The sequence below is a fragment of the Anser brachyrhynchus genome (genome assembly GCF_964034855.1).
Source record: "Anser brachyrhynchus genome assembly, chromosome: 3".
Lineage (NCBI taxonomy): Eukaryota > Metazoa > Chordata > Aves > Anseriformes > Anatidae > Anser > Anser brachyrhynchus.
In genome coordinates this window covers 34,850,269-34,994,447 of record NC_137696.1, presented here as the reverse complement: position 1 = coordinate 34,994,447, position 144,179 = coordinate 34,850,269, and the positions used below count along the sequence as shown (strand labels likewise).

General features: G+C 43.6%; 3 long non-coding RNA genes across 4 annotated transcripts; 1 reads left to right on the top strand and 2 right to left on the bottom strand.

Annotated features, from left to right (window-relative positions):
- Positions 1-31,745: 31,745 nt before the first annotated feature.
- Positions 31,746-39,300, bottom strand: LOC308192032. The gene is made up of 2 exons (XR_013948503.1): positions 38,026-39,300; positions 31,746-32,661 (listed from the first exon to the last, which is right to left on the bottom strand). It is a non-coding gene; the product is annotated as an uncharacterized lncRNA (long non-coding RNA).
- An 8,498-nt stretch (positions 39,301-47,798) lies between these two features.
- Positions 47,799-141,400, bottom strand: LOC308192031. 2 transcript variants are annotated; one of them, XR_013948501.1, is made up of 10 exons: positions 141,265-141,400; positions 140,876-141,174; positions 117,613-117,682; positions 60,114-60,254; positions 55,733-55,839; positions 54,752-54,881; positions 54,101-54,213; positions 52,132-52,353; positions 50,063-50,374; positions 47,799-49,498 (listed from the first exon to the last, which is right to left on the bottom strand). It is a non-coding gene; the product is annotated as an uncharacterized lncRNA (long non-coding RNA). The 2 variants fall into 2 exon arrangements; XR_013948502.1 differs by having other exon boundaries at positions 140,876-141,354.
- Positions 104,087-105,500, top strand: LOC308191655. Its single transcript, XR_013948186.1, has 3 exons — positions 104,087-104,404; positions 104,700-104,716; positions 104,821-105,500. It is a non-coding gene; the product is annotated as an uncharacterized lncRNA (long non-coding RNA).
- Positions 141,401-144,179: the final 2,779 nt, after the last annotated feature.

Sequence of the window (144,179 nt, the reverse complement as noted above, 5' to 3'; positions counted from 1 at the left end):
GCTTCCTCCTTCTCCTCCCAACAGTGAAGGGCTTGTCTCCACTCCTACCATCCCAACCTCTTTTCTTTCAATACCCCATGTGCCAGCACACCTGGAGACCCAACCTCCCACCTCCTAAAGCTGTCTTTTTCCTGCCCCTACCCCCATTGGTTCCCTGACCCACAGCACCCCAGAACCTGCCCCTCTTATGGAGGAACAGAAGGAGCAGCTGATGCCAGCATTAACCCAGAGCATATTACAGTCCAGTCCAGCAGATCTGACCTGATCATTGCATGATACAAAGAAATTGAAATCTCCAACAGTGGCTACAGAACTCAGTGCCCACAATGAGGTTATTGGCACAGCAAGTAACCAGACTGATGCCATCTGTACCAGACTCTGCAGTACTTGGAGCAGCATGTTAAAGGAACCATTTTAGTCTGCCTGGCTTCACTGTCTATATTAGCATCCAAGGGAGATCTTGGAATAAAGCCAGCACAAGAGCAAGCCTGGGGAAGAAAATCTTTGGGGAAAATGGCTTTCTCAGCCTCTTATATCTGGTTCTGGACTAACCTGCTCTCTGTCTTGATGTTTCATTTTCATTTGGCTGCTCAGAATTGGCAGGCCATTTCAGTGAGAGATGTCATGTTGTTCCCTCACTTTCCTGGAAGTTTTAGTGCAGAAGCTTTGATTCAGCAGATAACTTTGGCTGTCGGCAAGGAGTTAGAGACCATCGTGGAATTTATGGAGCAAGAACGGCAGAGTCTTTAACACACAGACATGGAATGAATGGGAATGAAGCTCAGCACTGTTGCCTCACCCCTTCCTGAATAAAAGAATGATACAATCAAAAAAAGCAAGGTTTTCTTACCCAGACTAGGATCAGCCCTCACTCCCCTAGCAGGATCATATCCAGCCCTCAGACACGTCTCACATCATACCATAAGAACCATAAGGTCATCAAGTCCAACCATCAGCATCTCTGCCACAAGCAAGGCCTCAGGACCACAATTCCCCTCCCATGATTATTACCCCATATCACCTGCCCAACAAAACCTCTATTTCAGCCTCTCTTTTCTGCCAGAGCCTGAGCTGGTGCCCTGTGACCATGGCATATATGACCTGCCTCAGTTGCTGCTTGTGGACCTCAGGGGCTGCCCTCCAGACACCACAAGCACACCCCCATCCCCCAGAAACTGCCCCAGGATCTCTATCCCACACACTCCAGGTTAATGTTCCAGAAAACCCACTGCTTTTGCCCTGGTTTCCCCAAGACCATCCCAAACAGTTGTCCAGGTCATACTTCTACACACCAAAGTCCTCACCTGCATAACCCCAGACTCCTGTGCCAGGATCTCCATCCTCACCTCCTCAGCAGCACCACTGCCACCCCCCGTGCTGCTCTGGAATGACTTCTCACCTGGTTGTGTGCCTTCCACATATCTGCTCTGGCAAACACCCTCCACTTCTCTAAAGAGCCTATTTTCCCACCACCAGGGCTGTCACATCACTCACCCATGCTATAAACTCTACTTCACCTGAGATCACCATGCCCATAACATCTCTCGTCATTGCTTCCTGAGAGCATCCAGGTACCTCAGATCCCTCACATACACACACACACTCACACACACACACAAACTCACACTTGGGACCTTGCTATGCTTGCTCCTAGCATTATTTCAGAGCCTGCTGAGCCATGGGGTTCTGCTGTTCACCTTCCTCCTCTCCACAGAAGCTGCACATTTAAGTAAGAAGGACATGCTATTCCTGATATCACAGCCACAAATCTCCAAGTGCTGACACTCGAAACAGTTTCCATCTGCTTCATTAAAGAACAGAGCTGTGGGTCAGGCTGTTTATTAGGTACTAAAATTTAAATTGAAGCAGTTTTCGAAAAGCAAACTTTCCCAACGTGGCATAAAAGTGCTTAGATACCAAAAAAACGCTGCATGGACAGATTTAGAACCCATCTCAGGTTTTGTTTGATTATTTATTTATGGTACTGTTCTTTTTAAGACAAGAGCAGCTTAACATCTGTATTAGCTTCTGTTGACTGGGAGGATAGAGACCTACCTAAAAGCACATTTGCCAGCCTCTGCAACACCAAAGCTTCTTCTGCTTCTCCAAAAGGACACTGCAAAGGGACCTACAAACAAAAGTCCCCAAAGCACCAGCATTTAAGATTGCCTAACATTTCTCATTGTACAGCAGCTTCTCCTCCATGTATGTAACTGACCTAAACTGTAACTACCTTGACAAAAAAATTTTCCTCAGAGATCTCAGCATCAGGCTGACAACGGCCAAAAGATGACTTCGCACAGTTCACTGCCATTGATAAAGGCACAGAATGACTGAACCAAAAGCAGGATGGAAGGGAGCAGTGGGCTTGGCAGGGCCACTTTTATTTCTATTTATCTTGACTTTTGCACTTTTTTAAGATTACAAAGCAACAGATTGAAGTCTTTTTTGTTTGTTTGTTTCCTTTTTGCTTGTTTGTTTTACTTTACAGTTTTTTTGTCTGCTTTGCTACACTTGTAAAACAAACCTCTGCTTACCTCCATCCCAAAAGCTCTGAGCCGGGGTAATAGGAAATTCTGATTACACTATCACCACTTTCTAAAAAGCTGCACCCATTTAATGTTCTGGAGCATAGATCTGAAACTTAGTACAGGGTTTCTTCAGGGGCACAGAATGCCATTAGAGGGGTAAATGATTGAAAGTTACATACACATTTTTTCAGGTAGCATTTAAGTTCTCAACTGAAGGTTTCTGCTAGTACCACTCCTTGCAACATCTGTCTTCATATTGACAGAATTAAGTTCTCAGCCATGACCCAGAATCTTATGATAAAATCAATTCCTAGATTTTTAAATTTCTTTCCAAAAATTTTCAGAGATTTTTGAAGTCACAATGTTTGCCACAGACATGAAAGCTAGCAACAGATCTTCTTTTATTTCAAATAAACAGGAGATCATTCAGAATCATGAGTGCAAGCAGCAAAAAGCAGTAAAGCTCTATAATACATCATTACAATACAGCAAGTACCACAGGAATAGACTATATACAACACCTAAAATGCTAAAAACCATATCCTTTAGGAGACAATTTCTTCTCAGTGGTTTTGAGGTCAGTTTTCCACAGATATACTAGCATTTTCCATTTTCAGAGAACAGCTCAGGCCTAAGATTCCTATGAGGAAAGTGTCTGTTTCCTATGTATTTATTTATTTATTTTCCATATCATGTTCTTAATCTATCTGGGTCTTGCAGGCTGGGAGCTGTTGTACATATCCTCTGCCTTGTTCCATTTTTGCTTTTCATTCTAACCTATACTACGGCACAGTTTCTCTGTTTTCTGTCAGCCTTTATATTCTTGTGTTTAAGTTTTTTTCCTAGTTGACTGAAAGTAGGAATTCTGCTCTCAGGCTCCAGCCTTAGGTGTCCACGTGAGCATTATTCCCACTTTAAAGCTTTCCTGCTCTCCAAAGACACCCTTTCAGCTCCATGAGAAAAGTTAAACACAGAGTGGCAGAAGGCAAGGTCTTAAGATTAGGACTCCTTCAAGAGCTCTGTTGGTCAAATTCACTCCTTTCCTGAGATCCATCCTTCTCCTACTTTAGTCAGCGAAATAAGCAGTTATCTTCATGGAGGTTCACCCTGGCTGGAGACAGGACTCCGTGCCATAGAGTTGCACTGACGTGTGTCCAGTAACCCAATGCTCCTGCCTCCTGCTCTCACCCAAGGAAAGCAACCTCAGCCCAATAGGGCTTCCCTGGGCTTGCTCCAAGTAACAACCAACAGACATGAACACCAGTTCAAGCCTGACCATTTTGGCAGCCAACATTAACTTGCAAAGACACCTGCAGAGACGAGGGAATTCAAGGTCGGATATTAAGACCTTTTCAAAGACATTTAATTATTCTGACAATGGCTCAGTTTCGCAAAGTGTTTATTTTTACCTAGTGGCCATTAGAAACCCTCATTCATTCACAGCATTATAATTTACGGTTATGGTTCTGTGTCCTGGTGAATAATTTAAGCTGCATGGGCTATGAAACTTTTATTACTAGGTTAACTCTTCATGTTTTCTTTCTATGGCAGTGCTTTGAAATGTAAGCCACTGATGCTGTTACTGGTGACTCATCGTCTTAGCTAGTATTTTTGATGTTAAAAAATCAATTATTAAATGGAACATTTTTCTCTTCAGAAACCAGTCCTTTTAACTGTTTCCTATGCAAGGCAGGCACCAAGCTATTTATGGACAGGAATAACATTCCCTGAATCTGCTGATATTGCTAAGCACCTAGATTTATTGGATTTGAGCACAGGAAAATCCAGACTGAGCCTCAGTTAAAAAACCCTGGTAGGGTGCTCCTTCAGCCAGTGAAATGTTTTCTCCAAGCAGGTGAAGTCAGCTGAAGTGTTTGACCTTTCTGTGACTGGACCAAACAAAGCCTTAGATCTGGTGCTTGATAATTTTCATAGTCATTATAGCAACATCACTTTCTTCAGTGTTGGCAGCAGCAGAAACAGGATTTGCGTACTGAAGCATGAGAAAGCATTTATCATTCCTGCACTTCTGTGCCACTATTTGGCACAGATTTTCCATAACATGCCACTTCTATTGTGTGTTAAATACCTGGTATAGCATCACATGTGAGCCAGTAGTGAGACACCTCCCATGGAGAAGAATTCACTGACAGTAGATAACTTAAAATAATTCTCAGTGTGCTAAATGGCAAAAGCTACAAGTTCTACCAGAAGCTTGCTTTCCTCCATCACTCTTCAATCTAGTGTATTTGCCATTAAAGCTTTAATTACATCCTTTAAGTGTGCAATCCTCTTCTCTCCCCCTGCCTTAGGGCCTTTTATTGGATTAAATGGAATTTCTGGTGCACAATTGCTGCAAGATACCTATAGGGCTGAATTGCTTTCTCCAAGGAACAGCTGAAATCCATAACCAAAGACTGGATTGCTGTACGGACTGGAAAACGATAATTTCTTCTCTGGAGCAGTGATTTGAGTCAAATTCAGGGAAAGCTGAGAGGAGAAAAATTATGGGTTGTTACCAGCATACCTGGTGGCTCCAGTTGTTTCAGTGGATCTGTGCCAGCTCTCCCAGAGCCTGGCTCCCTTGCCTTCAGTGGTGTTACACTGGCTGGGATGTCAGCACAAGGCAGGCAACAAAACTTAACGCCCCTCTTCCTGGGGGTGAGCAGGAACAAATTAATGTGCCACCCAACTTGTAATGACAGGACTGAGCCTTCTATATGGGATCTGACCAGTCAGAGGCTCCTAATGCTCAAAACCTCTGTCTCAAGAATCCAGCCCCATAATGCTTCTAAAATGTAAGAGATACCTTGTCTTGATGATGACAAGGTATGGCTAGGGCAGTGCTGAGTGTTCAGGACTGTGACCCACTGGCTCCCATAGGAAGACACGACGGCAGACCCTGCTGGGGCTTTATTGCTAAGGCAAGCAAGCAGCCAAGCATGCAAACCAGTGATGAGCTTTATTTAGAGTACAACAGATAGAAACATTTTTTTTTTCTTTTTAATCATGCTAATCCTTATCCATTTTATATCTTTCTTCAAGGACTGCTTTTAGGATATTAGAAATTAATCATTCTCTGGGGAAGGGCTGATGAGAGCCCACCCCGCACACACAAAGCACATAAGCTCCTCAAGTGCTCAGACCTGTAGAAGGAAAACAAATAGGGCCACGACAGCTGAGGAGCCTGTGTGTATTTTTGGATTTCACTCTTTTTTAGTGAAGCAGATGCTCTCTGGGATATAGATTAAGTTCTGCTGCTCATTTTTCCAGCTGCCTCAAAAGCAGAGATGACAAAGTCTCTCATAAACAGATTGAAAGATCATTTGGTTTCACTGTTGCTTTGAGTACCTCTGTGTCCTCCACTGAAATGTCACTGTGTGCCTTCTTCAGAGCCACTCCTTGGTGATTACCAATTAAGACACATTAGGTGCATATGGAGCATTACAGATCACAGGCCAACATCTTGTCTTAATTATAATTTAATAACCCCACCGACTTCAGCAGAGAAATTAACAGTCACAGAAATATAAATGAAAACAGGACATGGCCTTTACAGTCTAGACCTTAAATATAAGCTCTATCTCTATTTTCTACTGAAAAATAAGAGTATTGGGAGCAATGGAAATATTGGTAACTCAGTAAGAAGTAGTACTATTTCTAAGTCACTAGCATGTTATTCTTTTCCTTACAGTATACTTAGTGCTGGTGGGTGATAAAGGTTAAGTGATCAATTTTCAGTCCAATGTTTCCCTCACCACTGCCCCCCTCAAAAAAAAAATCCTTTTCAAATGGAATTCAAATTTTTGATAAGGATAGAGTGATTATGATGTCATTCTAACTGTTTTACATTTCAAAATTGTTTCTTATTTATCACACTATAATACAAGAGTAAAAAAAAAAAATCAAATTTAGAAGACATTTTGAATTTCTTGAGTGTAAGGTATTAATTTGTCTAGAATTCATTTCAACATTTTGGTTTGTTTCTCATTAAGTTCTAACACTAATAGAAATGTTAAGACTTCTTATGAAAAAAAAAGGAAAAAAATATTTTTTTATTTTATAGGGAATGTCTAGCTAAATATTGTTACTCTAAGGGTTTTGCATAGAAATCAGTTCTATTTCTATTACATGCTTGAGGGAGAGAGAGAAAATATTATAGACTGATATTTTCACAAATTGTCATTTTTACCAGAATTTTTTCCTCTTGTATTCTTAGGTATTAAAAAAGTAGGGTGGGGAGAGATAGGAAGACAGGTGAAGAAAAAAGAAAAGATGCATAATCAACAGGAGATAATATGTTTGTCCAAATGAGAGGAACAGGAGAAACATGGGATCTCTAATATCACTCTCAAGCTAACAGAATAATATAACCTGCCAGCAAAAGGAAGAACAGAAAAAAGAAGAACACAGTGCTCAAGATTCAAGATTTGCCTCCACAAAAGCCCTGTCCTCACTCATGCAAGAAACCAGCTTAGAAATACATCTTCTAAATTTAAGCACTGGAAATGCTGCATAGCAGCAGGTGTTAGGAACTCCTGAGCAGCTCATTGGGTGAGCCACCAACATTAAGTTTTCCACATCTGAGCTCCCAACAGGGCAAGAATATTCACACTATGAGGTTCAAGGATAAGATAGAAACAAGTCAACACTGGCATTTACCTTGTTGGCTGATGTACAGCAGCATCCCTCAAAAAGCTACAGACCACACATTTCTCCTATGCTAGCAAAAGAGGGCAGATGTTAGCAAGAGGGTTTCAATTCTGCAACCACCCAAGAACATTTTTGAGGAATATCTTTGGAGGGCTCAAATATGTTGGGTTAAACAAGTGAGAAGCTGCTCAGTCAGTCTTTAAAGAGCCTTGTTCTGGCTCTCTAAAGAGCCTGAGGAACAGGCACTCCAAGCTGAGGCTCAAGCATGAGATCAATTTGGAAAGAAAATTAGAGGCGATGTGCAATCTGTGGGAATGGTAAGTGATCAAAGGTACACATCATGTTGACACCTTTCATTTGAGTATAAATAATATCAAGAATGGGAGGAAGTCATGCCAGCAGAGTTACAACTTTATATTGTTTGGTTAGAAGTCACTGTAGTGTTCTAAGTGCTTTTCACTGTGTTTTATTTGAGGAGTAAATTTTAGGTATTTTATGATTCTTCCTCCTCTAAACTTGACTGGGAGATATTATTGTCTTGGGTTTTAGTTACAATAACAACTTTCATAAGTCCTGAAATAAAAACAGAACTTTATTCTTTGCTTACAAAGAGTTAAAATTAAATACAGAGAAAACAAAAGTGTAAAAAAAAAAATGACTGATACTGCTTAACATCTCCTTCCTTTTTGTTCAGAGAATAAGGAAAATATGATGACAAATATTAGGTATACCTTTTTCAAGCCAACAAAAATTTTGTTTGGTGCAACCTAGGAAAGACATATTAGCTTACTATTTTTGTGACTTATTCTGTCTATTTATCTGTTTATCTGAATGCTCCTCGTCTCCTCAGCACTTAATATTTGATGACCTATTATGAGTCCTTGCTCCAGATAAGCAATAACAGAGTTCATCTCTGTTTCAGGTTTGTTTACAGGTGATTACTTTATTACCACTGCTGCCTGATATCTTGTAATGCCCAGAACTGAGCATGATCTGTTATGATCATTCTAAAATGTAAAAAATAAAAGTATATGTAGGGGCTGCAGAGTCAGATAATTATAGAAAGAGCACCATCTATTGTCAGGTAAAAAAATTATTAATGTTGTTTATGGGCTTAGAGCCTCAATGGTGTGGTGACAGCTGTGGGATTTGGACCTATGCCAGCAGCTAAGCAAAAACTACTCTGAATGCCTTTGGCCCCAAGATGAAATGGCCTAGGCTATATGAATGTCTTGTATTGTGTCTCATAAAATATGAGACGCTGAAATTCACATGGGGCCGGGAGTTTTTATGCAGCTTTCTTTATAGGGGCCTGTTAGAAGAAGTGGGCCGTGAACGAAAATCGAGTGTAGCGCAGTGAATGGGGAAGGCCATGGCATTTATCGGGATGTTTGGATGGCATGAGGCAGATAACCAAGGCGTGTGAAGCCTCGGCTGGCTGCAGGAAGCACTGGGGCGTGGTGCAGCATGCAGCGTAGGTGATGCCCGAGGCAGCAGCAGCAGCATAGCACATCAGCTGAGGCCACGGGCCTTGTCTCACAGCTGGACCCAGGGGACAGGGGAGCAGCACTGCTCCTACAGGGCCAGGATACTGGTTCTCTGTGCCATCTTCCATCACCTGGTACAGACAAGCTTAGACCTCCTGCTTTTGCTCTGACTTGCAGAAGATGATGACAAAGACCCTGGGCTGGGCTGGGGTTTTGCCAGGGGAGGGGCAGAAGGGAAGGAGAAGATTCCTCGATGGTTATTTGGAAAGACTGACTCATCTCAGGCAGTGCAAGTTGTTATGCCAAGCACTTCATAAATCATTTATTCAGCTCTCTGCGTTTTCACTAGACAACTTCATTATTGTTTTAATATCTTAGTAAAAGTGAAGGACAATGACTCTCCATAACAGCTTGTGTGGCCTTTGCTGGTGGAAACAGAGAGGGGAGGTAACGGAGGAACTGAACAGGAATGAATAATATCCATAGAATACAAGAAGTAACTTCCTCCTCCTTCCCTTCTCAAGCTTTCCCATGTAACTTATCCTGCCTTGGGACTTTCCACGCAAGGCAGCAGAGAACAAAATAGAATATAAGGTTACAGTCAGCAGAGCATCTCATCAGCTGCATGAAAGCTAATGATTCAGCTGCTGACAGTGGTGTCCCTTGGAAGAGCATTTACCAATAAGCAGGATATTCAGTTGTACAGAGGCTGAAGGAAACGAAATAGGCATATTCATAAAAAACATTACTCTACCTGGCCACTCACACATGAGAGTTCAAGTGTGGAGTAAAGCAAAATGCAAACACTGTCGCAAACCCCCGGCCAGAAACTAGCTGTTTATAGGGTTAGTGGACAGCAGGAGGGCAACAGCAGGAATCAGGGAAAGCGAGTCTTTTATGGTAAAGGAAACCAAGGGGCTACTAACGCCTACCGACTACTCCGCAGATAGACAAGCACTGTATAGTGTGAGCAGGGAACAGACAAGGGGTATGGAGATGAGAGAAAGATTTATTCTTCTTCAGTATTTGCACCGATGGACTCTTTTTTCCCCCCAGTGGTACTGTTTTTGAAGGAAGTAATATATGAGCACAAATCAAGGCAAGGCAAGCAAAGAGTGAAATAATTATGCTCTGGCTTCAGCATCCAAACCAGGCCGAATACAAGAACCAAGCAAATTCCCACTGTGAGCACTGAAAAGTGAATTCTTAACCACTATATCAGTGTACTAAATCCAAAGAAGGATTATTGCAGCAGAAAGAATTTTTTAATTTTTATGTATTCAGGCTGCACAAAGTCAGATCTTATCTTTCCCTTGAAACATACTGCATCCAAGGTAGAGTGGGATTAATCTGCTTCATCTCTTCTGTAATCTAGTGCAGCTTCTTTCTCTTTCACTCTCTCTTTCTTTCTTTCCTCTTGATTATATGATAGTCTTACACAGCCTTTTTCATCAGTAGACAGTAAAGTTCTTGACAGTGATGAGGAGTGTTACAGTCTGTATTTATCGATGAGTGAACTAAGAAAGAGGAAATTGCTGAAACCACCCAGCAGCAGAGCTGGCAGTAATATCTAGCCTTCCAGTCCCTTATTGGAGCCACTCATCTACATCAGCTAATATAATAGGCTGTGAAACAATACAATGGAAATATTCAGACTCTCATTTCCTATCTATTGTATGTTTCATTTGCAATTGGATTATATAAACCTGGTAAAAGGAGCAGCAAAACCATAATAATAATAACAATAATAATAATAAAGCCCAAATGCTGCAGCTGGAATAAAAGGGAAAAAGTAAGAGCAAGGTTCAATGCAACCAGAAATATTCTGATAATTCATAAATACCAGAAGTAATGCACAGGAAAAAAATAAAATAAAATTCTTCCCTATCTAGTGGAGCAAGCTCCAGCCACACCACGTTAATTTGAGGTCTATAAGGGAACTTTTTTTCACATGTGATAAAGGGTGAAATTTCAGAGTTGACTATTTGTTTATTTGCTTTTACATTATTTTTTCTAGATAACATTAAATTAAGCTTTCTGTCCAATGAAACTGTAGGATGGAGTGCCTGGGATTCAGAGGAAATTATGGAGAAAGGGAGAAATGACAGGCGAAAGCTCAGACTTGCACAGTGCCAAATGCAGCAGCTCTAGATGTGTGATTGGCTTAACTGTTTTGGAAGGAAATGCTAGTGAGGTAGGTGATCTCACTTTTTAAACAAGAACTGAGGAAGCCATAGCTGAAAAGGGTAAAGCAAGTCTCAGCTTTGATAATTGCATTTATCTCAGCTGCAACATGTTTCATAAATGCCTATTTTAATAAGCTCTAAAAGTAGTACACTGAGATGAAAAACAGAAATCTTTTTACTCCTACATCACTTTTTTTTCCCCATTTTAAAAACACATTAAAATGATTTGTTTCCTAAAAGGACAAATAGTACTACATGGAAATTAACTTCTGATAAATAAATCGGTATTCTGATAAATCATCAGAGTTAGAGCCAACACCCCAAAGACTCCAATCAGTATGGTTGTGAGGCTCTTCACAATGACAACAAGAAATCTGGGGATCTGGGCTGCTCCCTGTCTTAAGACAGCGAAAGATAAAGCTGTCATGGAGCAATACAGATGGCAAGTGGTATACTAACACTCAGAAGACCTGTATTCACTTTCTGATGCTCCCACAACTTTTTCTGAGAGTCTGGGGAAACAATTAAACATTTTCAGCTCTTTTTCTGTAAAATGGTATTCAAAGACTTCTATATCTGCCTGTATTCACATTGAGGAGTATAATCTCACCAGGACTGTCTCTCACTAGCTATTGCTACAGAGAGCTAACAGCCAGCGGATGGAAGCCCCGGCCTTGCCAGCTTATTACTGCAGTGTAACTGATCAAGACCTGGAACACATTGCCAAAAGGGCTTCGTTTTCCAGGGCTGCCAATTCAGAACCCTTTGCCAATGTTGACTTTGTCTAAAAGGATGGATACCAAGGGAATGGCGTGAGCCATCAGACCCCCTAGAAGCACAGGTGAGCACGGACTAGACCCCAGCTGGGAAGGCAGCTAGCTCTTCCAGGAAACTGTAACCAGCAGTAGGCTTGGCTGGTGTGAGATCCAAGAGGTGCATGGTACCCCAGCAGACCTTTTCAGCTCTTTCTTCCAGTGTCTTAGCAACTTTGCTAGTCATGGGCATAAAAAAATCACTCCCCTCCATGGCAGGGAGAGGTGGGATCCTTGGAATGCCCAGCTTGGAGGGAAAACAAACAGAAGGGATGTTTCACTGAATGCCAACTCTTCTGTGCTTCCTGTGGTTATCCAGTACCCAGCACACATGATAGGCACTGGTGGGAGAAAAGTATCACATCTGCAGTCTTATGGTCTCTCTTAATGCAGGGCATTAAGCAGCATGGCAGTCAACAGGCCTGAACCATCTCTGGGGGAGGAAGGTGGCAGCCATTTCAGTAGCAGCAGCAATAAAGGTAAAGGTTTTAAGAGAAGAGAAATAACTCTCACACCCTTGGTTCTGCTTGCTTTTCTAAGCTATCCCATTAGCCCTCTGCAGGATATCTTCAACAAAAATGTGCTTTCACAGTGGAGCCAGCTATTCAGGATGAACTACACCAAGCTTGCAGAAAGGAAGCTTTTAGAAATAAAATCAAGTCACGCTGATCCATGTGATCAGCCCAGAGGCATTTTCCTGTGCTGGTAGCTGGTGACCTGCGGGGTAAGGAAGTCAAGGACACTGTCTGTAAAGAAAAGATGCAATTCCCAAGATGACGGTACCACATAAACGCAGCCAATGCTTTTTGAGAGCACAGCATCAGCAGAGCATCAATGAGACCCACTTGCCATAACCTCCTTGAATTCCTGCCTTATCTCTTGGGAAAATAAATAAATAAATAACACCAGCTTCCCAATTTTTCTGGACTTCACCCAGAGTTAAGTTAGTGACAAAATCTTAGTGATCACGGCATGACCTCTGGACTAGTGCCCCAACCCCATTAGGCGGAGTCCAGCTGGGAATTAGAAGGAAAATTTTGGAACAGGAAAGGTATTTCCCCCCACTTCTTCTTTTTTTTTTCCTCTTTAAATATATGTGTCTCAGTTTGAAGCCTGACAGAAGGAGAGAAGATGGGAGGGGAAAAGAAAGAGAGGGAGCTGAAAGTGAGCTGAAAATGAAGGGAAGGTTATGGACAAGGTGATGAGAATAAATTGTATGTCCAGGACTGGAGGAATTATGGCATCTCTGCACGTCTTTAGGCCTTGAGGGACTGCATCTTTTCTGAAGGAATTCTAAAGAGATCGGAGGCTTAAATGGGAGGGGAATGAGAGCTTTGCAGTGTGAGGGCTTGAGCATGCATGACCGTGCGCATCTGGCATGAAAATAATTGAGTCTGTCTCCCTCCAAAAGAGGCGAAGGGAAGAGCGGCCCAGGCCGTGCCTTTGGGGAAATCAGCATATGCACAGAGCAGCAACGGTAGTATCTTGGGCATCTGCTGTTTCCAGCAGGGAACCAACTTACTCCTTTGGAGCTGCCTGGTAATTTTCTTTTTCAGAACAAAACCTTTTCAGGGGAGGGAGATTTGACATGGCAAAAGAGCACTCTACTAAGATTTGTTTCCTCAAAACTTGGATCTGACGTTCACCAACCACCTGATGTGTTCAAACAGTTCTCTCACCTCCAATAATTAATGCACACACATATAATGGTTTCACTGCTTTGCTCTTCAGTAATAGTATTTATATGAGGATTTCAAGGCTCTTTATGAAGAAATGCTGGTATCACCGTGGGGAAAGACTAAAATCCTGGAGAAAAGCCATATCTTCAAGGACATACAATTTTAGTGCAGCAAGCTCAAAACTTGATACCAAATGTCCAGATCCTCTAAGCCTGCTCCAGCACATCCTTCTGTGTTCAGTCTGCAGCTGCAGCCTACTTTGAATTACAACGAAGCCAACACCAAATCCCCTTTGGCAAACATTTTGAAAACATCCCTTAGCAAACATTTTCGAAATTCTATTCACACTGAACTGGTTTGAACTGACCCATTTTTAATATTCTCTTCAGCATTTCCACAGGTTTTAATCTTATTTTCCAAGATTATTGTGACACAAAAAAAAATAAATAAATAAAAAATAATTATTTCTTTTTTTAAGGGAGAACCAAGTTTTTCTTATGCACTTAAAAATGACAGACTGAGAGGGCCCAAACCTGCAGAAACAAAGGCCCCAAAACCACATGCTTGAAACTTGTAACAAATAACTGTGCAAGCAACCCAGAGCTCTTCGTTACACATGCATACTTTCAAGACCTGCAAAAATATTCAACAGCCCAAAGGAATGAGCTAAGCCCACTGCTAATTTCAAGACAACTTCCCAGAGTGCAAATGTTGACAGCAAGGCAAGAAGTCTAAAAAAATCACTTTTTTTCCAATAGACATTTTTCTAGTCAGAGGCAAGCACTAATCATTCTTCACCTGCCACTTGTTGGCTATGTAACTCCTCTGAATTTCACTTCATATGTCTCTGAAAGCCCATTGAGGGTAGTCCTCTGCCCACACCATGCTCTGCTTCATGCTTTGACTTTGAGGGAGAAGGAAAGAGACCCCATGGCCACAGCTGAAGGGGAGCAGCCTAGGATGTCACTTCAGGTGGATGACTGCCACCTGTGTCTGAAAATGTACACCAGGTGCTTAGGACAGAAGCTCTGCTCTCTTCTCTGGGGTTTCCTGAACCTCACTGAGTCTCAGCATGTGCAGTAAATTGCCATTTGCTAATGGGATGGACCCTTTAGTGGGAGCTGGAAAGACTCGTCCAGGCATGTAGGTTTATGCCCATCAGCTGCTAGTCATCCCTTCAAGCACAACCAGCACAGGGATGTGATACAAACCTGTGCAGAAGCATTTGTAGCAGAGCAAGGGGCGAGTTGTCACACAGTTGTGATGCAAATATGGTTCAAAGCGCGGTGGGAAAAGGCTCACCATACAGCCATGGGGTGTGGTAGCTGCAGAGAAGCTGTCTCAACTCAGAACAGTCTCAAAGCTGTGAGAACACTGAAAAGAGGGAAAAAATCCATATTGCTACTCATGGTGCAGCTACTCATGGTGCATCATGAGCATAAATCTTGTCTTTTGGATTCAGGAATAATTTGAGCTTGAGAACAGAGAAAACCCTTGCACAGGCCAGAAGCAAAGCACAGACACTCCATATCTTTGCACAGCACAACGTGGAACAGCACAGGGACCGGTACCCAGGTGTGACGATGAGCACACCCTGGCCATCCTGTACATCACGTCAGTAAGCCAGTGCAATGCAGTGTCCCCTAGCCCCAGGGAAAAGCAGAGCAGCTGTCCTCTGGCTTTCCTCCCAGCCTGTGCTGCTGCCAGGATGGCACGTGTCCAGTTTGTCCACTGCTGCACAGAGGCTTGGGCAGCCCAGCCCCAGCTTCTGCCAAAGCCAAGGCACACCCTGAGCACCACCGTCATGCTGGTACCACATCATCTCTGATGGGGCTTCAACAAAGGGCAGGCATTTGTAAGCCTGAATCCTACAGGACCGGTTTCCTCTGTCGCACACAGTGTTTATTTAACTAGACCCCAACAGCAAGAACCCTGCTGGAGCACGATGCTGAATCTCAGCTGGACACGAGTACCTCCGACAGAAAAGTGGTCAGAAATACTCACGTAGTGCCCCAAGCAATTGCTCATAACCCCTTGCAGTTGCTGCTCCTTATGCATCTGTGTCTGTTCCTAACCTAGGATTTTTTTATGGTAAAGGTTTTTCTCTCAGCCCAGAAGTCTTGGAAAGTGCTGCTTCTTCAGAACAGTCAGAAATTTATGGACTGGAGCAAGGTTTGGGGGAAAAAGTTCTTCACCCCAAATGTCAAAGTATGGAGAAGAAATGCCATTGGTAAAGCAATGGATAGAAAAACAGGAAAGCTGGATTCTTTGGAGAAGCAGTGGCAAAGCTGGAACATTGCTCAAACTGAGGAAGGAGCCCTCACAGTGGGGTCCTGCTCCCTCCTGCTGGACGGAGTCCAGAGCTCGGACTGAATGCCCGATAGCCTACAGGGTGTGACAACAAAGCTGGGCTGCCTAGCATGGCATCACCAGAGCAGCCAGCTGAAAGCTCCAAGGCCTCTTTCCCACTCTCAAAGAGCCCACAACTCTTGCTTTCAGCCTGCACTGAGGCACACCTCTGTTTTTGCAAATCACCAGCCTGAATTGCCCTGAATTCCCTTACAGCCATAGCTTTATTTCATAAGGCCCGTTCTGAGCAGCTACTGGAAACTGCCTTTCTTCCTCTACATGCAATGCCCTCTACTTTGGGACAGGGAATATTTAAATCAGTCATGCAGAAGCAGAACATATTGCACCGGAGGGGCAGAGAGCTCTCTCCCGGAATACCCTGGCACCTGATGGCTCAAGCAGCAATATTTTTGCTGTCTTGGGGAGAGGGATTCAATTCCCTCCTCTGCCCAGAGAGGTCTGTGTTCCCTGCCTCCAGCATGACTGCTGTGATGATCAGCCTATAGCAAGCTTCGGGGAGCAAAGGATTCCCAGATCCCAGCTGAGCAGTGGCTCCTGTCGCATCCTCTGATGAACCCAGCTGGCATCAGCTCGCAGGAAGAACCCCTGTTCCTTGCAGAAGCAATTTCTGAGAAATTATCTCACCTCCTCTTTAGTGTACACAGTGAATTTCAAGTACCGGTATTAAAAGATGTTTCACTATCAATCTGTACCTGGAAATCACGGCCCTCGCTGCTAATCTATGCCTCTACTGTTATTGCAGTGAAGTAGGTATAATTCTCTGACGGTGCAAAATTGCGACTGCAGCGCCAGGGGGGCCCAAATTGAATCAACTGGCTATACTTTGTCTTCCTTTTTTACTTTATGGAAAAACAGGATTTAACGCTCTACTGCACAAATAAGGCTCCTCAGGTTTACAGAGCTCTCCAAAACAGAAATTAATGATAACACTCCTCATCCTTAGGTACCAAAGCGCTCTGTGCAGGTGGGTGATTACACTGTTTCCTCCATTTTAGCAATGGAGCAGCTCTTAAATAGACACCTGTGTGATCCGTCAAAGATCAGACATCATGTAAATGGCAGATGAGCTAAATCTCCTAATTCCTAGTCTGTGCTCTGTTGACCGACATTGCAGAAGCGGGGGTGGGAGGCTGGGGCAGGGAGGGAGAGGTGAAGAGAGCTGAGGCTATGTCTCATGCATTTCAATCAGAGTCTCCAAACACTCAGGAAAATATGCTCTTCCAGTGTGCCCACAAGTGCTAAACGGCAGCTGAGAGCTTTCAGGGAGCCTGAAAAACATGGGCACAGCCATCATTTACTGGCAATTAAAAACAGAAATGTGGTGTGCAAGTGAACTGCCTGCCTCTTCGTGATAGAAGAGCACTTTGGAGTATTTATCAGTTCTATGGCCAAGAACATATGAATTTTTTAATAATTGCTCCGTTCATGTCCTCACCACTGCATAATGAACTCAGCCTATTTAAAAGCCATTAATTAATCATTTATTACTGATTACACTTCACAATGGCATCCCAGATTGCTCCTCTGGTAGTGGTAGTAAACATGTCATGTCAGTCCCTTCACATTCAAGAGGCCAGCACACCAGCCATCCCTAACAGCTCACTGCTCACCCAGAAGTGCTCCTGTGACTCTTTATTATGGCAGCAACTCTGGAGTTCAGGGTAGCGTAACCTCACCCATGGTGTAACCCTGATCCTGAGGATGCATAATGTGGCAGTAAAACTCTCAGCCAAGGCTGGGGGCGGCTATTGGGCAGGCTGCTGGGAACCTGCTCCAGGACCAGGTAAAAAAATGATGACTTCTGGGACTGGAGAAGAATTGTGATCCCTTCCTGTCTAGCCTTTCCTGGAGACATTGAGAAATGAATCCCCTACTCATGCCAACTGTTTGTTCCAGGTAGCCATTTATGGCTGTAAAATTTCCTGGACTGTTCCTGAGCCATTCATTAGACCATTTCCACCCCAGTCACAAATTGTTCATTCCACCAGTGTGGATGTCCTTCTGCTCTAGAAATTTCTTTCAAAGTCATCCGAAACAGCTTCCCAAGTCTAAGACCTTCTCCCCCCCACCACCCCTTTTTTTTTTTTTCCTTCAGCACTGGTCCACTCTTGCTCTGTTCTAGTCTTTGTAAATTATTCACCATGCAATATCCTTCACACGACCATTTCCTGTAATTTATAGTGTCTGCTATATTGTATTATTTAACACTGAAAAACATTTCAGGATCCAGCTTGAGATGTAGCAGGGAAGATGTAATGAATTGTGCTGTGTTGTATTAAAGCGTAGCCAATAAAATAGAAAACTATTAATAGCTTAACTTTTGTTGTCTTGCTAATGTCTCCGTCTTTTGTGTTCATCGCAAGCTTGTCACATTTATTCTACTGCAAAGGGGGCAGGAGCTTTTAAACTTGTTTGCCTTCTCTCAGGAAAATTGCTTTGTTCTTTTCAACTAACACCACATGCTCGTTAATGGAGCATTAATAATATCCATGTGATAAGCTTCTTCCATCAGACAGTGACGTCCACCAAATAATCTCCAGCGAAGTCTTAATTCTAGATCATAAGTGCAGAAGGCAAGGCCACAGCTGCTGGTACTTCAGCAGCTTTCACAATGTCATATCAGGCTAAAATATTGATGATGACTAGCAATTTACATATCTTCTCTCAAACTCAGACAAGCTAGAGTTCCCATCACTACATTACACCTCACTGCTTTTATAGAACTAGACTAGTAATCCAACGTGTTTGCTTATTATGTGGTGAGATGAATGCAAGATCAAATTTTATTTGGCAGGTGTGGAAGAAGGAATGCTAGTTCCAGACAGAAAGCATAAAGTTTGGGTCAGCACCTCATCCCTGATGAAGAATGTGTTATGTAAAGCCTCTTAACCCTTGTGATTTCAATGGCCATATCATTGACACCATGGTAATTTGCTTAACATTGTGGGATTCATTTTGCTGGGTTTCTCTGTCTTTACACCAGAGTAAGAAAGAGGAGATCTATGTTCATTGCAAGAGGAGCAAACAAGTTATGAATCCAGGCTAGATTCAATCCTGAGTAACAACCAATCTATGAATTGTGCTGTGAAATTTACACTGGATATGTTATAAACGCACAAAGTTCAAATGCCTTCTGGAGCTAGATCAGGTATCCCCTGTACTGTGGCTATGAAAGCAGGGTGTCACCGGCTTCTGTTTCACACCCATGTTCCGAAAGGATTTGTTTAAAGACTGGGATAAAAACAAATGTATTATTCAGAACTGAGTAATAGCTTTCACCAGTCACAGTGACAGACAGATAGGATACATGTGTTTTCTATGTGGAATGTAAATGTTTGGTACAAATCTAGGTCTTCAGTAAAAATCTTTACTGAGAGGGGGATGACAGAATTTCAAACCCAACTCCTTAATGAAGATATCTAAATGCAGAACCTACATCCCTACTTAGGCATCCCCATTACATGGTTTCATTTTCAGAAAAGCAGGTCACACTGGATCTGATTTTGTCTCATAGATCCTGAAAATCAGATTGCTTCTGACATGCCTTGTAAAGATGTTTTATGGTTTTATTCAGCTATTCATTGCTTTCATTGGGAGCAATTCACATCAATATTTTTAAATAACTTAAAATGCAAATGTAACCAACCTCATCTGAAAACATCACCTTTTTATGTGACTGTTTATCAGCAACATGATCTCAGTTTTCAGTCTCTCTGCAACAGGAATACTCATTCCACAGGGAAGTTATGCTCTTTAATTCCTTGAAAATAGCATGCATCAGTTTTGCATGTTTTGAACCACAGTGAATACTTTTTTATTCCTATCTATTATCCTTGATAATTAGTCAGCTTTGTGTTTACTATGCCAGTTGTGTGTTGGTTTGGTTAACTACATTTGGTTAACATGGGAACAACTGCTCATCATATAAGCACACTACCTGATATTTCATTTACTTTGATGTTGCTGTTATTTCCCTTTCTAAAGCTAGAAGGCATAAAGTTTAATTAACTGACCGGTATCTTATCCAGGAAGAATCTTGAAAAAAATATTACAAATGTATTAAAATGTCTTAAATATATTAAAGCAGGGCTATGTATGGAGAAAGTAATGACATGAAAGCAAAATATAAATTACTATTTTCCAGAGGGATTTCAAAACTCACCATCATGTAGAATATCCCACCTGAGCCCTATCTTCAAATAGTCGAGATAAATGGACAAAAGAATAAAGTGCATAAGGAAAATAAATAAATAAAATAAAATATAGCACATGATTTCACCAGCAACATGCATTAGAAAAGTGATAATTTCTTACTGTTAAAGCTTTCCTTAGCAAATTATAAGAACTGGGGACAGATTAATCCAGCGTTATCCCCAGTAGAGCAGTAAGTAAGGAAATTACAAGATAATGAAATCTACAGTTAAAAGTAAACAACACAAGGCCAGATAGGTACATTGTCTGTGCTTTTTGTCTGTGAGACTGCAGGATATTATCGATTACATAGTACTAGGCTAGGGAAATGAAATGAGGCAGCAAATTGCAGAATCGGATGGTAGCTACCCTAAGCAGTCCAAGCCCTCTTACTGAAAGGCATCCCAGGAGGAGATTTTCCCTAGGTAGTTTCTCCTTCCAGCTTTCTATAGCAAAATTCTCAGAAGAAAGCTGGATGGATACGTGCCAGGACACAGTGGTTTATACAGACGTTTGTTCAGGCAGTGAGTCTGTGGTTGATGAAAACCTGTCAGTTTAGCCATTTTTCTCACTAAATAGGCCATCCTAATGAAAGCTATTACCTGTCCTACCGGCCTGACCTCTCTTGTCCCTGCACGTCCTCCCTCCCTGTCCCTCTGGTGTGAGTTGCTGTCCCTTTTGCTCTGATGCATGTGCTGGATGGAAAGGGGCACAGCTCTGCTGCTGGTAATGATTTTGCAGCAGCAGGCTGAACCACCGGAAGGCAGGAGCTTTTGTGTTTTTCTCAGTCTCTAATTACCTCCTTTCCTTCCTGATGTTTTCCAAAGAACATGGACACAGAGAAACATCACTGCACATTTGGTGTGGAAGAGAGGGATCAGGGAATTTCTCCCTCAACAGGGCATAAGCCCTCTTTGCCTCTCTGTCTCCTTCATCCTGAGCCACCACATACCCCATGTCCAGAAAACAAAAATCCTGGAGTTTTCTGGAGAAGCCATGGCTTGGATAAACCGTTGTGTTTTTTCAGATAAAATTATCCAACTCCTCCAGAAGTCACACGCAAAAAGAATTTATCAGCCCAATTTTAATAAAGTCAGATTTCTTTCAAATGGGTTATGAAGCAAAATCATAAACACTGAAGAGTGTCACAGTACTGGGGGTTAAATCTTTTTGACTTTGCTTATGCCATGTCAGTGAAGTCAGGAAATAAACAATATTTTTACCAGAATTGGTGTGTCTGTCAAGCTGTTCAGTATAAGGTTAGGGAGATGCTCAGTTTTTGGTAGATGCAGTCTGTAGACTCCTCTTCTGAAAGGCAATAAAAGAGGGGGAAGAAGAAGGCTTCCAAAATTTAGCTGTCAGTCTTCTAAGTGGCTCCACATAAGAATCACCATGAAGAGAAACCAGAGACAGTGAATGCATCTCAACCATTATACATACAAAGAAATGCTGGGAAGCAGCTATTCAATCTACTTCAAATTGTTATACAAAGTCATTCAGAAAGTGAAGTGATACTTTAGTCCACAGAGAATCACCTTTTTGTGATATTGTACAAAAAATATTGGCACAAATATGTGCCATTTTATGATGATGATGACCCTCAGTGCAAAAGCGGCTTTTACCAACAATTTTCTTATATATGTGCATCTATCATTCTACATTGTCTTCAGTTATATCACAGAACTGAACCTAGAAATCACTACATATGAGAAGGAACATTTTACTGCATGAGATTCAAGGAACCCAAATTGCAAAAGATTTCACAGAGTTATCTTAGGTTCTCCAATCCAGCTGCAGAATGATAAAAATTAGGCAAATGCCTTCACATCAGCACCTGGGATGCTTCCTGGCTGAAAAGGAAAGAGCACTGATATAGTTAAAAAGGGATTTTATTGCAGGTGGTAAAAAGACAAAATTATCATGACAAGAAGTACTGGTATTTCTACTGGGAGCTGGCTGGTGGCTGGAAGTTTTTCAAGGAGGAATCTAGTTCAAGGCCATATGTTGCAAGCCATGCTGGGAAAAAAAAAAAAAAAAAGAAGAAGAAAAAAAAAAAAAGAAAAGATTATAGGTGGAGGAGATTTCAAGAAAACTGAAGGACTTGGCAGCCTATATTCAGGGGATATCTGAAGTACTGTGCAGACAACACTGATGTGGTCTGATATAATACATGCTTGCTCAGCTGCTGTCAGTGCATCAGCAGATTTCAGCCCATGTATCCAAACAAATGATCACTGCACCAACATAGCCAGAGCAGGCAGACAAATTCAGCTGCACCTTGTCTGCATCAAGTCTTCAGTGACATACAGCAAAGCAGACTTTGCAAAGGACGAATTGCTCCTTCACAGCTGAAATATCAAACGCACTTTATGGCAGCTATGCCAAAGATTTCCCAAGTCATGCTGGTTCTTGACTTCTAGGCTGCTTTCTACAGAATATAAAAAGTCAAAAATCTGTATAGGAGGGAGTTAAGCAAACAGAGTTTAACCACCAGCAGCAAGCTTTTAAGTTTATTTTTATGAAAACACACCCTTATGTGCTATTTCTAGGTAATGTGAAAAGTCCTTGACAAGCTACATGAAGTAGAAAAGAGCACAGCAACATACTAATTTTAAAAATGTTAATGGAAAGCAAGTTGCTAGAAGCTGGTGATGCCGTCTGCTTTTCCTTTCAGTGAGACACTTGAAGATGTACCTATTCTTCTGCCTGCGCCGAGCAGGCAGCCAGCAGAAGCAGAATGGTCATCGTCCCCAACCAGCATCCCCAGTGCTACTCCTTCCTGGAATCAAAAAGCCTCTTGTCTTCTTGAAAAGAGAAGTAGACTTGGACTGAACATGGTGGGAAGCAGCACTTTTACACCTTACTGGATTTCTGTAATTCAGTTCCTTCTCTCCTTCATGAAGAGAGAGGGAAAGAAAAAGAAAAACAAAACAAAATCGGAGAATGTAAGAGGTGCCACTACAGGTCAATTCTGGGTGATTTTTTTAGGATTTTGGGATTGGTAGCATTGCCAAAACCACATGTAACTATATCAGTAATGCCTAGTTATGTATTTATTTAGTTGCCTGGAAGAATGGACCTGTACCTTGGACATGAGCTCAAGACACTCAGATTCAGTTCCCTCTTTTTCTACAGCTGTCTTTCTGTGTCCATGATCCAGTCACCAGAGATTTCTTTTTAGAATAATTTCAGCCGGGACCTTTATTATTATTATTGTTGTTGTTGTTATTATTATTATTGATATTATTGTTATTATTATTTCAAAAAAAAATATTCTGTGGAAGACAACATGTCTGTCTTGGGTAGAAAAGGCTTAAAAACCTGACTACCAGATGAAAAGCATGCATTTTAATAGTATCATCCTCACCAGTTGGTTTCTTTTAGGATCTTCCTAATTTTCCATCCCCTTCTCATTTTATGTCGGAGTTTTTATACTATCTGTGTTGTTTCTTTAGCCAGTGATTTTGCAGCTGAATAAATGTGTTGGTTCCTTGTACACTGGGGAAGATCAAGCACCACTCTGCTGAAGTCAGTGAGGTGCCTCTGCTGGCACAAAGATTTTCCTCTGGCACCTGCATTTTTATCACCTTCTTTCAGAGCTGGCCCTCTGTATGGTAGATGGACTGATAGATAGACTGATAGCTAAATAAAGATTTTGGGCATAGTCATCAGTCTCCAACTCAGCCTGAACACACTGTGACTCTGTAATAACCCGGGGGGGGGGAAAAAAAAAGCCGCAACTTCTAGATCCCACTTCTGGTTTGCTGAAATCCATGACAGACAGCAGCAGGTTTCTCTTCCCTGAGCATATGTACTGAACACACGCTAACCCAGAGGTTCAGAAATGAGGGGGTGAGAAGGACAATCCAGGACCTAATGAGGATGGCAGTCGCATAACTGCATACATTAACATCTGCAGGCCTTAAAAATAAATAAATAAATAAATAAATAATAGGAAGCATTTGATTCTTTTTCCTGGAGAGAGAGTTTAGTTGCTAATGGCATTAGTACTGCTTTATACAAGTACTAGAGCTAGATCACCTATAGCATTTGTGTTTGAATTAGAAATAGACAGTGAAACAATTCCTTTTGTCTTTGCTTTTTTTGTTGTTTTTTTTTTCTCCCCTGCATAACACATCAAGTGCTATTAAGTGCTGCACTAGATATTCCCATGTGTTTTAGTTAAGCAATATAGCTGATACGATCAGTAACAGCTCCCTCCTTCTGAACAAAATTAATACTTACCTCTGGTCAGGAAGGAGAGGGAAATCAGTGTTACACTTGTAGCATCTTTCTGTTAAAGACATACATGTGAGGAAAAAAAAAAAAAAGAAAAAGAAGGAGAAAAAGAAAAAAAAGAAACTGTTAAGGAAGAAGAAATGAAGTAAAGCAGAATATTTTGTATGTGAACAACAGCTGATTGATTTCTCAGTACATGCCATACTTTCAGGCTGCCAAAACATTAAAGGTTTTATCCTTATTGCACAGAGTGCCTTAGAGAGTTACCTATCTCTTTGCATGAGCACATGGAGACCTTTTTCTGGAGCAGGGGCTAAATACAGCTACCATTCCCCTCTATGAAGCACAGATTCATCTTTATGTGCAATGCTTTCATCCTTTTATTTCATTGCAACTCATTAGATGAAACCATACACCATGCCTCTCTTAGAGACCCACTGTAAGTTTAAACTTCTTCATGATTTTTGAGGTTCATCCTTTCTTTTTTCTGCTAAGACAATACTGTGGCTATGGATACAGTCTGTCCTAAAGGGCAGACTTTCACCCGGTCTAAGCCCAAGGTCTCTCTGATCTCATATCTTTTCTTGAGCGTTCTTCTCTGTTTCACACGTGCTTTGTCTGATGTTTACCCTGCAGAGCATTATGAGCCTCAGAGATGCTGAGGAAAACAGATCCTCTTAAAAGAGGTCGGACATCACGTCAGGGAAACTGTTATCCTCCTATGAGCTCTGCATTTGCTTTCTTCCTTTAGCTTTGTGCTCACAACAGCCCATCACTGGGGAAGCTGTCGCCATTTCATAACAAGTACCTCAGCTGTCAGACTGTTACTGTATGTTTCAGGACTTTGGGGATTCTTAAACCCTGTAGGCTGGAGTTTTTATATAATCAACCAAATGCTGATCCACTAATGCATTTACGCCCCAAACTTACCACTTTCCATCTCAAGGTGAAGAATGAGAGTCAGAGACAGACAGTCTTGATGTTCACATTCCTTTGGAGGGTCCATCCACACCTCCAGCAGAAAGTCCCACTTGTTAAGGGTGAGAATCATCTCTCCTAACCACAATCACTTCAGAGTTAGACAAATCCCTAAATGATTTGACTGAGACAGAAAAGAAGCACTTCAGGAAGTAAATTCATCACTCCTGTACTAGGCTGTTGCCTCTCTTCACTGTCTAAACAAGCCTGAATGATGACCTCAGACTAACTTTAAAATGGCTGACATTGAGGAAGATGAATCCTACACCTTAATGGGAAAAAAAAAAAAGGTTTGACTTCCAAGGTCCTACAAATCTTTCCCATCTGGGCCTGTCCATATATCCCTCTCGGGATGTCTTCCTGCTAGATACTTACCAAAGGCAAAAGCTGCAGCCTCAAAGCAGCCATTTTGTGATGACTCTTGCTGGGATCACTGTCCCCTCTCTGGGTCCTGCAGTCACTCGTACCCATTTCTCCTGCTTTTGTAATAACTTTGACTGCTTTTGTAATAAGTTTGACTTCAAGGGACAGACTTGCTTTTTCTTTAGAAAATAAATGCTGGTTAAAGGTTAATAAATGATAGAAAGAGGCAACTCTTAGTAGCCACATTCTGTCTCTGGGATGGTATTACTACTCTGTATCACAATTCTACTTAAGCATTAGCAAACATAGAAAGGCTTTTCTTCAGTAAATATCTAATGTCCTAAGACTAATTCTCCACTCCACTGTGCTGCAATAGCTATGCAGAGTAAATATAGCATACCTACTATAAAAGAATAGGAAAAAAGGCTCACTGATCTGGATTCTGGTCCTATAGCTCCCTGTGTGCACTGAATCAGCTTTGTTTTGACATAGTTGTGATCGAGTCTGTTCTGGTTCATGGTGTGACTGTTTCAGGAAACCATTGAATAAATATTAAATATATTTTTCTGATTATTTATTTTCTTCCCTTCACACAAATTCTTATAACTATTCATACGCCTGCTAGCTCACATCTCAGGTTATTCACTTGTTTGCTTGTTAATGACTAAACATAGCTGAATGAGTTACATACGGGGGCCCTGTGGGACAGGCTAGTGCATTCTCCTCCCTTTCCTATTTCTGTTTGTCTCTTGTGCTTAGAAACTTTCAGTACTAAAGCTTTCCACCGTCTGCCTTAGCAACCCACAGGTTGCTTTGAAAGCTTCTGACAATTCTACCATCATCTTTCAGCTCTTCCTTTTTGCGTCCCTCAGCAGTGATGATCTGTAACAGTGACTGTAATTAGAAACCACTCTTGGGTAGTGTGAGGTTGCATGGTTTTGTTCTTTTGGTTTTCTGCTCTGAAAAAATCACGTGTTCTGGTGTTCAAAAAAAAAAAAAAAAAAGAAGAAGCTGATCTACTTCGCTACAGTATAACAGAATGATATAAAAATACAATTCATAAATGTACATGTGTTCAAAGGCATGTATATATGCATTGCATACGTTTGAAATCACACATTCAGATAATTATATTGATGTGTCTATATGCATGCACATAAATATAATTATTTGAATGTGTGTGTGTCACTCTATCTTCTGCCACTTATATATACAGTTCTCTTTGTTAGTGCTTAAGACAGCAGCAGGCAGCCAATTCCTGTGATTTTGGGCCAGCCTCAATACCATGAACTTCTTCTGAAACCAAAAGTAATTTCGTTCTGCATTTAGTCTCTTTTTTTTCAACTCAGGCTGGTCTTTAGCCAGATTGCTCTCACCTGGCATGAATTATTTAGCGAAATTTGGGGTGGAATACAACAGCAGGTTTCCCCAGGCACAGGGACTGGCGAAGGTGTGGGACTCCAGCACTAACCTGCAGGTCCCCAGATGACACAGTTGAGAACAAGGTGACCCAGGAGCAGGGTATCATGCTGCCTGATCCCATCACTGAGGAGGGACATGGCCAATAGACCAAGTGACTATGCCATTCCTAAGAGCACACTTTGCTCTTTGCAGGATAGGTCTAATGGGGAGCATCACAAGGGCTGTAACCCTTGAGGCTGTGATTTGGCTCTGCAGTCTCAGGTGGATATCTCAGTTTAAAGATGTGACCTAACAGTGCTGGCCTGTTTCTGGTGCCAGGGCCCATAGGTTTTGTGGTTCAAGGTGTTCAGCTCTACCTGGTGGCTCTGAACTAGCACCACACAGCCAATCTTTTTTTGACTTCAGTCCTTCTTGGTTGGTCTCAGATCATCTGCTCCCTGTGTTCGCATCTGTAATGTTGCCTGAAACAATACCTTTTGGGATTTGTGTGCTGTCATTTGTAGTTGGTTTCTTGCAAAAATTCTGCTAGGGTTCTTTTGGTGTTTTTGGTGCCTTTTGTTTGCTATTTTCCACTGGGCAGTGATGAAGACACAGAAGATGCTCTGGGGCTGTGAATAAATCCTTGTTGTGATGCACAGACTGTGTTTGGATCCAGGTTTTTGGCTCAGCTATCTACATCAAATCCATACCGGGTTTCTCAAATGCAGGGTGATGTTCTGCCTTAACCATGCTACAGAGACAGGGGACAGCACAAAACACGACTACAGTTCCTTCACCTGACTACAAATCTCAGGAATGCTCGAACCAGAGCTTTCTCTGTAGCTTTTTCCCTAGACACCAGGCTTGGATACAGGCTGAGCCCTGAAGCACTGCGTGGTGAGGAGCAGTGAAAAGCACTATGGAAAGACCTGTCACCTGGAGCATCCCAAAATATTGATCTCAAGTGCTCGGATTGGCCCCTGCTTCCCAGTCACTGCCAGGAGCTACAATTTTCCTGATGTCTCTCAGAGAATTCGGGTCCTCTTCTGTGTCAGGAGGCAGCAAGACTGAGTCTGCCCATTTTGCTCACTGTCTGAGGTGTGCCCTGAGTATGTCACAGCACAAGCACCTCCACATTTACCACCTCTTTGAGCCAGGCCCCAACTCCCAGGAGGATCTGAGGCAATACCTCTTCATATCGGGTTAGACTGCAGAGCAAGTGGCCTGGAGTAGTCAAGCAGCAATCAAGTGATCTCTCCCCACATGGCACCTACCTTCCCAGTGTCAAATTTATTTCAGCTGTTACTAAGGGTGTGTATAAGTCAGGGACCATCATGCTATCCATAACACCACAGATGAAATCTGCCTTCAAAGAGAGGCTATTTTGTAACTAATAGGAAATGGTTTGAGCATTGTCCAAATGACAGGTAACTCTTGATGTAATGCTTGCTGTACACAAAGCAGACGAAGAAAGGGTTGGAAGCTCTGTGGAAATAGGTTTTTATCTTGAATCATAGGTGATTACTTTTACTTTATCTTGTGCAGCTCAAGCAGTCACAGAGTATCTGTTCTTTATCAAAGTCTGAGCTTGCCTGAGTTGCTTTCTGTAACAGAGTCCCCCTGGACAGCGATATGCTGCCGAGACAAATAGTTGTGTCAGGGTTTTTGTCTGCCTTTAATTTCATTGAGCAACTTCTTGTGCTCATGCTACTGACTAGCGTTGAATGGGCCAGTGATCTGAAACTGCAGAATGCTCTCTATTATGTATAAAATAGAATATGTAATAGGAGACTACTGTTACTAGCATTTGTGCTACTAGTAATGGGTGTCTGAATCAATGGACTTGTGCACATGAATGAAAGGAGGTGTCACATCTTTTGCTCATCCCAAAGACTATTCATCTTCCACAAAAGCTGCAGCCATCACCTTCCGAAACATGCAGTGATTTGGGGCAGCAAGACTTTGGGTACTTTCCTTTAAAAAGAGCCTAATTTTCAGAGAAGGCTCAACATCTGGCAGCTAGAAATTCATTCATTTTTATGAGATTGTCTATTTTAGACCCCAAAATGCAGATCTTTAAGGATCTCTAAGTACTGAAAATGTTTGTTAGAGGATTCAATGAACTAAGGCTGCCAATGTTTGATCATATGCTCATCACAGTATGAAACATCAGGAAGTAGCTTCCCTCCCTCCAGGAAAATGTTTGTGGGCACTGTTTTCTTCCTTGCCTCTTAAGCAAGCACCATTAATATTTTTGGTAGTAGTACAATAACAGACTAGATGGATCATTAGATAAGGCAATTGTTTGGTCAGTAGGTAAACAGACAAATGTTTGCAGAGAGTCTGTGAAATGTAACTCTGTAATGGTTTCTCATAATATCTATACAGCCCATTCACTTTCAGTCTCCTTTTTAGTTTTGCAAATACACGATCATGTTGCAAATGATTTTTTAGAGCCTCAAGAAATATTTTCTTATGCACCTCACAGCACTGTCTTTGCAAATGCAAAGTACTGTGTGCCATGCTACATTTATGCACTTCAGGTTTGATAGATGAGGGATGCTAATGGAATATAAACTATCAAATTAAAAACTTTCATATTAGGGATGCCAACAGTGTTTGCTATACCTAGGAATGTGAGATGGTGCTTGCAATTTTTCTCTGTTTTTTAATATGATCCAATATGCACACTCTTATATGTCACTTTTTACGGAATGGTGAATGTACAGTTTTAATCAGAAGGTGTTCCAGATCCACAAGAAACTGCATTATTTTTGCATTGAGCAGGCTCATTATGCAGCCTGCAGAAACTGCCAGCTGACTGTAGTTCTCACACAAGCCTAATTCTCCTCTCCCCACCTGTGTTAGCTCTACCCTACTTGCACATAGCTCATTTCAGTAGATACCCTGCCTTTGTCCTGCAATAGGAAGGAGCTGGGCTGAGCCAAAGATGTTGCAAATGTCTGAACCTACCTATATACAGGTGTGTGAGTAAGGTATTTCTGTTCTAACCCTGTCCCTCCACATTTCTTACCAAGCTAAAGACATCAGGTGTATTGGACTCTCTCTGCAGCAACAAGTATTTATTTAACTGCTGAAAAATACATTAAATGTCATGATTCTGTTCCTGTAAGTGTACTGGGAATTGTTACTCTGGTATCCAGCTAGGAAGGTACCTTTGGACTAGAAGAATAAGCAATAGGAACACCTTTAACCTGTGTCGTAGGGATGGGGAGCTGGTGCTCTCATGCCCAGTGCTGTCTCTCCTGTGCATGAGTCCTGTACAACATCATTCTTGCTAGTGGGAAGCTGTTCAGATGCTGGCTGATATAGGACCAGTGACAGACATGGCAAAGCACAGCCATAGTGCGAGATGGCACTGATTTGCAGCCCATCTGGAAGGGATTGAGCAGGGAGAAGAGGGTTAGGTGGGGAGCTGGATACCCTCCACCTCTAGCATGTGTCTGCATTCCTTCTCTCCAGGTTTCCTGCCCTGCGGTTTGCTGATCAGATTGCAGCCTGCTCGCTGTTTGTCCACCAGAAGCCAAAGGAAGGGAGATAATAAGTAGGGATCTCTTTCAATAAGGAATTTACAAATGATGATGAGGACAGATCATCATTTCTGGTAGGGGATGTCGGCTCTGTAAAAGGATTAGATTACCAGGGTCTCCAAAGTGGGAAGAAAGGGTAAAAACGTTAGCAATGTGGTGGTAGCTTTGGGCACTAATTCCTCCAGCCATCTCTGGGTAGGGTAATGCAGTTCAGTGCAGCTAACTGCAAGATTAATGGAACTGTTCAAATATTTAATCCTATAAAGGTATTACATGAAATGCTGACAGTAGCCTGCATGTTTTTCAGCTTGCCAGCAGTGTGCGTGTGCATGTGTGCTCACAGGCTTCCATATGAGGCCATGGTAGGGCAGGGAAAAAGGAGAAATCCCCCACAGTTACTAACGAATAAACATGGTCACAGCTTCATATGTCTTAAATGGGAATGGAGCGAGAAGAAACCAGCTGTGATGTGAGCAGTGAGAAGGCTGAGAAAGAAAGACAAGTCTCTATCTCTCATTCTGCTTACATTTTTTAATTTCTGGTGTGGAAGTATGCCCCTTGTCCTTAAAAGGTCAGTGTAGGAGAAATGGCACAGGAACAGACAAATGCTCCGTCATTCCTACAGATCTTGGTTTTCACACTCCTCACCCCATCACAAATCTGCTTTCTCATCTGAAACACTCTTGACAAACTGAATAATTCCTTAAGTTTCTCCCTTCCAGGGATACCCTGAAAACACTCTCCTCGCCGATAGCTAGGGCAGGCTGTGCTTTATGTGACTGTCCCAGCCACACCTGAGCACGGTGCCCTGCAGCACGGCTGCAGTACGGACAGCAGATGCCACTTGATTACACCACCGATGTCACTGTCACAGTGCCAGCATCATCCCCACTTGCTCGCAGCCCCCACAGGAACAAGCCAAAACCCAGGGCAGCCCTGCATCAGTGCTCATTTGCAGGAGGCTGGGCAGCAAGCTGGTGATGAAAGTCAAAAAGCAGCATCTCATATCTTCACCTGGAGCTTCTTCCCAGCCCAACCCACCCCCTGGAGAAGAGCATGGTTTGTTCCTTTAGAACTCTGTTGGCAGCTATGTGATATTACTTCGGGTAGAGGCTGGCTGAAGGACATGGGAGGGCCACTGCTCCCTCTGGGGCGTACAGCCAAGTGCCACCAGGGGAAGGGAGGATTGTGCCTGCAAGAAGGGGCAGACACGGGAAGGGGAAGGTGGGACCTGGCAGGGGGGTCAGAGCTGCACCTTGGGCAAGGTTGATGGGGTGGAGGGCCAAAGACACAGTGGTCAGTGGTCACTAGCTTCTGAAGCCCTTTATTTCTATTTTACCTTACCTACCTGACTCTGAGTTTCTTCTCTTAGAAAGTTAAGTGCTTTAGTCAGCATCTTAAAACAACCTAGCTTTTTGAGTCTAGCAGCCTTACTTTGGGGGCATCCAATTAAAAGTAAGCGGCCTTAGGCATATAAAGTTCTGCCTCAGCTTCCAGTCTGGCTGGAGGTCCTGTCAGAGCAGAGAACTGGGAAAGCATCTTCTAAGGCAAAAGATTTTCATGTGAATTGCAGCTGCCTGCAGCCCTCCCGTATGCACGACGTGCCTGGCCCAAAGCCTCCAGCCCATTTCGCATGAGGGGCTGACTGGGCACCAGGCTGCTGTAACTTTCTGCTCACTCCTGAACGACCAGCTGTGGGCTTATTATTTGCAAAATGGCCTGCTCTTGCTCTGGACTTTGCTTCACTGCTTTTCCCATTACCAACACACCACAATTTATTGCATTTATTCAAACTCCTCATGCTTGACAAAGCAGAGATTTAGGACGGCACCACTTAGCCGTCCTAAGCCATCATTTACGTCCTGCACAGAGCAAAGGCCTCCAGGAGACGGGAACTGCTTCTGGTGGTAAGAAGTAGCTGGGACATAAGGGAAGGTGTTTCCACCCTCAATGACTCTGGGGAGCATTTTGGCTCTCCTAGTGGCTCCACTTAATTGATGAAGCCACAGACAAATGCAGAGACAGCACAAGACTGTAATGTATTCAATAGCCCTTAACGCACAGCTTCCTCACAACGAGTTTGTTGAACCTGTTGCATTTTGTTTCCACAGCTTGCTTGGCCCTGCATGCTTTTCTTCTGGCAGGTTTCTGGTAGGTGGTAGGAACAGGGATGTATGACAGACTCCATCTGATTTTGTCTGGGTTTCTCCTTGGAAAATCCTGGTGGGGAGAGAGAGTTGTTCAGATGTGGCTTTGCTTACCAGTGTCCCCACCACTAGGACAGGCTCCAGCTGTTCCTGAGCAATCCCAGGATCGTGCCTTCTTTCCGTGTGCCCCCACAACTCTGAATGTGTCGATGTGCCCCACAGCCCTCCTGGGACCCGCAGGATGGGATGGGGGACAGTGCTGCGGTACAGAGCTCTCCTTTGGTGGCAGCGCCCTGCTGTCATCCCAGCTTCAGGAGCACTGCTGCCACGTGGAGAGGCTGGCACAGCTCCCCTGCAGCGAGCAGAGGATGTGGCTGTGGGAGAGGTCGCTGCAACACGTCCAGATGCCAGGCATCCAGCTGGAAAGCCCAGGTCAGAAATCTGGATGCTTGCTCCATGTAGCACATGCACAGTGTGACCAGCGTGTTCTGGTCCCAGATACAACCATGGAGGCCATTTAGGCCATTTGCACAGGACTTCTGGGCTTAACGCAGTCCAGAAAAAGCAAGATGTGTATTTCCCTACGGAAAATTTTCCAGCCAAATAGAAAAGACAGCTACATCAGGTAATGTTAATAGGAAGAGGGAATTGAATTCTCCCTCCTCTCAGACCTCTGTTCCCAGCAGTCTTTCCCCCACAGAGTGAGTAGGGCAGAGGAGATCTGGGCAAGGCTCCCCTCCAGTCCCTGGTGCTTTCCTGGGGAAGGATGGACATAATAATTCAGGCTGTGAGGGGCTGTTGGATGCTGCCTGCTCCAATCCCTGCTCTCGGCAGGGCAATTTCAAAGCTACAGCAGGATGCTCAGGGCCCTGTCCACTGGAATTCTGAGCATCTCAGGCAGTGGAGATCCCACACTCTCTGCCCCCCTGTTCCAGTGCTGCTCTTTGTACAGCCATGAGTGCCCACAGCTGTGCTACGAGTGAAAGCAGCAGAGTTTCCTGGGGATACTGGAGATGCACCTGAAGCCCCAGAGAAACAAGGCAATCCAAAATGGATACAGGGAGAATAACAGCACCCAAGGTCTCCAGCAGACAAAGAGGGGGTTACTGCTGGGTGGGGAAATGCCATTTGGAAAACACATTACTCATCCAGTTTATGTAAGAACAATAAATCAGTGTAAACCCAAACAGCCAGGCAATCAGAAAGCTGCAGAGACCTCAGCGAAGGGCAGGGCAATGACAGCCGATAGCTCTTTAAATAATAACAGTGTTTTTCCTAAGGGACTCCTGGTTCATATCATTGCAGTCTGTGGCATGCAAAAGATAAGGCTCCCTGTGCCCCACAGATAGCTCCAATTTCCCCGATAATTGATAGCTGCAGCTCTCCCTGGAGAAATGAAAAGGAGCATCATAATGGCTGCATTTTTCATTCAGCACAAAGCCAGGCTGGTTTGCACCCTGGCGAAGCTTGGCAGTGGCTGCACTGAAGCAGTGGGGAATGGGGGACTGACAGCCCGATTGCGTCCTGAATCTCCCAGCAAACAGCCCGGGCCTGTGCCTATGAACAGCTACATAAACAGCTCAGGCAAAACGACTGTGGAGCAACGGGGATCTTGATTTACTTCAAGGAAATTAGCGTACAGGCTCCTCACACTGTATTTCACACCCGCAGTCAAGCTGTCTTTAGAAGGAATGAGAGAAAATGTGGAAGGAGGCATGGAGTGAAAAACAACTTAACACAAATAGATGAAAACATCTTTTTTTTTTTTTAATCCAACAGTAAAGAAATGCAGAAGACTTCCAATCACAGAGGGGGGAAAAATAAAAAATAAAAATAAAAATTGAGAGCAAATCCCACTTTATCTTCAAGCTTCCCTGGAGATTATGATGAACTTGGCAGGGGATGAGTTGGGGAGCAGGGGGATGGTTTTTCTCATCTTGGAACTACAAATCCAGAACCTAAAAGAACTGCAATGACAAAAACTATTCTCAGAAGGGGGATATCTTTTCTTTTGTGTTGCAGGAGTGTGGGGTCAGCACTGTGCGGCACGAGGCAGCACAGACTGTGATAAGCAGGAAAATTTCTTGCTCCAGCACCTGACAAACTGAAGCAGAGATTTCCATCTGTTATTTATTCATTCATTCATTCGTTCATCCATTTTGGCAGTTGTGGTGCTCTCAATTTTTTTCAGCAAAAGTGGAAAATGTCATAGGCAGATAATTGTGATCCTAGTGACAGGGCATTTGCTTTTTTTCAATTGCCCAGGCATCTTACGAGTAGCACTTAGGCTCTCAGAGCATGTCGATGCAAGGAGGTGATGCAGGCAACAGGATGGAGAAAACCACCTTGGAGCAGGCCCACCTGGAGGTCACTCTCCTGAGGCCATCTGGACATCTGTATTAAATCCCTCACCCCCAATTTGTTCCCTTAACCACAAACCCCAGCTTCTTCCTACGCCAATGACAAGCTAAGCAGGTGCCCTTTCCTTTTGCCAGCCCCTGTGTAATACGTGATAGATGGGATCACATCCCCCTGGGATGGCATCACAGGACAGGGAAAACGAGGAGTCAACCCCACCATGCCCTGCCCAGGCCAGGTCTTAGCATCCCAAGCAGGAGATGTGATGAAGAGGGAGCAAGACTCTGTGGATGAATGTGTCAGACATAGGCTGGGGATTGTGAAAGAGGCTGCTTGAATTGCAGACATGGTGTGTAAGGCATGGCATTTAAGCACATGAATGGGGACAGGCCTTGTACAACGGTGGCACAGGGAGAAAGAGGCTAATCTATTTTAGCAGCACCAGGACTGGGAAAGCAGCTGTTCTCAATTTACTTCTGCTGCCTCCAACACTTCCAATTGCCCATAGTCCAATGATTTAAGTGGGGATAAACCTGCATCTTGGCCAAACTAGATTGTTTTAGTCTGCTTTTGTGTTGGAGAGGCAAGTTATGCAGGAACCAAAGGTAACAGCTTTTATTAGATCATATTATTTTTCTCTCCCACACCCCCAAAGGAAAGAGAGTGCCTTTATGCCGAATTTTTGTTTGTTGCTATCTTCAGATCTCATGGACTTCAGAGCCTTTCGTGCTCAATGAATCCCCTAACAGCATCATCTCCTCCCAGCCACAATAGCACTTTTGTCACAGCAGCAGCACAGCAGCTGCGTGCTGAGGCTGAGGCCACGATCCTGCGCTCCTGGAAGGAGCGTGTGTTTATTAACCAGCCTGAGGAGGAACTTGCCCAGGCAGGAGGTGACAGCAGCAGTGGGCCTTGTATCTCTGCTGGGCACACAGGTCTGCAGGCAGCATCAGTCTGCGTTCATGCCTCAGTGTTACACAACACCCAGCAGAATGACCTTTATTTGCCACAGAAAAGAGCAATAACATCCCAAAGAGATTTCTGCAGAATTTGGAGGGATGGTGAGCAGAAAAGCATGTTTCTCTGACCCTTTATGACCTTTATGGCTGGATGTGTTTTGGATGTGTTGCTGGATGTGTTTTGTCCACAGAGATCGAGTGGCCACTCTGACCCTCCACTCAGTCACAAAGAAAAGAACAGGATGCACCCAAGGACTCTACTGGGTTTCCATTTCTCTGCCCTACTCTGGAAACATCATAAATAGGTGTTATATTTGCTTGTTTGTTGGAACCATTTGCACCACATCATTTACATGGCTAGGATTGCTGCAAAGTGTCTTAAAAGGATCAGAGCAGTGCCACACCACACAGAACAACTGCAGACCTGCACCACGTGTGAGGCTGCAAGGCACAGAGGCAGAAAAGCTATGGGGGGAGCCCAGGGAGCAGGAGGAAGGCTTGCTGTGACCACTGCTCTGATGAGCAAGGTGACAGGTATGCTAGAGACTCAAAAAGTGAGAAAATGTCCTCTCTCACAGTGATAGGATAGAGGCTTCAGGTGAGACGAGGAATGAACATGATCAGTTCAGGGAGACAAAGATGAGGTGTGATAAACTCAACGTGATGGAGACAACATGTAGGTCACCTCAGGAAATTAAGGCGGTAGCTGGGGAAAAAAAAATGTTTTTCCTTAGATGTAAACTGGGACTGAATTTGCACCTCAGAACACGCAATGCGGCAGGGGACTGGTGGGGATGCTATCATATGGGCTGAGTCTTTGTAGACATCTCTCCCATGTTCAGGACCTTTCAGATATTGCCAATCCCCGTATAATTTCTTCTGCATTTCCACTTTCTTGTAAACACAGGAAGCTAACCACAAGGAAAGGAGGATCCCAGACTGATTTCTGCCTATCGTAGCTTATGGAAAGGTGTCACAACATGGGTGTGCTATTATGGGAACACAACAAAACAAGGTGGAAGGAATGACCGAATACCAAACGTGCAGGACAGTGGGAGGTTCAGCAACAGGAGATAAGGGCAGCAGATGCAGAGGTGCTTTGCCTTCAGGGGATGGGTGTCATGTTCTGTGAGAATTCCCACCAGGGCAGACTAAAGGTTTGGGCACCCTGTGTGTCACGGCCTCACTAAATTCGGACACTCCTCCTGTCTGCCCAAGCCTCCTGTGCTTGCCTGCCTGGTCATGGAGAGTTTGTTGTAATCCTTTGCTGGTGCCATCCCAGTCAAAGCTCAGTAGGGGAGAAGAAAATAAAGGGAAAACTAAATTTACTCGAACCTCAAAAAGTTTGTTTTTTGATTTGGAATTTCTTCTTATTTGGCTCTGGGTTGGAGGGAATGCCTTTGTTCCCCTTTATCCAGGCTGGCTTGCCCATCTGCAGAGAGTGCCACTTGAGGCTGCAGCTCCGCTCACAGCATCCCAGCTTCATCTCTGAAGCACTGGCTGGCCAGCAGCTACACACAGGTGTAGATCCTTTCTCCCAAAATTTCTCTGCAGGTCAGACACTCCAAGCAGACAGTGAGAAGTATATGCAAATACCAGAAGATAGGGCTTTTTAGGACGCTGAAGGGAACAGGACACTGATAATATTGTCTGCGTGCTTAATCCCTCCAAAATCCCCTGGTTGAAAGACAGCCGTGGCAGGTGTGTGCGGATGGGTGAAGGAGCACCACAGAGTGCTTAGAAAGAAAATACATGAGAAGAAAAAAAAAAAAAAGCAATGAAAAGAATAGATCTGGGGTGAGGAAGGGAAAAGACAGCTTCAAGCACTCTGATTTGTGTTTATTGCATGGAATAATTAGAGAGGAAAAAAAAATGCCCTAGCAGTCTTTTCCATAAGATATTGCACCCAAAAGGAGGGTAAGCTGAGGCCATCAAGCAGAGGTTCAAGCTCAAGCCTAAACCATTTTAGCCCTGCTATAAAACAGGACTGCTTGCTGTTTGCCTGAATGTCCCTTTATAGAGGACTTCTTATGCCAAGGTGGAAGTGGCAAAAGGCTGGATGGACAGAGGAGGGACAAGCAGGTGAGGCTGATCCTCAGTCTCAGCGCTGTGGCACTCACCTGTAGTAGGAAAATCCATGGATTTCTCCAAGAAGTGATGTTACCAGCTCTGTGCAGGAGGAGATCGCTGGGTGCTCCTGGTCTCACAGCTGCAGCGAGTGCAGGAATCACAACATCTCCCGCTGTGGAGGAGAGCTCTGACACCTCTTGATGAGAAAGATTGTTTATTGTGACAGTCATTAAAAAGAACAGGGGAAGAAAGAGCTCTTTGAATTCAATGTTACAGGCTGAAACAAAGTAATTGTCCTTGTTTTCCAAGAACTGAGCGACTCAATAGAAAAGTTAAAGTGGTGGAAAACTATTTGTTCATTTATAGGGCTGTTCATTCATGCAGTGTGCAGGGACGGTCCCCAGAGAGCCTTGCCATATCACCTTGGATTATGAGGGATATGAGCTTAGCTCCGCTGGATCAACAAGCAGGGCAAGAAATGGAAGTCTCAAACAGGTTCGCTGAAGGAGGAGAAAAAACTCTGCTCCCTGGTACATGCTGCTCCTCGAGTGGGGACACAGGAGTAAGAAGTAATAATAGCACAGAAGAGGAACACAGAACAGTGAGCAGCAAAAAGAAATCCAAATCAAGGGGACAGATTCTCCTCTGGGGCAGGCTGACTTGGGGGACAAAATTTGTCTTACAGCACATTGCTGAAGCTGTAGGTTTCGTTATGTATGCCCTGGTGGATCTGGGCTACAGGGCCAGCCTGCAAGAGGAGAGTGTTCACTGCTGGAATAATGATAATTTAAGATCATAAGTAGCTCTGCGGAAAGTACTCTTTTTGTAATGCTAATGGAAAGTACCATATATGTAAAGCCAGCCAGAATATTTTTGATTAAGCGTTTTTATTGAAGTGCAGTGTTTTGCCAAAGTTGAAACATTTCATGGAACCACTAGTTATAATTAAGGATTTGTTTTGGCAGGAAGATCTCTGAGAGGCCGTCTGGACCCTCCCATCAGGCCAGGAAATAAGCTCTAGTAGAAAAAATAAAAATAAAAAGTCCTCCATAAGCTTTTTTGATTTGAAAAGAAATGTCCCTACACAGTTCTTTTACGGAGGAAAAAGCATTCACAGGACTTTGTTTTCACCCACCTCAAATTTAAAAAAAAAAAAAAAAAAGTTACTTCTGAAGCATTGAAGGTGGCCCCAGAAGAGCATTCTCCACCTCCAGCTGCCTTTATAGGTCCATGTGCATCTGGAACCCAGTACTTCATATTCCTAGGACAGGCAAAGCAGCAAAGCAGCTGGAGTAGCAGCAAAGCTTCAGCCCTCAGTAATTGCAATGCCTGTGAGGATAAATGAGGTGCAGTAAATGATGAGAATAACAACCCCATGTAGATATATGCAAGAGTAACAATTCCCAAAGAAAGATAAAATGCAGGACACGTAAGAAAGTGAAATTTGGGGCTGAACTTGAGGACGGCCTTTGTTCACAGCTACCAGCCTTTTACAGCATTAGCAGTGAAGCACGACCATCATAGCAGTGACACCAGGTCTTGAAAAATCTACTGCAGGTGCGACTGGAGGTTGTGTTGCTGCCTCCAGGCCCTTTAAACTATTCCTCAGTCTCATCTTCTGGCACACTCGCACCTCGTCCTTCATCCTGACCATTTTTCCTTCTTCTTGTCTGTTTGCTCTGAAGTCCTCCTTTTGTTATGTATCTCTTTATTTCCCCTGAGTTTAACACAAACATTTAGAACAACCTTGAGCAACCAATACAGCAAATAGACAGGCTGAGATTCATCAAAGGGGAAGTGTAATACCAGAGATGTGTTATACCCTGGTGTGCTTGCCATAACTGCTTGCTACTGCTGTTCTCTGGATATTTTCTTAGGATGTCTGGACAACTCAAAGCATTGCAGGTTGCATTTCAGCATGAACATTTGAGGTTACTTTGGAGAAGAAAAACCTTTCTCCCTTATTTTATTACACAATAGTGTTCATTATTGCAAAGATCAAACCATCACAAAGGTTGTATGAGCATACATTGTGTTGATAGCCCATATATAAACACAGAGGCTTCCTTGCTGGTAACTACTCTCAAAGCTTACCTTTTAATGGCTTGGACCCTAAGTCTAACAGGTATGAATAAAACGAGTCCAACTGTTGTCAGTATTGCATTTTGTTTAAGAGTCAGGACTTGCACTTTCTTCTTCAATCTAGTCCCAAGGAGTTTCTGCAACGTATGAGCACTGCAGTGACTAAGGGATGCAGTCATGGCAATGCTTGTGCAGGATGGCTCTCTACTTGGAAATCAACCCCCTTCTACACAAAGAGACAGATTTATACCATGGTAAATGATTGCTGCAGGAAGGCTGGGACACAGGTGCTCCCAAGGACTGTCAAAGACCACTTTCTAATGCCAGCAACACAATTCTAGTAGATAGATAGATAGATCTGAAAAGGAGAAAGGAAACTGCTTAATAACTGAGGGTGTTACATACTGCCTATATTTTAATGGGATTTTCCCCAGAAAGTACTTTTCTTCAAAAGATGCCAATAAATTCTTGCTTACTACTAGGTGAAGCCTACCATCAATACACACCCATGTACAGTAAGTGTCCCAATCCCTATCTGGAAAAGAGAATGGCAATAAATGCAAGCAGTCCTGTTTGAAAGTACTGTCCTGGTGTCTACTGAAATACCACACATGGAGATGCCACTTCCAGCAGAAGGAAATTAAGAGGTCCTACAAAAAGGGAATTCCACCTCCAGAACCCGAGGCATCTCCCAGCACCCCACAAAAAGAGTCTGCCCTGTATTTTGGACACAGCCTTCACCACTGCTGGAGTGTGCCTGTAGGAGAGGTCCCCAGGAGATGCCCAGCACCACTGGAACCCACAGTGCTGACAGGCGGCTGCCCATCCTGCTCCTCTGTGCTCGCTCTCTGAAGAGTAAACACTGCAGGCTGGTAAACCACAGCCTGCTCACAGTCCCTACACTAGTACTATCTCAACTATTTAGCTTATTTTTTTCTTTTTAATCCTCTTAACTATGTTCACTAATTCAGCTTTTAATCATAAGCCTATTTATGTAGATACATTTTTTTCATCAGCATTCCTCCACTAATCTGAGTTCTCCAAAATACCGTCTTATTCTACTTAAATAACTCTCTTCATTCCTAATGACTTCTATCTTCCCTGCTTTAGTTCTTTACCTTTATTACTATTAGTTCCAAAATGAGTCTCTTGCCAGGTCCCTTCTAATAGCTCTTCTGTCATAAGCATCTCTGTAGGCTGAGCCCTTCAGCTTGAGAGAGACCGCTGAAGACACTTCTACACAGGATCCAATTTGCTCCTGTCCAAGGCAATCCATTAAAACCATTATTGCTATTTGTGTGTACAGTAGCGGGGCCAACGCAGATGATAAAATCCCCTCTTGAAAAGCACTGACCACTGTGCCAAGACAGGAAGGTGCAGGAGAGCACCTTGGGGTGCCAGGGGAAGCAGGAAGGCAATGGCAATGGTGCTGCACAGGGAGAGGGTAAGGGGACTTCTGTGGCACTGTAATGATAAATAGCGAGGGCAGCATCACTGTACAGGAAAGATGTCAGACAGCAGAGGGGAGATCATGGACAGCAACATAAAAACACTCATAATTCACACTTTGGGGTGGAATATTTGTATGTATCCTCATTTAAGCCAGCCCAAAACAGAGCATATTCCTTGAGACAACTTTCAAGAGAAAGAATGGATATTCATTTTTACGAAAAACAGTCTCCAGGACATTTTCTGTTCCTCAAACAGTGCTTTTTATTTAAATTGAGGCATGTAATTTCAGTCATATTCCAATGGGAAGAAAAAAAAAAGAAAAAAAAAGTTAATTTACACACCTGTACTATTGTTTCCTTTTTCGTTGTTATATCCCACTGAAAATGAGAGGAAAAAAAAAAGAAAAAGAAGGAAGGGGAATGACTAGTCACAAGACTCCAAACAGTACATCTTATTAGATCCTAGGACTTCCCTTTTTACTGGCAGGGAAACTGCCCATGTTCACCGCAAGAACCTCAAGAGCCTGGGGAAGCCCGAGCCAAGCCTTCAGCCTCCAGAGGCCATCTGTGGACAGACGCTGACCGGATGCCACAGAGAAGTGCCCTGTAGCAGCAGACCCCTCCATGCCACCACTGTGTCCTGCTGTGCCTGAGCACAGCCACTTTCTAAACCATGGAGCTGGAACCACAGAACTCCCAGAAATGGCAGAGGTTGTCTCAAAATCACAATCCATAACATTCAGCTCAAGGAAGCTCTCTGAAAACCACCCCTGGATCCCAGCCCTATGGCACAGGTCTCAGCCTAACAGCAGCCGCCCCCTCTGTGGCCCAGCATTAGGACACGATGCACGGCAGTGGTGCCTGAAAATTTTGGTAGCAGGAGACTCCTGGCAGCACATCTGACAGCTGCCATGGAGCCATGCTGCATGGAGGACACGGGCACAGCAGCTTCTCTCTCAGAAACGCTGCAGAATTTCTGCTGCTGGAAAACGTCAGTGATACCAAAAGGTAATCGTGCAGAATTTGAGGAGACTGACGATATCGGCATTTTTTATCCCAATCGGGATTTTTTTTTTCAAAAGTAAAATTAACTTGCTCAGTCATTTTTATTAATTATTATGAAATTCTGCTTAGCCTGTTCTGCTGACGGAGAGAAATATTTCTCAGGAAAATAAGCACACTAGTATGGGAAGGGGTGCAGGTGAAAAAGTAAATAGTGTGTTTCTACTGGAGCCTTTAACAAGCCATCACCCCAGTGTATCGCTGCAGACAAGGGGCCTGCTGCTGACACAGAGGCATTTCAAACAAGACACAGATCCCACATTTTCTTACCTCTTTAGTATCACTAAAGGCACTTTTCCATGAAGAATATTATTTGCATGAGCTTTCCACGCAGCGAGTTACATTATTTCCAAGCTGGTAGCCAGTTCACTGGATAATCTGTTCTCCTTTGCTTGGACAACTGAGAAGCATTTGCTAGACAATTGTGATTCAATTACTTAATTTGTGATTATATCTGATTTGGGTTAATCGTGCAGCACTTGTAGGACAGGCTGCTAGGAAGGACAGGGTATACACAACTTGCATAGCCAAAGAGGCGCCTGGTACGATCTCTCTGTGTACAGTTTGAAGGGAGACCTTCAAGAATAAAACAAACTGCTGAAATGGCAGATATTTATTATTCTCTGAATGTGCTTTGTGTTCTAACAAGATCAGAGCCTGTTTTGTTTGCTGAATTGATCCTTCATATTCACCCAGCGCAATTAGGCTACCATTTGTTTCACTTTTGCACCACCAGCACTCTGAAATACGAGTGCGAATAAATTCTAACCCTCCAGTGGGTTACAATTTGTTGTGGCATGTATTTTAAGACAGAATCACACCCAAGAGCAAGAAAACCATACGGCTTTCCTTTAAGTTGATCTGGTAGAAGCAGACATAGTCAAGCCTTAAGCTCTGGTGCTGAATCTCCATCATCCCTGGGTTTGAAGTGGTCATCTGCACCACTACAAAAGAACATGAAGTGCTACTAAATTGTCCTCTTTAACTGGTGAGGAACCCTCTCCTTTCCAAAGCCAGATTGCTAATGCCACTTTGCACAAAGACATCAACCTACCAGACCAGGGGGGTCACTCACGCTTCCATCTACTATCGTTTCCCATCAGCTTCCCACCCAGTAAACCCCCAGAAATAGCACAGTTCTTTCCCAGAGCAGCACTGAGAGGTGGGGCAAGAATCCCACCTGGCTAACTCCTCCAACCGACCAAGTTATTAAATTGTGGGTGTATGAGCCATTGCTGCAGGCTGGAAACTAGTCTTTAGTTTTATTGTCAGCTTGCTGGTGGCTGTGGAATTGATTGAATCCAACAAGGTTTTCTTGAGATGGGAAGGCAGGACTAACTGTACAAGTACAGACCAATTTTCACATGCTTAACATCTCTTCTAGGAGAAGTGTTGATTGTGCACATATTTTGCAATGGAGCTGCAGAGGGAGGGCACCTCCAGTGCATCCTGGAATAAATAATGACAGTGTTTGACAGAAATGTCCAGGCCCTTGTATATGTACAAGTCACCCTTGGCATACACAGAAAGCCTGACATATCCTGAGCTCATAGGTATCCTAAGCAAGATCGTTTTTTGTGCATTTCAATCTAAAGTCCAAGGTTTCAGTAAAGTTTATTAAAAAGAGGAAGCTTACACTGCAACTGCCCACATCAGCTACTCGCAGGCAGGTGATGTCAAGCAACAAAATTCATGTGAAAACAGGTTCCGCTAACCACAGGAAAACCAGAGGTTTGTTCTGTATTCCTTAGTGGGTATTATACTGACCCAGGAGTATAAGAGAGGGCATTGATGGGTGCCCACCACCCACTCTGCGTCGCTGCTGAAACCTCCCATAGGGCTTTTTAGGCAACATCAGTGCCTCCTTCCCACAGCCAGTGAGATGGGCAGCCAGATCCTCGAGGAGGCACGTCCAGCTCTCCTGCAACGAGACCCCCCAGCCTTTGCAGAGATTTGTTTTGAGGCTTCTCTTCACTTTTCCACTTCTCAGGCAGTGTTTAATGGAAACTACAAAAAAAAAAAACAAAAAAAAAGAAAAAAAAAAAGATCCACTTCGTTGCTTTTCAATTAGATAAAAACTCCCATTAGTGATGCAATTAAGGCGCCGATTTCAAGACTGTTGCTTAACAGCCTCCTTGACATTTCACAGAGCTCATTTGTTTTGCTTTGTTTTTTCCTTTTCACAAAAACAGATGCAAAAAATGATTCACTCACAGAAATGCAGACAAAGCAGAAAGACTCAAAAGAGTGGGAGCAGGGCAAGGCAGGCACTCTGCAAGAGTGAAGAAGGAAAAAAGAGAGGAAAAAAGTATTGCTTATGCTGTCCTGTAGGATAAGCCCTATGCAGGAGGAATACAACAGAGCAGAGGAAAACAGAGTTCTCCTGTGATCCTAAAGGGCTGGTAGTTGCTGGACAACAGCACAGGTGCTGAACTTGCAAAATACAATAGCATAGAATAGGGCAGGAATTTTGCTCAGGAAAACTTTTCATTGCATTTCTTAATTAGATTAAAAAGTTAAACAGGATGAAAATGCATCAGAGCTGGTCATATTTTCCTTTGAAAAATATATATTTTTTAAAGCCAAATAGTGTAATTCCATCTGAGATGGCCTTTAAAAAAAATACAAAGCACTGTTTTTTGCAGTTGAATAAACACCTCTAACTACCAAAAAAAAAAAAAATTAATAATGTCTTATGAAGAAAATTTGAAAACCAAATTGAATCTGAGGCTTGAAAGATGAGATGTCTTGGAAAATATTTACAAATCACTCTCCACTGAGATGCAGAAGAGGGACAGGAGGGCAGAGCCTACCCGAACAGCAGTACCACAGAGGTGAAGCGGAGCAAGCTCACTGCTCTGTGGCACACAGCACTTAATGGCAATGGGGATTGAGAAGCATGCCCCTTACTGCTCAGGCATACACAGGCTTTTTACATGTTTGTGCTGCCCTTGCACCCCCATCTTTCTGATTGTTGTTATCTCCTGCTTTTCTTCTTTATGCAGATGTTTGAAAAACATTTATTCTTGTCATTCAGAAGGAATTATTTTGCATAAACTATAGTTGAGAGCTGATACTCGCATCCCTCTGGGGAAAAAAGGAAAAGAGTTCAGCACCTGCTGCCTTTGAACTTCTCTGGCATTGAAGCTTCATCAGGCCAAAAAGCAGCAAACACAAAAATCCTATTCTGAAAATATTTTTTTTTAGAGTCATAGACCAGTGTGGCCAGAGCAGTTGGTGAATATAACACACAGCCACCTAGACACAGATCTGTAAGATGGACAAGCAGCTCTCATCCACTTCATGACCTATGGTCCAGGAGCTATGAGGAAAAATATATTTGTGTGCCAGGAGTAACATTCCCCTCTTGGTTTTGCCACTCGTCCCTGCTGGTTCTATGCATGAGATTCCTACCCCAGAAACGCTAATATCCACTGCCTTCATAACCCTTCTTAAAAATATTCACACTTTTGCAAATCCTGGTTGGGCCCCGACCCACATCCAACGCTGAGACCTCAAACCCCAGTGCAGTTCTGGTTCATCTCCCGCTCTGGTTAACATCTCAGTGCAAAACAGCCAATGAATATGAGCTCAACTCAATGTAGCAAACCTGGTGAGCAGCCCAAGGAAGGAAACAGACAACATGCGCTACTCACTGCCTTATTCATCGTCAGTCACTGCAGGCAGATAGTGCTTCAGTGCTGCTGTTAGTAGTTTCCCGGGTGATCTATAACAGACTTGCACCTTCCCTCTCTTTCTATTCCAATCATGCAGCATTATGATATCCTTCTGTGATTACCAGAAATAGCTGTTCACAGAAAAAGGTCCCCAGATCCCCAGGTGATGGGAGTGGGTGAGGTACTGTGCAGCTGGCACCGTCTCTCTGTTATTCTTTGGTGCCCTTCCTGGCCAGCAGTGCTAGGAACGCTACAGGTGAGACAAGAAAAGCAGTTCTGCTCAAGTCACCACCCTCAAATCCTTTGTGTATGGCTCACCCCCCCCCCAAAAAAAAAAAAAAAAAACTGAACAAACAAACAAAAAACGCCCTCTTTGGAAACAGGAAACTCCTTTGCAAACACATTGCCTCTCACAGAGGGGCTATGGCAACACAAGGACCTGAGTGAGGCTGGTACACCTGTTTGCACCTGCAGCTGGCTCCTCCGACTTCTCCCACATCTTTTCCACCTCCAGTAGCTTGCTCCCCTCCTTGTGTTGGCACACAAAGCCTCAGTCAGCAGCCATCCTTCTCCGTCACCCCAGGAGAGAGGCTGAGAGGAGCTGTGGGAGCAGTGACTGGAGGCATTCCCACCTCGTGGCCCTTTTATACACGTGTGTAGCTGAAAGGACTGATGGACTTCTCAAGTGCAGTGCAGTACGTTTGCTGAATGCTTTGCCTGAGGGGTCTTGCCAAGCTTCACTCTATCTGGCTGACTAAATCCAGATTAAAGATGCATGGCTCTGCCAACTGCTGCTTTTCAATTTAGATGCTCGCACTGTATTCTTATTTATTTATTTTTAGAATATTGATTTTTTTCAGGAGGCAAAGCAAGGGATGTAGGAAAAAGTGATAAGTCCAACAGTCAGCTGTGTTAGACTTTTAAGGGACTAAGGAGATTTGTTTCTTAAATACAACAACTGCCAAATGCACCAGTTTATTTAAGCTACAGCATCCTGAGCCTGTTCTCATTCAAGGTCAGTAATAAAGTATCTTTGACTTTGCTGGGAGCAAGTCTGGGGTATGAAGGAGCTGCCAATGAGGGACAATCTCATTGGGTTACCCCAGTGAGGGTATCCCAGTTAGCTCCTCTGAAATGAAAATCAATTTTTGCAGATGTGTGCCTGGTGGCGGGAGGTAACCCTGCATATACCCAGGGCTGCCCTCCGCAGCGATGCAGGCAGCAGAGGCAGTGCTGTCAGCACAGCTCCAGCCACACAGCACGAGCTGGGGGCACCTGGGTCAGTTCTGAGGGGTCCCATGGTGACAGGACTAGGAGTGATGTGATTAAAGTAGTCCAGTTCTTTTGACACGTACTTCAGGATAACAAGACAAAGAGCACTGTTTTACCAATCCCAACAAGCATCACCATTTTACTTACACCTTTTCTAGCACTAATTGTACAATTACTTCCTTAATCCATCAAGAGCAAAAGAAAAAGTACTTACATTTAGCAGACAGTTTGAATCAAGGTTGTGGGTCTTTTTTCCTTTAAACCTTTAAAACTATATTTGCTTGAAGTGCTTCAAATGTTTTATTGCTCGTACTACAGTACATAACAAAGTAATTGTGTAATTAAGAGATAATGTCAATGCAATAGAACATTGTTGACAAGATAATAGCCTCCTGCTGCTATAGAAAAGCCATGGCAATGCTAAAGACTATGCAGGAAAAATATACATAGGGAAAATTAGATGGGATTGTTTGTTTTTAAACCAAACTGGCAAACTCTGATTGGCCCAGCTGTAGTTTAGCATAGGTTGGACTCCCTCCACAGCAAAGTGCTAGTTTGTTCAAAAGAGGGCTGAGTTCTTGTGCAGCAAGAGGGTGCATACATCAGGGAAGAGGGAGGAATCCACCCTGGGGTCTGATCTCCCAGGAAGAGCTATAGCAGAAGCATTAGCAGAGAAACAACACCTGAAGCTCCTGGCAGGTGAGATGTCCCGTTTGCTGTCCTGTTGAGGCTTTGTGAGGCTGGGAGACTACTGGATTATTTGGCCCCACATTTTTCATGCACCTGTAAGGAAACCAGGACAGAAAACACCTAAACTTCAGCCAGATTGCATCCTAGTCTCATTTAGCCTTGGGAATGAACGCTAAACCTCAGGCTTAGAAGTTCACTGTCTCCTGTTTGCTAGTTCAACACATGAACACATGATCCTATAGATACCCAGGGCTGAAGGAGGGAGGGGTTTGGATACAGAGGCTACACAAAGTGACTTGGGAAGGAATATTATATCAGGGAGTACTGAACAGGGCCACTTAATGCACAGTACTCTTGGCAAGGTTGCATCAGCACGTCACTACCAGCCACGTGATTTCCAGCATTCATTTTTTATGTAAGAGGGCCATTTTCTTCTTTTATTTTTTTAATATACTTAGTGTACCCAGACACAAATAGTAGCTCTTTGAGTTGTATGTAGGTACAAGTACATAAAAAAAAAAAAAAATCACACAATGAATTAAAAGATTGTAAAGTTACAAGCTCAAAGATAACAGTAAAAAGAGGTCTGTGCAAGCTTGCTTCAGTCCTCTGTGGGCAAAGCATGTGGAGTGGTCTTTAATTTCATGCCCACAAATGCCACCTCCGATCACCCTCACCACTTGGAGTGCACAGTGGATTTGCTCCCTGTAGCAGCAGCTGCTCAGTAGTTCATTTTTTCTTCATTTTTCTATGTACAGCCCCAGGCCTTATTTATGTACACTGTGAAGACCTAGTCTGAATACAACATTAATCACGAGTTCTTTACAGCATTCATCACTGCAGCATCTGAGTGGTTTGTAAAAACTAGTTAATTGATATATGCAATAAATCTTGAGAAAATAACTGGTGTTGTTACTTCCCATGGGTATGGCTAACTGATACACTGAGAAATTATCTCTGAAATGCCCACCATTGTTAGGTGGTAATACATGTAATGCCTGATTTGGTAGGGGACACAAGGTTTTGTAGTGCTTTAATTGCTTTGGAGTCCAGTTGCTGATTTCTTTCTTGTATTTTCCAAAGCAGACTCCACAGCTCTCATCGTGTGCATGCAGGATGTGGAAAACACAGCAACTGTCTGCCTGAGATCACATGAGAGCCTTGTGTCTGCAGCACAGACAGCATCCAGTCCATTCTTCCGGGCATTGCACTGACTCAACCATGATGAACCTGCCCACCATCTTCTGCAGTTCCCTATGACACTTGCTGTGAACTTTTCCTCCCAGCTTCTGCAGTGGAGAAAGAAGGAACTCATGTAAGCTGTGTTTTCCTTAGCTGAAGAGGCACTCAAAACCCCTGTTCCCCTGATTATCCACACCAGGCACTTTTGGGGGGAATATAGCAGCTTTCTTCTTTGTAGCAGTTAACAGGGCATGAGAAGGGGTGGATGTGCAACCAATTCTCTCCCTAATCTGCATTCTAGGCACAAAGTTTGTACCCAGACTCACAGACTCAGAGGCCATCTGAGGACTGGAATATACCCAAGGGGACCCCACAAGGCAGGCCTAATCACACTCACTGATGAAGCAGAAATCCTACTGAAAATCACAGCAGGCCAGCCTACAATCCATCCTAATGCACAGATGGACCAAATTAAGATTGTAAATCACAGCAACCCCGAATCATTAGGGTATTTTGTCCATAATATCCTTAAGTCTTCATAGGAATTAAGGACATAACTCAGACTCAGGCAGAATAAATCATGGGAGCTAGAGCCAGAAGGCATCAACCAGGCTTGGGAAACAAGTGCAGCTGCCTGGGCCAGTGATGGTCAGCAGAGAAGACATACTTACTGAGCTTACTGAAAGGACAGGTGATCCCAGCTGTAATCAGCGTCATACAGGGACAACTATGTGTCTTGAATGTGAGTTATTCTTGCATGCAGACCAGGCCCAGCAAGCAAATGTGGTTCTTTCCGGAGCAGGGAGCAGCGGATGCTGGAGAGAGGCACAGTAGCTGTGTCCATTCTCCCTGCACAAGTCCCACGGCCACCAGACCTCATCCAGGGCGAGGAGCATGTGGCTTGGCAGACCACAATCAGCTGTCAGATATGTATTGTCCTCTCCTTACACCACCTTCCACTGCAGACTGGTGTCTCCGTAGGCCTTGATGGGAGACACCTCTTTTTATTACTATCTGCCTGATTTTAACCTCCCTCACTTTATAACACCACCAGTGCCTATATCATAAGCTGTGTGCATCTAGATAACCTGTCCTCGATTACTGCATTGAATTCTTATTAGAACAACGCAAGAGGTTCATTAGTCTGACTTCCTCCTTGGCACGCACTGACTCCTGCAGTTTGGCTCCTAATTAAAGAGAGCAAATGCCTCTCGCTCCAGCAAATGACTGAACCTCTTCCATTCACAACAGTTCATAAAAAAGAGGTGCTGATATTTGTGAGCAAGGAAAGATATATGCAGAGTGTTCATGGGATCACCAAAAAAAAAAAAAAAAAGTATGAAAACAAACTTAGCATAAAGCAAAAAAAAAGTGTTTTTAACTTTTTTCCCTTTTCACTTTTCTTCACTTTTTTAAATAATTGTCAAAGTTACATTGTTACATTGTTTTTTTGATTGCTAAAGTGCAGCAGGTCTTCCAGTAGATAAAGAGATTGTAAATAAAGCTGAGCTGGCTTTTCTGCCAAGTCCCACTACGTGAAACACCCACATGTTCAAACTGTAAAAGGATCATCATAAAGCCTGTCCAGATTTCAAAGGTGATTTCATTTCCTTTGTTTTCTTTTCCTTAAGAAACTTATTGCTCTAAATCAGCAGTTCTCAAGTTTCTTAGGTCAGGTCTTCCTACCTTAGCTCTATAATCAGTTTACCATTTTCCCACTTTAAAATATTTTACAATCTCTATAAATATAAACTGGGAAGATGTCTGACACCCAGGCTGTGCCATTCAAATACCTTTCTGACAACAAGCAAAGCCCAAGCACAGAGATCAGCAAAGCAGTCACAAAGAGCTTGAAGCACAAGGCAGAGCACAGAATGGGAATCCCTCAGTATCTGGGGATGGAGGTAGGTGACGCTCACACCTGCTACATCCCTACTTGATGACGGATATCCCTCATCATTGTCTTGAGCTGAAGGCCCCATGAGCATCCCCTTGAGTTCTGCAATTATCTCCAGGGGCCTGCTCAGCACCCAATGGGATACCCAAAGTCTGGCACCACACTTCTGCCACCACCCCCTTGCTCACAGCTGTGGTGGTATGGGAGGGAGGCCAAGAAATTTAAGATCAAAGGTGCTGCAGCCAGTACTGTTTCAGGGCAGCCAAGGTGCAGCTCCACTTAACCAAAGAGCAAAATCTATTCTAAACGTAGATTGCACTCAGGACTACCTCTGTTAATAAATGTCATCATTCTGTTGTTATGGATGGTACTTCCTGCTTCATTATTTCATATTTAGATTGGATTTGTAGAAGGTCTATTAAAGCAGTAATGAATTAAGTGCCAGTTCAGCTTAACTCCTAAGAGTGGGCTGTAGCAGGATTTAATCATATATTTAAGGGCTCTATTAAGTAGGGATGTCCATAACTGCACACCTAAGTTAGTGTTGAATCAGGAACATAATCACATTTTTTAAGGATATAATAATTATTGCCTTAGAAGTGGAAAAGACCTTCAGATTATAAATTAACTAACCTTGGAACTGACAGATTCATTGCCCAGCCTTCGTATCTGTTTACAGGTTTGCAATTTTGCGTGTGTCTGTCAGAATACAGACTTTAAAAGATGTGCACTTCAGGGAGAGAAAGCTCCTCCTGGAGAAACCTTCTTAACAAGGACATTCGTGGGGGGTGCAGGAACATGCAATGAAAGGTGAGGACATGAAGCACCGACAGTAAGACTCACTCAGGAGGCGAGCCAATGAGAGGAACTTCTGATTTGTGTGGCAGCAGCTCAGTGACATGCAGCTATGCTGACAGCGTCTTCGCAAAGGCGGTTAGGGGATGTTAGATCAGCACATTGCCTTGGGCTTCTCAGATGCTTTGGAGATGTTCTTCCCCGGTTGTTCACAACTCTTGTTCCCACTGAAAACTTTGGTGGAAGTTCACTGGCAGTTGGTTCAGACATCTTTTCAAAGATAATAATGACATTTTGTTTATTGACAAAGCCAACTAGACTGCTTTGCATCCTACAATCAGAAACCTGCTTAGGAAGAACTACTTGCAAATATATCCTGAGCTTCCAAGTTAGACAATGTCATACATTTCTGCAGTTACCAGTTATGCAGTGTAACTTAAAAGCAAGACAGCAGGGGGAATATCCAGTGGGTGGGCAATACTTTCCTCCCACATCAGCTGCCATTTTATGGTGTGTGAGACTTTCCCTGTGGCCAAGACACATCTCAAGGCAGGGGTTTTCAGTTTGATATGCTATTAGTCAAGCCATGTGTCATGGCCAGCATAATCATGTTTGTTTGATAAATTTGAAGACTACGTGCAGTGGTCTCCATCAGCTCCAAATGAGTCAAGAACTTTGGTGGGTTTAGTAATTAACCTTGGGAATTATTCCAGTCACTCACACGTACACACTGGGACATGAGTAGACACATAGCCAACAGTGGCTAAATATGTAAGCAGGGATTTTCTGAAGCGTGCAATTTACTCAGTTATAACATTATACTCAAGGGGCATGTCTTAGACTTATTTAGCTGTGTGTGTTATTAACCTCTCCAGACCTCTCTGTAGTCACTCAGGAAGACAGTGCCTCTGCAGACCTTGACTGTCAGCTTTCAGTTTCTCCCACACACAGCCCTATCTCTGTTTCCATCATGAAACTTTCCAGGACAGATTAAGGCAGCAATGTGTGCAAACACCCACTCTACAAGCCATGTGAGTGTCTTTTGCACAAGCAGGCAAGGAACCTGCCGAGACACTTCCATCAGACATCTTAGCGCTTCCATCAGACCTCTCATACAAACTGGATGCCTGGAGCTGTCAATTTCTTCCAGTCAAATCTATCATACTTCTCCCTGACTGAACAAGGGGCTGATCCTGTTACCCTTTGCAACCAGCTCAATTGGTACACTAGCTTGCATAGCACAAGGTTGTGCTTTTATCAATAACAGTGCAAGAATTAAGAAAAAAAAAATAGCAACCATCTGTTACTACCCCATAGCTCCAATCTTCTTGATCTTAAAATTGGATCTTCCCACGAGGCGATCAATATTCTATAGGCAAATGCTGTCTTATGTAATAAGCCACCACAGCTTTTATGGATTATTTCACTCAGCTCAAACAAAGGCCCAAATTAGCACTACTTTCTGGTTGCCTGACCATTTCTTTCAATGAAAACTGGAGAAATGGAGAAGATGTCATTAACCAACATAGGATAACACGAACTAAATAGAAGTTTATTTTGCACAACTAAATGCCTCTTGAGATTTGCACTTGTGCCACAATACTACTTGTATTTTAATCAATATCACCTCTTGACACTGAAGTCACTGCAAATGTGTCATTTATGTTACTCAGAGCAAAAGAAGGCTCTGTCTTTTCATTTACACATAAACCACCGAGACAGTTCGATCTTCTTGCTCACTTTTCTTGCAACATAATACACACTGATATGTATATTTTACTTTCAATGCTCTCTGAATTGCATCTTTTGCTGTTTCATTACAGAGGCCTTGATTTGATAAACATGACGATTGCTATGGCAACCCCACCAACCTGGATCTGCCTGAGGCCACAGCGAAAACGCTTCCCCTCTTCTCTCAGATCTGACATGTGGAAGCCCAGGCTAATGTTCCCATTCAATTTCAGGAGATTATTTCCTCATTATAGGTGGCTTCTTTGGGCTGTCAAACATCTGTTACCTAAAAGCATGACACTTTTCAACTAGAAACAAGGCAGGGGTCCAGGGAGGAGCTGGGATCATCTGCAGTCACCACAGAGACTGAAGAGGAATGAAATATTTTGACAGCACACACTGGAAACAGAGAAGAAAATGTCATATGAGGCCAACCAACAGAGAAAGAACAGGGATTGGTCTTGCCACTTTTCATAAAACCAGTGTTTTACTTCATGCTCCAGCTCCTGGAGTCCAGAGATGGATCTTTTTTGTTGTTCTTCTAGTCTGCCTAGCTCTCATAGTTGCTGAGATGTGAAAATATGGCCCTCGGTATACACAGAGTGCTCAATAACCAGAGCCCAAACTACTAAACATCCCCAAAATATATAAGATTTTTTAACTGTAAATAAAAATAATGATTTTAGGGTTTGGATTTTTTTCTTACAATTTGGAGCCACCCTGGAGAGCTAGAGCTGACAGTCCTCGAACAGTATTCTGTGGCTGAAGAGCCAAGAGGAGGTCTGTAGACCTAACTGACAAGGAGGCTACCCAGGGCCAGCTTCATTTTTGACAATTAACACAGTGTTGGACCTCCATAGTTCCCTTTAAATTATGTTTTGTTGTCAAGCTGCTACAGGATCCTGACTGCATGCATTTTACTTATCTGCAGACATACGAGAGATAATTCAGGACACATGCAGGTACCAACTCTACTTCAACCCTGCATGTTTTTCTGCTGTTTCATTTGGAGACTTTAAAATTCACAAGGTCCCAAAGGGAATGTTGTGACTGCCCAGCGTAGTTTCCTGCAAGACAACACACAAGCACAGCCTTGATATGATGATGGGATTACTGGGATTACCAAATTACCAGTAATTTCTTTTTGGGAAAGATCTTTTTAAAGAAATTTCTTCTCTGTTTATTCTCTCTTATTTTTTCCACTGCTTCCGTCCTTCTGGGATCCAGCAGGGGCTGGAAATACTAAAATGCCACAAGAAAAGCTGTTCTTCTTGTATTTTCTGGCTAGATTTGAAAAAGGAAGCTCTGGATATCTCATGAGAAAGTCTGTTTTGGTTCCACTGTTGTTGGCTTTGTGTTATAGACATGGGAGCAGAGCCAAGTAAACAATTCACAACAAATAAATCATACAATGAATGTTGCCATTTCTGGGCTTATGAATTATCCAGGGGCAGATTGGAAAACTCTCAGATGTACCTGTTATTCACAGTCATCCATGAACTTTTTTTGGTGAATAATTAGCAGTTGGCAGCTCTTTCCAGTTGTGAGCGGTACACTGTTAAATTCACAATTTACAACTCATGCCCTAACTTCCATAATCACATACAAAAGTAGGGCAAGGGTGGGCAGGAGGAGATGCTAAGGAGGGCAGAGCATATTTTGAAGCTAAATTCACAAAGTTTATACAGCATTTTGGAGGTATGCAATAAAAACTGCTTGGGAAGCATTAGGAAATACCACTGTGAGCAATAATCACTTTTGTAAACAAAGTAAAACTCATTTTGCCTGCATGGATGCACTGATTTCTCTGAAGGTACTATCTTAGCGTCTAACGCCAGGGCCTCCAACACTAATCCATGAGCCATGACCCTCTGATATAAAGGGTTTATTCCACTGCCATTAAGATAACAATACTCACAGTTTTGTTTTCCTGGCATCAAGGCATTCAACAGGCAAAGACACATATGGCCCTGGTAAGCTCATCTCAAGGCATGGCTCCAGTGGTCTCTAAGGTCACTTGCAAACCTAAAACAGGGAGATGAGCTTAAAAATTACTCCATCCAGTCCTATGCAGAAACCCTCATCCCCTCTGTCCTAGAAGCCACAGATACACCATACTTCACCCCTTATTTCACACATTTTTATTCTGTCCAAAGCCACTTGAAAAGCAGTACTGGGAAGGCACATCAGCCATCCCCTGTCATTTCTTCCCTCTCACCACTAATGAGAATTAGTGAATTGACCCAATCATCCTGCAGTCTGGTTTTGATTTTCTGATTAATGGAGTGATTAGCTGATGCTTAAACAGCAATAAACTGCCTTATCGCCCTTTCCTCCCAGTTCCTACAGTTCCACTTTATCGTATGATTTTCATTTGGTTTCCTCCTTCCATCCTTTCCCCATTTAACATCTAGATGTATCACTAATCCAAGAAAGAACCCAAATATGTATTTTTCCTCCTAATCTTCAGCGAATTCTTGACTAGCCAATCAGGCCAGCAGGTATGTATAAATAAGTTTAAAGATTGCACAGAATCTTTGAATACATAGATTTCTCGGGGTTAATCCTTCATTTCATGAACAAAATTTTACAGGTTTTGCATGCTTATAAGAAAACAGATTTTTTACATCCCTATACCACTCATTTCTTGGTAGTCCTAACACAGTTCAAAATCTTTTCACCAAATAGAGGCAGCACAAGCAGCACCGGTGAAATTATCTCCTCCTTATCCTCTGCGCAACATATTGCTTTTGTAATAGCAATCAGAGGCAATAAGAGGATCATCTCTCTTCAATGATCCAGGCACTGCATGATTGCAGGAAGCAGTTTCTGTCCAGAAATCTGACAGAGAAATTCAAAGCTAGAAAGAGACACAGCAACTAAGGGAAACAGGAAATGTCTGTGCCAAGAAGGTGATAAAAGCTCCTGGACTCCCAGCGCACGCAACTTGCCTTGCCACAACACATACAGCATGGCAGAAACAGTTCTTAGTGACAAGACAACTGATTCTCAGTCTTCCCAGAAAGCCTGCCACTAGGACTCACACTTAGGGTAGTATTTACATGAACCAATTCAGCTGATTAATCCATTTAGGCCCCCTAAAGAGACCACAGAGAGAGAGAGAGAGGCTTCTCCAATGGGCAGTGCAGAGCCTTCTAACGCAAGAGGTCCCTAGGGAGATTAGCAGACAAATTAATCCCGTATAGTAGGCGGCCCTAATGATGTGAGCATTCTCCCTCTTGCCCCCAGTGTACACTTTTGTGGTGCAGTTTTGTGCCTGGATTTCTGTCTTATCCTTCCTATCCCTTACAGTTCTGAGAAGCAAAGTTGCCGGATTGGGCTAAATCTGAATAGATGACCTTCAAGGTGAAAGCCTTTGTTCACTTCTATTAATCAGGCCCTCGAACCATTCACTGTTATGGACAAAGATCCTTTTCCATGGTCACGGCTTACAAACCCTCATTTACAAAATGACTCTCACAAAAAGCCTGCCGGAAGGTTCAATAAAGAAATCTGTCACAGCCTGGCTTCTGGGCCACGGCACATGGAATACAAAATCAGATTCATTAGTTCCCCAGCCTTCGCCAGGTTCCCCACTATTCTCTTTAACAGGAAAAATTATGACGCTATTATGTAAAAAATGTTTTAAAAATCAATGTTGATTAATAAAAGTAATTTCAAGAAGCTGTACCAAAGAGTATTCAATTTTAAATTAATTTCCCCTGCTTAATTGTCTGAGAATATCTGAGTGATGGTACAGGAATATGAATGTGTTGCTTATTCAGTCCTGGATGAGCCTGTCTTCTCTGATGGCAAAAGCCCCTCAATGGTCACCAACCCACCTCCAGTTTACAGCTGGTCCAGCGCATCTCACAAGGATGATAAGAATTTGTTGATCCTATTTTGCTGGCAGACAGTGTTAAAACTCACTTTGTAGGTGAAGCTCTAGATATAGGTATAGTTTTAAAACATCCTATGAGAAAGCACCCCTGATAACTTCAGAAATTATAGTTACCCTTAAAGAGGGTAACTCTTACCTTTAAAACCCTTAAAACCAAAAGTAATGAAAAATGTACATGGTCCACTGATTACCAAGAGACTAATTTATCGGTGAGTTTTCTAAAAAAAAAAAAAAAATCTCCGGCCTTTCCCTAGTACTACTGCAGATTCTTACACGTGATCTTCTGAATGACACTGATGGCTCTTGTCTTACTGTCCAAAGCACACAGAGCCTTCCAGCACTGCCAGGGATCACTCTGCCAGCTACAGCAATTATTTCCATAGGAAAGGAATGCTATGGAAATACTCAGTACATTTATTAGCTTTTCTGGACATTAAGTAATAGCAAAATTAATAAATAAATAAATAAATAGAGAGGTATCGACTTGAGATCTATGGACAATACTCATGTACAAAGCACCAGAAAGATCCACAGAGTTGAAACCATCCAGAAAGAGTCTCCAAATGTGGCCACTGGAGCCAAACATCAAAGTTTTGGAGTTTCTTACCAAAGATTCAGCTGCTTTTTACTCTATTGCATTATAGCTATAGTAACATTTGGACTCAGAAGTGCCTTCAAAGTCTAGGTCATTTTGGTATGGTTTTATCTCCAGAAATAACTCCAAGAACCTTTAGTGTCAAAATTTTCCTCTGTAAAATATAAATGACAGTATTATTTGTTCATATTTGCACAATAATGTGAGATCTACAAAAGAAACATGGCTCTAAGTGTGAAGTCTTAATATGATCAAAATCAGCTAAGATAATGATGGTGAAATTGTTTCCATCTTTTTGTGAAATGTGTTTTAAAAGACACATGACCCATTATAGGTGGTACTATCTCCTCAGGGCAATGTTGTTGACTAATATTTGTTATCTTTTTCTAAACAGAAATTTAACCAAGATAGTAAGTCTACCGAGATAAATACAATTCCAGCAGAGTTCATGATCACAGGTCTTCAGGAATGAGTCTTATTTCTGAAGTCTGTTCAGTGATGGCCAAAACTATACACCACATGGAAAAGGAAAACAACAAAAGGATCTGCAGTCCTTAAGTTCTCTCTGCAGTTAAAGGTTTCCTGTGTCATTTGGGATCATGCCTGGCCCCTTAGTCTGGTTACAGTGTGAAGCACTGTGTCTACAGAAATACGATCACTTTTCCTTTGCAACAGCATGTACCTTAGCGTGGCACTTTGTCTGTAAGTAATGGGTGAAATGTTGCTTTCAGCACAGGCAAGCAGCTTTTCCTTGGATTGGAAAATGATGCTCCAGACTCTGTTACCAACAGTTTTCTGACATCTGTACGGGGAGTGAGGGGAGGAGACAAAACACTCCGGAAATAAAAAGCTCTGCTGTACTCTAGTTATCACTCTTAGCTCTTCTCTTCAGATGAGAAATTACTGGAGCAGTTCCCCTTGCCATTGTAATAGGGAACGCAGAAGATAGACAACACCAAAAGGAGTCAGTACGATGCAGCATGGGACCAGAGGAGAAGGAAAAGGAGGGTTCAAGGCTATGTGTGATTGTCAGTGGCACGACGGAGGGTCACATTTGTGATGAACGAGGCACCGCACAAGGAGGCAGAGAGCCCACTGCAGCACACCAGCCTCACTGTTATGATTGCACGTGCATGTGTACGCTCTTAACTTGTGGTAAATGAGAGGCAGCTCATTCCCTGTGGTAAGAAGGGCACGCCCTTCTGCATGCACAAAGGGAAGATATCCTATGCATAGGCAGCTGCTGTGAAGTTGCTGATGTGCGGCAAGACGTAAGGTGTTTGTGTGCCCGTACCCTTAATCTCCAGTGTTCAAAAGCAAAAGCAATGTTTTGCTTTGCAATCTGTATCCTTTGGAAGGCTATATAATAGCCCCTTGAAAATTTCCATATGGGAAACTGAGCACATAAACCCTTTGGTTTTATGCAGCATCCTTGACCCTCAGAATAACGAGATGCTAAACAGAGAAACAAAAGCTGAGCAGGAGGAAACATAGGTTCAAAGGAGAGATGAAAGTGCCTGAGAGGGAGGAGGCTACCCAGTGCTGAATACCATCTACTGAAAAGTTTTCTCAGATGTACAGAAATTCAAGGACAGAACAGGTGAAGGCATGGCCACGATCAAAGGATCACGGGAAAGCAGGAACACAAATAGGTGGCAATGTTTAAAGAGAGAGAAAACTAAATTCAGGCAATGCAGCTGGGCCTCTACAGCAGCAATTATCTAACCAGAACTTATTCTGAAAAAAAAAAAAAAGATTTTTTGTTTGTTTTTTTCTTTTTTTTTTTTTCAGCTTCAGTCTTACCCTCGTTCCTGTGCAAGACAGCAGAGCACTCCACGCTCTGCCACCCAGCTGCATGTGGGAGGCTGCCGCAGAGCAGACGTGGCTTAAGAGCACTCCCAGACAGCATCGCCTATCTGCACCACGCCGCCACTTCTGTGTTTGCTGAAAGGAAGAGACAGACAACCGTGGAGCTAAATATTTGCGGAAAAACGATCACTATTGCAATAATAACATTCAGAAGGGACTGTTTTCATGGGCTCTTGTATTCTTTACTTGCAGATGAGAAACAGTGAGACAAAGACTGGCAGTTCTCTGCAAAAGACTTCTGCAAATGTGCATAAATCACAAAGCACTGAATTTATCTCTGAGTTGTTTTAGTCTGTTTCTGTTCCAAGAGTCCGGTGGTACTGAGGTTCCTATATATAACTGTATGTCCTGAACCTCTGGTCATCATTTGCAATGAACAAATATAGTAATAATAATAACAGCAGCAGGAAAAGCAGTATACCTGAAGTGACATGGCTTGCAGCAGAGCAGAAGCTCAGGTTTTCCCTAGAAGACTTTCACAGGTGTAAATTGCAGTGGTGTGGTTGCACCAGACAAAAACCTCAACAAAGATACCCTACAGAGGTGCAGAAAGAGGCTTGCATTCAGTGTGTCTCATGTGATAATTTAATAGTCCAAGTTGCCAGAGTTTATGCCCCATCATATACCAGTTTTTTTCATTCATGCAATCTCTTCCCCATGTTTATATACATGGATATAAGAGAACTTAGCAGAGGGGTATACTTCTTACAACACCTTGTAAATCTTAATCAAATCGAGCTAGGCTTTGGGACAGTGACAGATGCCCTAGTGGTTCAGATCCTCTCAAGAAAGAGCCTAAAACCATCAGGTGACATAGCTTTCAGTCATTCATAATATTCAGAAGTTTTCCAATTAAGATTTCCAGGCCTGTTTTCTGCCTATGGGTGGCACTTCTATTTTATTCTTCATTAGAACTCCCTGAGAAAATTATTCAGCAGTTTTTGAGGCTGAAGAAAAAAATGGACAGCCCCTAATACATATCTGCGCAAAAAAAAAAAAAAAAAGCCTGAACTACAACATTAAAGAGAATCGTATTGAAAATTAACCACTGACATGGATCACTCCTTTTGAGTGCAGAACAATTTTGAATCCAAAAGAAGTGAGAGCCTGAACTTTGAGGTATTTTGCAAACACCAGAACCAGAAAGAAAACACCCTGATCACCCAGTCCAGCCATCCACATCACAGAGATATTAGGGCTTTCCTAATTCATTTGTCCTGATCTTTAAAAAAACACCCAGTCTGGATTACAATAGTGATGGAGGCACAAGCCTTTCCCATGGTACATGGTGCCTGTGCTCGACAGCCCTTGCTGGGAGAAATGTTTGCTCTGTTTTCCTATTAAACCTTTGGAGGTCCCAACCTCAGTGCCATGGGCTGCCTCCTGCTGAAGGCTCTGAGGAAAACTTGCTGAGGAATGCACCCATATCTGCTGGATCCCACACCAGTGAGGGCAGGCAGCAAGCATTAAAAGCTATGAACGTGCGATTTTTACTAAAGCTAAATTTACTTCCAGTAGCACTCAAGTCCCATTCTTACTGTAGCAGTATCAGTGTTTTGCAGTCCTGGACAAATGCTTGCAGAAACATTACTGAGGATCAGTATATTAAGTCTCCCCCCATTTTTTGCTGAAGATGAAGTAGTAAGTAATATTTTTCATTTACTTTCCAGCAGACATCAAACTGTGCAGCCTTAAACTGCTGCTATGTGCTACCATAGAGGTGGCTCTGTGCTCCCTTGCTCCCTGAATGCAGTCTGCAAACCTCTCTGGAATACTCTGGGATAAAAGCAGCTTTCCAACAAAGTTTATTGCTTTTAATTATTGATTGTTTAAAAGATTAATAAAATATGACTCCCAAATCTAGCCATGTTAGGCAACCCAAGTAAACAAAGCTGTGAATCTGAGACTGCCATGTTCAGAACTGTGACAGGTTCTGATAAAAGTGCATTGAATATTTGAGGTAATAATTCCTCCTGGAGACTTGAGGCTAAGAAGAGCCTTGTGCCTGGATTTCCCTTGCTTTTATTTAGGAAAGAGGAAACATGAAAGAGTCTATTGTATGCCTGTTGGGGTACATTAGGACTTCTTTAGCTTTCCCTTGGAGCATCAAGTGCTTGTACCAGGTCTGAGATACTAGGCTAGATGTATCTCTGAAGGTAAATCCTTTGTTCCTACTGGGTTTAGCAGTTTTTTAAAAGACCAAGACACTTTTCAGTACGTATATACTTAGCAAAAATCCTTCCATATACACACTTAATGGCATCAAATGGGATCAGAGAGAATTCCCCTCAATGTGTTGTGCATCTGGCTGTAAAACTAGCCGGTGCATTACAGGCGAGTCTGACACCTTTGAAGCCCATAGGAATTTTGTCACTGATTTCACAACTGGCATTTCAACCCTATGTTTTATCCCACAAGTATCTGATGCACCTCCTAGAGAAAAGACAGTGAGTCTGATGTCTGCATTTGCTTTGTGGCAAAATGCACCTTCTCCCTGGTAAAAAAACATGACCTATTACACATCAGCAGTGGTGAGTGGTAATAGCCTGCTGATGAACTTGACTTATTCCATCTCATCCTGTGGGGTCAGTAGGAGTAGGTATCTAGTGGGATGGACACAAATGCCACTAACCTCAGTGTTAAAAGAAGCATATCCAGTTGATATTTTCCTGCTTAAGTATGGTTATTACTAGTGCCAGCTTTCACCTCCACAACCCTGCAAACTACAGAAAAGCTAGAGTAGACCTGAACAAACTTTGCCATGTTAACAAGCATGCTGCAGCTTGATTCTTAAAGGATGGTCTCTAGCAATGAGGTTGGAGGTCAGGCTCCATTGATCCCTCCGTCTTTGGTACCTCCAAGGAGCCTGCTCATCAAGGCTCCTCATCAGGGTCAGGTTTCTCCTGATAGATTCTGCAGAGAACATCTGAATCCAGGACAAGAGCAGAAATCCGAGTTTTATCTGGTCAGTATCAGCAAGTACATTCCAACAGCCCCTAAGACAAAGCCCTTTCAGTCACCCACTAGCTAGGCTGAGTGTGACTCTGTAATCTGCATGCTCAAGCTCGCACATGGCTCCATTTGCCTGGCTTCGGTTTGGATGAAAAGTTGCGCTGGTTGTCCAAGACAAGACTCATAAGCATTCAGAACATGCCTGGTTTATTAAGGCCTGATTTTAAAGTGTGTACACAAAGTGCACCACCATGTGACCAAAACGCTGAGCAATTCTGCAAATCCTTCCTCCTGCAATTGTGCAGAATCTTTACAGAAATGTTGCTTCAGGACACCAGAAGAGCTCCCAATCGATATGGCTGTGCCCTACAACTCCCAGCTGAGTAAACAACTAAAAACACTTACCAGTGTGGCTCATTTGTGGGACTGAGGGTCAGCCCATCATTTAGAAACAGTGAATCCAATAATGTCTTGGTTTGTCATTCTGAGTAATTTAGTCCCAGTAAGCACACTGAAAAGTTGCATTTACATTTGAAACACTTCCTGAGCAGGACTCCACAAAAATCATAGAGCATCATTTAACAGTCCATTTTCCTGGTCTGTTTTCTTCCTCCACCCCCCCAGCTCAGTTTTACTTTTTGGTAAACACATAAATCAGCATCATCTATATTCATTAGGTTACCCGACTTGTTCTTTGCAAAATTACCCGTTTTGCATGATTTTTTCCCCTTCTGATTAATATAAATGACTTAAGTTAATTATGTTTCTCTTCATAGAAAAATGTATTTGTCAAACTGTGAGAGCATCAATAAAAATAAACATGTAGATTTTACATGGGGACAGATGTGCAAACAAGATACACATGGATGCGTCCCATCCCCAAATCTTATTTCAGGGGTGGCAACAATCCCTTATCTCTGCCAAGGAGACCTTAAGCTCACTTAGTTGAGAACACTGCTTTGACCAGAGATTTATGAGGTCAGCAGAAAATAATTAACCCTCTCAGTTCTACACCATTAGGCTGGAGCTAACATTTGCCCTTTGCATTCCCTGCCTTGCATTAGATCTACAGGAGATTTAACCTGGAAATCTCCCTGAATCCTGGATAGGTCTGAGGCATCTACAAGGTCAACTTTCTTTGTTCCTCGTGGTTCTAAATCTAGATGATTCCTGAAGCTGTCCCTGGAGGTTTTCTCAGCTACAACTGCCTGTTCAGTTTTTACTCTCAGGGATACCCCATAGCACAAAGGAGAAAGCATTACAGGAAAACAGTGTTTGAGCTTCCTCTAAACTGTTCTGGCAGTTCTCATTCAACATTCCTTTTTCATCTTTCTGAAGCATAAACCATAAAATAAAATGAAATTAAAATGAAATTAAAATAAAATTAAATAATAAAATAAATAAAATAAAATAAAATAAAATAAAATAAAATAAAATAAAATAAAATAAAATAAAATAAAATAAAATAAAATAAAATAAAATAAAATAAAATAAAATAAAATAAAAGAGGAGAAAGCTACTAATAGACTAAAATAGTAGAATTTACATTTAAAATTGGGGATCAGGGAACAAGCCAACCATGGCGAAGTGTCCCAGTGTCAACCCAAAGACAATTCTTCTCTCCTGAATACAGGTGTCAGAGGAGGGCTGGTAGCTCTATGGGCTGCAAATATGACCCATGCTTTCCTCCAGATTCCCATGAACTGCAACAAAGGAAGAAAAGAAAGTGTATCTGTGTTGCTGCAGAGACATCTCTACATCCTCAACCCCTGAAAAACAAAGGAAATTAAGCTAGGTTTGTTTGTTTGTTTGTTGTTTTGTTTTTGCAGGATAATATGAACAGCTGCATCAAAATCCTTTTTAATATCCCATTCCCCAAAGTAAGATCACCCTAGATTGTAGGCGCATCCCAGTAAGAGTTATGCCCCATGCAGCAGCATCCAGTATAAGCTGGAGACTGCAGAACCAACCACAAAGACACTTTCTTTTCACAGCTTTCACAAATGTGAAAATCAGTATCCAGACCCCTTCCATGCACCAAGCAGCATAAAGTTGTGTGACCAGCTCATTAATCTGTTTCTCTGCTTTGAGGGGCAGCACTTGCTTAAGAAGCACCAATGTATCTGCCCACCTGTGGCCTCATATGGGACAGGAAACTTGCGAGGAGCCTTTCAGCCCAGGGGACATGCAGATAGGTGTTTATTCATCTAAAGATTCCTGTAGCCTCCAAACCTTCTCGAGCCAGGCTGATTATTAAATCTGAGGGCTGGGACAGTTTCTATTTGTTCCAGCTTGGTTCTCCCACCCTTGTTTTATTCCATCTGGCCAAAGCAGCTTTACAGTGTAGGAACAAAGCAGCTTTACAGTGTAGGAAGCCAATATGTCTGACATTGAATTTACTCAGCCCGAAGCCAAAACAATTATTGAAATCTATTAAGGGAGGGAAAAAAAAATAGGAAAGTATTGGCATCTGATTGACTTAATCTCTGTTCAAGCAAAAAGTCTGCAGACCTGTGTTTGGAAATCAGCTTTGTCTTCTGGGGGAATAAGACCTGGTATGAGCTGTCAGGCAGGGTCTTAAACAGGAGACTTTGCGTCCAGAAGCACTTGTTGTAACATTTTAGCATCCCTGAACAGCTAAACGTGGAAGACATAAAGCTCATATATCTGATAACAAATGCATTGTAACTGCTGCTGTCTCAGACATAGGTTTTCCTTTTTTACCATGAAGTAACACTTCTCCATCTCTGCTTGAATAGGTATTCATCACAGGTGTTCAGTGTTTACTGCACACAACTGCTTGCCTTTAGCTGCTCTAAAAATAACACAATAGAGCTGGTTTCTTTTATTATTATTAAAAAAAAAATAATCTAATCCTATTTCCTTGTGCTCTCATAAGTGAACCCAGGACATGATTAAACTGCACACACACCTACCACTGCCACCACAGGCAAAAGTGGGGGTCCAAATGTCCCACAATGATTGTATTTCAGCTGTACAGCTCTAGTGCCAGACATGCCAGTCTCATCGCACATGTGACATCTGTCCTGAATTTCTGGATGGATGCTATTACAGAATGATGGACATAGAAAAGACAGGAGAGCATTGGCCGCACCAGTGGGCTGGGATATGATTTGTAGAAAACACAATCTGGTTTCCAAATCAACATTTACCCAAAGTACAAGTTTAGAGCGAGAACTGTCTGACTGATAACAGGAAAGTGTCTGGGCTGGAGCCAGGAAATGACACACTGAACTTTGAAACACTACAGACTGGGATTTGAAAACAGATGTTCCAGCTTTTTACCCCTAGTCCATGTAGACCATTTTCTCTGTAGCTCCTGAAGTGTGTTTTGGAGAAAAGTGGATAGTATTACAGCATCTAACAGTGGAGGGACTCTGGGGCACAGCAACACAGGATGTATTTTCAAAATTACACCTGGGACTGATGCACCAAATTCTCCTTGACTTTCACCTTCCCAGGAGTGACTTCTCCAACCACACAGAGAATATCAGCTTCAGAGTTGCTAACAGGATCCAGCATCCCCTGCTCCCTGTCCAGAGATCTCTCCACAGGACCATACTCGTCCTCTGTCTGGTTTCTAACACAATCCAAACAATGTGTCTCTGCAGGTCTTAGCATCCCTTCAGCTTCTGATGTAATTGATATTAATCTCCCAGTATTGTAGACACTTGCGATGCACCAGATGGGCCATTGTTTAATTAATAGTGCTGCTTTCATTCAGTCTGAGCTTGATTAAATGAAAACTCCATCTGTGGGGAACCAAAACCTGCAGGCAGGATGCAGGAGAGTGATGTTGCTATTAGCTTTGATGATTTTGAGAGAAGAGGTTGTATGGGGCGAGGCTACATTTCCAACCGTTTTGAGGTAGGAATAAGGGATCTTCTGTCTCTATGTTGACATTAAAAACTTGGTGTTAAAATAGCCTGGAAAAGAGTCAAAAAGAGTGGGTGGCTGGTGTTGGAAGAGAAAAACAAGAAGGCAGGAAACAGTAAGCTGTGCCGTGCCTGAAGTAATGCAATCCACAGAATAGCAGGGGACAAAGAAAGCCAGAAGTCACCTTTGCGTCTCCAACATCTGGAGGAGATTGTTGAGTGAGCACGATCCTGAGCACAACTTACGGAGCCCATGTTCTCACCCATCCTTGGCCATGCTCCTTAACAGCCACTGCAGACCTGTCCCAAGGTTAGGGTTCCTTGGCCTGGCAGCACACCCTGCCACCCATCTCAGACACCCCCATCCTTCAGGAGAAGCTCAGCATGGCTCTGGCTTCTTCCACACTCAGAAAACCAACCTGTGGCCACCGCAGGGCATGAACACCAGACATCAAGAGAGAGAGCAGGAAGGAGAAGGGCTGCCAGAGAAGGAGGCAACTGCTGGAGGAGTAGACCTGAGAACACAACAGCCTCTCCATTGTCTGCCCGCTCCCGTGGGGATGGGCTGGGGGAACAGGGCACCTTCTTAGGGTCAATCCACACTGCACACCCTGCAGCGTGTGGAATTTGCTCAGACCCTCAGTGCAGCACAACACTGTGCTGATAGAGGTACCGATTTAGTTGCCTAAAAGTAGTCCTCTAAACGCCTCCGGTATCTGAGACATCTGCACAACATAGCTGTCAGCTTCATGTGAAAGTCTTGAGTGCATCAAGCAGTACTAGGAAAAATGAATCATGCCCATCAGTGGGCTTTGGAAGTAGCTTTCCTGTAATGCAGAGCACGCTCACAGCTTCGGTATCTTTCCTTCTGACCCATCTTCTTTGTTGCATCCTCTTGGTACTCTTCTAAAACAAAACCAGTTAAGCTCTGAGAAATAAATAAATGTAAGGTGTGTATTTTTTTACCAGAGGATGCTCTGTTTTTTTACCAGAGGATGTTCTGGTAACTGATCTGCATTGCAAATGATAGCAAACAACTGCTGCCAGCCCTCAGAGAGACTTCTTTAGTCCAAATTACACAGGTCTGCATCCTGAGGCTGATTCAGGCTTGTACCCAGGTCTGGCAATCCAGGGTAAGGGTTGTTGTACGTCCTGACTTGAGCTCTTCCAATTGCAGGTGGAGTTTAGACCTCAGTGCATACCGGTGTATGGTGTGCGTGGTCCTTTTCCATGGACAAATGAGATGGGATCTCTTTTGGATCTTACTCCAAACTTCTGTCCACCTTGCCCAGACTCTAGATGCTTTAGTCCTACGTTCTCATTTAATATAAGCATATAAAATACTCATATAGCAAGATCTCGATATCAGCTGGATTATAATTATAGGGCAGCTTGACACAACAAATGGTCCAGTGCTAAATTTGAAATATTTGTTCCTGTTTTAAGAAAAAACAAGAAAATCTGTTTTATGGTGAGGAACTCCTCAGGACCCTCTGGACACACCATCTTCCTCAGCTCCCCACTACCAGTTTTACTCTGCTACTTGGGCTAAGGGTTGCCTCAGCTTCACCAGTACTGGAGAACAGGCAATTTCTTTCAAACTGTTTGTTCAAGACATAATATTAACTAATAATCAGGATCTTTCCCTGCTGCTGCTCCCCAGAAGACCGCATTACCTGTCTGTATCTGTTCAGTGTTTCACCAGCAGAGAACCTAGCAAGTGAGGATTTCTGAAAAGGTTTCACAGCAATATTGCAAGATCATAAGATCTGTCTGGTGACACTTACAGTGCAAGAGGAAAAAAAAAAAAAAAAAAGCAATTGTTCAAAAATATATTGAAAAAGTCCTCACTATCCAACCATGAACTGTCATCAACAAGACAACAAGAGAGTCACCAAAAAACACTGAATTATAAGGAGAAGTGTTATGATTTTTTAAATTCAAATGAAGTCTAAGGTTTCTAAGCAGGCTAGATATCAGAATGATTTGGAGCCAGACAAGCTAACATATGTGCAACATGAACAATCAGGAGGTCAGGAGCAGGGAGAGAGGCTATTTGTCAGTGTAGCAATTTCCAGAACCTGCTCTGCTTCTGTATCCCCAAAACCTTCTTTTATAAACCAAACAAATGAAAGTTGCTGCCTAAAGATGATAAACATGGCACAGATGCCTGTATTTCTGTGATGCCTCCCAGGCAGAGCAGGCAACTTAACCTACTACCACAAATGCTGTGCTGAGATCTTTCAGAGTAGCTTTGGTCCTCCCCTCAATGTGTGCATGGATTTCCAAAAGAATTTGAAATTTCAGGCCTTAGCAGAAAAGTGGCTTCAGCCTCCATTTTGCTTCAGGCAGTTCCCACCTCATGTTGAGCATATTGCTGTACCCAGGCTATCACGTGCTGATATTAAAAAACAGTGAGACACGGGAAAGCAACAGGGAAGAGCAACAGTAAAAATCCTTGCCTGAGCATCTGGAAATGTGCAGTTTTGTCTTATATCTGTCATGAACCTTTCACACAACTTTGATCAAATCTCTTACAAACCTTCTGGCTTGTTTTCTACATGCACAATTAAGAGTATTTTGGCTTATTTTTAAACCTCACTCCGATCTGAAAAGAGCTCCAAAGGTGTAAAGCATGTTACAAATGTTAACCTTTATTCAAAAAGATAGAAGAACTAAGGTGAGCAAAGCTCTCTGTTCAGAGAGTGCTCGTTTTCTCTGCCCCCTTCAGGTCTGCACTGAGGGGTAACAGGGGTACTTCTAGTGGTAACAGATCAGTCAGTGTGTCCATGGGGTTTCCATAAGAGCCAGGAGGCTACAAGTCCCCGTGGTTTCCTCAGTACCATTCATGGTACAAGCACCCCTCAGCAGGCTGCACAGAGGGACTAACGGGTTGGTTTTCCTCTGTACGCTCCCAGAGTCATCCCCTGGGCTTCCCAGCTGGCCTAGTTCCCAACTCTCCTTCTTCTTGTTTTCTTTCCCCCTCTTGTGGAATTTTATTTTGAAGAATTAATTACTGTCATCTTACATTATCCTTGACTCGTTACTTCCAGATGGTTCTATTTTTTTCATTTTTTTTATTTTTTTTTATTTTTTCCCCAGCTATACCCAAAGTGTTGTGGCCTTCACTGAAATGGAAACAGCAACAGGAGGGTAAACAGTCACTCATCATTGCAACAAAAAAGTTAAAGATGGAAAAGCCTTGACAGCTTTTATCCACCTCTTCATTTTGACTTCTGAAAGGATGTTTCTCTTTTCTGTACATTCTCTGTTCCAGCATTTCACAGTGTTTTCCTCTGACTGGTCCTATACACCACAAGCCTCTGATTTCCCTGTCTTTTTCACTTCGCTGCTACACTAATTATTCATAAGGTGTTCCCTGACATTTTACTAACTACTCCTTAGCTTGCTTTTCACATAGCCTTTTTCCTCTCCCTTCCCAAAAGATGGGTAATTGACATTACCTTCATTGTACAGGTGGGTAGGTGAAGACATCATCAGAACAAGCTAGAGAAGAGAAGCCACCAGAGACAGTAGCAGATATCACAGCTCCTGTCCACCAGCAGTGGTATTCAGACACGACTCTGCCACCTCTCACTATCAGCACCATTACTGCAGCTGCACAGTGCTGTGCACAAACCACAGACCTCTACCAGCAGCCTCCTGCCTCACATTCCCTGGCAGCTGGGATGGTGCCTTGTCCTCTGTCTTACCTCGGTGGCTGCCCTCCCACAACACAGTCTTACACACCACTTGTGTGCAAGGGGGGCACTCTGTTTTGCACGATCCCTTGTGGCAGATACATCCCCAGCATTGGACTCCATCTCATAAATTAGAAGAGAAGATGCATGAGATGTTTATCAAATTTCTAGTTATGCCTCTGCTCAGATGTGAATGTAGGACATCTCCTGACCCTCATTTATCCCCATCTCACCCCAGTCCTGCTAGAGAATTTCTGTGAATCAAATTTGGACTGCAAGGACATGAAGAGATTTTCTGTATGGCCAGCCTGACGTTATTTATACAAGCCATGAGTGAGGGAATACTCCAGCTTTAAAGGAATTGCTGTGTCCCATCCCGAAGTTCATGGGAGGCTCTTCCTGCCTCCAACAGTTCCTGGGTCACTTCTACCCTTTCCTGAAAACAATGAGCGAGTTTGCTGAGACAGATGTGATACAACTGTGTTGCAACAGAAATACATGAGCAAATTGACATCCACTGTAGTGCCGTGCTGCAAAACTCTCAGGAGTGTAAGAGGTTCAGAGTGCTGCTGCATGAGAACTGGCTCCTTGGATGATCTGTCCTTCAGGGACTAAATCCATCACTAGCTAGTCCTGGGAGGAGAAGTAATATCCAAAAGTAAGCTTCCCTCGAGACTTGCAGCAGCTACACCTCTTTGGCAATTCCTCTATGTACCTTGGGTTCTGTTATGTCTTAAGGAAAATGGTGGTTAAATAAAACCCATGGAAGCAAACATTTTCCCAATTTTGCTCTGTGTGTGTGTGTGCTTGTGCTGATTCATAAACTAGTCAAAGCATTCAATAGTCATAAGCAGGGACTGAGGATGGGAAACTCAAATGAAGGAAACATTCTCAAGCTCTGCTCCTCTAACAGACTCATCCTACTTGTAAATCGCTACTTGCTCCGTCTTTTCCTGGTCTTTCATGTGACCATCCCCCATGCACACATTTTATGCAGTCTTTAATAAACAATGAAATACTAACTATCAAAGTGAAATACTACTTTGGTCATCACCATTCTTATGCTTTTCAAGTTTCACATTCAGGGTTCAACTGAGATAAATGAGATAATTCATGTGTCTTGCAGAGACTGGGTTATTTGTGGGCTCTGGAATACACTACTGCATTGGCTATATTCTGCTCATATTTTGAAGAGTTTTCTCCCAGTGGCTCAGGCAAGAGACTAAAATTTTATGTGTTTATATATCATGTATCTTAATGGAAAGTGAAATTCTTGGACAGATGAAGAAAGCATTAGGGAAAAGCACTGAGTTGCTCCAAACATGCTTAGTTCAACTCATGTTTATAAATCTTTGCCAGTTAGTACAGATAAATAATTTTCAAAATGTAATTTGTTCACAAATGGCTCACTTTGATTCCCAGTCACTCATGATGTGTGAATAGTCATATGGCATAACTTTTGCTCTTAGACTCACTGGCTGAGATTTGTATGTGAGATATGCTTCCAACCAGGAGACCAGTGAATAACAAATAGCAAATAACTCATTTCCAGAATGTATTCTTGAACATTTACTATTTGCAAACATTTTCATAAATTCCCAGCAACCACTGGGATATTGGTGAATAATGAGTTGCAGTGCCTCTGTGAATATCCAATGAATCTCATTCAGGACAACAGATTCATACAAGTTTTCTCATTAGTCAACCAGCCATGCCACATAATAGCTCTGGAGCTAGCCACTAAATTCCAGAGGTTGGTTTAAATTTTACTGGCAATGATGTGCAAAAACGTCTGGGTTAAATTATCAGATGCTGGTTCAACTTGAAGAGGTTGAGCCCAGTTCCCTGTGTTTGGAAAATTAATTTGGAAAGCAGAAGTCAAACATTGCCAGACCAAGTCAAAAGCTTTTCACACTCACAAGCGAAAAGGAGGTCAAAAGGCCTTTTTGAGTTGAGCCTACACAAACTGGGTGTAGAAACTAATAAGAGCTGTGTTTGTAACCCTTTTACTTTTTACATCTACATGTAGATGATGATAGAAGCCCATCATTTTTCAGAGACATTCTTTATCCTATAGAAAGACAATATATATTTTGGTTTTTATCCCTTTTAAATAGGTGGGAAGTGTCCTGAATGCACCCTCCTGTTGAGCAACATTAACATGGAAAATACAGACCCTTATGAAATAAGGAAGTTTGAACATCAACAAAGAATGGATGTCCAGTGGAAACTGAAAAATAACGATAATACCTTCACTGACAAGTGATTGTAAAAAGATGAATGTGTTATTATAAAAACATACAAACTCTAAATCATATTCCCATATCTATCCCACAAGAGGCAGAGGCAGCAGGATGCTCCAAGTTTTCTGGTAGTTCTTCCAGAAATTCACCAGAGGCTGATACGACAGCAGTGTTTATTTAATAACAGAAGCACTCAACCAACTGAGCTAGACAGGGTAATTAGCACAGAAACAGCTGCAATCACAGGAGGGAAGGTAGAATCACAGGAGAACGTGAAGCTGTGGTTGTGGTGTTCTCCATGGGACTCCAGGGGGTGACAAGATAAGAATTACAGCTTATAAATATAGGAGGAAAAAAAAAAAAGGGAGGGGTGGGGGGGTGGGTTTTATTGCTTGGTACTACAGAGACTGAAGAACATCAGAAGTTACTTTCCTAAAGGAAGTGGAGCAGGTGAGTGGACTAACATCACTACTTCCTCTTTTTAGCACTAGAGATAGGAATGGGATGGAGAAAATGGTCCACTTCCCCCAGTGAAAATGAGGGTGTGTGCAGCTGAGCTGACAACTCCCAGCCTTGTGGTGTCTCTGGGAAAAGATGTCAGACCTGAATGCTCACACCCAGCTCAGCTCTGCTGTACAACTTGCACAGGAAAGGGGGCATGATGCTGAGAGACACTTATGTTAGAGATATAAAAGAGACAACATGAGCCGTCTGTGCAGGAGGTGGTGAAAGGCAGGTAAGTCCAGAGAGTGGCCTGCATCAGCAGAAGTAGGCATCAGAAAATGTTCTCACCTTGCCCAGTGTGATCATGGAAATACTCCAGGCCCTTCTCTGCTCCCATCAGCACCAGCAAACAACCCTTCTCCAGACCCACCTGTCTTGGTAAGTGGAGAAGTAAGAGACATCCCAAACAAGCCAGCTGGGTATACACATTTTGTAAGCCAAAGTTTTCAAAAGGGACTCATGAATTTTGTATTTCATCTTACGAACACTTTTTTTGCGGTTGTCTGAGGTGCCTCGAGTGCCCAGCAGCTGTGGTCTGCAAGTTCAAGAGGTTCTTGCCCTCTTGCAGGCTTAGCCACAGTGCCTGGGGAACTGACACAGCAGCAGCAGCAGCCTTGAGGCCAGCCACCAGGATGCTCTAAGCTGACTTGAGGCTTTTTAAACCACTGGCCCTCCACAATTTACACTAGATGGAGATGTGACCCCATAACCTTATTAATGTCTGGTTTTCTCCAGCAATTATATTATCTGCGGCAGGAAGAGTGTTAAAAGTAGGCTCTCTTGAATGCCACTGTGTGCACTGATGCTCTTAGAGTGCTGGTACAGCTGCAGCTCCTTTGTTTTTGTAAAAGCAAGCCGCTAATAAAGGCTTGACGCTCCATCTACTTCAGCTGTGCAGTAGGGTACATCCCTGGGGTGCTCTCATTCCTGCTGCTCTCACCCAAATAACTGCTTTCACCTCCAAGGAAGAGAGCTATTCCTCTCTCATTCTCTCCACTCGGTAAGGAGACAGCGAGCTGGCCATTAATACAGCTGTGTACCTGCCTGCCCTCCTGCCACACAGCTGACCTGCAGACAGAGGGTTTCATTAAGCACCCAGCCCTACTCAAGCCCAGGGAATCATGCAGTCTGTACAGCACGCAAGACTCAGATGGCCTCGAGATGCATCATTAACCCACCCACTGGGACGGTGGGGCTCACAGAGACCTAGAGAGCAGGGTCAGAATATGGTGCTTGTTTAGCTTAATCTTTGGCATTTATTTATATGGTGCTTGTTTAGCTTAATCTTTGGCATTTGTTTAAGAGAAGATAAATTCTTTTACAAGTAAACGAGGGGAAACAGAGAGAGAACCCATGCTGCTATACAAAGCACGTAAGGTAATACAACAGCTACCTTTTCAGGTCTTTCTCTTACACTAAAAATAGGGATGGTACCATAAAATGGTATTAGTGCCTTCAAAAAGTAGCCTGCTTTTCCACTGGGGTGTGGATCTCTTTCATTTTGCATTAAAGCAAAAAAAAGAGAGTGGAAAATATTGTTGTAACTGAAGTCACCTTGCTTTGGGATTAATTTACAAGTTATTATTTACCCCTACTCCGTGGCACTGCCTGAAGCTTCCTTTTGTAGTTCAGGAAGAGCAGCAGGGACTGTGGGGGAAGTAGGAACTTCAGTACAGAAAATAAAGCAGTTTAACAGCAGAAGACCCTGATAACTCATCACTGCTTACACTATGTTCTGCAATGGAAAAAAAATAAAAATAAAAATAAAAAGTTAATAATAAAAGCTCTGAATAGCACAAGGAGTTGATCTTGTGCTGACTTGACTTGAAACAAGTGTCCATGTGATTGGCAACTAGCCTGTGGGACACAACACAGGTACTGATGGATAAAATGGCCATGTCAAAAGTCCCCAGCTCAGAGCATCCTACCACACCCCTAGTAAGAATGAACCCCCTCCCAGAGGACAACATCATGTAAACCAAGTGGGAGCAATGGAGCACATGTACAGGCTTGTGAAGGGGCTTGAACACAACAATGGCCACTTGCTGGACACCACTGCCACCCAAAAACTTAATACAGGCTCAAATCTAGCATTGCACTGTGGCCCTCAATTTAGCACTATTAGTCTGAAATGGATAATGACACAATCCAACCCCTCTAGCACAGACATGGCTAATACCACTGAAAAGTTGTTTAAACCATTCTAGAAACCATAAGCAAATGGGCACAACATTTTTTTCTAAGAGATGATCTGCCTACATCAGTAAGGTGGGGAGAAGGTAGTTTAAATGTCTATTGCTTATGCTGTGGAGAAAGGGGCTAATTTTCCAAGATTTTCATGCTGCTGCTGTCTTCCATCCTAGAAATATTTCTAAGATTTTCTATTTGTCTTTATGAATGAGATGAAAGGGAATACCAAGAGAAGGAATGGTGACTGAAAAACATGTGCTAAGGTCCATTGAGCAAAACACCCTGAGAAGAGAAGCAACAAACCCCCTGCCTTCCAGCTGCTCACCTGAGAATTCATATATTTATTTACAGAGGGAGGAAAACAGTAGTCCAAGAAGATTAACCTGAAAACTATCAGGAGAACAGGTAAGTTTTTATTTTATTTTTCCCTAAAGTGGAATTGGGACTTCGTGATTTAAAAAGGGGGGAAAAAATGCTGAATCTGCTTTGGTCTGAAGAATAGAGAAGTGCCACTGGAAACTTGAGCAAGGAGGATATTATAAAGGGCACCATAATAAAAACAGACAACTTGGTTAAAGCATTGCATGGACTGCTACAGGCATCCATGTCTGCAGCTCACTGCCCAGAGTTTCAGCCCACGTCTGAGCGTGCCAGCTCCAAAGGGTTATTCAGCAATTCTTCCTCACTTCTGCCTTCAGTTTTAATTTCCGTGTTCATCAGTTTCACTTCGAGGGACTTTCATTTCTCTCTCGTGTTATGTGCCACATGCTGTTTCAGAGGTTGTCAGAGGGCACCTGGCTTTGCCATCTGCCTTCGCAGGCAGGAACCAAGCATTATATTTCCAGTGCATCTGAATCAGCTTGTTTCCTGTGGTGGTTTCTCTCCCATTCTGCCTCTGCCCCACTGAGTTCTGGCAGCGCCCAGCAACGTGCCCCATGGCAAGGTGCAACACCTTGTGTGCTCGTGCTCCTGGGGAGAGCTGAGGTTCATCTCTTCCTCTGAGTAGTGTCAGCATCAGTCTGGACTCTGCTCCTTGCTGCTGAAGCTACTCACCTTTCAGGTACCCTTGCAGTCCCGTTCAGGCCATACACATGCACTCCACAGCAAAGTAAACCTCTCTTTTACAAGCCACCAGCGATGCTCTGCCTGAGTCGCTCCAAGCCACGGGCTAAAAGCCTGGCAGCCAGTAACCCTGACTGCTCTTCCTGGGGGTGAGCACAGCAGGGTGGCTCTATTGCCTTCTCGTCTTAGACTTGTTTTTTAATTTTTTAATAGGACTCCCCTACAGTGATGGTTTGAATTCTGAGCCTTGGGGAGCACGAGTGTAGTCTGCCCTTCCCAGTGATTGAAATGCAGGTGTTTACTCCGCCTTGCAGATGTCAGCAAAGGCTTATAACTTGCACCTAGACAACACGAGACAGTGGCATTCAATTTTTTCTTTCTTTGTTATTAATGAGATAGCTTCCTCTCTGGGTATTGTGAGTGGCAGGAAGTAGAGACCTGCCAATCAAAATGTTAAAAGGACATTGTCAATGTCACGCTTCCTCCTCAGCTCTCCATCGGTTTGAGCACAGAAACAATGTTCAAATTACAGCTCTGCTGTGTGCAAGGTGAGCACGCGAGGCGTATGCCCCTGTGCATGCAGAACCTGGGAAAACTCAAGCAGTAGTTTTCATCGGAAGACATCAGAGAATACGAACTAAAGTTTTCTCGTGACACTTTATCTTCATAAAAATACCATCTTAAGCAAACAGTAGGCAACATCCTGCCACTGGTTAAATCAGCACTCAACACCTCAGCAGCTTCTTCAGCAGAAACCTTTGCTGGTGGTATACGGCACCATCTGGAGTTGTAAATATTTATTCCTAGGGAAAGAATGGGGTAATCCCCATCACCACGCATGTGGTTCAACAGGCTTGGAGATTTCTTACACTTTCTAGATTAATGGTTAAATGGGTCATTTCCATCACAGCTTGTTCTGCAGGAAGGCTATCCGCATCCCTTTTCACAGCTTCATGGGCTTGAGCACAGAGAGAGGAGAATACATGTTAATGAAAGGAGGGTCAGAAGCCATATTCAGTGTAATGCTCCAGAAACATGGATGCTATGTGGCAAGCTCTGACTGGAACAAGCAACACACTGACTTGGATTTCCTCCCAGGGGCAGAGACTCATGCTGGGGGCACAGCAATTCCGGCTACCTCACTCCCCCCAAGGGGGCACCACTGGAAGAAGGAAAGACTAGAACACAGTGAATGAAAAGGGGCCAAAGGAGATGTGCACGTTTTCCAAAAATAATAGCACCTTATTACAGGCAGGATTGTATAAGTATGTTCAGAAGCAGCCTCCTCTTTTCCCCTTATCTTTATAGCAATTGCTGTCATTGCTACAGGTTTATGTTAATATGATGAATGAGTTCCCTAACAACCTATTGGTTTGAGTATAGTTCCCCAAAAGGGAAGCTTGGGAGTCCTTGATTTAAGCACAGTTGAGAATATTTTCCATGCATTTTTTTGTACAATAAGGTAGGAAAGGTACAGCATAACCTTTACGTGCTGTGGTTCAGTCCTCTATTCCAGGCTATGCTCAACAGTTGTTTCTGTGTTGGCATTCTGTGTTGACCCCTTTAACAGGTCCTGAATGGGGTTTTGCAAAGTAGTGATGCTGCCATGGTGACACCCACAGTAGATTTTGCATCCAGACTTACTACCCTGGGTAACCTCCACCCCAACTGCTGCCAGGTCACATTCCTTTCTGGGGACATGCAGAATTCCTCAGCTGCCAGCCCAAGTTGTCGCATGCTAGACACAGCCAAGTGTTCTCTGAGGTTGTTGAAGTGACCCGTGAGATAGCCACTTTAAACATGACACATTATTAAAAGTAATGATATTTTCTTAGCATCTACACTGCTCAGGCTCTGCAAATCTCAAGGAGGTGTAATCCTTGCCCTTCTTCACATCCAAGTCACATACGGCTCTTGAGAGCAGTTTGCAATTCCTAGCACAGACGCAGCCCTTTCCATCCTGGTGCTGTAGGTACATACCTTAAAGCTGGTGGCCCCCAGGGGCATGAGCAGGGTCCCGTCAGGATCATCTTTGTTCCTGTGGGCTTTAATTTATAAGCATTTTCCCTGAAGACAAGATACTGCCTTTTTTTTTTTTAATCTTTATTCTTTTTTTTATATTTATTCTTTTTTTTTTTTTTTGGAGTTCCTTCTTTAAAGAAGCGACTCAGCACATCACCATCCTGCAGGCATGAGTTAGTAAACTTTTCTTCTCTGCTTTGTCTCAGACCATTTTTCCTTTTTTTTCCCTGACCCTTATCTTCCCCTGAAGGGATTTTAAGCCACTCTGTTCTCTTGTCAGCCAAAGGTGACACACAAAGTGGTGCCATTTAGTGCCAAACAGTATCTTCCTTGCATTCAATGAGGCCTATGTCTCTTGTCTGTCCAAGCTTTTATGATTTTTTTGTTTTCAGCAAATCACTAGCACAAAGCACAGACATCTTTGTAAATGAACAAAAAAGAAAAAAAAAAAAAGGAAAGAATTTGAACAGGTCATTTAAGCTGGAGCAAAGGAAGCAGATCCTGAAAACAGGCATCTGACTGAATATCTAGGAATTTTATCTGTATTTGCCTCCTGCTTTCTATCAGACCCAATTACACTTCCTTAAAACAGAAAAGTGAACTAAGAAATACAGCATCCTGACTTTCTGCAGTGAGAGAGAAAACAAATGGCATTAGCAATTAGGTAAGACTGATATCTAGGTCGAAGATTCTCATTTCACATGTAAATCATATCTCCTCCAGTGATGGGACATGCTCCTCTGAACTCTACCATGTTGTTATTGCTACCGATATTAACATTTAATTAATGATCAATCTCAGACAACATCCACCACAATCAGTCCCTCCACAAGAAAGACCCCATCAAGGAAAAAGCACGTTAAAAGTATTGTGTTGTCAGAACAAACGCTGGTAGCTTATTTCCTAAAATCTGTGTATTTTTAGGCAGCAGCATTCAAGGACTCCAAGCTTTTACAATATCGTGATTGACATAGCACAATTGTCCTTTCTCTCAAGGACAAAAGCAAATGGGCGCTAGAGGAATCCTGATGGAGTTCACCCAGCCTGACCGCTGTGTTTTTGCTGGTGATTCCCATCCCACACTACCCAGAGAGCATTAACAGAGGAAATAAAGCAGGAGTGATGAAGGAAATGCAAAGGCTGGCTATGCTGGTTATATCTGAGGTGGAGGCAACCAGAATGTTGTGAGTTTTAGGTAAACTGCAGTGGAGCAGGAACTTCCAGGATTATTTCTTCAATGAAGTCACTGATACCTACTGCTGGGCGCTGAAAACTTAAGTGTACACATGTACCATCTCATCTCCCCTGCTCCTGTGGCTGTTGCCTTCCTGGACTCCCAAAGACAGAGGTAAAAAATAAAACTGCAACCCTGCAAGATATGCAAGGCAGAAAGGCAGATTTTGCTCCAGTATTGTGCTTGGAGATCTACTATCAGTGCACTTTCATGCTGTTTCTCACTCAACAGCACCTTGGAAGGCCAAACCTGACCACAATTTTGGGTCAGTGAGTCAAGTTCACGCTAGTTTTATTGGGTTAGGCTCTGATCTACCATTTCTGGCAGTCTGAGTTGTTCTAGCAATATATCTACAGTACCCATATGCCTCTTCTTCCCATGTTTTACTATTTCCATCTCTAAACTCCTCATGTTGTAAAGTGCTTACCCTCAGTTCATGGGAAAGAAGAACAAACACTACTCACTACACCAAAAGGCAACAGAGGCAAGTGGGAGCAGCTCTTCTAAGGTTAGACATCTACAGGTAGATGCTTACAAGTCACCCAGCCATCATCAACTTTCTGGGGGAAGACAATTAAAAAGTGTCTTGGGTTTGGCTGAGATGGGGTTAATTTTCTTCATGGTGTCTGGTATGGTGCTGCATTTTGGATTGATAAAAAATTGGATTGAGAAAAATAATGTTGATAACATGCTGATGTTTTAGTTGTTGCTGAGCAGTGCTTACACTGAGTCAAGCTCCTCATGCTGCCCTGCCAGCCGGCAGGCTGGGGACACACCAGGAGCTGGGGGGGGACACAGCCAGGACAGCTGGCCCCAGCCGACCAAAGGATGTCCTACGCTAGGTGGAGTTGTGCTTAGCAATAAAACCTCGGAGGGAGATGGCTGGGGGGGACTACAGCTGCCTGGGGACAGGCTGGGCATGGGTAAGTGGGTGGTGAGCAATTGCGTTATTTATCACTTGTTTTGTGTATTCTTTATTATTATTATTGTTGTTTTCCTTTTCTGTCGTATTAAACTGTCTTTATCCCAACCCATGAGTTTTAACTTCTTCCAATTATCTCCACATCCCAAAGTGTGGTGCTCAGCTGCCTGCCAGGCTAAACCACAACAAAAAGAAAAAAAAAAAAAACAGATACATATCAGGTGAGACAAGGGCTCTGGATGGAGAGAGGAAAAAAAAATTGCCAAGATATTATTTACTACTGCTGACTTCCAAATGGCAGCAAATAGCCTTCAAATGGTCCAGGAATAAATTCCCTTCTCCTAGTTTCCACCATAGCTCCAGAACAACCACAGAAACTAGCTGGGTCTTGCCCTTCTTCTAGACTTTCTGGGGTTAATTCTTCATTGCTTGGCACCAGAGCTGGTCCTTTACAGCACTACAAAGTAACAAAGCCCCACATATACTGTCTGCAGTTCTAGGAGAAAGACAGTCTTGCTCTGACTTCTAAAGGTGGAGCCTAGAGAAAATTAAGGGTGAATACATGCAATTTGGAATTTGGGGTGGAGGTTCACAGGACCATGTTCCTGCTCATTTCTGCTCTGAGAAGGAAAATGCAGAATGACTTTGTGCTTGCCTTGTACATTGATCAGAAAGAACATCATGAGTAACCACTGTGCACGATGATAAATTTTATTGTCTCTGCTCTGACCAGTCACTTGTAAAGCTGCGGACTCATTGTGAAAGAGCCATTAGATCAAGCTGCTAAAATGGGAGACAGCTTATGGGCAATTCAGAGTCTATTTAAACAATGAATATTCATGATCTATCTGGACAATTTCACATTCATGCTTAGATGATGCAGATTTATGCTCACACACAACAATGATTTGTGAATATTTATAGGTGAACACCTGGACAGTATTTGACAAAGCCATGAATATTCATGATTATATCTGAAAGAAAGAGAAAGGCTCTACCTGAAGTTTGTGTCTGAACTACAGACACAAGAAGCTAATCCTCAATCTGCATTGTGCCCTAATGGTGATATGCAACAGCCAAAAATAGCATTAAGGAAAGAATCAGAAGTAGGGATCTCATCACTCAAAGGATCAATAAAAAGCCAGGAAGCTTCTCTGAGCTGCTAGAAGAATTCCCATTGGTTTAGTCTTCTGATAGAAATTAGGTTTCTGGTGCAGCACATTTTCTATGCAATAATTATCTGATGGTTTTGTTTTGTTTACCTAAGACTTTTTTTTTCCCCAGACAAAAAGACTCATTGAGGAAAAAAACCCACAGGCGTGCGTGGGCGTGTGTACCCACACATGTATGTGCATGTTTAAGGGGCCTTTACACCAAGCAAGCCTGTGCCTTCAAGGCTCATGTTTAAGTCCATGCTGCTTCAAGCCAGAACCACTGTACTTGGTCCTCTTGGAGAGGTTCTCAAAGCCAGCTGAGATGAGACCAGATCAATGCCTGAGGCACATGTGAGTCCTGAAAAAAAAATGGTTTCGCTTCAGACAGGAGAATCACATGATATGGATCACTTTTAGTGATAAGGAGATTTAAAGGCAGAGATACAGATCGGGACTCCAGAAAAAAAAAAAAAAAAAAAGAGGGGAGGGAAGGGGAGAGAAACATTGGTAGGAGAGACACTCAGGTCAGGGGAAAGGCAGCTGCTAGGTTCACATGTGCTTATTCACATGAATTATCCTCTTAGGAGATAGAAGCACCCTGGCACTGGAGATCCCTCTAAGGGAAAAAAAAGCCTTTTGTTGAGGGGTCACCCAGTCACTGGAAGACTGAGACCTTACCATCTAGCAGATGTGATCGCAACCAGTTAACTATCTGCTGGCAAATCCCATATGTGAACTCTCAGTCTTAAGCCTGGGTGCCATCTTCTAACTTCCTCTATATCCAACCTCTAAAACTAATCATGATGTCCCCATTAATAAGATCACCAAAATCTTCTCTGTTATTTCCACTGATGCTTAGTTCCTTTTGCAATATCTTATTAACAGAGGAGACATTAAACTCTTTCTCCCCATGTTCACTGGGAGCAAAGAAAGCAGCAGTGACCAGTTTCAGAGGCTTGCTGGCAGCCAGAGCATGGAGGTTGGGCTGTGTCTGGTCACATTTGGCCATGTTTTTTCACATTTCGTCACGTCAGAGAGTGTCTGCACATGAAATGTGGAGCAACAGAAGTACTTATAAATGCCATCACCCTTACCCTGATGACACCCAACAAGTGCTCTCTACAGCCTGATATCGTCTGGACTAAGCTGCATAGAAGGCTCTCTGACCTAAATTCATTGAGACAGTTGAAAATTATAGCAGTTGAAAATAACAGCATCTCCAGACGGGTAAATAGCCCTCTTCTTTCCATTTCCTCAAATTATCTCAGCATCAGGCACTTTTCTGCTGAGACTGCCTCCCCCTGTGAGGAAAAGACAACTCAGGTCTCCTGGGACGCTCAAATGGAAAGCAGGCAGTGCTCAGATGTCAGGCCTGGGGACTTGTTTCTGTCCCAGGCAGAGATGAGTTGCCTTGGCTCCTGTCCGTATCTGTGTTGGGTTTCTACTCCCATGCTCCCAACTCACTCCAGCATTACCTCTGCTTTCAGTGACATCAGAAAGCCAGGAGAACCGCCCCTTATAAGTGTCTGTTCTCAGCTTGTGTTGAATAAACAGTCTGGGAGAGGTATTCAGACAGACTGTACCTCTGCGGTGGGCTGTAACTAACTCTGGAGGCTGAAAATGGATGGGTGAATGTCTTGTGCCTTGCTCAGCTCCAAAATGGGTTCCTCTCGGCAGCAGCTGGGCATGGGGCAACTGTCGGTGCCTCCCCAGCTCTGATGGGGCCTAATCCCTCCTGAGGACATGGCACAGCCCTCCCACGTGCAGAATGGTGACATAGTGAGGAACTACAAAGGAAGGCTGGGCTGGCTGCACCAGCTTCTGCCCAGAATACAGTATATATTTATATTTAATTCTATATTTAATACTTGGTATTAATCCTAAGGGATTAAACAACTGAAAACATATTACACAGACCTCCACAATTACCATTTCAAAGCCCCCCGACTTTTTAAAAGCAGTCTCATTATCACAGTAGGTAATGAATGTTAGAGTGGTCGGCACTGGAAATAAAACACTATTTGATGAACACTGTCTTTGCTGCCCTGTTTCCCCACAGTTTTTCCCCATGTTTTACTTTCTATAAACAGAAACAAAAATTTTGTATCATGCTACAGTGCCTTTTGTCCAGTCTCTACCAAAAACCACCTGCAATGTCAGAGGAAAAGTAATGTCCTTCCACTATTCCCTAGTTTCTGAACGTTCTTTGGATATGTCATTATTTACAAGGAAAGTTTCTTCTACAGCCCCTTTTTGCTTAGAAATAAATAAATAAATAAATGTCAAAAAACAGTACAGAAAAGAAGGAACTACAGTGGCATTTGGCTACCAATACTTCCATCTCTTCTTTGAGCATGTGATGTAGATTTTTAATACCATGCAGCTGGGACTGACTCTCTCCATGTGCCAGTATAGCATCTGCTGCAGTGAAACCCCCAGTTAAAGATGGAAGTTCCTCGTGGATAAATGGTAAATGAACAGTGGATGCCATCTCTGACAGAGTCAGCTCTGGCAAATGGACAACTTTATTTTTCACCGTTGGCTCTACCAGTCCTTTGAACCCTTTGCAAAAATCTATCCTGTAGCAGTTAATTCCATGGGTCTGTTACGCACTGTGGAACAAAATATGTGCTTTGTTGCCTCAGGAAGTGCTGCCCTTTAGTTTCACTTTGTGTTTTCAGTGTTTCCTGCCCTGAAGCTAACAATGGGAGTCCTCATGTCTTCAGTTAAGGCATTTTCTTCAATAAAGCCTTTCACCTGACACCTTGTAAATGCTTGTGATCACTCAGGGTCAAATCTTCACCTGGACATGCAGTTGAAGACTTTGTCAAAACCCTCTGTTCTGACACGGCATTGGACTGTGCAGTGCAGTGTGTTAATGATGTTTGTGGAATACGACAAACACCAGCAAATGCCAAACGCTGCTATGCTTTAATGTTAAGACTCTGCACCTGAGGGCTCTTTTTCTATTTATTTTTTGCTGTTATTCTTCCATGCATCTCAAATGCAAAGAATTAGCAACATTGCTGCAATCATCACGGTATCTTTAGAAATAAGTGCAAGGCCGGGGGGGGTGGGGGGGCAGGGAGGAGGGAAAGTGAATTTTCATCATGGTCACATCTTTCCAATCCCACAATGTACAAACCGTGACAACACACGAGCTTGCATTGATCTCTGGGGACCCCTGAAGACCAAAGGGAGAGCCATTACCTTCGTCTTCCATAGGAAAGCCTGCAGAAAAGTGCTAACCTGCAACACTAACATTCACAGCAGCTGCCAGCTATTGCCGTAACAGCATCCTTTACCTCTGGCGGATGAAGGCATGGAGAGGCAGAACCACCCCTGCCCAAAGCAGGATGCACCATCCCTTCCCAGCCACCAGTCCCCACACCCACTGCTCTGAAAGCAGCAGCAGTTCTAGCCCGTGTTTGACCAAGAGCAGCAGTGACTATCAGCCACCTCCAGCTACTGAGCTCCTGCCTGGATCTCCACAATCACTTTTGGTCTCAAACCCTGCATATCCCTGCTGAGTAGCAACTGAGCACATCACCTGAAGCGGGAGAAGCTTAGTGCATTTATCTTCCCGTGACACCTGAAACAAAGCAGGCTGGAAGGCATATATTAATGACTTTGTCCTCACTACAGCTGGTCAGGAAATGTTTCAGTGCAATCAGCTTTTCATTGCAAAATACTGATTTGTCAAAAGCACTATTTTTCATATATGGGCTTAAATTCAGTGAAGTGTTGGCCTGGAAAAGTTTTTGAAATCTAGAATTAGAGTGTCAGGAGGGAAAGAGGAAAAGGAATGGAGAAGGCATGATTATCATCCTATTGATTTCCCAAGGCCAAGCCCCCTCTGTGGATAAACATTCTTTGTCCTGGGATGCTGACAGGGCACAATTTGGGGACAGCACCAGCAGTGGGGGCAGGATTAGCACACCATGAACAATCAGAATTCAGCCTCCAACTCTGCCAACACACTCTGCAAGCATTAAATTCATGTGCACACCAGGAGAGAGATAAAGTACCACATTTACTCACAGATTCTTAATAAAAACGCTGTTCAAAGTTTAATTAACATACTTTTTGTTTGCAAAATCACCCCACAGCTGCAGCAAAATCTGCTTCTCTACAGTATTCCGGGGCCAAGTTCTGCAGCAGGTTATGCCCAGGTGCATCTGCAGGGTGGCTCGTTCAGACCAAGCCAGTATTTACACCAGCACAGCAGTGTAGATTCTGTCCCTTAAAGTTCATCAGATACCCTTTCCTTCCCACAGTTGGATTTTTATTTTTAGCTTGTCAGCAGCAGAGGAGAAAAAAAAAAATAAAAGCCTCATATTGCTCCAGCCAGCTGGCAGTTCTGCTTCCTCTTGTCTATCTGGCTGTGTGATACCTGTGCTTGTGCGTCTGCATCCCTCTGTTCCTGGGGGCAAGATATACCGAGAAGCAGGGAAGAGCACAAACAGCTGCTTATTGCTCTCAGGGTGTCCCTGCTGCAGTACCCAGCTGTGGCAGATCTCAGCTTCTTCAGCCCCATGATCTGCTCTGCCCGGAGGAGTAATATGAACTCAGGGAGGGGAAACAGAGATACTCGGACGAGGAACCAAGATGCGGGTTGATTGTTTCATCCGTATTGTCTGGGTGCCATCAGAATACATTAACTCCTTCATTTATCACGGCGCTATCATTAGAAATCTCAATTATTTCTGAATGCCACACTGACAAAATGTTTAATTAGCTACTTTGTTGCATTAATCACTTTTCGGATACAAGGAAAAACTAGAGGCACCAGTGCAGGGCCCCACTATTTTTTATAGAAATGTGTGCAGAGTGAAGGAAGCTGTAATAAATGTCCCCATTGTTACACAGAGATAAAGGTCAAACATTAACACAGCATCCATATATCTTAAGCCTTTCACAAGGAGCACATACCTGCCAGCTAGAGCCTTTTGTACCAGTGATGAGACACTATGAGCTGCCCAGAAATCAACACATGGAAGCAGCTTGGGGGTTGCTGTTTCCCCTCTGAGGGTGCTGTTGCTCTGGTACATTGTGGGATCCATAAGCTGAGCAGGTAATCAGTTCAGATATTGCTGTCAGGAACCTTTTACAATTAGGTTTTCTCAGGATTTTCATGGAATCTACCTGCATCTTCAGGTGACATTTTATTTTATAAAATTTAGCACAGGACTGACAATATTAGAAGTCAAAGACTGGGTTTCTTTCTTACCTTGAAGTCACTCGATCCACTACCGAAAAGCCAACAACCATGGATAAGTCTGACCAATACTCCCACATGTCCCCCTACAAGCATACGACAAAGAACAGCTCTTGGATGCCCCATCAGATCCTGCAGAGGTAGAGCACTACCATGGAGACAAGTTTGCTTCGGAGCCCTAATTTCCAGAGTTTTTCCCTGTTTTCTGTCCAGAGGCAGCAGGCATTGCAAAATAGCACAGATTGTTCTGTCCTTTTATATTATACCTGTCTAGCTGAAAATAAGACATAAGGTCACTTCTTGTCATGGAAACACATGCCTCTGAATGGAGTGAGATTATCATTTCATATAAATCACAACCATTGAGTGACTTCAGAAGACAACAGAGTACCTCAGTGCAAGACCGTCTGGCCTACAACCCCATTTGGGTGGACATTTGGCATTCTAGGCAATCAACACCCTTCACTCAGCTTAAGAGCTTCAAAATCACATCTCCTCTTTCCTAGGATCCTCTCTTTTCCAGGCGTCTCCTCTGTTCTCACAAAGAGGAGAGGTAGCAAAACTCCACAGCCTATTTTTGAGACACTTCCCTAAGAAAGAGGTAACCCAAGTGCCAGCACTTCCCTGGTGCTGTTCATGGGTTCGTGCACTGAGTTAGTGATTAAAAAATTTAATAGGCCTAAGGTGACTGCCTTATGTATTCAGCAGTGGCTAGTTAAGAACTGCCTCACTTTTTTCAAGCCCTGATCATCCCCATGCATTTCGGCTGCATCTGTAAATGGCTCAGGTTCAAGTTGCACACAAAACCCTTCCTGATACCAGCAGTCCTCTTTCCACTTGAGGCAGTAAGGTCTGCCAAACTGGGAAAGGATTTCTGGCTGGAAATGGTGTGTCCAGCTCAGGATGCTGCTGGGTGTCTGAGGAGACACCTTCTACGATGTGCTTCACTGCCAGTCTTCCTAACAGGTGCTTTTATAAAGTCCTTAGGTCCACAGTTCTTATAATCATTTCAGGAGAGGTCTTCCTAACAGTTTGCAGACAGGGAAGAAGGATGTGTTAGTTTAGCTCAAGCCATGCAAAATGTTGAATCCATTGAGAAACTTCTAGCTCTCTCATTGTTTCAGAAGGACAAAATAATGCAAAACTGAGAAAGAATATGCATGGGGAAAATGGGTTTTGACTTATCAGTCATTTCCACATTTCTTTCTTTAAAGCATTCTCCCTCAAACAGCCTCAGAGCAAAGCCATTGAAAGAATCTGATTTCTGCAGCAGACATTTTTAATGCAGGGAGATGTTCTGGCTCACAAACTCCAATTAGTTCTAATATTAGGCCTGCCCATAAAACATACAGTCTCCCTCTTTTTCCACAACCACATCGATAAACATTATTGTAAGGGGATATAAATATAACTCATTAGTTTGTTGACACTCAATGGCTTATCTATATATGTAATGTCATCCTGCCATTATTGATGCTTTTTAAATGGCACAGTATCATTAAGCAGTAATGTTGTAATTCTATTAATATCATTTGGGCTGGTTCTTAATAACTACACCAAAGTAACTGCAGCATCATCCACAGGACGTGGATGAGTGCATAATATATCTCTCAACACATCATCTATAATGTTCACCATCCTCCATGGCCAGCAAATCACAATGTTGTTAACACTCCAGCTGCTCACTCTGGTAGATGTGGGGCTTGTAAAGAAAAATCCTGCCTCCAAGCTTGCCTGTTTGTTTCCTGAAATCCATGACATAATAGCGTGGCAGCAGATTACCACTGTTCAGCGGGCTGAGGTCTGCTGCATCATAATCAGATGTGCACAGGAACCAGCTAATGGTTCCTGGCAGGGCGCTGTTGTGCAGAGGTTCTTTCATTGTGGTACACAAAAAGGGCAGAAGTTGGGATATCTTGCTTCCTGACTTTCCCTGTGGTCTTGGAAAAGTTTCTTAATTTATGACTCTTCTTTCCTGCTTGTCTCCTGATAGGCCCAAATTTTCTTTTGAAAATCTTTCATGTAACAAATCTGTTGTTTGTCCACACAAAAAAAAAAATGTGGACAAGCAACACGCTTGGCTCCTCTCCTGTCACAAGTCAGATTGCACAGGACCAACTTCTAAGGTCAAGATGCCCTCACCCTTCTGTGCCCTGCCCCTGTGTTTTCTTGGCTCCAATGCCATCCTTTGCCAGCTCAGTCAGAGAAAAACTGGAAATTGCTCCAAAAGTCTGAGGAAAACATCCTTTCTGCTAAGTCCTCTCTTAAATGCAAGAATTGAAGGTACCTCCCACCTGTGTTTGAACTTCTAGGAGCAAATCTTTGCACCTAGCTGTTCACCAGTGGCTGTCCAGGACTTCTGGTGGGAACCAATAGACACCATGGCCAGAAAGCCCACTCTTCTGCAGGCAGAGCATTCACTTGAGAATGTTTCTCAACTTCCAACAGGAAGACAAATCAAAAGGCTGAAAGCAAAAGACAATCTCCCCCACAATAACACTTCAAATTACAGGAACACAGATTAAATGTAATTGCCTACTAACCATTAGCTACTTAATTACATGCTCTGGGCAGTGTACAAAGAGGTTGATTGCTGATATCATTTACCCCACTGAGCCCAGTGAGTCATTCCTGACCTATACCAGCTTAAATTAAAAGAGTTTCAGGCTTCTTTTGCTTTATCCAGGAGAAACATAAACAACAAAAATGGGCATGTGCTGGGTTTTGTGCACAGGGGGCTGATCAGAAAGACTGCAGGCAGCCTCTTCTCCCAGCATCTGTCCCCAGCCAAGCCAAGCTGAGAGCAAGCCAGGGCACCAGCCACCAGCCAGGGCTGGTGGGAGCAGAGGGGTAGAGCCCCGGACCCCAGCTACAATGCTGACACTTCACTCTCTCTGCCAGGATCAAAGGCTACTACATAGTGACCTTTAAACCCAGCAGCTGTAATGGCTCTGCTGAACCTAACAGTTTGCAGCAGTTACTTCAGCTCACATTTACGTGGTGTTCACCGCTAATCCCACCTCCCCCCCCAGCAGCTCTGCAGGTGAAGTATATTTTGCATGGCATTGGTGCTCAGCAGATGAAAAAAGATGCTGTCCAGACATTTAGGTCTGTCATTTTTCAGTGCAACATACGGGTACAGATGATAAAATAACCTTTATTGTTAAATAAAGCTGCTTTTTAGTGGAAACAGTGTAGCTTTATACATCACGTCATATTTCTTTTAAACTGTATGAGAGATAATAGTTTGCTCATGCTACCAGCTGGGGGAATTGCTCTTCAGTTCAAGCTGTAGAAAGATGTATTTTGGTATTACAGTCCCTGTTTTAAAACTTGTTGCTCTGCAAGGCAGTGTGGGATGTCATTAAATAAATCATTTCTGTCCCTGAAAGCCAGATATCCAAGCTGATATGAAGTAACAGCTACAAGAAATACACAAAATGTCCAAAAAATAGAGGTGATATTTTCCAAATTGTTACCACTTCCTATAGCAAAGCACGTTCATAGTGGCATCAGGCTATCTGCAACTGCAGGCTCAGTGAAGTCAGGAGTGAGCAAGCAGCCCCTGGAACAGCCCAGTGGAGAAGGAAGATCACACAAGGCTGGAGGAGATGCTTTCCTACCCCATCCTACCAGAGAACCTGCATGGCAGTCCTGCAAACACATCATTGGTACAGGTTTGGTCACTTATACTAAGACAGCCTACTCTTGATTGCCTCCGCTCTTCTGAAACTGGTCTGAAACTCCCCCTCTACAGGGGGGATAGAAGATCCTGACCATGAAATGGCCAAGGGATCCAACAAAAAAAGTGGTCATTACCTTTACAGCTGTTTGAGGTGGCACATCACTGAAGTGATGGAATATTAACAACATTTTTAGCCTTGTGTGGCTTTCATCTCACCAGCACAGGAGCAAAGGGCTTTGTAGCACCCAAGCAGTCATTTATATCCTTCCCACAGCACAGGACTTGGGAGTTTCTTTCCCTTCAGCTGCCATTGCATCCATCTGATTGGCACGTCACAGCATTTATTTACTTTACTGATAGAACCTAATTGGGTGTAATTGCTGAAGCATCTTAAATAATTCTAAATACAGGAATTGATTTGGGGATTAAATGGAATATGATAATTGCATAATTGAACAAAGTAGCTGGAGTCCTCACCCAGCTAAGTGGATTTCGTGATTGTGGCTGATTGCATCAGAATATAAATCAGCCTAATTTGCATGGCTGACATGAGCTTTCCCTCCTCCTCTCTGGAGCTGGTTTTAAGTAGGTCACATCCAGCAGAGCAGAGGGAAGAAATAAAGACCTTAGAGGGAAGCACCCGTAATAATGGACTGAAGAGTGCTCTGTGGTCTCCAATCTGCAGGAGCTGACTCGGGCAGGAGTTTTTCCTAAGGGTTTGGGGTGTCACTGGGCAAGAGCTGTTCAAGCCCTACCTAGGCCTAGGGGAATTCAGGAATTCATGATAATGCTTTTTTATCCTTACAGTTCTTAATAGTTTGGGCCATGTGTTCTAGGGAGGTCTGTCTCAAGATCACTCTGAGGTAATTTTCAGCAGAAGTGATTAAATTTAAGTAACCTCACCCCAAGGGAAGCTGAGTAGCTGGTAAGACATTTCATGAAAGAGCCTTTCTCTTTCATGTACTTCTAGTTCCAGATGGGCCTTCCGCAGCTTGGATCTGTTACCCTTCTTGGCCTGTTGGAGAACTCCAATTTTCCAGTGGGAGTTGGCCCAAAGAAAAAGCTGGCTGAAGCTGGGTTAGGGCTCTTCAGCAGGATTAGCTCTGTGGACATGTTGCCAGTCTAATCAGGAAGGCTGTAAAGTGTGCAGTACTTACAAGTGGCTCTACAGGAGCTGTTGATGCTCTGTGGATTTTTTGTAAATCAGCGAAAGCACACGTAATTCTAGGATGGGGGCTTTGCATTGTCAAGATCATCATTTATGTTTTATAAGTAATAACATACACAGTGAGATTAATTCCATTTGAAAAAGCAGTATCTTTCCCAACACATTTTTCATTTCATATTTTCTGTGCCTGTGTGTGTGTGTAACTTAGGCTGCAGCTACTGGTTCACTACCTTACCGTGGCAGTTTATATCCATAACACATCCCACATAAATGTTTATTACCGTATTAGTGTATGATGGTACTGGCTCTTAATCATTTGTTAACATGATAAAATCAAGTGTGTAAGATATGTACCTGTATCAGAAGTAACATGAGGAATTGAATTTCACCTCTATAAATAAGTTGTTTTTAATATTAAGAATGGCACTAAACTCTATTAACTTTATTAATTATGTGCATGCATATCACTTTGTTCTCAGTGAAGCAAGACAGCATTTAGAGGAAGATGGAAGTTTCTATTGGATCAATCAGTCTGAACTTGTCATTGTTCATTCCCAAGTCTTTGTGTTGAAGGGAAAATTGTCCTTCTTCTCCCCCCAGACTGGCATATTGATTGCTTCAGTACAATGAAGGCATTAATCAAAGGAAATTAAGTCTGAGGTTGTGAAGTACTCCTGAGTTTCTCACTGAAACAATTCTGCTTGTCTTTGTGCTCATACATGACTGCAGCTCTGCCCATGCCAAAGCTGCACCAGCAGAAACAGAATTCGCTCCTGGGCCCCTGTGTTGGATGATAGGAAGGACCTGATGTCCTTCACTCTGCCAGGCCTTTCCTTCCAAAGGGTAGGATGTCAAGCATTTGAAGGTGGAAGTCAGCAAAAGTGCAGTACTATAGTCTTGCAAAACCATTATATTACAAAATCTTAGCCAGGCTAGAAGTATGGACATTTGTGTGGGTGTGAATTCAAAAAAATAAAAAATAAAATAAAATACTTTGTCTGGTGCAGCTAGTACCAACCTCAATTTTTAGGCTACACTGTAATTTGGACTTAGAAACAAAGGTTTGAAACAGGAGAGGACATGATGGCCAATTGGGGATCTCATGGTATGCTGAGCTAGGAAGAGGACTGGTGTCAGCAGGGACATTCACCACGTTTACCTTTGGCACAGGGACAGGTCACCTTTATGTGCGCACAACACAAGCAAGGAATGAACACAGTGGTAGGCTCGCTAAAAGCAAGCCTGAGTAGCTCTCAGAACCTGCTTAACCCAAAGTGGGGAATGCCATCAGCAAGGACTGGTGGCTTATGCTTAGAGAAGGCCCTGCCCATCTGTCTTCAGTTATCACTGAGCTAACAGACCATGGTGAAATCTAGGGAAAGTTTCTTCCTGCTAGGCAGGCTACCTCTCGGTGTTTCTTTACATCCTGGGACATATTCATACATATGTATGCAGTAGTGTGCAGTGTTTCTATTGCAATTTTTTATTCACTTGCTGAATTCCTCAGCTAACCTTTTTCACTAAAGGTCTTTCAAAACTAGTGTTTTGGAGTACTTGTTTTGGGGGATAAAATTTACTTTCCTTCTCTCGGTTCACAATTCATGTCAAGAAGGTCAGTATATTCAGTGAAGGTATCAGCCACCCAGCTATCATTTTTAGGCTTAATTAAGGGTGGTGGATGGGAAGAGGAGGAGAGAGAAATGTAAATAAACCCAAAAATATAGGTTTCTTGTCAGGTTCTCTGTGGTACCTACCTCAGAGGTACCTAATCAGTCAAACGTAATTAATGACACGCAATTAATTGTGAAACGCTGTAGAGCAGATAGTATCACCTGTTTCATATTTTTAGCTCATAATGGTGTCAGTGCTCATATAAGAGGATAGGAAAATAAGATTTGAGGGATTCCAGATTTCTGCTTGTTTGTCTGTGGTACACGTGGTTATTGTAAGAGAGTTTAGGATTACCAAATTTCAGGCAACTGTACTGAGGTTTTCTTTATATCTAAGACTGAAGTTTGGGTAGAAACTAAGTACATAGTTTGAAAATGAAAGGGCAAATAATTTTTGGCTAACTGATGTTAATCTCCTTGATTTCACTGGATGCTGATGAACACTTGTATCTGAAGGGTGTACGTGATACTTCACAATTTTGGTGCTCATTACAAAATTACGAAACCTAGGCTAATGACTGGACCTTTAAAAAGTAAAGAGTAAGGATTCCAGTTCTGTGTTGCATCTTTTTCAGAATATGCACCAAGAAGGACGGATGATGTTTGCAAAGGCTGAAAGATTAAGAGGATTTACATCCTTCTTTTGTTATCCACCCTTAAGTAAACCTTAACTCTAATCTTCAACTTCACTTAAAATGTATCAATGGTCAGATGATCGATATGGATACACTAAAAATCCCCTTGATGAAGTGCCCTCAGATTCAGTCTATTGGACTTAAAGATCCAGCAAGAAACTTATGTCTTTTAAGCTCTTACTTTCGAAGCCTTAACACTAGGTCTACAATAGCCAAAACAGTATTAGCAAAATGAAATATACATCCCTTCCTATCTGCTAAAATGAGCTTTTACACTAAAAATAGAGACCAAAGAAAATACAAGAAGGAAATATATTCTTCAGTGTTTCTTTTTAGAAAATGCTGACTATAACTTCTACTAGGGCTTAAACAGACCAATCTGGATTTTTAAAAAAAAAAAAAAAAACAGGCTATTCAAATTTCCTTTTCAAAACCCTGTGTAGGATTTCCCACCCAGGCCATGCTTTACAATTGCAGGGTGATCAGTACAATAGTTGAAATAAAAACTCTTCCTACTCTATGCACTGACCTCAGTGCCTCAAAGATTTTAAGTGCACTGTTAGGTTGGTGACTATGACTCTGAAAGCAGAAGGGATCCTGACCAAAAGTGGCATAGGCTGGATCCTGGTGATACCTGATCTACAGGGTTAGTTTTTGGTTTATATTCTTGCATAGATCACCTGGAAATTGTTCAGAAGTTGATTACTCATACAGCTGTAGTGTCTGTTTTACTGGTGCTCTCTGAAGCATTAGTGATAGATGAGGCTCAGGAATTTGATTATTTTTAGTGCACCTACATTTTCACTGCTTCTGGTTAGTCCTACTGTAAGGATGGTCTTAGAAAGGGGCTTGAGGAGAAAAAGAAGGAGTTGAGATTTCTTTCTTGCTTAATTTGCAATAATCTGTAGAAGCAGAGCATCAGCAATCAGCTGTGAAAGCTGGAAAGTTCAGTGGCTGCACTGGTCTTGCTGGAGCATTGATTAGTTCCTGTGCTGCTCAGATAAAGGCTTTACTAAGGCATTAACCACAACAGGCCTTATAGAAGTTTAAACAATAGGTGAACATTTAAGGTGTTAGCTTAACCATGCTAACAATAACGTGAAATGGAGTATAAACACCCTAAGGATGCAGGTAAAAGAGAGGGACAGGATTATTGAAGGAGGTCATACTAATTTTTTTAATAAGGTAACTCATTCTGATCACTCTATGGAAAGACTAAGAAATCACACAGCTTTGTTTTGATCTGTGGGATGTACTTTTGAGTTGACACCTCAGTGTAGGCATCCATGTGTTACCATCTCAAAAGAGCAAGTGTACTCACATCATGATAGCTGTCGTGACTGAGAGCTGTGAGGCTACAACATGCATTCAGGTTAAGGTTTTAGACACCTGAAGTTAAAAAGGCTTGTTTATGTCCACCAGTCAGGTTATCGTTGCAATTGGAGTACTGAAAATGAGTGACTGCAGACCTATCACTGCTCCATCTGGAAGGATCCCTGAGCTACTATGAAGACAGCTAAGAGCTAAACATACTTCTGAAATATGTGGCAATTTCTTTAATGCTTAGATATACTTTCACGCCAGTACCAGCTCCCTGATCAATTTTTAGTCTTAAATGGTGTTATAAGCAATTAAGTTACAGCCCTGCAACAATGGGCACAACCTCTTATGCATGAAAGGTGGTATAGCAAGTCCCGAGAGGTAGGGCTGCAGGTTTCTAGGCACTGGGCTTTGAGAGCTTCTCCCACACACCACTTCTGTTGGATAAATAACTGTTTTTTCCAAACAAAGGTGGCCTCAGACTTTTAAGAATTACTTTTGGAGCCAGGGACTGTTAACACTGAAGGCCCCGTTCCCATCTTCAATTAGTGATAACTAAAACCTCATGTTATCTGTCCACTGCATTTTCAAAGGAGCTGCTTAATGATGTGTTTTCATATCTCTGTCCACACACTAAGGTAGACATTGTTTATATGCAAATGAGGCAAACTCTCATTCATGGTGCTGTCTTTTCGCTTGATTGTTTTTTACAGCGTTCATTTATGTCTTGCCCTAAGGAATATTTGGAGGCTCCCAAACCCAGAATGGATGCCTTCTTTTTCTCAAGCACATCTCTAAATTCCAGCAAGATCAGGAGTTGGTAATACACAGGTTGCCACTGGGGTAGCCACCAGTGGGATCTCACTCATTCTGCATCAATCTCCATTCTCATTTCAACCCCTCCAAGTCTCGGGCTGTGAAGCACACCTAATGAGAAGAGATCAGACCCTGAGATTTTGTGACAACTCATTTTCTTGACAAAGACGGTAACAAAAACTGAAAATGACACAGCCCTAATCCCTTTCTCTGACAACTTTAAGGCTGTAACGAGGACAGACAGCTGCTGAAAACGTTTCTCTTCACTTCTGAAACTGGAGCCTTGTGTCCCTGCTACGGAGCACTGGTGGCAAAGAAGACGACAAACAATATTAGCACCAAAACCAGCCCCAGCCTAAGCCCTTCATGAAGGAGGTCACTGGAGTTTCTTTATTATGTATAGCCTCAAGCACAGCTTTGGTGGGCAGATAAGAAAGCTAGAGCCCCTGCCTCCAGGTGGAGGTTCCCCGTTCCTTGCATCTCAGATGACCCAAGAAATTTCTTTCTGCCAAGAAATACTTTCTGCTACTTACCAGGTTGGGGAAGAAGACGGAGGCACAAGGAGCTGTATCAGTACAGATGGGATCTGATATTAATTGCATTACTGTGGCCTGTGAAGGTAAAATTAACAGAGCAACAAGGCCACAAAGAGCATACTTAAGCAGACAATTTAATTGTCTGTAGCAGATGTTGTTAGAAAGAATGATAAAAGCCAGAGAAACTAAAATATTGGGTATAATGTTTGGCAGATAGGTAGGCTCTGTGAGAAAAGAGATCTGCAAACCGATGGCCTCATTTGGAAGTGTACTTAACCCTGGGAAGGGGAGGGGGTTGGAAGGAAAGTTCCGGTCTGGAAGGAGAAGATCAAAATGATAAACTGTGATAGCATATACAAAAAGGCACTCTTGGTAGCAGAGAGATGGTCTGGGATTTATCAGGGAGCAGTTTTGTACCAGACCTTTTTTTGATATGTCTTCAGGATGAGACCATTTATAAAAGTGAATGAGCAAAGGGGACTCTGTATGTATAGACACAGATGAATGAAAATATACATAGACACACCTATACACGCAGTGTGTAATAAATATTTCAGTAGAGTACTCTGACGGTTTCATATATGGAGATGGGTCTTTTTTTCCAAACTGTCCAAGACAGTAAACAATGGGTCAAACCCAAGTAAGTGCAAGGAAATAATGAGACAATACTGGTCAGTACAAGAGGTGGTAGACCCCGTAAATCAGGCAGCCTAACCTTTCTGCAGGGTGTGCAAAGGGGAGCTCTAATGAAAGCCCTAGAAGAGGATAATGAGTTATTTGTGCATGTTTACATGAAATCCTCCCTCAATGCAAAGCATAACATGGGAAAAATGAGCTTGCTGAGCCCTGTAACCAGCAACAGAAGACTGGCTTTGAGAGCTGATCAGAAACAAGATGCAAATTCTCAGCTTGAAAGGGAAACCAAGCTCACACGTGATGCAGGAGGGCAAGGGGGTAGCACAGCTACCCCAGCATTCTCTGGTGGCTTCCAGTGTCTGTACCCTGCTCTTTTCTTGTTTCACATCCAGAGTGACACTTCTTAAGTTTGATCTTTGCACTTGCTAGTCATCATTGCTCTCTGATCCATGAGCTGGATCAGAGATTTAGCTATTTTAGCTATTATTGCACATTTGCTGGGCTCAGATTCAGAGGTTTGGGCCCACATGTGTACATGGGACCACGCAGGAGGAAAGCACAGAAAGACAAAACCATGCCTGCAACCTTGCTGGGGAGGGCACGTCTCCCAGAACACGAGACTCCAGTTCATGTCAGCTCCAGACATACTGAAGAAAACAGCTTCCCAGTCCCATTCATATTTCTCTGCAAATGTTTACAGGCAGTCCAGACTGCTGCAACATTTCTTACCAATATCTGCAGTTTGCTGACCCACATAGTTTTTGGTGCTTACTGAGTTTCACCCGAAGGTTGGGGTTCTTTTCACAGGAACTAACAGCACAAGGATTCATTTGGATGGATTCATAAAGAATCCATCCAAATAATACAAATTGGCCTCTGATTTACCAACAGACAAAGGGCTTCCTCAGATTCACTATTGTGTGACCAGACACAATGCTAAAAGATAAATATCCTGCCTAGATTTTCCAGTCTACAATGGGACAGAACTCACTATGTTCCTTTTATATCACTCCTATTTCTAATTACCTTCATTGTAATAAACCTACTTCATATTTCCATTATAAACCATGCCAGTTTTAACTTCCAGACCTTGGCACTTTTTGTCTCATGGATGCCCACCTGATTGAAGGTGGACTAAACCATAGGTCTGCATCTGGTTGAGCCTCCTGTATTGTCAGGATGAGAAATTGGTCCTTCTCCAGTGTGGTTCACCTCAGCTCTGAGAGAGACACCTCTGTGCACGTCTGTATTGCAGAGCCTGAAAATTAAATGACTGCCGTGATCAGACTGCTCAAGCCACACTTTAACCTTCTCTCTTGGAAAACCCAACAGATTAAGCTCCCAGAGGAGATGTTTTCTCTAATCATCCCCTAGGCTTTTCTCAGAATCCTTTCCCAACTTTTCTGCATGTGTTACCTGAATACCTTTCTTATGAAACACATTGATCACAGAATGCAGTCCCTCAGATTTTATACAATCTGATTCTTTTCCTTCTGGGCATCACAGATAGCTCACTAAGAGATAGATTTTAAAGCTAAGGCAATAAGTAAATAAATAAATAAATAGATAAAAGTGTTGCTACAGCAATTGTAATTGTGGTGAGGAGTCTTGGTATGGCAGAATAAATAATATGGAAGCCAGAAAGAAACTTGAGCCAGGCTCCACATGCTCGGGGCAATTTGCTGTATTGTGCACGATACATTCTGCATCCACAGATTTTTATTCCATTTTAAATGCCACACAATTGATGCTGTTAAAGTTAGAAAGTCATGTGAAATAACCCAGAAATCCCTCCTGGCTTTTTGCAACAAGGCAGCTGAGGAGATCAGCTCCTCCATAAGACCTCCATCATGGGAGAAACAGAGCTGGGATAGGCACTGCCCCTTTCCTTCCAACTGCCCCTCTCCTGTGCTCCTTTCAGCCCAATGGTCTGGCTGCAAATGAAGAAAGCAAGGCAGTGCAGATCAAAGGGAAACAGACAGACTTCATACATCCAGTTTCGCAGAGATAACAAAATGATTTTCATTTAGAAAAGTAAAATCTCACTTCCAAGAAAATGACATGTTCGTCCCCCTGGGGCTCCCCATCTGCTGCACCGGCGGAGCAGAGGATCACTCCCCATAGCAGCCGCAGCAGCAGCAGGGGTGACGGATGGAGCACCAGCCATCTGGAGCACTCCTCTGGGATCTGGCCTGTATCAGGTAATTATAAGATGTAGCAGGCCTCATCTTCAAAGCACTTTACAAATACTTATTAATTAGCCCTCACTGCTCCCCCGTTAGGGACAGAAGTGGTGCAGTCTCTGTATGTACACAGGGGAGGAGCAGATGTAGACTTGATGACTTTCTCAGGACCTTCTGAGGAGTCAGTAACAGGGCACGGGTGTGCCTGGCATCCAGTCTCGTGTTGGCTCATGTTTAAAAAGTCCCTTCAACCCAACATGTTCTTACTCCACAATAAATGGGACTGGCAGGCTTTGCTCTGCTGCATCACCAGAACAGACAATGTTGCAGTAATCCAAAATCTGGCTTTGCACTATAAACAGCAACAGCAACAAGTCTGCATGTGCAATAGCATATATGCTATTAGTTATCAGAGCAGAAAGAGTGCCTCTTGCTTCACAGGGAAGTGAAAGAAGAACCTTCTGTCCTGAAAGCTTTTTATCCAGTATAATGTCATTTCCTCACAAGCAACATTAAAGGCTGGGAAAGTGATGGGCAGATGGAGGACTTGACCAGTGCATTGAGTGAGGGCTCTCTGAAGTGCCCTGGTTTGGCAGGATGAGTCTCCATCTTGCTCATAGTAAAAGAGTAGTGTCATTCACCAGTGAGTGTATCCCTGGGGAGAAAGCAGAGCTTGCAGGAACCCAGGAAGAGGTGAATTTTAATGAAAAGCTTGAAAAGAAAACCTGTTGGCCTGAAGTCTTCAGAGGCAATTTAATAGCTGGAGACCAGAGACTAAGATAAGGTAAATCAGATTGCAGCCGTTCACACTGACTGACAATTTTTCTGTACATGTATGTAAGAATCATATATCTGCTTTAAAATACAACTGCCACGGCCAATTTGCACAAAGAACTTTATGCAGTGGCATGTTTTAAGAGGAAGAACCAAGGATAACATTTTTCTTTGAAACTATAGGGGTAAATTTATGTAGGAAGAGAATATAATTAATCAACTCATGGTTTGAAAATAATCTCAGAGTTATATGTAATATTAATAAAAAAGTGAAATTCAACACTCAGCCAGTCACAGCTGGAAAATCCTATCACACCTATCAGATGGCAGCGTCAGTGCCACTGCAGTCTCCAGTCATCTCCTCAGGCATCTGTTCCTCCCCGAGAAGGCTGTCGTCCCTTGCAGTCAGCCCTCAGCTCCACAGCCCCCTTGGAGGACCATTATTCATGGACTCACCCTGCACCTCCTTAGGTTCATAACTCTAGTAGGGTCACCTCTGTGACAGCTGAGCAACAGGAAGCAGAGGCCCAAGTAATCCTGGTGGTGCCTCAGGAGGACTCTGTTTCACGGCAGGAATGCACACGGGGGGGTGAGAGCCCACACTAGGAAGATCAGAGGTCCCCAGAGTATCCCTGCCTCTCCACCCTGCCCACAGCTCTCCAGTTCCTGAGATTAACCTCAAAAATCTTTCTGTCACCAAGATTGTCCTGCATATTTATCACCTCTACCATAGTCAGGGTTTCCATCTGTTACAGCACCTTAGGTTTTTAAATGAAATGTCACAGGTAATTTGAGGGGTAAAAGAAGCTGCAGCATCCTCATGATGTTTCTGAAACATTTCTCTGCTGTGCCCAACCTCTCCAGTGACCCCCCTACCGCAGCTCATGAGCAACGAGGTTGTATCTCAAAGAAAAGACAAGATATTTCAGTGACACACGAGGCAGTGCTAGGTGATCTGCTGTCACTGAAACACTCAGAGAAAATGACAGAGGTGTAATTCAGAAAAAAAAAAAAAATGGCCTGACATCTTTCCAGAATGTTTTGATCTTACACACCGCTAATCACATGTGATATCCAGGCCTTTCAACAGCATGCAGCAGAAGGCTCACCAACTGAACTATCCATCAGATTAAATTGATTGAATTATATAATAAAGAGGGATTTATTCCTGCCTCCAGACTCCCATTTTGTTGCACGAGCACTAGGCAGTAGTAAGATAATGCCTATTAAAAGGGAAGATCAGAATTTCCCTGTCTTCTTTATTCAGGCGCAGTTGCAATCAAGTAAATATCACATAGTCTATAAATGTAAATACTGTGCCTGTGCATGCGTCAAATTTGTTTAATTATCATATGCAGTTTTTAAGTCCATTCAAAATCTCTCCCCAAACACCTCATTCTTCTGAGGCACCTGCAAATGTTGTCTCTCAAGAAGCATCCTAAAATAAATGTCAAGCTCACTGAATTATGGTATTTGTAAATAAAATAGCTGTGTTTACCAGTCAAGTAATGAAAAACTAGCTCATGCGTACATTGTCCAGGACTGTCCTTCTGCCCTTAAGAAGAAAACCTCACCCTCAGACGTCTTCCCTGAACATTACATGACAAGGCCAGATAATAATATCCTGCACCAAGATATCAATTCCTCCACAGAAGACTCCCAACTTGCTCCACAAGCCATCTACTCACACAGGAGGGTCAAAGGCAGCTTCTAACAGAATAGAGAACAGCAACCTGCAAATAAATTGTACGCTGATAATCCATCCAAATCCACTGGAAGATCGGAAAGCAGAATCACTCCTAGGTGGGAACTCTGAAGGGTTTGATCAGCTGAAGCATCTCCTTCAAGACAATGCGGATCTGCCTCCCCACCCCTTACACCACTGCCATGCCCCAGTATTGATATTGCTGCAACAGGTTGTAGATCAGAATTTACACATTGAGGTTAATGCTTTGCAGCTTGTGGAGCTATACATAAGAGCTTTAAAATGTGAACATTTGTCAACACAAAGACCTCGTGGTTTAGAGATGGCTTTCATTTTAAGAGAATATTTTACATTTCATTTTACATTTCCCGTTCAGTTCTGTTTTCACTTCAGCTGACAAGAACCTTTGCTTAAATTAATAACGAGAACACTGAACAGTCCCTTGATGTTTTCCCCATCAGGTCTTCTACAGAGAAAGTTGGTACTCTCGCACCTGATTCAAAAATCATTATCCCAGTCATACATATGGGCTCTGTTGGAGTCCTTCTATAAACCACATTTGTGTGAAGGGATGTCATCAAATAAATACAAACACACTGGGAGAGGTCTCTGTTAGCTACTAAGTGATATGGTTTATTTCCAATCACAAAGACTTCCAGAAAGGCTTCTGCTAAAGCAAAGACATCTTTTGGGAGTTTGCATTGTACCATGTTGGCATTCATGCCTTCAATAAAATTACTCCTCGTTTACACCTCTATAAGTGATAGCAGAATCAAGAGTAAGATGTTTCAATTGATGTTTATTGGGAAATCTTTGAAGTGTAAATCACTTGTACCTGGTTCTTTAGCCTTGACACTACGCTCGGATTTCCTGCAATTAACTGCAAATGTTTGCACACAAAGCTGCCACCGTAATACAAGCCTTTGTGAAATCATAGGCAGTGTTTAGCCTTGAAGTATGCCACTTTTGAAAATACATAGGTGCAATTATCAGGTGGAAAAGCCAGCCTTCCTGAAATATCAGGTTTAATAACCACTTTTTTTAATAGAATTTCTTTGCTCGGTGCAAATGAAAAAAAGTTGTACCAACTGCAGTGAGGGCCAAAAGCAGGCTTCTCAACTGGTGCAAATCAAATTATCACTCCTGAGTTTGTTTTGGAGATGAGATAATTTGTAGCTGAGGTGTCCATCTTCCTTTCTTTTTTTTTTTTTTCTCCTGTCCTGTAAGTAAGCAGACATTGCTGCCTTTGCAGTGTGAATGCAAACTTCCTGAAGCTTCTGGGTTAAAAGGTATAAATTGATACCTTGTGGTTAAGACTTGTACTGAGATCTCCCATTCCTTTTTGCTTTGCCTGATGTCGTTTTGCACAGGACATGAGCAGCCTGAATTGGAAGAGCACCATGACCAAAATGTTGAATAAATCTTGAGGGTGCCAGTTTGAGAAACTCAAAAATCAGAGATTAAATACCCAGAAATCACAAAATGAATTGTAAAAACAGTGAGACTTCTGAATAAATGCTGGTCTCTTTTTATCTCCTTTCTGAACTGCAAGAATTAACAGACAGCTGCATCAGTCTTTCAAGCTTATTGTTACAACCTGAGTAGATCAGACCTTAATTCTTGCTTGATTTTATTTATAAGGGTGGCAGAGGCTCTCATGTAATGGTGTGTCTCTACCAGCTCTGGCTTGGAGAGGCACCCTGCTGATCACAAGATTCCCAGTAAGCTCACCAGTGATTTAAAACTTAAACCTTGGAGCTATTCAGTTCCTGGAAAATTATCATTAATTAATTAGGTGGCAGGTGGTGAGTTCCAAGGGTTTTATTACTATTAATTCAAACTGGAAATTAGAAATAAAAATGAAGGAGCAAAATAACTGAAAATCCAGAAGAGAGGTTTTCATTAATCCTTTCAGTTCAGTGCTACAGAAGATTAATGAGTTCTGTTCAAGCTGAGATAGGCATCCAATACAAAACCTTCCAAAATGTATATTTCAGAGGTAAGCTGGAGAGAAACAGCTTAGAGAAAAAAAGTAATCTCAAAATAAAATTGAAAATGAGACCAACACTGCTTCAAATTTACAGTGATCACCTGTATTTTCATATGCATATCCAGTGATTATTACTAGCAACATAAAACAAAGATTCTTCTCCCCATAATTCAGCATCACTGTGGGTTATATATATGAGTGAAGGAAACACTAGGGAAGTTTGCCCCAGAAGCTCCCCCATAGCCTCCTCCCTTTTCTCTGATTTTTTGACCTCTGACTGTTTTATCATGCTTTGTTTCAAAAGAGGCAATTTATCTGCAGGTAAGTTTTACCTAAGGTTCCATTTCAAGTGCTAGTATTTTGAAGAGGTGGAAATCAACTGACATATGGGCATAAAAATACAGCATTTTCTTTCTTTCCCTTAGGTTCATCCAGAACAGCTCAATGGTCTTTCTCAAAACTACAGTTCACTGGTTTTGTCAAATCTAGGATACAGGAGGCAGCTACTGCAAAACCCATTCAAGACTCAAATCTGATGCAGAACTCCAAAATCTTCTAGCTAAAAATGAGCAAACCTGATGATCCTATTGAGATTCAAGACTCCTTGGTTCTTTGGCACCCTATTCATTACCAGTAGCAGAGTAGTGCCCTTCTTCTTCATGTTTGTCCAGACTGCTTGTAGAGCAGCCAGGAGAGATGACTTCCTGTGGAGGCAAAGTCTCTGTGCAAAATGCTGAATGGTTCCTGGGGGCCTGTGGCAGCTCTCTCAAAATAAACTTTCCTTGCAGTTTTACTTTTCACAATAAGCATGTCTCCAAGAAACAGAGGACACATAATGAGATTCACAAACCAGGCAATAATTTAAATCTTAAAGAGCTGAAAGAGAGTGAAGATGGAGTAAACAGGAAGAGAAAACCTGGTCTGTTGCAACAGAGTCAGCTATTCACAAGTAGACTCTTAAAGTTACCTTGGGTCACCTCAGGGAAAAAAAAAAAAAAAAACCTGAAAATTCATAGTAAAATAGGAAGATGATTTATTTAATACCATGCAGCAGCAAACCCCTTGACATCAATGATGCTGTCTTCATCTCCTTAGGCAACATCGTTTTCCATAATGAACTCAAGATACGAATAGCTAAACATTTCACACTTCATGCCCTGCTCACGTCTCTGCTCAAACCTCCTGCCATGTCCTCTCTCAGCCCCTTACTCACAATACTTCTCTCACTTGTCATGCCATCTCAGTGACTTGCACACTTCTCACAACTGTCTCGTGTCCTTGTTCCCCCATCTCTGCATATATGTCCTCCAAGTAGCAGCCATAATCTTGGTTCAAACATGCTCCTTCAGCGATACCCCCTGGAAGATATCCAACACTCCTGCTGGAGCCACAGGATGGTCCCAGGAAAGGCAACACTACCGAGAAGTACCACAGCTTGTAGCCTTGTTCTCCATCACTGTTTTTGCACTTACTCTAGTCTCTCTGTATCCATAACTGGACTTTTAGCTCCAGTTGCCATTATTTCTACATGGAACCAAGAGCAGCCTCTAACCTGTGAAAATAACTATGGATAATAACCGAGACATGCAAACGGGACTGACTACAGGTGAAAGGAAGAAAAGTGATTCCAGAATCATCCTCTGTGAGGCTTCTACTCTTCCCTTGAAAACCTCTCATACCCATGAAAACCGTTTAGTACATTAATCATAACGTAGTCCTGACAAGGTCTGACAACTTCTGCTTTACTAGTTGAACAGATGAAATGATTTGAAAACCCTGCTCACAAACACTTCATTGCTGGATACCCCTGAATGTTTTCATCCAAATGCAGGGCCCTCTCCCCATTATCTAGCAAGGACCAAAAAGCAGAAGTGGGATCATGGGGTTTCAGACTCCCCTCGCAATATAACTTGTGCTTCAGTGGATTCACTGACTCACTGTCAAATATTATGAAAAACAGGTTAAACAAAAACACCGTGTCAAGTCAATTCCTAATATAATACATCAGCTTCAGGTACGGTTTTCTTTAGGGGTCACCGTATGTCTTCCCATGTAGATTTGATTAACCAGTTCACAAATGTGTCAATGTGCCCTGGGACGCCTGGCCACCAGTGGAGTTGAATAAGACTCTTCTCCATATAAAATGAACATTCCAGCCAGCAATAACATGCATTTAAATCAAACCTCCAACACTGTGTGCTTTTGAAAAATACTCAGCAAGCCCCGCATGGAGAATAAAGAAGTTCAGATCACAGATCCCTTGCCACCTTCAGCTGCACTTAGAAAGCTCCCACTCTTGTGCATTTTCTCTCTCGTTACTTTTTTTTTTTTTTCTTCCTTTGCTTGCTCTCCCTTTTGCTGACATGGCAGACTAAAGGGGTATAAAAATTTCTGTCTTTCACCAGCAGAAGAGTCAGAAGAGTTTGCACCCAGCAAAACACCTGGCCTCGAAAACCTTGAAGAAGAGCCCATACTCCTGACTGGTGCTGTGTTGTGATGCAAGGAAGGATCTCAGAACACGTGGAAAAACTGGGTCTCTCTTCTTCCCCCACAGAGAATTTAAGCTGACAATGACAAGCTGCTTCTCTCCTCAGACACTCCATTAACTCAGGGGGCAGATGTGCATGCTGTGCAAGTGAAATGCCCCAAGCCTTGTGATGGTTCATATGCAGTACTGTATTGCTACGTGATGGAAATCTTGTTTTCAGCTACTTTATTTTTAAATGTAGGAAATGGCTCACATACTTGCATGCACATGTGCACACCTGTTTGCAAAGAGCATTCTTATGGTTTCAAATTCACACATGCAAAAGACAGAAAATGTTAGAAATGAAGGTGCTCGTGCAACCTATTATGCACAATTATAAAACAGTCCCTAGCTTGTTAATTTAATTTGATTTTTTCAACTCAGTAAGGATTTTGTACAAGGTCCCTTATGCCCCTTCATTCTCCCTTTTCATCCAAAATTTTTGTGTCTGTATCTCTCTTTTTTTTTTTTTTTTTAAGTTGGAAAATTTGCAGAGAATGAAGACAGTGATTGCAAGCACAAAAGGGCATTGCACAGGAACATAAAGTAGTCCATATGCATGTGGATGTTTCCTGGCTCCCTGGTACACTATCTGAGGGTCTGATTGGCAGAAACACACAAAAAACAACTGCAGGCAACAGTAGTGCTACACTGTGAACAGAACCTGTGACACATTACAAGGTGTTCTGGGTATCCCATATGGGCATCCAACACTAGCATCCCCTTTTGGCTTACCTTCCTTATTATTAGTATTCTTAGGAGACCTACAAGAAACCTGGGGAGGGAGTTATTACAAGGGTGTGTAGTTATAGGACAAGGGATAATGGCTTTAAACAAAAGAGATTTAAACAAAAGAGTTTAGATTAGGTGTTAAGAAACTGGAAACACCAGATCCTTAAGGTCCTTTCCAACCCAAATGATTCTATGATTGTATGATTTACTCAGGTCCCTTGCTCCAAAGAGTGGAAAATAGCACCCCAGTTCAATTCATCACATCATTTGAAGACAAATTAAAGAGAGAAGTGTTTGGTTACATCAGTGGTGAACACTGCTGAAAAAAGAAAGAAAAAAAAAAGAAAAAAAAAGAAAAAAAAGTGGAAATGATTCATTCTGTCTTCAGAGTAGGGCTTGATTAGCTCCCAATAATAAGGAAAGGGGATGTGTCTTCAGCAGTGATGGTAAAGCAAAACATTGCACAGCTGCTCATTAAATGGACACTGTCTATCCAGAAGCCTGAAAGGGATCACAGAATATGAGGTGATGTGATTAAGGGTGCACAAACCCCCAGAGGAAGTTGTCTGGGCAGGTTTAATTCTGGCATTGCCTCCATTTTGACTGGAGGCTTTTGTAAGCCTGTTAATATTCTCTTACCATGGGTATGATTGTGTACAACCACACATATGTGTGTGCATAGCTTTTATCTGCAGACATAGTGGTAATGCTCTCTTCATGAGGTTTCTAATAACAGGTGAATTATGACCATAGTTAAGAAGCAGTTTCATAGCTCCTACGTCCAAATGGGGCAATTATGATCATACATCAAATAAAACAGACCAAAGAGATTCACTTAAATGAAGGTGATTACATGCAATTTCCATCATCCCCTCTTGCCCCCAACCAGGGGCTCTGCGTTTTCATCGCTGCAGTTCAGATGGCTGCTGGTGGAGCCAGCTCATGCAATGCTTGGCCCCTCTCCCAGCAAAGCAGTCCAGTCTCGTGGGGCTGCAAGCCACAGGCACAGGCCTGTAGCCCACGCACACTCCGGGACCTCCTTTTCCAAAGCCCGCAGTCAGCTTCCCTGCCTGCTGGTCCCTACCCAGACTACAATTGCTCCAGCCGCCAAGTCAAACCACAAAGCGCTTCCCATTGCGGCACAAGGCACATGCTGGTTCGCTGCCGTAGCTGTGTAATGCAAACAATTTCCTCTTCTCCAGCTCACTGACTCCCATTGCAGGCAGGGAGAAATCGAGGCTGTCTGAACGTCAAAGCGAATTTACACAGCTGTAATGTGTAGCTGAAAGCCATGGTGCCTCTCAGGGCTGTTTCTCTAATTAGTCAGCAGAGAGATCAGAAGAAATGACTTGAAAGAGAGCACAGCAGCGAGGGCAGGTAAAGGAGTACGTCAGGGAAGGAGGGAGGATGATGCAGGGAGAAAAGCAAATAAGAATTTTTGGATGCCATGCTTCAGTTAGATGCTAAATACACAATTGCGACTCATTGGGCTGTTTTATTAGGTAAGAAATTTTTATTTGATATTAAAGGCATCCCAGACTTAGTAATAACAGTACAAGTATGTTTTCTCAAACACTATGTAAAAGGTAAAAAAGACCTCATTGCACAGGGTATATCACAGCTTTGCAGTTGCCCAGCCTGTACCCACAGACGGCCACTTTCCAAAGTGAGAGGGACTGGGGGGACTAAGGCCAGCCCTGCACTTTGTGGGGTTGTTTAAACCAGGCAACAAGCTAGCAGCTCAGAGCAGCAGTACCCAGCTTATGTTTAGCCCTGATGCAAGTCACTGCATGGTGCTCGGTACAAAATAACACTCCGGGCTGCTTGATTCCAGGTGGAGTAATTAAGTCATTTAACAAAGCCTGGCTATCAAGGGAAAATGTGGAATTGCTCATGTTTCCCAGCTCCCCATTCCACAAGTGATCCTCCTGACCGTCTCCCAGGGGATGAAAAGCAGGTGGCTCCCTGTGACCATGCTGGGAGCCCCAGGGAGCAGCACGGTCTCTACAGTCCATCCAGCCACAACAGTGCCACAGCCTATAACTGCACACCTTAAGGTCGATATTTCGGTGACATCGCAGGCATGAGGAGGAAAATCTTCCTCTCAGAATAAATCACCACTGCCAGTGGTCCTCCAAAAGCCAAGGGGGAAACCTGCCCCTGCTGAAGGTTGAGGAATCCTGCCCCTGGGTTCGGCTGCTCATACAGAGCTGCACAGTCTATGCTGACCAAACCATGACAGAAACAATCAGACACGGGGAAAAAGCAAAATGGGAAGAAAGAAGCATTGGGGTAGTACTGAGTCAGCTTCCCAGCAGAGAAGGAGCAATGTGGACACATACTCTGTGATGCTAACTCCCCTGGCTAGTGCCTGTCAGGGAGGAATGGTGAACACCTGTAGAGCTGTTCACCATTCTTGGGACCAGCTGGGCTCTCCTCCTGCCACCCTGCGAGCTGTCGCCCATCTGGCTGCTCCCAGCACCTCCCGGTAATGAATGCTATCGCTCTGAGCTTCTCTTTCTCTGTCCTCGCTGCACCGTGAGTACCAGCTCACCAAGCACATGACAGGTGAGAAGTGCCACTCGCTGAAATGAAATACAAAATGCTTCCACAAAAGCCCAGCCCACAGCTAATGACAGCACCTTGTGCTGACAGCAGCTGCTGCAGAGGGAAATGTCGATGGGACTATTACAGCCAGCGATTTCGCTTAGCTGATGGCAACCCTGACCTTTGCTGTACCCGGCGGCAATTTGTTTTCCTGGCTGCTGGAAAGCTGGAAAGTACCAAGAGACATTACAAAAATGGTGCATGCCCTGACCCTGTCTCATCATAATTTGCTGTGAGATGTCTCTCTCCCGAAGGCGGTGGCTGCCAGCAGCTGTGGCACAGTTTCCTGCTGGCTCCATGGGGTGGGCACGATGGGGGCTCGATGGGACTGCCCTGCTGCTGAGCAAGGAGGAGGGGGACTGCAGGCATCAAGGTTCACAGATCTCAGCTCTTGGCTTACTGTTTAGCTAAGGCAACTTTTCCTTAAACTCTGGATGCTTCTGCAGGAGTGAGCAGTGAAACATCAGCTCTAAATGGCAGCTAGATGAACGCTTCCCTTCTGCTGTTCCCAAATAACCTGAAGTACTGCTCACCGCAGCCACCCAGAGGTGATTATATAGGTGTGGGCCACTGGGAACATCTTGCTGTGAGGAAAAATGCTCTTCCTCTTGACAGACCTGATGAAGAGCTGCTGGGGAAGAGGAGAGGGAGAGGTCCTCATCATCCCATGTTGTTCACTCAGAGGGACATGTTGAGGATGACTCCCGCCCATCTGTCACCTGGAGGGCTGGTATAAACCAGCAGCATAAACAAGCAGCATTAGGCCTGACTTCAAGATGCTACATCATTTGTAGCTACTGAGGGGCTGTGTCCCTCATATTCAGCTCTAGCTTCTAAAATTCAGATGTGAAACAAAGAGCTGCAGAAGTGGAGGGTCTGTGTGAGCAGGCAAGATCATCAACAGCCATGAACAGAGTTGGAGAAATGCTTGGCTAAACTTCACCTCTGCTACAGGAAGTTTGAGTTCCACAAGCCTCTTTCTAAAGCTTTTTTCCTGATATGCTACTTTTGGTTTCAGGTATTGGCCAGGCTCCATCAGACCTCCCATGCTAAGTCAGCCTTCATCCCATTTCCCAGGGAGAAATACACTTCTGCCAGAATTAATTTTCAGAGATTTTGCTTATGGGAGCAGGACTCCCAGCAGTGTGCGAACAGCAAACCCTACAAATGCTGCCTTTCAGTTCTGCTGACGCTCTTCAGCCAGTGGTGTGCAGTGCTCATTGCCAACCCCAAGCCTCCTCAGCACCCTCCCCACCTCACAGGCTGAATTCCCCACTGTGTCAGATCGTACTTGTTTGCTGTGTGCCAGGGTAGCTTCTGAAGTGAGGTCTCCAGGAAAAAAAAAAAAATGTAGACACTTCCAACATCACCTCACTGCTATATTGCATTCAGCAAGGACAAAGGAGCATCCTTCCCCAGGTACCAAACTATGTTTACCCATCCTAAGATCAATTGTAAGCCATGCCCTTAAACAGAGCAATTAGTCCTCTGCCACAGGTGAAAAAGGAGGGAAGAGGGACAGGTTTAGCCTCCTGGATAAGCTCTAAAAATGTGTGTCACAGGCAGGAGGTGCATGGTCTGGTATCGATACTTGCAGGGATGCACGAGCAAGCCCACACTGTCCCTGGGAGAATAAGCTGCTTGGCTGCTAAAACTCTCTTTCCAAGGAGCTGTACTGGAAGTCTCAGAAGCTGCTGTTAGTTTTTTGTTGTGATCTCTCAGTCTATAAATGACAGCTGTAATCATTACTGTTCCCTATTACTCACGTGCCACTGTAGGCTGCTCAGGGTGCCCCGATTGCAGAGCCTGTGCTCTGCACGTGCAGTCAGCCAGCTACAGCCCTGCACAACCTGCAGCGAGCTCTGATCCCCTCCCCGTGGTCAGCCCCTGGAGGGGTGTGTGTGACAACAGGAGAGAGAAGGGGAAGGCAAAACACTGAAATGCTGATAAGGCTCCTGTTCTCGTTCCCTTCAAGCACGAGGTAACACCAGACCACTGAGATGCTATTGCATGAGCAAGTAAAATCTCCCCAGATCTATTTTCTGCTTGGAAAGTGGAAAGAAATAAACAGGCAGAAGGCTTCAGACAACAGTAATATGCATGGGGGCTGTGGTGGGCACTTCAGATTATTTTTTCCTTGCTACTTCTATGTTTTTTTCCTGGAGGAAGAGTTCTATGACTTGAAGAACGAGCCTGTTCAGGGCCACTTGCTCTCTTGCCTCCCCACTTCCAGCCCCTGTGGCAATGGACTCCCTTCTGCTGGACACGTCCCACAGCTTCCTCTGCCATGGAGCAGCAGAGCCCGTAAGTCTCCTCCACCCCACTTCCCAACCCTGTCCTCACATCCCTGCAGCAAGAGGGCAGATCACCACCTCCCTCCCGGCAGCTCCGTAAGAGAGCACCGCAATTTTTTCCTGGAGCTGAGGTGAGCTTGCTCAGGATCAGGAGCTGGAAGCTCTCTGGGACGGCAGAGTCTTTTGCCATTAAGCTCTCTCACTCATTGCAGAGTAGATCCAGATAGATCAAACGTTGTCTCTACTTACAGAGGGCACCAGCGCACCTTTTATGTCTGCTATGAAAGCCAGTTCTCTGTGGCCTTTTTTCTGCTTAGACATTGACTGGGGAAGAATATGTTTGCTTTAAACAGGAGTGCATATAATGTGAAAACATTGCATCATTTTCTCTTGTTTACATTTTAACCGAGAAAAAAAAAAAAATTGGGAGAGGGTTTTTTCATGAGGGTTGTCACATTTTCCTGGACCTTTGGCAAATGTAAAGCTTCAGTCAAGGCAAGTGTTGTTGAGGTGAAAAACAAAACCAGCCTAACAGCCCCCACTGCTGATGGCCCCTTGCCCCAGCAGCATAGGGCAGGCTGAGTGGGAATCCCTACAGAGCCGCGCCGTGCTCACGCACGTGAACCCTGCAGGATGCGGGCACGGGAAAGGAGCTGTGGTTTAATTGCTCCCAGAGGTGGTGCCTTTTGGGATGGGGACAAGGCCGGGAGTGACAGGTGAGGAAAGATTTATTAAATGAAAAAGCGATGTCTGAAACTTGATGCACTGCAATGAGACTTAACGAGCTTTGGGCCTAGCCTGGAACTGCCACGTGTCTGTACAACTGACAGGGCTTAAATTCAAGCCCAGAGAAATGAACTCCTGAGCTACCTTGGAAGGAAACATTTATTTTCTTACCATCAATCTTTGCTTTCAAGGCACCTGTCTGTCAAGCCTTGCCATGGCAGTGTCCCCCTGTACCACCCCTCTCAAAAGACACTGATGGTCTCTGAGGGTCTGCTCTGAGGGACATGGCCAAGACAAAGGGCACCCTCCAGCATCAAGGCAAAGAAATGACCAAGTGGAAGGAGATCTCTACATTTCTGTGCATGGATGGAGCCACACATCCATACGGAATGGCTGAGGCACAGCAGAGCAGCAAGGGCTGCCCCAGGAGTGAACAAGGTAGGACTGCAGACCCTCAGGCCTTGGAAGAAGGAGGGCATGTGCAGACTCAGACACTCACCTCACCACCTCACTGTAACAAAGTGCCTCAAGCTCCCGCTGAAGCTAACACATGCCTGCTATCAATATCGTCTTGTTTTTCACTGGTGGAGGGGCGCATACCAGCTAGAAGTCCCTTTAAGACAGTAGGAAATAAAACAACACCAAGAAAAATATCATCCTTCTGCTGCTCAGAGTTTGGTTTGCTCAGTCTTGATTTTGGTGCAACCTACATGACAAGAAGAAAAACCTCCCTCATCTGACAGCCTAAGGGCCAAAGCTTCTGCACAAGCACTTTATTCTTCCCTGGGAACAAGATTGTCACGCAAACACAACTGCCTCCTGGAAGCTCCCGGAGCTGCGAGGGCATAAGTATTCAGCAAATAAGCACACATCTATACATAACAAATCTGCATCTATTCAAGGCGAAGCCAGGCTGCTGGCTATCCACATAATACTGCATTCATGCCTACACAAACCACTGTCATATTGCTGGCACTTTCATGCGATCTCGGAGCCGTGTACAACTAAATCTGTATAAAATCAGATAATCCGCTCTGAAGGGAAAGCAGAGAAATTGAATGCAGCTTGGTGGGGGAAGGTAAAAGAAGGCTGCAGGAAAAAAAATTAATTAATTAATTAAATTAAATTAAAAGAAATGTGAGCATATTCAAATGACTATGGCATTCTTGTGGAGCTCTAGCAGGAGAAAAAGGAAGAAATGACACCCTTCTATGGTAACTTATACAGCCGGTCACCTATCTCCCCCATTTCCTCTTGCTCAGTTAAATGCTGGCTCCATCATTTCCCATTTTATCTATATTTAATTGGGTCTGCTCTATCTTCTGATTTCTTTACTGTTTTGACCAGTTTGCTCTTGCAGACACCCCTGATAACTGCCAATAGCTAGCACCGAGGTAAACAGTGTAAGGAAAGGATGAAAATAGAGCAAACTTTTCCCAGTGACGCTCTCCTCCCTCCAGCAATCTGCTGTTTAGAAGTTCCCTGTGACATTTGCATTTAAAAATAGCCTGGGACAGAATTTATTCTCTAACTTTTTCTAACATTTGGCTGCCTTCTGTGCATGGAGCTTAGGGAGAGCGTGGCCAGGCAGCGGCAGAGCCAGGAACCACTCACTACCTGGGCTGTGATTTGCATGAGAAGGAGCAGCACTGACACACGGTGCATTTACTTAGGTCACTTTGGAGGTGAGCAGATACCTGGCAACTTCGAAGCGAGGGGGAAACTGGAATTCAGATGGAGTACCCAGGCTGCAGACGCACTCAATTAATTTCATTAGACAAGGGATCCCCCCCAGGCTAAAAGGCTTCAAAGTGGCAGGGGAGATAAATTATCCTTCCAATTCAGACTCATGGCCACCCTTCGCTCGGGAGCCTGCTTGGATTATTATTAATTTTTCCCCCCTCAGTAACAGTGAAAGATGTCTGCAAATATATTCAGGAAGAGGGAACATTTCCAGAATATAAACTGAGCTTTCCCTTGATTGCTTTCAGACTTGCTCCTGTAACTTCCTCAATTCCCCCCTCCCTGCCCAAGCCTATCAGGTTTTTCTTGATGTTTCTGAGGACTTGTTTAAAAAGGCTGCCAGACATAATACTGCCTCATCATTTCCTCCACTAGATGAATTACTTTTGGGGGGCCAGAGTACAGTGATTTTCCCTGACCTTACAAAGGGACAGAGATAAATAGCCTTAAAGGGAAAAAGTTAGCGTTCTGCCATAAGATGACATCAAACCACTTGGTAAAGCACAAATTGATCTGAAGTTAGGAGGACAGCATAGATGTGGAATGACAATCAATATCTGTAGGAAGGTATTGTCCCATTTTTCAAGGCACAGAAAAATTCACCTGCGCTGATGCACAAGCTATATCTAAACATATTTCTCCTGCAGATGGTCTAGGATTAAAACAGTGGGAAGTTAAAGACAAGAGAGGGAGGGGTTTTTCTCAGAAGCTTCATAAACTTCTTCCCTTGTATTTCATGATGAGACAAACCCTGGGGGAGAAGAGGGTGAGATTCTCATCCTGTTCTGGCTGCCTGACGCTCAGAGCAAAGGCCAGGCCAGGACTAGTGGGCTGGCATGGCTCCCCTGCTGCCAGCATGATACCAGGCAGGGGGAGATGGCTCCTGGTGAAAGCGATGTGGAGAAAGACAGGAGGGCAAGAGAGGGCTGTGCTCTTGCCTCTGCAGGGCTGTGATGATACCAGCAAGTGCCGGAGCCCTGAGGGCAGCCCTGCCAGCTCTCCCTCTGCCGTAGGTGAGTAAACCAAAGCAGCCACCCTGTCCTCTTCTCTGTATGGCTGATACCTCACCTGCTTGGCAGCAGCTGCTCTGTCCCACCTTGCTGCAGGAGACCAGCAGGGGAGCCTGGAGGAGGTTAGTTATGTCCCTGCTTTCCCTGTGGGAACAATGGGACACAAAACCCAACTGTTCTGGCTTGCAGTCCTGCTTATCCCCCCTTCCCTCAGACTGAGTGTGTGCAATCTGCAGGGAACCTTGAAATGGGGGTCAACTTTGCATTAGTCACATGCACATCACATCAACATCCACTATGCTATGAAAGCACCACAATAATTTTGTTTTATTTTTTTAATCCTATGAGCTAGGTTGCTGCTGAGGTGGGAAAGCAAAGCAGTTCCACCACACATAACTTGGCCAGCCCTGTACCACCGCTTTAGACTGTGCCCAGGAGGAGGTCTAGCACGTAGGCAGGTTCCAGAAATCGAATGGTTCAGCTGAAGATCAAAGAGTAAAGACCAGGAGAGAAGGGGAGCAGAGCTGAAGAGGGACTGAGCAACAGCAGGCAACAGGAATTAGCTTCCCAAGTCACAGACAGACCGTGCAGCAGAGGATGCCACAGCACTAGGGATCAGCATCTTTCCCAGCAGTCAGCTTCAGCTTCACTTCTGCTCCTGGGGGAGGCAAACCCAGGCAGTGCCCTCCAGCCTGGTGTCCCCGCGGGAGGAAGGGAGAAGTGGCCGCAGCGGCTGCTGCATTCTGCCAGCAGATCTGTTGTCTGCGGCCCGGCCTCCCTGGGGCATCCGCACACGGCCGCACATATATGCATGCACACACGCGCACAAACGCCGAGGATAAGCTGCCATACATTAATAGTGCTATTAGTAATATGTAATGGAATTGTCAAAGCCGCCCAACGCTGGCATAATAGGTAATTCTTCATCATTAACAGGAACTGCCAGCAGAACAGCTACCAGCATCCAAATGTTTAATTTTCAGACTGAGGAAACACAAAGCTCTCAGTGGGCTGCTCAACACGGAGGTGACCCCGTGGCCAGTAACTCTTGGAGGCATCAAGGAGGTGTCACTGGTGGAGAAAATTGCAAACTCGTATCGACCAGATCAGAGCTAATCACCAGACCCCAAAGTGAGACCTCACTAAGGTGGGAAGAAGTTACACTTACAGTAAAAATGAAAAATAATGAACACTTTCCTCACCTTGTCCATGCCTCCTGGTCATGGCCAGGACAGCGACGTGGCAGTACTGGGACACCTGCATTGCCAGCTCAGCAGTCACAGGTAGCTCAGCAGCAGGACTGCCTGGCAAACCTAAATACATCACACAGTCCTGTAGGGAACAGGATTGTACTGCTCCATCTCCCACCCCGCTGGATTGATTTCCTCTGCCCTGTTTAAACCTCTCCTGGATATGCACCAGGAAGACAGAGACAAGGAGAGGAGAAGGTAATGCTCCGCTTAGCAGTATTCTGGGTATGGATATTTGTTTCTTCTTCTCTTAGTTGCTCCCTCCTGCTCATATTCATAGAAGCAGGGATACAATTGATCTGAGAATGAAAAGGGCAAACATATTTACCTGGCTTTTTGAAATGCAGCTGGTAGCATCACAGGACATGTAAGATGGGTCCAGGCACCTTCTGGAATAGCTGGTGAGAGAAAGTAAAGAAAAAGAAGAGGGGTAAGTTGTACTTAGCCAAGGGAAGTCACTAAATTATAGAGCTGGCTAAGTACTTTATATCAAAGCCATTTTACAGAAAAATACACGTTTGTCCAGAGAAATATAATTTTCTTTATGTTTTAAGAGAGTTATTGTAAACATACTGGACAATTTCCAGAAAAGAAGAAGGAAAAATAAAAAAGAAAGTGGTTGTTTTATAAACCAAAGCATTTTTAGTTTATTGGAAAACAATAAATTTCATGGCAGACACTGCAATGTTGAGGTTTTACAGATCATGTGTGAAAAACAGTTGACAGTTTTGACTCATTCTTTGCCCTTTAGCTCTCTACAGGACCCAGTTCTGTTCCCAGGCCCACACAGATGGCTTCAGGAAGGGTGTATCCATAGCATAAGCAACAAAAGCATATCCCACCGTCTCGCCTCCCCACCTGTGTGCAATCTGTGGTCCCTACATGTTTGGGGGCACAAGCTATGGGGAGGAAGAATGGCAGTGACAACACGTCACTGGTGGTAGTCACAGCAGGGATGCTGGGGTGGGAAGGTACAGACTGGCCAGGGTGAAAACAGGTGGAGGAGCGCGGAAGGAAGGAAGGAAGGAAGGAAGGAAGGAAGGAAGGAAGGAAGGAAGGAAGGAAGGAAGGAAGGAAGGAAGGAAGGAAGGAAGGAAGGAAGGAAGGAAGGAAGGAAGGAAGGAAGGAAGGAAGGAAGGAAGGAAGGAAGGAAGGAAGGAAGGAAGGAAGGAAGGAAGGAAGGAAGGAAGGAAGGAAGGAAGAAGCCAATCACTGAGTTTCTTCAAGTGCAAGAAAGACAAAACTAAGGATGAGACAAAGAGAGAGTCCCGCTGCCCCCCATCTCAACAAGCAAAACCTGAAGCTTGGCCTTTTGCCATTTAGAAATTAACAGGTGCAGTAAAAGGGCAGAACTGTGGCTGGCAATGGAACTAGAAGCATTAGAACAGGAGCAGAACAGAGACAGGCAGCATGCCAGGTTGTTCAAATGTTCTGGGGGCTTGTTTCAAGCAGTGAAGGAAGGTGCTGGTGGAGCAGCTCCTCTAGACTTGATTGCAGTCAGCAGGTAGCTGGTAGTTAAAAATCTCAGCTGGAAAGTCATTTGGGTGCAGATAATTCAGAAATGTTGGCACCCTTTGTTCTTTGGGAGCTAGGCAGAATTAGCAGGAGCCCAAAGGAAATGCAGGCTCTCCCTCCTACACTCCAACAAACTCAGCAACACGGCAGATGAGGTCTCCTGAGAAGGGAATTTCTGCATGGAGGAGTGGAAGAAAATTGGCAGTTACAGAGAAAGACCATGTTAAAGCACAATGGTAACCTATCCTATTGTGCTAGAAAGATGGGAAGCAGAGTAAGTGACCATTATAGCTGCATCAAGAGCTCTTTAGGGACCTGAAAATCAAAAAGAAATTACAGCAGAAGTGAGAACTAGACCACATAGCTAAGGACCAGCGTAAAAGAATAATAGAGGCATAAAAATCAGAATGGATAAAGCACAGAATTAATTACAATTAGTAATGGGCATCAGACCACAATAAAAGTGCTAAGGTATCAGCAGAGGCAGAAGAAAAGAGAACATGCAGTCTATTATTTAATGGAAAAAGTGGAAACAGAGGCTGATATAGAGAAGGATGCAGTAGCCTCATCCATCTCTGCTTCAGACTTCATAACATACTTCAAAAATTAATTCCAACAAGGAGACAGAAACGCGAGCCAGAGCACGGAAAAAAAAAAATAAAAATCTTGAGATAAATGAGATATGGTCAAATTATCAGTGCCTTCTGAAATCCACCCTCAGACATTGAAGGTACCCGCTATAGAAATCTCTGATCCATTCAGAAATTATCCCTGAAATTCATGATATATCAGTGATCCCAGAAGATTCAAGAAGGGCAAATATAATATCTTTATTTAAAATAAGGCAAAAGGAAATCATTGAAAAACACAAACTAGTTAACTCTCCCGGGAAAAATACTAGAACAGACTATTACCTGATCAATATATAAAAACCCAAAGGAAAACAAGTGGATAAAAAAACAACTCAACATAATGAATTTATCAAGAAAAAAAAAACATTTCAGTTATTCATTTCAACAAAATGAACATTGAGTCAGTTGTTCATTTCTGAGCAAACTAATTTTGTTCTTTGACAAGGTAACTAGCTTTGTGGGTAAGGAAGAAGTGGTAGAAATATGTTTTAGCACAGCTTTCAATATTGTCCCACATGGCCACAAGCAAATTAAGTCAGTACAGCCTAGCTTTTCAGCACTTTGGCTTTTGGGGTCCTTGTTCATAACTGGTCGTAAATTCTCTTGCAAATACTGTCTGGATTTACTATCAAACTTTTAATAGGAAGGGGGAGTGCTTCCTTGGATCAAGTGCAGATCATGTTCTGTGGCTTTGCAGCTCATCAGCAATTCAAAGTTCATAATGTGGAAGACACTGGCCTACACGAAATTCCCTATAACTGCAATTAGATAGGGAAAAAAAATACTAGTGGTGAACTATTGGTGTAAGATTTCTTGTGAATCCTGGAAGAATCTGTCCTCATCCTGGCTCTGTTGCAGGTTTTTACAGTAACTTGAGTAACGGAAGACAGCATGAATTACAAAATCTGCAGATCAGTCCAAGGTAAGAGGACATTTGTAGAACAGGACCTGAATTCGAAATTATCTCAGTAAATTGGAGAAATGGTATGAAATCAACAAGCCATAATTCAATAAATCCTTCAATAAAATATTAAACTAGGAAAGAAGAAAACAAATACCGAGACTTCAGACAGGGAATGACTGGTAAGTTAAAGGTATTTGTTTGAAATTACAGTGAAATACAAACTCAAGATGAACACAGTCTCATTTTTGCAACCGTTATTGAGTGTCATCTCCAAAACCAAGGGGAAATTTTTCTGTGCTGCTCCACATCACTGAGGCTGGGCTGGTGTCTTTTATTCAGGTCAGTGCACCAGCCATGAGGATACTAAGAGAAGAAATGTAGAAGACAGCAACAATAAAGACAAAGGCTAAGAAAGTGGCACGAAAGTTGGTGGTGAAGGGCACAGCATTGTTTGGTCTAAAAAATAATAAAAATAAAAATAAAAATAAAAATAAAAATAAAAATAAAAATAAAAATAAAAATAAAAATAAAAATAAAAATAAAAATAAAAATAAAAATAAAAATAAAAATAAAAATAAAAATAAAAATAAAAATAAAAATAAAAATAAAAATAAAAATAAAAATAAAAATAAATAAAAATAAAAATAAAAATAAAAATAAAAATAAAAATAAAAATAAAAATAGAAAGGAAACTTTTAGAAAAAGGTCAGTGGTCAGCTGCTCTCCAGGTCCAGGGGAGAAAGCAGAACAAAAACAAAAAAACAAAAAAAAAAAAAACAAAAAACAAACAAACAAACAAAAAAAGAACACTAAATTTGGTGCTAAAAAGACTGGATTTGAAAACTGGGAAATCCTTTGTTAATGGTGAGTCCACCACAAAGGACAAAAATACTGCCCCTCTTTTCCATTGCCACCTTCTTGTTTGCAAGGCAGTGGGTGCTCCCTGCAGGGCTGGAGAAGTGTTTTGTGGTGTGCACCATGCACCAACAGGAGACAAGTAGTAGGCTTGTGGACCACTCTAGGCACTGAAGGTGCAAAATCACAAAGTCCGGGCAAAGAGAAAGTGGCCAATGTCTTCTACAATGGGGGAGAAACACATCTAAAGACCAGGGCCATGGGGCAGCCATGGGACCGCTGGCTAGCCAGGCCAAAGGGGACACTGCCTGAGCAGGACCTGGGCAAACCCTGGTGTCACCATGTCAACACCTCCCCTGGGCATGGCATCATCTGCAGATTCCCAAGCATTGCCTAACACCCAGCGTTAAAATTTGTCACCACATGTATTCGAGTGAGTCAACATTTCTTTTTTCTATTTTTGAATGATAACTCTAAGAAATTGACTTTTTTCCCCTTTTTTGGTGCTTGAAAATAAATAATTAATAAATTTAAAAATGCGCATTCTTTCATCATTTCTGATGTAGTCCTCAGTGGAGGATTAGATTCACTCCTCTATTATTTTCCCTTCATTCAACTGAGGGGGAAGAAAAAAAAAAAAAGATGATGGAAATGAAATGAGCGGAAGAACAGGAAAGAGAAATTTCAAACAGTTGGAACTAAAAACCTGGTATCATTAATTTTCAAAGATGGCAGTCAAACAAGAAATGCAAAATAAATAATGTTGTTCACTTTTTCTTAATTAAGGAAAAAAAAAAAAGACTAATACTTCCAGTATTTTTCATGAAAGCTTAACTGGATATCTTTCACCATCTCCGTACATGTTAGCCCTTCATCTGCTTCAAGAGCTGAGATTACCCAGCCCTGCCACCAAGGACGAGAAGTGCAGATGTCACAGGTCCCTCTCCATGACATGCTCCCCTCAGCTTCCTCGAAACCCAGCTGAGACTTTCTGGCAGCAATATGGTAGATATTTTTTGCCATCATTCTGTATTGGTTTGGTCACCCTATTAGCAACAATATAGTTCCTCATCAGAGCCAATGCATCGTCTTTGATCATTGTCCTAGTTTACATTTCTCGTGTCTTTTATTCACATATCACAACCCTCATTATTAAACACATTTCCAAACTTTCATCTCCCAAAGGTCAGAGAGGGAATAACGGGGAAGTTGGAATTTAACAAGATTTGGCACTAAGCTTTGATTTATTGAATCAAAGGCAGGCGGGAAGGCGCGCAGAGAAAGGAAAGGGCAGGAGAGGAGCAGCACACAACAATAATTTGCAAAGATCTTAGGTGCCAGTGAAACCTTACTTGTTAATGACTGGCTGCTTTCTGTGATATTGATGGTGAGGAGAAACCTCCCCACCCTCCTGGCTTCCTCCAGCATGAGGAGTCCAGCCGGGAGCTGAGGTGGAGCCCAGCGAGCAGCTTGAGGGCTCTCACCTGCCCAAGGTGCGGATGCTGTCCAATGGGAGGGAGACACCACAGGCACACACTCCCTCTTATCACCTCCTGCTCCTCCCTGCTGTGATTTCCCCCTCTGACTAACAAAGTGACACATGGAAGAGCACCACCAAGCAGCCCACAGGGAAAGGACCCCCCCAGGGCACCCCAGGCAGTGAATGAAATAGGGCTACACGAGGGGTGCTCAGATGGGGCAAGACGGGGTGCCCGCTCCCCAACACTCTCCCAGCTCCCCGGCAAGGTTGTTGCTGGCCCTGAACAGCTGAAGATGGTGTTTTTGATATGAGTCCGTCCTCCAGAAGTGTGCCAGAAGAGCAGCAATTGTTAAGGCGCCATACAAGCATCTTGCTTCTCTCCTGGTAGGAGTGGGTGCTCCCCACAAAAGCTTCGGACTTCGGCCAGCCCTTCTGTAGAGTAAGGATGCCAAAACCGAGCCCTACTTGGAAATGCTGCCTGCTCCAGCTAAAGGAGCAACAAAACCCGTGGCTGCCCCACAGCTTTGAAGCCATCAGTATAGAGGGGACAGCCGCCAGAAGCCCGCTGCGGGGCGGCAGAGCAAGTCAGTGTTGGTGCTCCCTCTTGTACTGCTGTCAGCCAAGGAAGAATAACAACAGCTCCATCCACATCAGCCCTCCAGCTGCTAACTCCTGCAGATACACAAATGCTTTGCAAAAGGCAGACGCATTTGACAATTCACAGATACCTACCCAAGACACCAGAGGTACAGGCAACCAGCCTGCATGGCAAAAGAAGAAGGAAATAAGCATAAATTCATCAAATGCCTTGAGATACTCTGCACAAACTTACTAACTATATGCGAAAGATAAAGGATAGACTGATCGCGGGCAGAGATGGCATTACTGCTCCTTGTGTTGTCCCTGTTTACTGGATAAACAAAGGACTCCTGTAGATAAACAAAAGATTGTGATTCTAGCACTTTTCCCAGTGCCCGATTTGGAGATAAACACACAGATGAAAAGGGTTTCTTAGAAAAAGCTGGACTGTTTTGGCTCTTGGCACTGGAAATGATAGGGATTTGTGTCAGTGGGGCATTAATCCTTTATAAATGTTTTTTTAAATAATACATGTGCCCTGAAAAAGTATGTGAAGATTGCTTTATCAAACTGAGATCTAAATTTAAAGACTTATTTGGGGAAAGGCATCACTTATTAAGCTGTTGCCAACAAACCCCCAGTCCCAGCTTTGGCTTCTGAAATTCCAAGCCAGCAAACTCTGTTCAGCATCCTTCTCTTCAGCACCATCTACAGTCTGCCTTCCTAAGCACGCCCCAACCCTCACCAGGTGAGAGGGACACTCCAGGTGGCAGAAGCAGACCTTGTGTGATCTAACAGACTACATCTGCATTTCAGACACTGAGTCTTCCTGTCCCTCACTGGGGTTGTGAGGTCCTTTGGCAGCGGGCACATGGGGCTGAGGACTACCTGTGCCCACCTTTAGTCCACCCGTAGTTTAATGAAGCCACAGACCAACAAAGATTGATTAAGGTCTGGTACCACTGGGAATTGATCCAGATGGGGACGTAGCATGGATGGATCTTCTACCTACCACTAAGCCATATTGGTGATTCTCCTTTACCTCTGGCATGACCAGAGGGAACTGAGGCCTCCTTTTCCTAGAGAAGAAGCCTCTGGGCAGAGGATGCATTTGGGGATCTCCAAGTGCTTGGGCTTTACCCCCACCAGACTGGAGGAAGCACTAGCCCCGTTTTATTCTCCAGGGATCAGAGCAGTCAGCACCCAGCCTCCTGCAACAAGGTGGGGAGCAGAGCTTCAGGGCTTTGCACTGCAGGACCTAAACCCCTTTCTTGTACTGCCGCAGGCGCTGCCCTGGCCCAGGGCTTGCTGACAGCACCAAGCACCTTAATTTCCCTGCTCAGTGACAACACTTTTGACAGCTTTTGCTATCAAATGAACAATCTCAGACCCCCCCCCCCAAAAAATAAATATATATATATATATATATAAATAAAATAAAGCATTAAAAATAGAGACAGAAAAAGAGAAAATCCTGACATGGCCTAATTTGAGGTATAACACCAAACAAGTCTGCAATAAATTGGAAATTTTCTTCACATAGCAGAGATCAATAAATGTAATTATTTGGACTTAAACCTCGTGAATTCTGAAGAGCTTCTCAGATTACTTGGAGAATAAGTGCTATTTTATACGATGTCAAAGCTGATCAGAATAACAACGCTTACAGCAAAGACCCCATCAAGAGGAATGAAACCTTACAGTATCTCACCGTGCCTCACGCTTCTTAAAGGAACATTACCAGGGCAGAAATCACGTTAAAAGAATTGATGTCTCCTCTCTCAACTTATTAACAAAGCAAGCTGGGCTTGTAAACCTCTCATTGTTGCAGTCTACATCTCTTATCTTAAACCTAACACATTTTTCAAATTTCATTTGTTCCCCTCGGAGAGTCTGGCTGTTCAGCTTTTATGCTTTTCTTCGAGATGGATGGTGAAGTTAGGCGGGACCGACTGGCAGAGATGGGGCCCAACTCCAAACTGTATTTCCACAGACCTGTGTTCTGGGATTTGAGAAGAAATAGAATCAGCACCTAACTCACCCTTGGTACTGGAAAATTAAAACGTCAGCAGGAAGCTAGGTCAAACATAGGTTTGGTCTGTTTCCAGGACCTTCTATGTACGCTGGTGTGAATCAGGGGTAATTCCACTAAAGTCAAGTTACTGCTCAGCTGGAAAACTGGCATTAGAGGAGAATTTCTCAGGCCTTAGGGTTGAATCCCTTTCACTTCCCATTAATCCTCTGCAGTTCTCCGGCACTGCACAACGTGGCTGCACTGAGCTCACAGCAGTACAGCAGAAAGTCTGAAACAAATTCATCCCCAGCAGCAGCCTGAAAGCCACGAAATCTATGCATTTTAACCAGGGCTACGTTTTGGAGCCAAAATCCCATCCTTAGAGATCAGAGCATTTAGACCGCACTTGCCTCAGATGCAGCAAACAGGATTTTAACCTATTTAGATGGCACCCAACCTCAACTAAGCAGAAAAAAAACAGCTCAGGTTGTGAGCCCAGACCACTCCTTGCTGACAAACCTACGTGTCCATCCCCACTCACCACTCCTGGGCCCTGGCACCCACAAGCCACCACCAGTGCTCCGGGGGACTGATAGATGTGCTGTTTGGTGTCCTGTGGCCATGGCTCGAGCCCTGTCCACCAGCTCTGCTTCCCATGCTGAAGGATGTTGCCTGATGGTCCCCTGGTTCAACGAGCAGGTCTGCACCGACTGCCAAGGGATGCTGGCTCTCCCTTTGTCACCTTCTCCTCTCCTCCCTGCAGGAGATGGCTGCAATACACCCATCCCCATCTAGAAGCAAGAGGCTAAGATCCCCCTTAGGATCGTGTCTTGGGGAACTGCTCTGATCCAGAAGATCAGGGGCAGGTGAAGAGCCCATGCACATAAGACACGATGGTTTCTGTGGTCTCCAAAGAGATTCACCAGGGCAAAGTTTTAATTAGCTTCCTCGGGTAGCAGTGTACTCATGGTGACACAAGGCTCAAGGTGGGTGCAAACTGCCTTTTTTTCTGACTTGACTTTTTCTGCAGTAGTCAAGTGAAACTAACTTAGATTTGTTTTTAACAGCAAATACAACATTACAGCCACTGGTAGGGCTCTAGTGTAGATTTACACATATTCCAGGACAAGAGCTGACAAGATCTGAAACACTCAAAAAGAGACCCTGGCTTTTATAGATCTCATTAGGCAAGCTTCATGCCATGCTATGTGTAAAGGGTGTTCTTTTCCGCTTAACTAAAACACATGGGAAAAAGTGCTTCCCAGTCCTCTGGCTAGAGCCCAAAGAAGCTGTCACTCCACACATCTGAAGGCTTCATGTGCAGTGACAGGGGCTGGTCAGCAGAGGCATGAAGTTGCAATTATGCCAGCAAGTCTTGCTGGTGGAAATACAGACTCTCTTCGGTTTTCTCAACCTGTGTCAGAGGCATTCCCAAACTAAAATAAGTGACAAAAATCCACAAAATCCATTTTTTTTACAGGTAGAATGGCATCATTGGCTTCATTCACCCTCCCCACTTGGCTGCAACGACAGAGCACATCCCTGTGAGACGAAGAAAAGGATGGAAACGCCTGGAATTCCCCACATTTCAGAAAGCAGGCTGGAAAAATCTTCAAAGGAAGAGTAGACATGAAGCAAACTAAGCAGTGCCCATTCATTTCCAGCCACCACAGGACAGGCCACCACACCAGGCTGCTATTGAAGATGCAGGCAGAGGAAAGGGAATCAATTTACTTTGTGCCAGAGTATTTATCTACCCCTGGGAAGTCCTTAATAGCTACGATACTGTGGTAGCTGATGGTGACCCTAATATCCCTTTCTCAAGACTGGACATATCTGCACATGCAAGTTTTACTTCCCGGAGTCAACACTCAAACCATCACCCAGGGTTCGCAAGGTAGCAAGGCTACACCCGTGCTACCAGAAAACCCATATAACAAGGAGCTCTGTGAAATGCCCGCTGCTCTCTGGAACTTGGCTCCGGGACGCCCGAGTCTGTATTCAGCTCATTTCAGGTTTCTCATTCAAAAGTAGAACAGGGAATGCTCCTGCTTGTTTTAACTTCCTATAGCCCTTAACCTTAACCCCAGTGTGCTTGGACACGAGGAGGTGGAGAGGTCAAGCAGGCATTTCACCCCTGTGACGCTAAAGCCGCCTGGTGTCCAAGCAGCTTCACCTGGCATCTGTTTATCCATTTCTATCAGCAACCTTTTCACTTTCTCCTCCCCAGTGCACACTGCTTCTGCTTTACATGATTAGTCGTGAAATTCGTGGTGCCCTTGTCCTCTCCCATGCACTACCACGGCCTTTAACCACTGCCAGGTGGAGGGGTCCTACCCTTCAGCACATCAAAGGCACCAAATTTAAGCACTCCAGTCAAACTCCTCCAGTTTTTACAGTGCTGTAAAAGTAGGGCTGCCCTAGACAGTTGGTACAGCATAGGTGGGAACAGCCCCTCCATGCAGAGACAACATGATGAGGGATTTTAGAAGGAAAAAAAAAAAAGAGAGAGAAAGAAATGTTAAAGCAAACTCACGAAAAAAAAGAGTGTCTAAGTAGATAACATTTCTCCACAAAACACTCTAGCAAAAGCATGCTGTTACTGGTGTCTCTGCTGGTTGCACTAACTGCTCTTCTGAGTCATCAGCTTATCGTCTACAAATGCCCCTGGTAAGTCAAACAGTCTGAAATGCTTGGTTACAAAAGCCCTCAGGAAGCGGGAAAACAAATAGGGTAAAGCAAAATTAATGGAAAGGAAAAGCTTTCTGATTTTATTTCAGTTTTAAAAAGAAGAGACCCAAAATGCCATAGATAACCAGACCAGGAACTTCCAGCCTTGTGCACTGCACCAGTTTTACCACATTGATCATATTCCCTCCAGACTTGGGCAAATGCCTCCTGTAACCAGGGAAATGGGAAAGACGGTCCACAACCTGACTGCCCAAAGCAAGCCCTTGACAGCCCAAGAGGAGCTGCAGAGCAAAGGTCTCATTCTTTTTTAGCATGGCTGAAGTGGGAATTGGGTCCAAGGACTGACACAATCAATAACAACACTGATAAAATTAAAATGTGACAGCTGCTACCTGTCGTTAGACATTACATCTCATAGGATATCCACAAGGACGTCCAGCTGTGTGAAAGGGGTCAGCTTTCCCAAAACCTTGGAGATGGTGGGCGGGGGAAGAACATCCCACTTCTCCATATGCATGGTTCTTTCTGTTTCTGTTGTGGTTTTGTTTTTCTTTTTTCATCACCAAACAAGTAAATTGAGTTTTTCAGCAAATAATGACAGAGAATCATTGGGGGATAGATGTCAGTAGCATCTCTCTATGTGTGTGTTATGCTCTCCTTTCTATTATTTCTCTTCTACATCTTCTGTTTCAACCTGTCTGCATTACAGACAGATTCTGCGTTTTGTTCTGCGGAGATCATTACATTTGTAATTGGAAAGCTCAAGAAATTTTTCCCTCATCCCCTCTCAGGAACAGCTGACAATAGAAACTTTGTTGTTAGATTGTCATTCAGATTCTGGGAAAGGAGAAACAGCTATGGAAACAACCTAGAATTTTTCCCTTTCTCTCCCTCCCTTGAAGTACAGTTAAGAGCTGACAAAGAGGTTGCATGAAAAGCCCTGAGTAACTGGGACCAGGGTGAGCACAGCAGTGGTAGGCAGAGACAGATGTCCTCATTGAGTGTGGTGCAAACTTATATCCAGCTGATGTTTAAATGCAGATGATTTTCTTCTTACAGTCCACTGCAGGCCACTTCTGCTCCAGGGTTCAGCTGAGAAGGAGAAACGTCCTTCAGCAGGGGAGTCTCCCATCCCTGCGATGCTGAAACCACAACAAGCACATCTGTTTCGTGGTGTCACCCCTCTCTGTGTTGTAGGACATCGTATAAACGGGGATTGTTTGCATCTGGGAGCAATAGCTGCCACTTTGCCCTGTGTCTGTGCAAAGCGTGGCAGGGGCGACTTTGGCCACAGACAGGGTCTGCTGGATGCTCTTGGTCTGCCAACAGCTGTATTTCATCAACCTAAGTAATCGCAGTAACCATTAGTAATAGTGATGTGTACTTGGTATTCCTTCCATTACTGGTTACACCACCTGCAGCTAAAAGTCTCTGAGGGTATCAGTGGAAAAACAGAGCAGCAGTGGAGTCTGGAGAGGATGCTAATGGAAAGGTCTGCCCCAGGGGAGGGAAGGAAAAGAAATTCTCCTGGGTATAAAGAAGGAAAAGGTGGAATGGAAACAAAGGTATAGGAAAGTTTTCCACTTTATGAAGAAAAAAAGAAAAAAGAAAAAAAAAGATGAAATTAGGGCTTTAGAGCCATTTTTATGCAAACTACATTGAAAATTGAGGGAAAAGAGCTTTCTGCCTAAATGTGGTGGAAGAACAGTGGAAATACTTAAAGACTTCTGTATGGCTGAAATATAGCATATAGACTGAATTGAGGAAAAGAAGAAAACATTACATAATAACAGAGTACTTTCTAATGGGAAAAAAATATGAGAGACATTATGTAATAACAGAGATTTTTCTAATGGGAAAAAATATAAGAGTTTCATCAGGAAACAGAAGAGAGGGGAAGTGAGAAAATCTCACTGCATCACTGGCCAGCTTAGAAATCTTCTCCAATGCCTGTTGTATTTGTAATTTCTCATTAAAAGTCCTGTCCACTTGAAAGATAGCGAGCCCCAAGTTGGGCAATGTTCCCACTGTCTCTTCAAACCAATTTGAAGCCCAAGCTGCAACCCGTTGTGCTGTGCTTATTTATCACATGTTTACAGCAGCCTGCCACGCGTGCTGAGCAGTTTCCAAACACTGAGGAAGGATGGAGCCAGCTCTCAAGATATCATATGCTGAAGCTAAGCGGAGAAGATGACAGAGAGAAGAACAACAATTTGCAGTTTAGGTTTAAAGCTCATCCTTAAACTCAGACCATCACTTTGGCAATGTGAAGAGGACTTCACGTAGTCAAAAATGCAACCTATTGTTAATTTATGGCTCCTCTACATTTCCAAGAGAGCAAAAAGAACCTTTTCTATAACTGAAAATCAATCCCTGAAGTACAGTTCTGTTTGTTTCAGAGTGAACAACCCAGCAGAAACGTGTCTCCAAAAGGATGCTAAAAGTGGAAAGGGCGATGCTAGCATACATCCAATGTTTCTACAGATCTTTGGATTTTTCTGCCTTCAGGTGTGCCCTGGGCAGACTTTCTAGCTGTTTAGCTGGGATTTCTGCTTTGCTGGAAAAGCCAAGATGTGTTCTTTGTGCTCAGCACCTGCATGATGTGTTAACTCCCTCCGGGACCAGAGAATGTTGAGTTCACATCAAGACGAGGGTAAGGGGATGATCTGTGTTAGGCACACAGCTCACAGTGGGCTGTAGGCTCCATGCAGATGATAAACTCGCTCTAATGGTAAATGCACCTTGATGTCAGCATGCAGGATGATGTCTGCTTGCACACAAGCATCCGGACGTGCTGGCTCTCCCCCATAGCCACCGGGAGGAGGAAGGTGTACAGACATCACATAAGGCTGATGTAAAGTCCACATGGATCCTGTTCATCTTCCCATGGAAAACTCTGGGTGAACACTTCTCCAGCCTGCAGAGTCCTCCAGGTCACCCGCACTGATCTGGTGCTCAGGAGTTGGTTGTTTCATCTTGTGCTGGGGCATCTCAGCTCCCCCTTGGTAAGCCAGTCTCCCCAGGCTCCTTCCCACACACCTCGCTCTGTCCCAGAGCTGGATGAGACACCATCCCAGCACCACACCATGCCCAGCCCTGCCCTGCAAGGTTGGCCCTTGCCTCCTGGCTCAGCAAGCTGTGAGACTGTCCTACCGTGGCCCAGATCCCATCACATCAAGCAAATCTGCGTGACCAAGCCCTGTCTCAGAGTATTTTTCTAGCATATGCTGCAGTAGCATGTGTGGCTGTCAGCCCGGGATCCTTGACAGGAAACCAAAGAAGAATTTCACTGTGTTCTCTAATGCAGTGATTCATCTTTTCTCAGGTTTCATCTATTATTAATTGTTATTATTTCTATAATTTGTTAAGCACTTACAGAATATTTCTACATGCACAAGACTAAATTATGGCCCTGCACTAAGAGGCTGTATTTTAAATAGACAGATTTTCTCACAAACTGCTGTGAGCGCACCATCATTTCTGCAATATTTACAGTATGTCTTAAAGGCCTACCACCTAGATCTTCAGTTTTCTTTTATATTTTTCAAGACACTTCTTCTCCTTGTGTTTGCGATGAGATAAAACAGACTTAGAAGCCTAATGAATCTTCGAGAAAAAAAAAAAAAAGAAAAAAAAAAACACTTTTAGTGTTTAGTTTAGTGTTTTTTTTATTAATCATATGATTTCCCAGCCGATCCCATGATATCTGAAGAACTGTGGAAGCCTCATGAGAAAACCTGCTGAAAGCTGATAGCAGTGAAATGGAAGCACTGTTGAAGCATTGTGAAAGGAAATACCCCATGTTTGATCGATGCAGTCATGTTTCCTATGCTGCAGTTCATGCTACGCGAGGGTGTGTAGAGGGAATGCTCTCTGACCTCTGCCCTACACACTCAGTCAGCCCACATGCTGGGACTGATCTGGACAGATCCACATCCGCGGCTCTGGGCTTTGGGGGGACCAGCCCCAGGGGGTTCCTGCTTGTCCTCTCTGGGAGACCGCGGCATCTCAGGATGCGTGCAGTCCCTGTGCTCTGCAAAGCGAAAAATGACCCAAGCTTTGAGGCAAGGAGCACGCTCATGAGTAGGTGTTTTAACTTATTGCCTTCACAGTCCCTGCGCCAACTATTGGAGTTTCTGGTTCAGAGGCTTCCTTTAAACATAATGAGTAGAGGAAATTATTTCCATGGCCATAGACTGGGCCTGCTATACTAAAATGTCCAGAGCTGAAAAAGCAGCTTGCAGCTAGGAGTGATGATGAATGTGAAAGCTGAGGTCAAAGAACGATATTGCAGCGGCTCCATGCATCACCCACGGGATGCGGGAGTTCTTTCTGTGCCTGGAGGCAGGAAAAGCGCTCACTTCGCAGGGCCTGTTCCTGCTGGCCAAACAGCCCAGCACAGCGCCTCTCGCTCTCCCAGCCAAGAGTGGTACTACAAATGAGGCAGGAGAGAGACCTGTGGTTATTTATCGTTTTAAAATGAACTGGGAATATTGATTATTTTTCCCCCTTTCTTTCTGAAAACTCGATTAAGTCGGTATAACAAACGGCTCCGCTAATGGGCCGTGTCAGTAACTGATGTCCATCCTGAGCTGAAATGAACTGCATCCTGCTGGGCTTGTTTCACCCCGTTGCTTCCTGCTCCAGCAGCAGTCCACATACTGACTCGTGAAGCCTTTCCAGAACCACTCCTGCAGGGTTCTCCAGTCAAAGTGAGTGTCAGTATTTTTTTTCTGAAGGTCTGTGGTGCATGTAATGAGCCGAGCTATGTTCTTGCATCTGGCAAAGACTCCTGATCTCATTTAAATTGTGCAGGGCAGCTAACACCTGCCAAAGACCTAGAAGAACTTTTCATGGGAGATCCCTTCCTGCAGATGTTCTGCTCTTCATATGTTAAGGTATCTCAGAAAAGTCATCCCTTTCACCCTGAAATTCATTCCCAGCCACCAACATTTTGGTGCCCACACTGCAGTCCCATCACAGAAATCGGTCCCTGTTTCCAGAGCCCAGAAATGGCACCAAACCGAGTGGACGTGTGCCTAACAAAGCTACAAGAGGTGAGCAGGCTCATTGTCCTTCTCTACTTCCTGCCAAAACCTCCCAGGAGCATAGCTGCTGGGTTCCCTCACATAGCTGTGACTTCAGGCCCCTGTTCAGCATCCCTGAGGGGCAGCAGCTGTCAGCCTCATAGAAAAAATAATAATTATATATATATATAAGATACATAAATATATACATATATAAGATATATGAATATAAGATGCCTCATGGCACGGACTGGCTTTGCACTGGTCCATCTACCACAGCGGCCACAAGGCCTTCTGCTGCCCCAAGGCCTGCTGCTGGTCTGTGATGTGAGGCTGGTGGAAATGGACACAACCATGTAAAGAATCACAAGCTGGGGGTGTTTCTTGCACACCTAAAATTTGGCACATGTACCAAGGGCCTGAGGGAAGCAAGGAGCACCTGGCTGTCCTGCCCCATGACATTTTGGGGGACAGAAGCAGAGAAATGGGTGCAAGGCTGAGCTGGTGGGGCCTAGGTCTTCAGTCATTTCTCTGAAAGAATTACAGAGAATGGCCTTGCATATAAATTACAGGAACACACAAATCAGGGCTTTTTGTCTCTGTCAGACATCCCTCGATAAGCAGTTGTGAGAAATACAGCAGCCACGCGGTAATAAAAAACAAGCTTACATTTGTCACCTCATTGAATCCACAACAACACATATAAAATACGATGCATCCTTTTCCAGCAGGCAAAGTCTTCCATGGCACCTGTGGGCCCGGTTCAAGCCCAGCAAAGTCTCTGGAGGCAGCTATAAATTACACACACACCAGATACTTCCACTAGCACGGTGTTCAGTGAATTCCCCTGCCTGCAGGGATTTGGCCTGCAGCCATTTCCATCTCGACCTTGCCAAATTCTGCTGTCTTCAGCGAGAATCCTGAGCACATTCTCAAAGGCAGAGTTTGGCCTAAAAGTCAAGATTAAAATCCTTTAAATGCAAATATTTACCAAGGAAGGCATAGATTAGGTCCCAAATTTATAATTTAGGAAGTGATGCTCAGGGCTCAGAAAGCATGGAGACCTTCCAAACTTACTGAAAGAACATTTCTCCTATATGTCTTAGGCTCTGTCAGCACCAGAAAAATATGCTTACTGGATTAAGTTACATGGCTAACTTGTCTGCTTTACTCCAGGGCAGTGTGTCTCCCTCTGGGGACTGATCATCACTGAATGATACCTGAGAACCACTTGTGTGTGCTTAAGTTTGGTTTCCTATGGGTAAGGCTTTGTGCTGTTATCTCAGACATCGCAGTGCTCCTCAAAGAAATACAATAGAGATGATTTCTGTGATTTTCATAAAAAGGGTTTGAATTCCTTGACCATCTATTTCAATCACATATTCACAAATGCTTCAGCAATGTTAATTAGATCAAGTGGAGAGATAGTTATGTAAAAATCACTTCAAACAAAAATCCAAGGCTGTCCAAGAGTACACAGAAACCGATAGATGACCTCCACTGTATTTGACACCCACTCCCCACATAGCTAGGACCCTGAAAGTCCCCAGTGCTTCCATACCCTAAGATGAGACCCATGTGTCCCTTGCCTTAGCCAGGCATCCTCCAAAGGACCTACTGGGGATGGAGAGAAAAGCACTGCTCTGGGGAAGAGAGGCATCAGAACAGGTCAAGGTCAGGAAGGTGGGAACTGTGGGACAGGTGTTTCTAGAAATTTTTCTGAAAGTTCAGCTTTCCATTTGAGTAAATATTTGTGTCAGTACACAATCACAGCTGTCTTCCTCCAGTGCTCCCTGGTAATGCCATCATTCATGTACTCTGTACTCTGCTGTGTTTGATGGTTAAGAGCCTCCACAGGCTCCTCTGCACGTACCACTGAAAAGGGGTTACTTCATGCTCTGGCAGAGAGATGGCATTGTACTGTGTATATTTACATTTTTTAAAAAGACATTGCTAATGCATTTCAGTAACGATAATTAAAAAAAAATAAAAATAAAAAAATCTTTCTAGCCATTACAGTAATGGCTTTGAGCTAATTGCTTGCATTTGCACTCCAATATGGTACTCCCCTCTCTGACTCATTTCCATTTTTATGCAGATAAGCTCTAATCAGCTTGCTTACTAGACTTTTGTCTCCCAGCTCTTAAGGACCAGCTGTTGCCTGCCTTACTCACTCAGGTAGGAACTTGCTCCATGGACTGCAGTAGGGCCACTTCTGGAGGAAGATGCTTCTTAGCACAGGTAAAATTTCCAGACTCCAGCTTACAGTAGACAGGCTCTGCTGGGAGATGCTGTGTGCATTCAGTGTCTGAGGAGGCCCGCCCTAGGTGCTGCAGGCAAAGAGGTCTCCGCTGAGAATTCGCTTTCCTGCAGCCCTGTCTGTTGCCTGCTGGCATAAGAAAATAAACAGTGACGCTCTCAGTGACTCTTTCATGTCATCGGCTGAACACACAGCTGCACCACACAGGAAGCCTGGCCTTCGTGGTGGGGCTGGCCCTGTCCCCACAGCTGCTGGCTGGTGAAGGCTGGCGTGAGGTGCTGGTTGCCATGTTAGCAGGCCGCATTCTCCACAAGTGCCTGCGCTACACCAGGCACAAATCAAAAAGGGGGGCCCAAGGCTGCTTTAAATTCTTTCGAATTTCCCATTCGACAAGTTATTGGATCCACAGGAAAAGATAAACATATGAAGTTAGAAACTTGTTTGGCAAGCCTACAGATAAGAAAGCCTGTTCCATAATGGATAAGCTGAGGCTGCAGCCTGACAGGATCCATAGCAGCTGGCAGTGCTGCTGCGGTAACTGTGGGATGACTTCTTTTCTCTTGAGCACCGAAGCAAAAAAAATGTGGATAGGACATGCATTTTGGAGTCACCTTCGAGCATTTACTGATGAACACAGTGACTGATTCTGGTCAAGGACTGTTGCACTTTTCACGGGGAGCACAAAGCCTATCAGAAAGTGTCGGCTGGCTAAATGCTGTAAAGCTGCCTCTGCTCAGAGAACACCCATACCAGCGTGGAAAAACTGCGAATGAGAAGCAACAGCCCTTGAACACATGGGGGGAGAACTCTGAAACATGTGGGACGCTGATCTGCAAAGGAGGGGGATATATTCCACTGCCTCCCTGATGGCCACATGCTCTTTTTCCATACACAATCTGGCCACACAGAATCAGAAGGCAGGAAGGAGGAGCTGCCTGAAAGGAAAGTTCACGTGGTGCCGGTATTTTTTCTTTTCCAGGGTGATTTCTATGGCGTCTTGGCAGTCCGACATCTTTTGCTGTCTGTAAAGCAGGGATACATATGGGGTCTATCAGTTATAACCAATTCATGCCTTCCAAAGATCTCCAAGTACCCAAGCCTATGTGAAGCATTGTGACTGAATGCAGAAATAACACAACTTGTCATTTCTGTGGTTTTTGTTTTCTGTTTTTGTTTGTGTGTTTGGTTTTGTTTTGTTTTGTTTTGTTTTTTCTCTAGAGGTCCTTGAATCCTCAGCACTCATAGAAATCATATTATAATTTCACCAATCCAAATAAGTCATGGAGCCAGAGGGATGAATGTTGTCAGAGTTTTGACTCTGCCCAACGGTAGCCAGAGACCTAATGAAGCACATTGTTTTGCATTGCCTTGCCCAGCACACATGAAGCACAGACAAAGTGCAGGAAATGTAAACTGTACAAGTGTAAGGCTTCTAGCCAAGAAGGCAACCCTACTCATGAAGGCACTGTTTTCCACAAAGGTCTCAAGAAGATCTGATGAAATGTCCATTGCAATTATCCTTTTACTGTATCTGTTTTTATCAGTTCCACCAATAGCAGAGAATTATTAACACCTTCTGAGCATCTGTGTTACATCTCTGCTTGGCCATTGTGAAGTCCTAGTAGCAAGCATAGGGAGGGGATCTGTTCTTGAAATACCTGTCCATATTGCTGTCAGACGTGAAGCTCAAGCTTGGGCTTGAGTTCTCAGAGCCAAATGACTATACTCAGGTGGATATGTAGCATGATTTTCCTGTTGGGGGAATTTCCAGTGATGCCTCTGCCAGAAGAGCAGGGTTTGTTCTTCCTTCCCTTTCCTTTCAGCAACTCAGCTGGTTGTAATACTACCAATATATTCCTAATATCCCATGCTATACTCAATATTCTCCCCATCTACTTGCACATTATTTACCAGTTCTTTCCTCTTTCACATTCATTCATGACTTAGAAAAAGCCTTCCAATCTTTCTTCAGGCAAAACACCCACAGATGTCCCCAGGAACTTTGTCCAAAGGTTGCTGTGTCTGCTTCAACACTGGACATAAACTACATGACTGTACTCCTGAAGTACAATTACTTTATTCCTGTGCCCAACTGCAAGCATGTGACCTTTTTTTTTTCACTTGTGAACCAGCTAAGGGAAAAATTAAATGAGTATCTCATCGATCTACTTTCCCAATGCAGAGTTTGCTGCTCCAGGTCCCTAACTCTGTATATCAGCTTCTATCATACATCAGGGCTCTTGCTGCAACAATGGCACAACCATTCTTAAATTAGCTTTCCTTGTTGGTGTTTAAATGAAAAGAGACATCTAATTTGTGAGTGAAAACATTTGTCATTTCTTAGGGGGATCCAGACACACAAAATACAATTAACATCTCTGAAGAACGCTACACAGAGGTTCAGCAGCAGCTGACAGGGAAAATGAAATGAAAACAAATAAAATCAGTTGTTCTAATACCATAACTTGAGTGGCAAGTGTAATCTTCTCCTTTTATCTGAGGTTGGAATTGCTTTCCTGCAACAGCTTTCATTATGAAAATGTGGCACTTCTCAGCACCAGAATATTAAGACAACACATGCCCACAGGGGCCCAGATCATTTTAACGAGGAACAAACAATACAGAATGCAGCTTTTATGTTTTCTCTGAGCTAACACCTGCTTAGCAGCAAATGAACAATGGTAATGATAAGCACGACAACTCACACATATCTGGGCTGAGATGTGTGTCGCTGGCATCTTTCTCTTCCTTCCAGCATAAGAAGGGTCTGGTGATCAGTGTCATTTTTAGGGTAGCCAAAACCCTTGGCCGTGGGCTGAGGACAAGGTCTGTGTTTCTTGGAGATGTGAATCTTGTGGGGTGGTCCTGAGCTTCCCAAGGGACTGAGGGACCTTCAGTAACCTGACAGCTTTACAGGTGTGGGGAGGAGGACAAAGCTGGGGCACAGAATGATTTGCATATTGGTGTTCCTGCCTGAGACAAGGCAAGGGGCAACAGGACCTTTCTGCAACACTACCAGCTCTGTATTTCTGTGGAGCTATGAGCTAGACCTGCTGCAGGATGGCTCTGTTGCTGCACAGGGGATTCCAGCCAGGGCGTGGGAGGAGGAGGACTATCCAGTTGATTAAAGGCCTGGAAATTAAAGGCCAAAAGCATGAGATGTGGGAGAGCCAGAGGCACAATTAACCTGGTAACCATGACAGAAATATTACTGTAGAACAAGCCCAGAGAATTTGCCAGTAGCATCTCCAGAGAATCTAAAAGAATAACATGACCTAAGGATTATTTTTCCTCTAGTTTAGGACTAAATCACAGTTTCTGATATGCCCAGTAAGATGACTGCCATCACCTAGGTAGCGAATTGCATGGGATTTGCAAGGCTGTAAAGCCCAGACACTTGGAAAGAGCTTGCTCTTGGAGGAAACTCATGCAGCCGAGAAGGCAGCCTGTGATCCAAAGTTTCCTTTTCATGTCCAGACCCTGGAGCTTACAGGTCTCTTACAGACCTCGTGCCCCCAGCTCAGGCTATAAAAAGGGTCATGCTTTTAAGCTGTGGAAGTTCCCCAGTTCGGTCCCTGGTGTTAGCCAGCACAGCAGTCATCCCAGGCACATTGCTGCTGTGTTATTTTTGTTCTGTGGATGAAAAGAGGATTAAAATCTTCAGAGCTGCCATCTCAGATTCTTTTGGTAGGAGTCTGCTCATTTATGCAAACAAAACCTGCAAAGCTGGAAGGAGATTGACGCGTAAGATTTAGAGCAAAGTATGGAATAATGATGCTGTGTTTTGTCAGATAGCAAATGTATGTGCATCTCACTTGGCAACCAGGCAGAGACCTTAAAGAAGATGGAGGAGAGCAGAAAGGATGCCACAATTCACCCACACTCATTGAGAGGGAAAGGATAGGAAGACCCTCAGGGCCTAGAACTGACAAGATAAAGAGGGAATATAAATAGCTTCAATTAAGGACAGGTTTTGAAAATATGTCTAATGATTTCTGTGTTTTCTGGTTACTTCTGTTTCCCTTAGGCACCCTGCTGTATTTGGTGGGGTGGCATCAAAAGTAACAGAAGACAACGAATGCTATTTTCCTGTTGTAGGATTCTCTGGTTTTCCTCCCTCAATTTCCCTAGAAAAAAAATCTTGACACTTCCATTCTCCACAGCCCGCTCCATTTCCCCCTTCCCAGAAGCGGATTTCAAGGTTTTCTGGTTATATAAATTCTTACAAGGAAATTAAAATAGTGGAACCCACTTCTGAAGCATGCACTATAGGCTGCAGCTCTCTCTCTCCCCTTCTCCCTCTCTCTTCTCCTTATTAAGGTAGGAAACCCATTGTTCCTTTTGGAAAATTATACAAAAATATCTTTGCAAGACACAGGATGCATTTTTACTTGGTCTTAAAAAAATATCACTCAGAAATGAAGATCTGTTTCAGGACTGCACTCTGAACATCTACATGTAAACCAGAGAATTTCAGGGATAATTTTGGATTTCTCAGAAATTACTTGGAACAGAATTTTTTGTAAAAAGACCTACTCTTGTGTGAGCTCTGTTCAGTATGCCAAGAACTTATTAACTTTGCTTTATCCATCACAAGGTATGACATAAAAGAAAGCATGCCACAGCTTAAATGAGGGGTGTGTGTTCTGTAAAAAAGTCAGGCTTCATGCCATCACACGCCCGTGCTCCCACTCCCCTCATGTCCCAGTTCTGCCTCTCCTTTCTACCAGGGACCAGATCCTGCCCAGAGCACCAGGCTGCACACATGAGCATCCATTAGCAAAAAAAATAAACAAAAATAAAAAATATGGCTGAAAGCAAATCATTGCTAGTGGCTAGCAAACTTTGTATTAATTTTTGTGGGGGCAAGCTCAGTCCTGACAGAACACGACAAGAGTAACAGCCCTAGATTTTGAGAGCCTCTCCACAGCAAGACCTGGGCGCATAACGTGCAGGCAGCAGTTGTTATATATTCACGGGCTGTCCCAGGAACGTGCAGCAGTGTCGTTTGGTGGGAAGATGGGCCTTCAGCTTCCATCCAGGCTTTTCACATTTCTCCGAGGGTACAGCAAGGGAACCAATTAGCACTAACGATGGCAGAGGTGATTTAGTGATATGGACACTTGTGTATATGAAAATGACGGGTGCTGTCAGATCGGTGGAACATAAAAATCATTCCTGGAGCAGCCCAATCGTGCCAGTTAGCTGGAGGCATCAGGTGTCCAGAGAGATGAACTGCAGATCCTGATCTAAATTTAGCACAATGAGCTTTTTTTAATTTTGCTTATTACTCTGCTGTACAGTTCTTATCCAGAAAAGCATTGAGGTACACACATAATCACAGCACAGCCACACCCTGTTGTTCATATACCTGAAATTACGTGTGCTTATCTGGATTGCTGGATGAAAGACAAGGAGCACCACATGGTTATCTCAAGCACCCAAAACCCTTGTGGTCACACATCCCACAAAGCCAACGTGCTTACAGAAGAAGGAAGTATTCAGAATCCTTTAGGAGCTATAAATGATAGGACGGTAACTGCAAAGCCACATATATATATCTAGTAGGTACATCTCCGCATAGATAAATACATACACAAATACTAACTGTATCAGCATTTGTCAAATACATACCTACATACATTGCTCTCTCCTTCTCTTCAGTTTCTTAGGTCACTTTGAATCGCTGAAGTCTGAGACGCAGCTGGATTCAGGGCAAGGGGGGATGGAGAAATCAAAACTTGTCATTTTTAACTTTTACAGTTCCTAGAAGAATTTGTCTCATCTTTCTCTCTTCACTGCCTTTCTTTTCACTTTTAGATCCTTCACCACTGTACGAATTTTCAATAGGCGCTCCAAGAGCTGATGCTTTCCCTCCGAGTGAGGCTGCTCACAGATTTTCTGTGCTGACTGTCACTGTCTCTTCCATCTGCCTTTCAAAAAAAGAAACTTCAGCTCTTTCACAGTCCCACACTGGCACTCACGGGTACACATCTACTTGCATCATGACTCTGCAAAATTACCTCTGTCTCATTAAAGTATCCTAGAAACTCCCACAGACAGCACCATAGTCTGTATCCATAGGTTCTGAAACCACTTGAGACTCTGTAAGATGTCAGGCTCATACAGAATTTATAAAACAGAGTAAATAGAGTCAACGCTTAAGGGTCTGTGCCAGGCCAACAAGCATCCTCCTTTCTGGCCTGCAGTTGTAAGGCCAGGCATCTTTAATTCCCTATTGTCTCAGGTGCACTTGGGAGGACCGGGCCGTTAGTTAGTGCCTTTTGTAGGGGGATTCTGTTCCTTTTGCACCCAAACCAAGAAGAGCACAGCTTATCAAAACTGAGAATGCCAACAGCATCGCAAGGCACAGCGAGAAGAGGGAAATAAAATCATTGCTGAGAGCTGTGGAGCTCCCACGGATCTGTTGTGCAAAGCTCATTTTTTAAAGATTGGAAATGAGTGCAGGGAAGTCTCTGAGCTTTAGGCTAGCGGCTCTGAATACATAAAGGAGAGCATCTTTTTATTCATTTAATTTCTACAGTTTCTTTGAAGTCATAGTGGAAGATTTGGATATAAAGAGACGTAACCGGTTTGCTCACTCTTTTCCTCAATAAAATCAATTCAGTAGACAAATGATTATGGTTTATCCTACCTACGTGTTTAAAAATGCTCTGTATTATGGGGCACCTATAGTTAATAGAGCTGGGACATCTCAGACATAACAGACAAGTTTAATTCAGATAGCACACTATAAATGCAACTACTTTACTTTCAATGTGGCCATCCATGATGCTGGGAAGTCAAGTTGCATCTTTGTTTCTTTATGGGCTATAAGGAAGTCTCAGAAGATGGTTTCAGATACCAAGCTTTTTAGGTTAGAATTATTTCATGTTATTTTCTTTAGTCATGAAGAGTAACCAGCAATTGGATTCCTTGTTTCTTTTCTTTGCTAGAGAAATTCAGGACTGCTGTACAATAGAAGAGTTTATATTGACTTAAATAATAGCAAAATTATGGTATTACAAGAGTCGAGAGAATAACAATGCGGGAAGACAGAGAGTGTTAAACTGGTCTGGTTGCATTCATTTAAGTCCTTTCAGTACTGGGCTTTGCAGATGAAAAGGGGTTTTGCTAAATGTTCAGCATCGCTCTCTTCAAAGCAGCTGCAGCAGCAGCAGACACATCCCGCTTACCAGGAACACTAAATTTCCTCCAGCAAGATCAGGAATGCCAAAACCAATATTGTGGTTGCTCCATGGTTGGAAAATAACATGAAAAGAAAAGAAAAAGGAAAAAAATAAATAAATATAAGAAAAAGTCTGCTTTTCCTATTTGCTTGTTTGTGCTGGTATTGGCAAACGCTATCATTTTTCCAGCCTTTTTCGCGCTGCTCTGAAAGCGAAGCCCAGAGAGGCTAAGCTTCTTCAGTCTGCAAATCTTTCATGGGGTTACCGCTGAGCAAGTGCCAGCTGCGGGGAAGCGTGGCAGCACACACGGTCACACACAGGCTCCCACCCGGTGTGCACAGGGTGTGTGCAAGCTCCCCTCCTCACGTGCTGAAACCCTTCATTGCCCGAGGACTGCGCTGGGCCAGTCCTGCCCGCAGCCCTGTGCTCCCTGAGGGATGCTGGAGGAGTGGCAGCTTGGAGGAGACATTTTCCTGAGTACAACCCAATGGAAAAAACAGACCTACAGTTATAAAATGTGCCCTAGTACTTACTGAAGAGGAGAAGGAGGTGCAGTGGCAGTCAGTAGGCCTTGTTTTCTGTTTAGCAGATCTTTCCCAAAGAGCTTTGCCAAAAAGGGAGACCGCAGGCCGCAGCAGGGCCCCTCCAGCCTGCTGGCCTCTGCAAGTCCTGCCTCTCCCTGTCCTGCAGCCCGGAGGCACCAGGGGTGGCACAGCTTTGTGCTGGAGCTGGAAGCCACACGCTGCCATGCTGGGCCACCAGTTTGTCCAGCCACAACAGGCTGAGAAGAGCCACCAGCAGTCACAGCAGGTCCTGGAGGCAGCTGCTCATTTCTCACCAACCTCCACGGCCTCTCACAGGTCCATCAGCACGTGCTCAATGCTAATAACAGCCCTGATTAGCTCAGCACATGACTTGAAAATTCAGTTTCCCCACAGTCCTGTATACCACTCCTCCCTTGCCTCCCAGTCAGATGGACTCCATGGGCAAGGGGACAGATGAGCCATGGGGACCGTGTAACGCTATTATTATTGACAAGACGATAGAGGGTCTCCTCCCCAAAGGCTCACCACAACCACGCTTAGCCTTTCTACTCAGCATCCTTCTCTCAAAGCATATCCACATTGCAATGTCCTTCCCTCCACCAAGAGAGATCGGGGCAAGCCCAGCTGAGCAGCTCAGGGACATTTGCATGGGACACAAAGCTGAGGGTGAGGCACAGCTCCAGGGGCAGTCTGGGCTCAGGGGCAGCAGCCAAGATTTGAGGGAAAAGCACACAGAAGGAACACCAGGGCCCTGCCAGACACCAGAAGCAAAAAAGAGACCCCCCCCCATGGCATTCAAGCCACTCGTCCAGCTCGCTGACAGGGCCGTGTTCCTATTGCAGTGACCTTCCCAGAGCAAAGGCACGCACGGCCCTGGCGCAGAAGCGATGCAGCCACAGTCTGTGAGCTGATTTCCAAGGGAAGGGGCTGCTCCAGCAGCAGGGGCTGTTTCTGACCTGCCGAGCCCAAAGGGAAGAGCCCAAGAGCTCCGCAAACCATAAAGGGTGGGTGCAAAGGGGGCAAGCACCCCCTCACCCTCCCCAGATCCCCACACCAGGGCTGGGCGTCCCCTCACCCTGCAGCAAGGGCGTCAGGGCAGCGAGCGCACCCCAAAGGAGATTTCATCATAAATCATAATGAGGTCGTTTTCTTTCACTCGAGCGTTTCCATAGCAACAAACAGAGGCGATTCTAATCTCCGATA